Genomic DNA, 133,411 nt, shown 5'->3' with positions numbered 1-133,411 from the left:
TTTTATGAAATCAGCAATTGGTTGGTCTAATTAAGTTTATTGAACTATTTAGATTGACTATTTAAATTTTATAAACAAAATTATGTAACCATAGTCCAGATCACTGTATAAATATATAAAATAGTAAAAATGTTCTTAAAACTATAAAATTTAAGACCATATTCGGCTACCAGGCGGGAACGGGAACGAACTTATGTTCGAATCCAATTTGAATGGCCGAAACACTGTGCTCGTGAGAAATAAAACTCACTCTGAGTGGTTTTTTTTTTTTTTCACGAGCACAGTGCTTAGCCAAATAGAGCCTAATATACGAATATATTTTCATATAAAATTCATGTAAAACTATTTAGTTCAACAATTCGAACATTAAAAACATAAATATATATAACTTCATAACATGAACTACTGTGTAATAAGCATATCATCATGCATAACCTCACCTATTCTTGAAGGGATTGAATCGTCTGCCCTCCTGGGAGCAGGAATTTCCTGCCCCCAGAGTCACTGTTGGTGGACCCCCTAAACCCTAAACCCTAAATTCTAAACCTCTAAATCCTAAACCCGGCCCCACCCCGCAGTGACTGAGGAGGCAGGATTTTCCTGCACCCCGGGGAGCAGGTGACCTGCTTCCATTCTTGAAATAAGATCACTCACTATTCTATTCGGAATTCTCTCTTTGGAACAGTGTTGTCTCTATTTTCTACACAGGAATAACACGCTATTCCAATTTCCAACTACACAATTCTAACCGTACATGCCACGTCAAGTCATTGTTTGATGAATCGGATCATAAATTTGATACTCTTCCACAAATCGTATATACTATTTCATCGTCAAGACAATTTAATGATCATGACTGTGCTAACATGTTAGTCGAGTTTATATTCAAAGGCTTTTGGATAAAATCTCATTCAAAGTCAGTTGTAAACCGTTCGATATGTGTTAAAATTTACACGGACGGTTTAAATTTACAGAACCAATTCCAATATGGTATGGGATTTTGATACATTGATTTTACTATTCATGTCACAATTTATTTGGATAGCTCAGTAATATTTTTTGACCAGTCAATTTTCTTAATAACAAATTTTGTACCTCTGACAAAAGTTTATTTGACTTTAATTATTATTATTTTTATCATTTATTAAGTAACTCTGTCATAATTTTATCGGAGTTCACCGGAATTTCGTTGGCAATCCGTCGAAAATTTACCTCGAATGACAAGTTAATATATTAATTCGAAAATGGTATTGACATGCTTTTTTTACCGTCAATTAAGAAAAAATAAATTAGTTCATGTATTATTGACCTTATTATTGTTTTCCATCTTTCTTTCTTTTTATATATATATATATATAGAGTTAGGCTGGGTGCTATGGATAGCATAGTGGCCTCTATGCTACGGCTCAATATTCGAGTTTTCAAAATCCAAACGGTCGATCCGAACCGTTCATCTTATTCTCCATATTAATATCTGCTTGGAGACCAAATTTTACATTTTTCTGAATTTTTTTACTATTTATTAACTATTTTACAAAATTGTTGATCCAACGGTGGCTGCACAAAACAGTAAAACCGTTGGATTAGCGATTTTCAAAGTGGCTTAATAAATAGTAAAAAAATTCATAAAATTATAAAATTTGGTCTCCAAGCAGATATTAATATGGAGAATAAGATGAACGGTTCCGATCGACCGTTTGGATTTTGAAAACTCGAATATTGAGCCGTAGCACGGGAGGCCACTATGCTATCCATAGCACCCAGCCTAACTCTATATATATATATATATATATATATGCTTTGTTATTGTTACCTTTTAATATAATTTGACGAATTGAAGATAAGCGCAATACTCGGTCATATGTGTATGAAATAATAATATAATAAATGAAGGAGCTTATCTTTTGCAAAAGTCTTAATTAGATTTTGTTCAAAGGACTTTGGACATAATTTTATCTAAAGTCGGACCTTACTATTTAATTTGCTTTAAAATTCGTGTCAATGTATTTATAACTTAATAATTCTGAATGGCTCCGTAAATGTAAATCATCTGTGTAAATTTTAACTCAGATCGGATAGTTTACAACTGGAATTATTCCAAAATCATTTTTGAACAAAAATTTCACCCATTAATTAATTATGTAATCCAGCGGTTTTCATGACAAAACACACGACCAATTTAGTTAATTGTTACGCAAAATGTCAATACAAACAAAACAACATATTCATCATCTACTATTATACTTTTTTATTTTTACTTTTTGGTAAAAAGAGTTTGGCCCCTGGTTTATAAAGAAATTGAAAAGGACTTGTCCATTTTAAGTCAAGACTTGGAACAGTAAAATTGAGAATCCCTTTCATCAATTGGGTAATGTTTTAGATTCTCTGAAATATTTTGTACATTCTATCTGTAGAATTATTATACTTTTGGAGTTTCTTTTCTTGGGTTCTATCAACAAACAAGCAAAATATTTCAAGTTTGTTTTGAGTTTCTTTTATTGTAATTTATGCATCTAGGTTTGTGCTTTTAGAAGGAAAAAATTACATTTTAGACATCTTAATAAACAACAACAACTTAAAAAAAATTTATAATAAAGAAAAATTATCACATTTCTTTTCATTTTTCAGCATAGAAGACAGAACACCTTTTAAAACACGCTTACCGATTATCTCAAAACTTCTGATGTTATTAGAATCGTGTCTATTGAACTTTTATCTTAATTTATTAATTTGTTTGATATCTATGAATTTATGCTCAAATTAATTTTACCAAACCAATTTGATTGTTTTGTCTTTTACAAAAATCATAAGAACCGAGATGTCATTTCGTTCCCCTTTTTTTTGGAGGGGGGGAGCCGAATTGCCATTTCGGTTGCAGCCATTTTCACATATTTTGAGAAAAAAAATACGTTGAAAAATTGTGAAAATACCTGAGATCGAATTGTCATTTCGGTTCCAAAAAAAAAAAAATTCAGGACCGAAATAACTTTTCAGTTCTTATGATTTTTGTAAGAAAAAATAATCGTATGGGTTTCATAAAAATTAATTTTCTAATTATGATTTATAAAAAAAAATCCTCCACTTGCTCTTCTTTATTCTATAATTGCACAGATGAAACATTCTAGAGAACATACACGGATCCCTAAAGTCCAAAAGCAACCGACGCTGTATTAATAGAAAAGGAAATAAATAATTCTTTTTACCATTTTCTTATAAAAAACATCACATTACCACAATATTTAAATGGCAAGTGATGGTGACCCATCTGTGTCTCTTGTCTCTTGTCTCTTCAGAAATTGCCTTTGACCTCAAGGCATTTTTGGTGCAACTAATTTTCTAAAATTCGTTGGAGACAAAGAAACCAAATTTAATTTTACGGTATATTTTTCTTCTATCTGTTACAGTCATAAAAGACCGATTTGTGGGTGGGAAGAAGATTTGGAACTGTTCTTTGCTCCTATTTATTACTCTTCTGAAATTCAGGAACCGTTACTTTCTTTATTTTTTTTTTAAAAAGAGAGGGAATTTTATGTTTATCCTTCAAAAATCTAAAAATTAGGATAATTTTTTTAAGGAATGAATCATTTTTTCTTACAGATTGATTATTAGAATACTGGACATTTATCATTGTCACACTCTTGATCCGGAGGTACGACAATTCTACTGTGTCTATTTATCATTCAATATACGTAAATCTTTTTATGCATTGTCATGTCAGATAAAATAATATCAAATTCCATACCTTTAGGTGGCATGTTATCAATTATAACCCATAAGCGTTTCTCTGATTTCGCATAATGAACCTGTAATCCACAGAAGAAAACGAGTGAGACAGTACTGATTGCCACTCAGATTATTGGATTCGAAGGAAATCCATATTCATAATGAAATTACCGCACGAGAAACAAACAGTTAATTTCATGCATAATGACGAATACAAATGCTCAATAATAGTATCCAATTAAACATCAAAAATTACATAAATAAATCAGAACTCTAAGAATCTTATCATAATATATGGTTTGGGTCAAATGTTTAAGAGTGAGTCTATGGTACTATGCACATCACGGGTTGGTCCGTGCTACGGCTCAATATTCGAGTTTTCAAAATTCTAATGGTCGATCCGAACCGTTCATCTTGTTCTCCATATTAATATGTGTTTGGAGACCAAATTTTACATTTTTTGAAATTTTTTTACTATTTTTTTAGATATTTAGAAAATCACTTGATCTGAAAATTCTGGACCATCCAAAAACAGTGATATTCAATAAATCTAAAAAAATAGTAAAAAAATTTCAAAAAATGTAAAATTTGGTCTCCAAACACATATTAATATGGAGAACAAGATGAACGGTTCGGATCGACCGTTAGGATTTTGAAAAGTCGAATATTGAGCCATATTACGGGCATAAGAGTCACCATATGGGCATAAGAGTCACCATATGTGCATAAGAGTCCTGGAGTAAAGTCTACTAGTTAGCTAGACTTTACGATATAATAATCATTTTTCTCGACTATATGGAGGTTCAAGGATTACAATATTTCATATTCAATCAATTCAATCACTGTGGTCTCAATCAATCATTTGCAATAAGAATCAATCAATTGATAGATAATATCTTTTTTTTTAAAACTTGGTAGTAGCTACCAAGGTTCGTGAGGGGGAATCGAACTCTCGAACTTTGGGTATAACAACTCTAGGACATTTTCCTAGCCAATTGTGCTACCTCCCCTTTCTCAATTGATAGATAATATCAACATGACAATCAACATACCTACCTGTAATTCGGTTTCAATTGTATTAGGCTATGCATATGATGCAACAGTTCAATCAATGCAGTCAATCAAATATTCAAAATGCACAGCGAGTTACGATTTAATTCTTAGTTATGAATTTCAGACTAATCCAATAACCTCGCACCTGATAACGTAGGAAAATAGGCTAGGTCACTAACAGTCTTTCCTTCCCGGATCCTTTGTATCGTCAATTTTATCAACTCTGTATAGTATCATAAACATGACTAGTAACGAAGCCAATCATGATTAACAGGTTCAACCCCAATAGTCGCACTAAAGCACTGAAAGAGAGAGAGCACACACACAGATAGTCAGAAATTCAATCGCTTTAGCCATCGAATGAGAGAGAAACTCCTATGTTTCTTTTTTTTTTCTATTTCACGAGTGAGTCTATGGTACTATGCATATTATGATTTGGCTCGTAATACGGCTCAATAATCAACTTTACAAAATTCTAATGGTCGATCCGAACCGTCATCTTGTTCTCCATATTAATATGTGTTTGGAGACCAAATTTTACATTTTTTGAAATTGTTTTACTATTTTTTTAGATTTGTTGAAAATCACTGTTTTTGGATGGTCCAGAATTTTCAGATCAAGTGATTTTCTAAATATCTAAAAAAATAGTAAAAAATTTCAAAATATGTAAAATTTGGTCTCGAAACACATATTAATATGGAGAACAAGATGAACGGTTCAGATCGACCGTTAGGATTTTAAAAAGTCGAATATTGAACCGTATTACGGAGCAACCCGTGATATGCATATTACCATAGACTCACTCCTATTTCACTTTTCTTTTCCTTTTTCTTTTTCTTTCTCTTTTCTCTTTCAGTTTCATGTTTTTTCTTTTCTTTTCTTACCACGTTGGATGATGATGAAAACAAATTAAAGGGTGTCAAGGAGATGAATGCACGGAGGCCACGTGGCAAATCATCCACGTTGTTTTCAATTTTGCATTTTTCTTTTAATAAACCTTTAAGTTTTTAAACTTTACAAATTAGTGCATTAGTAATATAAAACATTACACACACACACACACACACATCAATCCTTTATTCCTATTTATGTTATATCTCATACAATTCAATTTCTAATTTTCAAATATTCACTTCATAATATTTTAGACATTTGAGTAACAATTTATTTTTATATCCATCAAACCTAATTTTAAATTATCGGTTTGATAATAAATCACACCCAAGTAACTTATTTATCATTGTTAATCAATTTAGAAAAGTAATACATTCAAACAGTTCTTTGAATATTGCTTACTCACAAAAAAATACATTCAAACAGTTCGTATATTATTTTCAGTTATCAATTTCATTATATATATCTTGCATAATATTACATACTTTATTGAAAACACATTCAAGCATTTCATATAATACCTTCAATTATAAATTTCAGAGTAATATTTTTCATAATGTTATAATCATACACATGCTACATATATTTTTTTTAATAAAGAGCAAACGAGAACCTTATATATTTAAAATGAGTTTTAATAAAAAAAAAATGACAATTTATTGATTAAATTTATGAGGTTTAGAAGGTGAAAAAAATGACAATTTATTGATTAAATTTATTTGAATCATATTCAGTTACTGAGATACTCTCTGATCAGAACCAAAAAAAAAAAGCAAAATAAGATTTCAATTCAATAGAATAAATTAGAGTTTAGTGGAAAAAAAATAGAGAAAAATTGAACTTCTGTTTCCTTGGTCAGAAGATCCATACCATTAAAAAATAATTATATTGAAGTTGTACCGTTGATTTTTCGGACGATTTCATTTTATACCACAACTGTTGATGAATTTCAACGATTGAAAACTGTGTTATAAGATTGTCAATTTTTTCTAAAAATGATAACGCGAATTTCTTTTCTTTTTAAAAGCATGATAGAAGCTACCAGCATAGAAGGAAAAAAAAAAGATAACACAGATTTTAACTGCTGAATTATTCAGTTGTTGTGGTATACAGTAAACAAATTCCAAAATCAATGGTACAGATGAAATTTTGTTATTTTTTTATGCTACCTACAAAAAAAAAATGAGAAAAAAATATATATATTGTCAAAATAGAAGGATGAATAATCCTCCATTCTCGTCACATTTAAAACTTGAAAAAAAAAAAATTATTCATATGGAACAACAAATAGTACATAATATATAAAACAAATATTGATATTAATATGTTGACGATTCAAATCTCAAAAGATGTCTCAATCACACAATTGTTTTCGATATTTGGATGATAAATTTTAAAAACACAAGAAGCACATTGAAAACAACATCCCCACATGTATTTAGGGATCGCAATTAAATATATTTGCGCTTTGGTCATGGTTGTTCGTGCAATTTGATCTTGATAATATTTCTTACAAATTTTTTTTTTTCTCTTCATTAATTAATATTTTATGTTATTTTTAACATTGCGATGTGTTTGTATGGATATGAATGTTAATGTGGTGTAAATTTTAGTTGTGAATTCTACAATTAAATTTTTACTACTTTTTAAAAATGTAGATTTTTTTTTATGGTTCAAAATTTTTCAGATCGCTACTTATCTGAAAGATAGTTAAAAAATTCTAAAAATTCTAAAATTTGATTTCCAAGTGTATTTTTACATAAAGATTGTCTTGAACGGTTTGAATTAGTTATTTAATTTTTTTAGTTTAATTATGTCATAATAGTTTCGAATTAATTCATTCAATTGGTTATTAAAAATTTATTGAGAACGATTTCATTGCCACATCATTCTGATTTTGAAAATTGTCACCATATCTTTTCCATTAATATTAAATTGAAAAATCTAAAAAAAGAATCTGAATTGTTGATCATGCTTTTGTTATTAAATTGGAGTGTGTTTTTTTTTTTGTAAAATTTTATATTATTTTTAGTTTTCTTTTTGGTACAAGAATAAGAGCTCTAAATACACTGAATTTATCTACTGCAATTAACTTGATCCATTCTTTTAACTAATTATTAACCTCGTATGAAATAAACTAAAAAATTCGGAAATTTCACATAAAACAGATCCCTCGTGAAAAAAAAAATACAAAATCAATGGTTCAGATTAATTATTTGAAAATGGTAAAAATAAGCATTGAGGCAATTTGTGACACTATATTGTTGAGCACATTTCAATAAAAATTAGACAGTTATAAATTCGTTAATTATATGCAATATTGATCTACAATTACAAACATTTGATATGTATATTATTAGTGTCGATATATAACTCATTGAAATGACATTTTTGTGACAAAAAAGCATAATTCATAGTATATGTGTGAAGTGAATATTATTTTTCATATTTAACCAAATAGTTAGACATATGATCTCTATGAAATAACAACCAGTCTCAAACAATTTCAACAAAAAAATATGTTATAGAATAAATATTAGAGGAAATCAACATGAAAATAAAGTTAAGTCCATAATTAATATTTTCAGTTAGAATAACTTAATTATAGAAAGAGATCCTGCCTAAATTTGTTTGAATGAGTGTTTGTTGGAACAAATATTTAATAAAATACTTTTAATTATGAATAATGATCAATAAAATAAAAATTATATTCAAAATAAATAAAGAGTATAATAATAAAACTTTATTTTTCGGAGCTACAAAATACGGACCTAAGATCATTTCTTGTCCCGAGCGCAAGAATAATCGGGTGAGACAACCCCAAATTATGATAAGATTTCTCTGCATTCAAACGTGACTGTGATAAGATTTATGTAGCTTCTTTCAACAATGGTAGAAAAATAATAATTTTATTATCAAGAAGATAATGTTCTTCATGGGAAAATTTAATTTTATTATTTTTTAAAGAATTATAGAGTTAGAGAAATAGCAAAAGAAAAAAAATGTCATGTAAATTCTAAATATCATTTACTATATAGTGTTAATTTTCGTGCAATTTGATATAATATATAAATTTGTGTTATTGTTACAAATATCATTAAAATATATAAATTTATTTTTCTTATAATTATGATATAACTCTTGATTAATAAGTATTTGTTTTTTTTTTACCTTTGCGATGTATTTGTATGGATATGAATGCTAGTGTGGTGTAAATTTCAGTTTGAAACGAATGTTACCCGCTAATTAATACTATTTAGTAGCGTTTAATTAGATATTTAAATAAAATGGTTTAGAATTGAGAAAGAAAATATGACTAATAACAAGTCAAATATCAAAATAAAAATGTTAGATTTGATCTTTGTTATTTTCTTTATGTACATATAAAAAAGTACAACATATTGATTTTGTTTTTATCAGTATCAAAAGCTTACAAAAATACACTGATATGGATAAATTATGCACATTGATTTTCAACTTATTAATTCATACAAAAATAAAATCGAAAAGTGATAAAACAATTTATGTGCACGTAGAAAAAATAATATATATCGTAATTTTCGTTGACATATAAGTTTTAAAATCTATGTTATTAATGTTTATTAAATGGAGGCACAAAAATAAAAGACATTTAAACTCCCTTCATGATTTTTTAAGTTTAATTATGTCCTGAATTTTTTGAATTAATTCATTCATTTAGATATCTTATTAGTAGGTAATAGTAAAATTTATATTTTATTGAGAACGATTTCAATGCCACATCAATTTTAGATTATAAGTTATCACCATCTCTTATTCACTTATATTAAATTTAAAATATAAAATTATAATCTCGTCAAAATAACAATATAATTTGTTCAGATTGATTGTTTGAATTTGTAATTTTAAAATAGTAAAAAAGGTCATTGTGACAGTTTGTGACATTAAAATGTTGTTGAGCAAATTTCAACGCAAAGCAGACAGTTGCAAATTGTTTATATGGAATGCTATATTATATACAGTTTCACACATTTGACATGTACATTATTAATATCGATATGGAGCTCCTAGAAATGAGATTTTCGTGACAAAAAAATGCAACTCATTATATTTGTGTGATGCTATTTTTATTATATTACATATTTTACGAGCTAGTAAGACGTATATTGTGTATGAAAACGACTAGTCTCAAACAGTTTCAACAAAAAAATATAGTATGGAATAAATATTGGAGGAAATTAACATGACTATAAAGTTAACTGTATATTTAAATATGCAATTAACATTTTTTATTACTGTATGTCAATTGTGTTACCAGAGCAATGATAAAGCAATCAAATTTAAAAATAAACAGAAGAAATCCTAATTGCTCTCCTCATTTCTCTTAAATTCCTCCACCACCACAAAAGATTAAAAACCTAGTTAAACAAAACAAATCCTTTATTTTGAAAATAGCTGATGGATTTAAAATTAATAAAAGTTTTAAAAATCTTTAACTTCAACTTTAATATTACAAATCCAAGTCTGACTTGGAATTACTAAAAATGAATAGTTATAAAATAAAACTATCAATTAGTTGTCCAATTATTTAATAAATTATTTATAAATTGATAAAAAAGTATTGTAGGGATGTTGTATAGAAACCAAAATTTGCAATTATTGAATAAACTAGGATCATATTGATAATTTTTTTTTTTAATTATTTGACTATTTGTCTATTTTCTTTGTTCGAATTAGATTTAATTATGCAGATTACTTTTTAAGGCTTTAATTTGATTCATATTTTAGACACATTGAATTTTATTCGAGAATCATTTAAAAAAATAATTTTTTTTTCCAAAATTTAATTATCAACATTGATGTCGACGTTGATTGATATTGACAATTAATACAAAAGTTTTTAGGGACGTGATATGAGTACCCGCACTCTCATACCCCCATTATCCCTCCAATTTTATTTGTTCAATCTCATCCACATTTCTCATGATCTATAAGGAATTTTACAAATCTAAAACCACGAACGTCTTCTACACAATTTTATCTTTCAAATGAGATCCATGATGACATACTTTCGAGCTCGTTATCACACAAGTATTTATATCTCGTTATTTAAGCATTTATACATAGTATTTTTCACATATGACACTGCTGACATTTAAAAAATATTAATATCAAGTATTACAAATATTTATACCTATGTGGTCAACTATTTTTGTTAGAGAAAGGTTGACGCAGGGACGATTAGGGAAATGTGATGCGGAGATGCGGGGTCCACAATTAGGGATAAAATATTTACAAGTATAGATATAAATACTTGCACGGTGAGGTATAAATACTTGTGTGACGATGAATCCGAAAGTACGTCATTATATATCTCATTTGAAAGATAAAATCGTGTAGAATACGTTCATGGTTCTAGATTCGCAAAATTCCTCATACAACGTGAGAAATGTGGAAGATATTGAAAAAAAAACTCACCTCTAAAAACTTATATGATTTTTCTCCCATGTAGTTTGAGTGGTCCCTCTATATAGTTATATCAAGTTAGACATGCAAGTATTAATATCTTAATTTATTATCTTCGAAGTATTTATATCCATGAATTTAATTAAACTTGGAAGATCACAGTGTTGTGAATAAATTTAATTAAACTAGTTAGTTAAGTTAGTTTATAGAAGTTAAAACCTGTTTAAGAGATGGGGGTACAATGCGGGTACTGGAGTGTGGGGATTGAAATAATTATTCGGGATTGAAATAATTATTCAAGTTTTTAATATAAATCTAATCAACATTTACAAAAAATATTACCCATCTTCACTTTAGGATTCCTTGAGAGGAAAAATGGCAACCGAAGGAGCAAAACTGCAACAAAATTAGTAATTTCATTTATTTAAGTAATTTGGTTCATTCCCTTTACAATTGAATAAAATTGTAATCTACTAAAATACAATAGATATGAAAATTAGAGCTTTCAAAGTGAAGAAGAAAAAAATAATTACTAGCAACAACTCATTAAAAAGTTAATAAAAAAGGAAACAAATAGATATACTTCAAGGTGCATTTTGTAAACAACGTAATAGAATTGGTCATATTATTTTTTGTTCAGTAATAGTTGTTATTTAGTAATTTATTGCTTATTATAATAATTTTCACTTTTCATTATACCACAATAGATTATCATGGCTAATAATAGTTGTGTACCTTATAAAGGTTTAAATATTGTAGAAATCGTTAAGGGGTGTTGTTTTATATATCCTTTTGGACAAAAATAAAATAACATTTGTATTCAAGGAGTTTAATGTAAAAGTTATACATATCTTAGTCATATTACGCATAATTAAAATCGTTAGATATTAATTGAATGGTGAATTTTTGAATAAAATAATTTAAATTACGAATAAAATAATTAAAAGTTATCAAACATGACCAATTATATTTGAACACTACACGTGTAATCACAATATACTTTGATCACGGCGTGACTAGTTGTAACCATTCTTTTAAATTTAATCACAACACAAAAGAACAAATAAAAAAAATCTGATTTAAACACGTCACAGCAGGTGACCCATTTCAGCATCTTTTTTTGTCATAATTCAGATTGGTTAGGTTAAATTAATAGCCAAAATAAATATTTGATTTAGGTTTAATTGTAAATCACACCATTAATTAATTGATCCCTTTCTTCATTATTTAAATCAGACAACAACATATTCTGCTGATAGCCTGATACCATGTCATGTTGGTTTCTTCAGAGTTCAGACTGGATTAGATTCTGTCAGTGTTGCTTGCATGAATCACTGTGGCATTCAAATATTATTTTAATGCTTCTTTCATTAAACCTTTTATTTTTAATTGACATTTATTTTTTTGCTCCAATTCCATATGATAAAAATTAGATTCGTCTTTTGTATTTTTCATAAATTTGGCAACCAAATTCGTCAATTACATCAGCATATTTGTTTACTTGTGTGATATATATGTGTTTAATTTAATACAAGTGGCTTATTTCTTGTTGCTGACTAGCTTCTGAAATTGACAGGATGCATGGTAAATAGCATAATGACAAATTTGACATTTGTCGTTATTTATGTATAATATGGATATAAATCAGAAAAAAATTATTTCATGTAGTGTATAAAAATGTATTAAACATTTGAAGTTTTAAAAAATAATAATATAATTTTGACTAATAATTCAGGCAATAAACCACTTAAATCCTTATACACCATTTAAATCTTTATAGAATGAAAAACAATTTTTCAAAAATAATTAAAATAAATTCCAAAATAAAAATTTAATTTAATAATATGTTTTTACTTTTTACATATATAGATCAGCTAATTTCGAACTGTTTTAATTTTTAGACAGTAACACATCAACCATATTATTTTAGACAAGACATGCATTATTCATCATATTTTAATTTTTAATGGAGTTTGGAATATGAGAGCCTACTTGTAGAATTAATATTTGACTATTTCTAATAAGGACAAATAAAAATTGTTTGTTCATATAAAAAATTCTTCGTGTTAGGTGCGTGTAGAATTGGTAAAAAGAAAGACTTAATTCACCGTGCATTCCACTATGCAAAAGTTAGGCTTGAAATTGACTGATCACACAAGCTATTATTTGTTTGGAATAGTAAATTCAGACCGATTTAAATAAAAAATAAATTTTTTTTGAGACAAATTAATGGCCAAAGGATTCACATATTTCATTTTATTTTATTTTTTAAAATGTTAGTGACATCCCATTTTCTGTGTGCACAAATTTAAAATCTAATTATTTTTCTTTTGGGCTTATGACCTTGGTCGTAATAAAGTCATAAGGTTTAAAAATTTGGGCCCTTTTGGATTAAAACATAAGAAATTTAATTAAGCGTGTTCAAAAGCATTGAATAAAATATAATATCATCAACAATAGAAACGACAAAAGTATTGAATTTTTAAAGATAGATGTCATCCTTATTTGGAAAAGGAGGTCAAATTTATTGATTTGGACATTCAAATTGAGTGATTTAAAATTAATTTAAGTGGCACAATTTAACACGCAACCAAACAATTGGACGGAGAAATTTAGCGTCAACATCAGGTGCTATCAAATCTGCTGTAATTAAAATGATCCTGAATTTAATTTCTTGTTTTAATCCAAACCATGCGTTTTGAAACTGAAATTTGGATCTACTGAGGTACCGTAGAGTGTAGAGTGAGATCTGAATCATTCGTTTTTAATCTGACACGATTTTTAAAGCGATGTCAGCATCTAAGATAAACCTGTTTTAATTTTACTCGGCTGAGAGATAACTTTATTCTATGCAGTACCGCAGAGGATACGTACTATTGAAATTGATGGTTCTGATTATTTACTGCTATATAATGATTAACTACAATAATGAAAATTTATTTCTTTCATATTTATCAGCACAACCCTTGAGTTGAGTCCATAGCAAAAAAAAAATCTTGATATATTTTTTTTTGTACAGATAAATGTGGGTTATATATAAATTGTTCTTTTGATTTTTCATTTGTACTGTTAGTGGGTAGGTGACCAGTGGAAGAAATTTCAAAATTTGAAAATTGATGTTGCTGTCTTAGCTAGTTCACTTTTGCTTTGCGTTTCTGTGGGAATTTTCTGTCAGCAGGTCTCTTCTTCTAAGTTCTAACTAGATTACAAGACTTATTTTTTCTTTATATTTTTAAGTATTTTTTGTAATAATTAATACATTTATATTTTTAAGTCCATGGTCGGTATTTTTTTATACCGTGTCTATTGTTTCTGCACAATCGGATTTGATATTGATATATTGTCTCTTATGTTAGTGGAATCAATCGCAATAATATTATGTGCATAGAGCTCAATTTGAACAGAATTTATTATATAAATAATTCAAATGATAATATTTGTTTTTTTTTTCAATTCAAACTGTTGCTCACTAGTATTTTTATAATTCATTATATAAATCATCAAAATAACAATTTTCTTATTTTTTCGGTTTGTATTGACGAACGCTAGTATGTCGGTGGCAAACGGTATGTGTATCGATTACGTGTTGTGACTATTCGTGTGACGTGACAAATTATTGGAAAAAAAAGACACAACACGACACGATACAACACAACACAACACGACACGAAAAACAACATATTTAGTCACGACATGTTTATTTTCTAACATTAATTCTTCATTTTAATATTTCAAAATAATCGTTTCACATTTTTTGAGAAAGTTTTCTGAACTTTTTCAATAAACAAATTTAAATTACGAAAAAATTGTCAAATGTGATCGGTTACTGCACGTTTGGTCACAACGCATTTAGTCATAGAGCATGACTCACATGGCGTAACCATTCGCATGCCGTGACCACCTCTCGACATTTTGGTCACAACACGTGAAAAATTGACTTAACCATAGCACGATACGGTAAAAGACCAATATCACAACGTGTTAGTCATGGCACAACATGATTTTTCCACTCAAATAGCATATCAAAACTAGTCAGCACATTATCTAAAATTGACACTGTATTTATTGTTGATTGCAAATATTTACCAGTCTCATTTGTTTTTTCATACTCTATTTATTGCAGGCTCAAATCTTCACTTTTTGATAGGAAATTTGGTTTTCTATGTTTTATGATAGGGAATTTGGTTTTCTATTTATTGCATGCTCACAGCATGACAAGATATAAGACTAAAATCACAGCGTGTTAGTCACGACACGATATGATTTTTCCACTCTGATTGCATATCGAAACTTCTTAGCACATTATCTAAAACCGACAGTAGCTATATTTATTGCTGATTGCAAATATTTACCAGTCTCATTTGTTTTTTCAAACTCTATTTATTGTAGGCTCAAATCTTCACTTTCTCATAGGAATTTTGTTTTCTATGTTTTATGTCAATAATTTCATTTAGTCAAAGCATGCACCTATCCTTTATTGACCTAAGTTGATACATTAATACATTTCTTTTTAGCTTGATACAGGAATTAACATAGTATTGTCAAGTGACCGATATCGTCTTTGAATTTTTTATTTATTTTAAATATTTGGTTTCAAATTCTTACAAAGGAATGGACAATGACACCAAGTTCATATGGAACAGAGCTTATGTTAGAAGTATATATAATAATTCCAATTGCATTTGCAATGAAATGTTTAAAATTTGAGCTTTGAAATGATTGAGATATAATTTATTCAGTTTCAACCAATGTGCTGATCAGGTGGTTAGATCTTAGATGCTTCATATTATATTTACAAAGCATGCTATCCAGTTAGATATAAACCATTGTTATATAAGGTTAGAATATTGGACCACCCATTTAAAAGTTGAGAATAAATTTATTTATAATAAATGAATAAGAAAACAAAAGAAAATACTTGTTTGATATGCTTGCGCATTATTAACTAGTTGTGGTATTAGATTAATTTGTTTAGGCTCTAGGCCTTTATATATGACTTACAAATTACAATTACATGCAAAATATGTACATGTAGAACTTTGTTTTTTTTTTTGATTTGAAACCCATAGATGATTTTATTAATACAAAGAGTTACAAACTAATTGTTACAAAAAATTAGACAACGAGTGTCTTTGATACTATACATCGATAAACAAACTAAGAACGCATATGGAGTATGTGCATCCAGTGGATACAAATTTAGTCATCCTTGTTTGATTATAATAATATGAGCCTAGTGATTGTTTCGCATAGATTGTCTTGTTCGTACTGGCATACTACATCGTAGAGGCACTGAATCAAACCAGATCGGAAATTGAATCAACTGGACCAGGACAATTATCACTCAGAAGTCCCAATGAAGACACTGAATCAAACCGGACCAGGCACTGAATCAAACCGGACCAGAAACTGAATCAACCGGACCGGAACAGTCACCACTCAGAGAGTCGCCAATGTAGAGAGAAAGAAAACATAAAGGAGGAGGAGAGGAAGAAAGAGATGAAAAGAGGCAGGAGGAGGAAGGGCAACAACAACAACAACGACGACAATAACAACAACCACAACAATAAATACAAAACAACAACAACAACAACAACAAAAGTACTATACAAAGACAAAAAATAATATCTACAGTGTGTACCGATGGTTCGTACCTTGCTCTATCATCGTCAGATGACAGAGAGGAGAAGAACCAACATTAAGAACCTCAAACGACTCTCAAAACGGTAGCTTTCCTTTTTCTTCTGATTTTCGCTTGAATTCTCCCTGAATTTCGCCGCTTCCTAAGGCGGTTACGCTAAGGCGGTGACTTAGGAGGCAACTGTTTTGAAATGAGGAAAAAAAAATCATGGTACATGCAGAACTTACTTGCAACTCATGTTACATGCAAAATTGAGATTGAGAGACTTAAAATTTTAGTATAATTTAATTTTATTTTATAAAGGGACTGAAATGTAATAATGCATATAAACAAGAAATGACTAAATGCCTGCAAACTTTCTGAGAGATATAAATCTAAAATTAACAAGAAATGAATGACTTATTTGCAATTAAAAAGTTGGAATTTCAATTGTTTAATCTCAACCGTACCATTTCTGATCTGATTTTTCATTGGCTCATCTTGACAGTACATTTTTCTAATTTGATTTTTCACTGCCCATTTTTTCCATTATCTTGACAAATTCATTTTGAATTGAATATAAACTTGATGTAGATGGGTTTCAACTTTAAATGTTCCTACCAAGGTTTTAAATAGTGATTATGGCGTTATAGCTTTTAAGCTCCGAAAAAGCTATAACGCTACCATAGCTAACTATTTAGAATTATTATAAAAGAAAAGTGGTTAATAGCGGTATAGCTTTTGAGGTCCAAAAATGCGCTATAGCTAGCTATTTAGAACCCTGGTTCTTACTGAAGAAATATAGAAAAGAAACTTCTGGCTTTTTATATATTGGCACCCATATAGAGGCAGAGCTACATTGAAGGAATGGAGTCAGTTTGATCCCATTTATTTTGAATTTTTTGTACTTATATACGATTTTCTATATAGTATAGGGTAAAATGCTATAGATAGGGTAATATAGACCCCATTTGCAACATAAAAATTTTATATGACTGATTCCCATACATAATGTTTGACCCCCATGACTTAAAAGTCTGACTTTGCTTCTGAGCACACATAATAAATATTAGAGAAAATATATAATCCCCCGGGCTACAGTCCCCGAAAAATCTCTGCGTATAAAAACCTTCCCTTTTTAGCCTAGTTCCAACGCGCTTTCAACTGCCATAACCAGCAACGACGTGGTCCCCACGCGCTTTCAACTGCCATAACCGGAAACGATGCGGTCCCTACTACTACAGTCGTCATTTTTTTCCTATTTAAACCCTTCCTTTTTTACCGCTTTCCATTTTTTGAAAATTGAATCGGGTTTTCCATCTTCTTTCTTTTTCTGATCTGATTTTTTTCTTTTTCTTTTTCTACTTTGTTTGAATCGAGTATTGAGTCGTAGAATTGAAGAGCAACGTCTCCTATGGTTGTAGTTTTAGTGTCGTTTGTCCATTGAATATCATCGTTGAGGAGCATCTGCATTGAAAGCTACTGGTAATTTTTCTCATTCAATATTACTTTTAGATAAATTTTGTTCATTATATACTGGTATCGATTTTGCATTAAGTTTGTTGATGTAATTTTTCAATTTCGTGTTTGAAAGTTACATAGATCGTTTATTTTTGAAAGATTAATCGGTGATTACTTGTCTTAACTATGTTGCGAATAGGATTCAATGATTATTAATTATTGTTTACAGGATTCAATAATTTTGTTAATAGGATTGATTACATTAGATTGTCATGTTTATGTTTCAATTACATCTTCACATTGTGGTAATTTTTTTACAATATTAGAATAAGTAAATTAGCTTAGATTGTCATTTTTATGTGTACTGTATACATCAACTGAACTTTCAAACTTTGTTATGCATTAGTTAATGAAGTATAAATTGACAAATTGTGATAATTTGGTAATAGGATTGGTTGCTTCTATATTATATGTATTGTTTTAAGAATTTATATGTTTTGTTTATAGAATTAAGTATATGTACTTATAGTTTTGTATATGTTCGTGGAAAAGCAGGTGTATATAATGGATTTGAATGAAGAAAGTGTAGATGACAAAGTTTCCCTTCTTGGAAGAACTTTAAATAGATATATCAGTTATGTTTGAAGAACTTTAAATTAACCAGTATATGTTTTTTTTTGTATCAGGTGGCCCTTCTTGGAAGACACGTCTTTATGATTGTCAAGCATTCCCCAAACAGAATCGTTCACATGACTACGCAATATTCGTGTTGCGTTACATCTACTGCCTTATAACATATACTCAAATGAATTTTTCTCAGGTAAATTTTATTATCTATTTATATTTGTTTTCTTATTGTAATTTAATTTTAATAATAAAATCTTTATTTTTTATATATTTTTGCAGGAGGACATAACTCGGGAGAGGGTTATTTTTGCAATGAGACTTCTGTCTCACTCGTAGAATATTTTTCAGAGAGTACGCAAGTAGTAAAATGTCTGCTGTAAAATAGTGTCATTTCGACATAATTGATGAACATATTTTACTACCTTATAGAATTATGTGGATTTGTTTAGATGATTAGTTGAATTACGTTATAGGATTGGGTTTCTATTGTGATGAGAGTTTTGACTCACTTGTAGAATACTTTTTCAGAGAGTATGCAAGTAGTGTCTGATGTAAAATTGTTGGATTTTTTTTTCGGTGTTACGGTGTATATGTTGACAGAATTGTTGAAAGAATTTTACTTGTTAATAGAATCATTCCTATATATTTACAGTATTTGTTGGATAATATTACAGGATTGTGTGATGAGTTATGTCAATGATGTAACCTTTTATTGTTCATGATTTCAACTTTTTTCACATTTTATTATAATTTTTTGATAAATTTCATTTTTGAAATATGAATTTATATTTAAAAAATTTGATTTAATTTTTTTTTTGAATTTCGCAGAATATTTCACTATTATTTACAGAAGTATCACGCAAATAAAATAAAATTACAAAGTGGATTGAACGTACAAACTATTGAACAAAGATCTTCTAGAATTTATGGGTATATTTGTAGAATTTTTTTTATTTTTTTATGGGTATATTCTAGGTGCCAAAAAAAGAAATTATCGAATAATTAAAATAAAAAGATTATTTTTTATTTTTAAATAATTTATGGATATATTTGTAGAATTTAAATTTGGTCCCGGTTCAATAGATACATTATATAAGGTGGTTGTTAAATATCTTCTAGAAGGTGGTCCCCAGTTTAACTGCTGATTGTACTTTAATTGTACTTTGTTCGTTGACCACGCGTTTTCATCAGCTTTCACACGTTTTCATATGGGACCACGTGATTTCATCTGTAGAACATCCATTGAACTTGTTTATAGGATTGTTTTCATCGTATTACCGAATCTAATGAACCTGTTTATAGAATTAGTTGTAAAAGTCTGGAGATTTTTGAGAACTGAGGGCCGGAGACTGTTAGCTGCTTCCTAAATATTAAGATAATAACAAGTGGCCTTTATTTTACTTTTACTGTCACCTTTAGCCGTATTATTCCAACAATTGGCTTATTGTTTGAACCTTCTGATGAGAAAATATAAATGTATAATATCCCAAAACCAATGCATTGGCGGTTTGGGCATATTTGAACAATAAAAAGGAGCCAAACTGCAGCCAAACAATTTATGTTTGTGATTGCTAAGTAACTTAATAAATGGCAATTTGACAGCACAATAGTTAATATAATATTAGTTCATATGTTTAGGATAAAAATTACAAATATGAGACCTCTTAATGTGTTACACCCTCGATCCGGAGGTGCGACAATTCTACCGCGTCTATTTTACCATTCAATATACGTAACATAAGGCATAGATCTTTTTATGTATTGCCAATAACATCTATTTTTTTTTTGCCACATCCCAAATAATTAACAAGAATTACCTGACATCTATAGTGAATGATGCTAGAGAAATATTTTCTGCACCCTGTCAGATAAAATAACCCAAAATCTCATATTTTTAGGTGGCCCTCCCGTCACTTATAACTCGGAAGCATTTCTATGACTTCGCATAATGAACATGTAACCCACAATGAGAAACGAGTGAGAAATAATAAATTATTTCTTAGTGTTGATTGCCACTCAGATTATTGGATTCGAAGGAAATCCATATTCAGTATGAAATCACCGCACGAGAAATAAACAGTTCATTTCATAATGACAAATGCAAATGCTTAGTAACAATATCCAATTGAACAACAAATATTACATAAATAAATTATAACTCTAAGAATCTTATCAGAATAAATGGTTTGGGTCAAAATCTTTAAACCATAAAGTTTGGTAACGTTTGGAACCTAATATTTACAACTGTTAAGTCTGGTAACGTTTGGTTTCTTAACTTTACAATTTCTAGTTTGGTAACACCAACAGATACCATTACATGTATATGTCGTGTCAGAGCTTATACCGTTCTAACTATCCTGACAATTTATTAACAGAATCAATACGAAAACAATATTTCAATATCGTCATTATCGGAAAGAAAATCAATGATAAGACAGTTACCATAATTCATTAGTCTTACAGTCACAATTCACATTTATTCAATATGCCCCACCCAACCGGTATTGGATTCAGTTGGGGCCATTCACCATATGCGCATAAGGGTTCTGGAGTAAAGTCTAGTAGCTAGCTAGACTTTACAATATAATAATTCTTTTTTTCCACTATATGGAGGTTCAAGGATTTCAGTATTCAATATTCATTCAATTCAATCACTGTGGTCTCAATCAATCATTTGCAATAAGAATCAACCAATCGATAAACAATATCAATATGACAGTCAACAGACTTACCTGTAATTCAGTTTCAATTATATTGGGCTATGCATATAATGCAATGGTTCAATCAATGCAGTCAATCAAATATTCAAAATGCATAGCGAGTTACGATTTAATTCCTAATCATGAATCTCAAACTAATCCAATAACCTCGCACTTGATATTGTAGGGCAATAGGCGAGATCACCAGTAGTCTATTCTTTATGGATATATCATTGTTCGCTTCTCAGAGTGTGCTTACAAAGTTCCAAATACAACTAATTGTACTTGTTTTAAACCTTGAATCCACTCACGTCTAGGATTGCAAGTGTACAATCCTATCCGTGTAGTAAAATAAGGTATCGATCCTCAGGGACGGTTAAACTCAATTCTAGACTTTCACAAATCCAAGTTAGGTACTAGAAGTTTGAAGAATTGGGTTTGATTTGTTTCAATTTCTAAATTTCAAAAGACAATTCAATTAAAGGTAAATGAAAGTGATTAAAAGGTTTGGTTTTGAATCAATTATAAAAGGTGTTCTTAGGGTTTCAGACTTCATCTCCAAACTTTTCCTTCTCTGGACCTATCATACAACTCGCATCATCTCTGATGCGGGTCGCATGGCCCTCGAGCAGAGCTGACATGAGTTCGTATCTAAGTTGATTTCTTGTGCGAGGCTTCGACCTGTGGCTCTCGCCTACTGGTATCTAACCTAGATTGATTGTCTGGTTAACTAGAAGTATCTATAACCTCTCGATAATAGAAATTTCACCTCTCGGTTACTATTGATCTTAGATCTACTTCAAGTGCTCAATTACAATTACAAGATACATCAAGGCCTAATTACTAGAAGAGATGCTATAGACATCTAACAGTAGACAATCAAGAATCAATCAAGAAATCACAATCAAGCAAACAATGAATACTCAAACAACAATCACACAAGTTCAACATTAGATCAAAACATCATTCAACTCAAAGAAAAGGTTTGGAGATTACATCTTAACCCTAAGAAACAGGGATCTACTCAAGCATAACAAAAGTAAACATGAAAGAGAGAGAGAATAAGCAAATCATGATGGAGCTCGAAGATCCAAAGTAGATTGGAGAGGATCTTGAAATCTTCTCTTCTCTTCTTCTTCAATCAAGCTCCAATCTCCTTCTTCTCTCTTGATCTTCGCTCTTTTTGTGTTCTGAAATGTAGAGGGGGAAAAAGCTCCTCGAATTCTGGCATAGGACCTCCTTATATAGGCAACAGAGTTGACTTTGGGCTTGTCAGATTTAATTTGAACTGGGCGGCAACAGTTGATGCGACTCGCATCAGGTGGATGCGACTCGCATCAGGTGGATGCGACTCGCATCAGATGGTCTTCAAGAGAGAGCAGTGAGGGTCGCATCGCAGGTCGCTTTGGGCTTGGATGCGACTCGCACCAGATGAATGCGACTCGCATCAGAGCTTCCTGAAGTCTTCCAATTGCCTGATTTTGCCCAATTTCGCCTGATTCCTGCAAAGTAAGAACCAAAACTTAGCAGTACCACATTCTATGGATGTTCAATGTAAAAGACATCCTTTGTTGGTTCAAAACATAGATTTTCGTATGGAAACAAGTCGAAATGATAGGTCTAATAATGTGATAACAATCATCTCATCTGTAATTATGCCTATGTAAAAATCATATACCTATTATGATCAATATTTATCAAGATTATTTTATTACTATTTTTTGTTTAATGTTTGGATTACTCACAAATAATAGTAATTCCGTTACACAGTATTATTCATAATAAATCATAATTCCATTCTAAAGTGTCAATTTAACTTAATTTAATTATATTTCTTTTTTGAAAAACAATTTAATTATATTTCAATATGCATTTATTTGGTAACTTTCTTCTTTATTACTTAAGTCATTTCCAATTTTCTGGACCGAATTCCCAAAGACAAATCTCAAAGGTTCAATTGAATTAACTTATTTTTCTCAAGTACAATTGTTTATTATTCCCCACTGGATCCAATAGTCCGAATCCCCCATTCATTTAAATCCACCTGACACATGATAAATTTACCAAAAAAAAAAAGGAGGGAATTTTGCAAATTTACCCTTTATATATTATCTCTCAATAAATACAATAAGCCTGTAACCAACATGTATCAGTGTTTGGAGGGTCAGAAATATTCGATATCAACTCGATCAAGTATCACACCATATATAACCAGTAGCAAAATAAACCGACCATGGCTAACGGTTTCAAACGTACCCAATAAAGAAAAATAACGTCGTATAACAAGAAGAATTTTAATCAATCAACTCACGCGTTCAACTCGATTCATAACATGTACAGTAGGGCTTGTTTACTTTTTTTTTGATTGAAAGGCTTGTTTACTGAACCTTGATAAGATTAGAGAGAAAATAGAGAAGGGAAAAGAGATAGGTACCCCGTAGGCGTAGCCCATAGCCGCACAACGTGCAACTGTGATAAAAAGAGAGCAACGCACCTCAACAACTATTCCAATCACATAATTAAAATGATCCTGAATTTAATTTCTTGTTTTAATCCAAACCATGCGTTTTGAAACTAAAATTTGGATCCACTGAGGTACCGTAGAGTGTAGAGTGAGATCTGAATCGTTCGTTTTAATCTGACACAATTTTTAAAGCAATGTCGTGCATCTAAGATAAGCCTGTTTTAATTTAGAGGGTTCAAATGCCTCTATTTTTTGTGCCTCCACCGTGCTTTCATTTTTAAAAGTGTTAATAAATCAAAATTAAAATCATAAACGTCTAAATATAACCGTTAGATGTGACCTAGGTTATTTTCCCTATGTGCTCATAAAAACATATCACATTTTGATTTTATTTTTATGTGAATCAATCATTTGAAAAATCAACGTATAGAAATTATCCAAATTAATATGTTTTTACAAGCTCTTGATGATAACCAAAACAACGTTAAAATGCCATATTTTTACACGTGCATAGATGAAATCATGTAGATCATATCAAACAGTTTTATTTTAACTTAAAAGTTTTAAATTTTGAGTTATTAGAATTTCTAAAAATGGAGGTACGATGGAGGCAAAAAAAAATGGAGACATTTTAACCCTCCTCTTTAGTTTAACTCAGCTGAGAGCTAACTTTATTCTATGCAGTACTGCAGAGGATAAGTACTCTTGAAATTGACGGTTCTTATTTTTTTCTGCTGCATTAAAATTACCAGCAAACCCCTTGACTGTATATGATGATTAACTACAATAATGAAAATTTATTTCTTTCATATTTAGCAGCACATCCCTTGAGTAGTTGAGTCCATTGCTAATTGACATATATATATATTTTTTTTGACAGATAAATGTGGGTTATATATGAATTGTTCTTTTGATTTTTCATTTGTACTGTTAGTAGGTAGGTGACCAGTGGAAGAAATTTCAAATTTTGAAAATTGATGTTGCTGTCTTTAGCTAGTTCACTTTTGCTTTGCTTTTCTGTGGGAATTTTCTGTCAGCGGGTTTCTTCTTCTAACTAGATTACAAGACTTATTTTTTCTTTATATTTTCGGCCATTTTTATTAATATCCCTAAAAAAAATGAAAATTTTAAAAATAACTCTGTGTACCATTTTTTTTTATTTCTGCCCTGACCGCCTGGGCTTCGGGCGGCCCAAAATACCCCGTGAGGCGCCAGTCCCTGGGGCGCCCCATAAGGCCAGTGAGGCGCCAGCCCCCCGGGCGCCCCATGTGGATTTTTTTTTTTTTAGAAAAATCTTAGTATTTTGATTTGAATAATTTTGTGAAAAAAAAGTTTAGGGTTTAGGATTTATGTATGTGTGTATGTCAAAAAATAAAATATTATATATATGTATATGTGTATGCCATATACACACATACACATACACATACACATACACATACACATACACATACACATATACAGTTCTAAAAATAGTTTAACATAGTTCAATAATAAAAAGTTCAACAGTACAATCAAAAACGCAATTAAAGTTCATAACATAGTTCAAACCAAATAAATCAATTCACATAAGCAAAATAGCAAGTTTATCTGCCACCACGTCTGAATAAACCTAACAAACGACTAGTTCTTCTGGTACCAGTGGAAGGTGCGGCATTACTTGTAGAGTCTTGGCTACTAAATGATTGGCTTACAGGAGGAGGGGGTTGTGTTCTACCGGTTGCTTCAGCAACAACTCTGGCATTTTCTCTTTCGTTGTGTTCGTTTATTGCATCTGAATATAACAATGCAATTCAGTTAGTAATATAATTAAAGCATAAATAAATTTTGTACAATTCTACGTACCTGCCCTGCGCCTGTCGGAAACAGAACGGCGAGCCCGATTTCACGACGGTCGCCTACCACCCATCTCGTCCATGGTCATTACAATACGCTTGTGTCTCCTCCTGCCCTTTCTTATCCATCATTCTGAAGGGAGTATTCTATCACCGACATATGCAGGTCACTCATGCTGATCGGGATAAGAATGGAAAGATCCACCCCAAGTGGAAGCAAGGTAATCGGTACGGTACATGTCAGCAACATAGTGATCCTCACAGTAGTTCCTCACTCGGCATACCGCCATCACGTGACTGCAGGGTATGTGACTTAGCTGGGGTCCTTGGCATGTATAGGTTACCGCCCTGGCATCTCTGAATTTAACCACGTACTTGCAAGCCTTCTGTTCCATCATTACCCATCGGGATCACGGTCATAGTTGCACCTTTGTCCCTGTGTCGTCTTAGTTTCTTGATACCTCGCATATTTAGCCTATATTTGACTTGATTTTGTACTAAATTCACGTTCTAAATTGTCAAAATCATGTGCATTTCATTGATATATCCTTAGAATTTGGTACTGCTGAGAGTTTGTTTGTTTTCTGCAGGATTGGAGCAAAATAAACGAAGAAACGGCATTTTTGGACTCTCTGGTACGGCCCTTACCAGACTTAGCCGATCCAGCCTCCCTCCCATCTTGTACGGCCTAGCCGTACCACTTTGGTACGGGCCGTACATAGATACCGCCTGACAGAATTCAAATCTTGGCAGAGGCTATTTAAAGCGAGGGATCTCTCCATTTTCGGGATACACATTTCATTCCAGATTGAGAGCTCAGAGAAAGAGAGAAAGAGAGCAAAGGAGCAAGGAGAGAAGAAGAAGGAAGAGGAAGAGGCGAAAATCGACGGATCAACACCTTCTCCACTCCCGATCTTCAATCTAGTTCTATCATGCCTTTCTTTACCTCTTTACTTGTATTTCTGGACAGATCTATGACTTGTGAGTAGTTGATCATTGTTTCTAGGGTTTGTAGATGGATTTTCTTGATTTGTATTGCTTTTCTTGATTTGGATCTTGTGTGAACTCTTTTGATTGAATTGATTGTGAATTTGCTTGTCTTGATTGCTTTGTATTGCTGTGATTGCATGTGGTGTGCCTATAGTGGTAGATCAACCCTAACAAGGTCATGTGACCATTGCCTTCTCTCAACCAAACCAATCCCTTTAGGTAGACTTGTTCGAATTGAAGCCGAAAGGTTGAATTCTCCCCTAATTGACAGATTAGAGGATACCTTAGATCTCCAATCAATCAACTAGAGGATCTGGACCAAAACACGAGAGTTGAGGTTTAGAAACCCTAAAAGGTGAAGAATTGACTCCAAAACCTAGATCTTGAACCAACAAACGAGAGTTGAGGTTTAGGAACCTTAGGTATGGTCAATTGAACCTTTCTCAAGAGTTTAATACAAGGTACCAGCAAGAAATGCATCAACTCGAACTTGTAAGCACTGTTCTGGTAAATCAGTACGGGTCTTACAAGAGTGATGCGGCCTACCCGTACCAAGCCCCACTCGGCTTGGTCGGACCAGGTTGGTGCGGCCTAGCCGTACCAACTTGGTAAGACCCGTACCACTAGAGGCAAATCAGAGATGAAGTCTGAAACCCTTGAGACATCTTTTATCCTATATCAAAACACAGTTTATACCTTTCCTTGCACAGTTACTATTCTATTGCATTGTTTGATTGCTTGAGTTGATTCTTTAGGAAGATTAAGTACCAAAACTTCCTCTTTCTCACTTCTAGTCTTTAGTCGAGATAAGTAGATTCTAGAAAAAGAAACCGTCCCTGTGGATCGATACCCGATTATACTCCTCGATAGGGTTGTGCACTTGCAACCCTAATCGGAAGGTGTAACTGCGGTTTTAAAAGGTACGCTCCCAAGCGTACCGAAACTTGCGTTGCGCTTTCACGCGAACATTTCTCCTCCACCCTTGTTGAAAATGACTGGTTCATCCTTATTAATTCTGCGGTCTTAGCACGCCGTTCCTGAAACCAGGCATTTAACTTGTAGAATGTGTCCTCTACAACTGCAGCCACAAGCAACATCCGGCCCTGCTTGAATACTACATTCAGCGACTCGGACCCGTTGGTGGTCATAATTCCCCAACGCCAACCTCTATCACGGGATTAATATATTTTCTCGTATGCTGGATCTTCATTGACATCTCGGGGATTATTTTTGCCCACCTTCATTAAGTAGAGATTTGTCTTTGGCATGTACTACATAAAAAATAAGGAAATAGAATAATGTAAGTAAACAATTGTACTAAAAAAATTGGTTTTCTTAAAGTACAATAATATATATAAACAATTGAAATACATGTACCTTTGCAAAACTGCTAGTCATCTCTACCACCCTTCTCGGCTTTTTCTTTCTGCAATTCCATCTAAATGTATCAGTAACCCACTTGTCGCTCCCGGTTGCCTTGGAAAGGTTCTCCGCAACGTGTTGCATACATAACCTGTGCACACACTAGCCAGTACGGGTTGACCAACCGGAATCTTCACGATCAAAAACATATTTTATTCCTTTGTGCTGGTCTGATATCACACAGAAAAACTTCTCTTCCCCAATCACCCGTCTTCTTAAAAACTGCATAAAGAATCCCCAGTTCTCGCCGTCCTCTTTATGAACAATTGCAAACGCCAAAGGCAACAGCTGGTTCTCAGCATCATATGCACATGCTATGAGTAGCCTCCCCTCGTAACGGCCAGACATGAAGCATGCATCAATGCTGATAACGGGTCTGATGTATGGCACAGCTTGGATACAAGCTCCAAAAGCCCATGCTATGCCCTTGAATTATTTAGCTCCCTTTATTAGTACTCCATCTTTATCAAAAAAGGGCCATGCCATCACTCATATACGGTGCCGACATTTGTACTTGCCATGGCCTGGAGCAATGGTGTCAAATAGCCATATGAATCCTTCCAACTACCGAATATTCTGCATATGGCAAGTTCACGACCTCTCCACAGCCTGTTATATTTTGGAATTACATATTTGTATTTGTGTCTGACGGTCATAGCCACCGCCTTGATGCTCATCGTTGGATCCAACTTAATGTCCTCCTCAATTGCATTGGCAATTAATGATACCGTCAGCTCCGCATGGTCTCTCCTTGTGGACGCAGACTTGCATGTATAAGGTGGTTCACACTTCTTAATCATCCATGCTTCCCCTGAACCTGCAGGGGTTGCAAAAAAGCGGAACTCACAGAGCGGGTGAGTTTTACACAACATAACTAACCTTGTTCGGTCCCTTTTGTGTATTATACATTCCTAGTTTCCGTGAACATGAGTCTCATTGATTTTCTTTACAAGTTCATCTATGTTGGTATAAAGTTGCCCTGTGGCAAGTTCGTGATTGTATACAACACGAGGACCAAAGAAACTAATGTCTGCCTCTTCGAAAGCTGTGGTGTCGTTTAATGTGGCGACTGGATGCTTACTTCCCCGACCTGTAATCGGGAATTTTTCTGCCCTGGATAAACCTGGTACATTTGCATCACCATCTGATAAGTCATCAGCTTCCCAAACCCCTTGGTATTCATCCCCCGTTTCCATTTCCCTTTCTGGTATGGCATCAATAACATCAACATCAACATCAATATCATTTCGATTAACGGGTACCGGTCCTGACTCTGGCATAGTTGGAAATCTAAGGATTATGGGTGTCTGTCTGGGTGGTGGTGGTAACTCTTCAGTATTTTCTGGGGTGTTGTGGTACCCTGGTTGTCATAAGGGGATTGCTGGTGATATCCCTGGTTGTCATAAGGGGATTGCTGGTGGTACTCCTAGTGGTCATAAGGGGAGTGCTGGTGGTACCCTTGGTTGTCATAAGGGGAGTGCTGGTGGTACACCTGGTTGTCATAACCCGAATTGTCATAACATGAAGGTCCAGCCCCAGCCGAACTTGAAGGTCCAGCCCTCGTTCGGGGAACCTTCTTCGAATATATGTCCATTACCGGGACCTCACAAGCCACAAATTGAGTATACACAACTCTCCACAAATTGGCATATGTTATTGGAAACTTAACAAAGTAAGGTCTACCCCCCCCCACGTGAGTTGTCAATCCGTGTAGCCAATTCTATTTCATACCTGTTGGGGTTTACAGCTGTCTTTTCGTATATTAGCTGCTTCAGTTCCTCAAATGTGGTATTTTCATTAATCTCGAAGCCAAATGCGACTTCTTTCGTGTAATGCACGCCATCTTCACTCCTTTCTAGCTTGCCGCCGACATACAGTGCAACTAACATCTCTTATTTAACAAACTACATTTAAAAAAAAAATTTACAAGTATTATATGACATAATAATGGGTACAGTAATAAATGGCTAATTGAAAAATAATTAAAAAAAAGTTTAAAAAAATTACAATTTGCTACAGTAGGTGTACATCAATTGCTACAGTAAATGTACGGTACGCTACAGTACGTGCAACAGTAAATGTACAGTACGCTACAGTACTTGCAACAGACACATTAAATTAGCTACAGTAATGACTAATTATTATAATTAAAAAGTAATGACTAATTATTATAATTAAAAAAAATACCTAAAGCCGCAGATCCTCGCCTCGAGAGAAGTTATCAAATAGGGAAGTGACAGAGGCAGAACGAATGGCTTTAAATCAGATTACATATGGGGCGCCTGGGGGGTGGCGCCTCACTAGAGGCATGGGCTGCCCGTAAGGCTGGCGCCTCACAGGGTATTTTGGGCCGCCCGAAGCCCAGGCGGTCAGGGCAAAAATTAAAAAAAATGGTACACAGGGTTATTTTTAAAATTTTCATTTTTTTTAGGGATATTAATAAAAATGGCCGTTATATTTTTAAGTATTTTTTTAATAATTAATACATTTATATTTTTAAGTCCATGGTCGCTATTTTTATATACCGTGTCTAATGTTTCTGCACAATCGGATTTGATATTGATATATTGTCTCTTATGTTAGTGGAATCAATCGCAATAATATTATGTGCATAGAGCTCAATTTGAACAGAATTTATTATATAAATAATTCAAATGATAATATATATAGAGATGGGCTATGGTGCATTGCAATGCATGGACCCCCTTATGCATTGCACTATAATCATGGATTTAAAGTCCAAACGACCGATCCGACCGTTAGATGTTTAATCCATATTGAAATGTATTTGGAGACCAAATTTTACATTTTTTGGAATTTTTTTACTATTTATTAAGCATTTTTGAAAATTGCTGTTTTGCTGTGAACAGTAAAAACAGTAAAATTTTCTGAACCATCAGATCAGCGACTTTCAAAATTGCTTAATAAATAGTAAAAAAATTCCAAAAAATGTAAAATTTGGTCCCCAAGCACATATTAATATGAAGAACAAGATGAACGGTTCAGATTGGTCGTTTGGACTTTAAATCCATGATTAATAGTGCAATGCATAAGAGGGTTCATGCATTGCAATGCACCATAGCCCATCTCTCTCTCTATATATATATATATATTTTTTCAATTCAAATTGGTGCTCACTAGTACTTTTATAATTCATTATATAAATCATCAAAATAACAATTTTCTTATTTTTTCGGTTTGTATTGAGTATTGACGAACGCTAGTATGTCGGTGGCACCGAAACTAACTCTGTCAAGAAATGGTATGTGTATCGATTACGTGTTGTGATCATTCGTGTGATGTGACAAATTATTGGCAAAAAAAGACACAACATGGCACAGTACAACACAACACAACACAACACGAAAAACAACATATTTAGTCACGACATGTTTATTTTCTAACATTAATTCTTCATTTTAATATTTCAAAATAATCGTTTCACATTTTTTGAGAAATTTTTCTGAACTTTTTCAATAAACAAATTTAAATTACGAAAAAATTGTCAAATGCGATCAAATGTGATCGGTTACTGCATGTTTGGTCACGACACATTTAGTCATAGAGCATGACTCACATGGCGTGACCTTTCGCATGCCGTGACCATCTCTCGACATTTTGGTCACAACACGGTATAAGACCAATATCACAGTGTGTTAGTCACGGCACAACATAATTTTTCCACTCAAATAGCATATCAAAACTTGTCAGCACATTGTATAAAACCGACACTAAATTTATTGCTGATTGCAAATATTTACCAGTCACATTTGTTTTTTCATACTCTATTTATTGCAGGCTCAAATCTTCACTTTCTGATAGGGATTTTGTTTTCTATGTTTTATGTCAATAATTTCATTTGGTCAAAGCATGCAGCTATCCTTTATTGACCTAAGTTGATGCATTAATACATTTCTTTTTAGCTTGATACAGGAATTAACATAGTATTGTCAAGTGACTGATATCATCTTTGAATTTTTTCTCATTTTAAATATTTGCTTTCAAATTCTTACAAAGGAATGGACAATGACCCCAAGTTCATAAGGAACAGAGCTTATGTTAGAAGTATATATAATAATTCAAGTTGCATTTGCAATGAAATGTTTAAAATTTGAGCTTTGAAATAATTGAGATATAATTTATTCAGTTTCAACCAATGTGCTGATCAGGTGGTTAGATCTTAGGTGCTTCATATTATATTTACAAAGCATGCTATCCAGTTAGATATAAACCATTTTTATATAAGGTTAGAATATTGGTCCACCCATTTTAAAAGTTGAGAATAAATTTATTTATAATAAATCAATAAGAAAACAAAAGAAAATACTTGTTTGATATGCTTGCGCATTATTAACTAGTTGTGGTATTAGATTAATTTGTTTAGGCTCTAGGCCTTTATATATGACTTACACTTGCATGCAAAATATGTACATGCAGAACTTACTTGCAACTCATGTTACATGTAAAATTGAGATTGAGGGACTGAAAATTTTAGTATAGTTTAATTTTATTTTATAAGGGGACTGAGATGTAATAATGCATATAAAAATAAACAAGAAATGACTTTCTGAGAAAGATATAAATCTAAAATTAACAAGAAATGAATGACTTAGTTGCAATTAAAAAGTTAGAATTTCAATTGTTTAATCTCGTCCATAACATTTCTGATCTGGTTTTTCATTGGCTCATCTTGACAGCACATTTTTCTAATTTGATTCTTCACTGCCCATTTTGTCCATTATCTTGACAAATTCATTTTGAATTGAATATAAACTTGATATAGATGGGTTTCAACTTTAAATGTTCTTACGGAAGAAATATAGAAAAGAAACTTCTGACTTTTTATATATTGACACACACAGAGGCAGAGCTACATTGAAGGAATGAGGATCAATTGACCCTCATTTATTTTGAAATTGGCTGTACTTATATACGATTTTCTATATAGTATAGGGTAAAATGCTATAGATACGGTAATATTGACCCTCATTTGCAGCATAAAAATTTTATATGAGTGATCTCCATTCATAATGTTTGAACGTCATAACTTGAAAGCCTGACTTCGTCCTGGACACACATAATAAAATTTAAGATATATGATCTATGCGTGACACACAGCACGAATGAGTTGTTAACGAGTTCAATTTGTTTCATGATTGGTTAAGCTATAGTCGAGCTCGACTTGACTCGTTCTGACATAATACGAATTCAAATTTTACCTCCTAAATGTTATAAAAATGCAAAAACAAGAAAAGGGGCAAACCTCTATTACTACTTTTGAACTAATCTCTTTACAGTGTAGGCGCGCCGCTTCCTCATATATTTTAGCAATATTATTGTTGAATCATTGAGCAATATAATACCTAATTCTTAACTTTCGTTTTGAATTTCTCTTTATCTTTCTATCTGCTCTTCATATCTTTAAGCTGCAATTCTGCATATAGAAATGCATTTGTTGAAGAGGTAAAATTAGGCCCATTAAAGATAAAATATCTAAATTAGGCCCATAATAATTATGGCCCAAATAGTATGTACGATGGATTCTCATATTAGGCCTACCTTAGTTCGGATTAAGCCCATAATAATAAATGTTGAAGGAAACATTTTGGGCCTGTGAAATATTTCGGCCCATACTCGGAATCACTAGTTAACCCCTGTGAATTCGATTTTTGCTGATATTTCCTTTTAGATCTTCGGTGACATGTACTATACAGCTAAAGGTGTTGCGGGTTGCTGCTCACCCTTCTAGTTCCATCTTCCATGTGGATTTTGCGTAGAGAGATTAAATTACTATTTTTCATGCTAACAACATAAATAATTACAAAGTTCTTATTGTATCATATTTCCAATATATGGAAAATAGATTTTTATTTATTGATATGTGTTTTTTTTTTTTTTTTTTTGCAATATAACGCTAATTTTTTTATTTATATTTATATAGGTCGATTTTGATATCTAGTTAAAAAATTTACAATTGATCATCTATAATTTAACGGATGGATATATGTACAGTCCGAAGAGTGCTTAGATACTTCATATTTTAATTTTTTAATCATGTATATTAAATTTAATTAATATTTTTTAAGTTTTTATATAGTCGACTCTCTAATAAATTATCACATGCATGTGTAATTGTAATATAACGGTTAAAATTTTAATTTGTTATTGTGGAGATTTGAGTTCAAGCCTTCGTCATATATTATGCATTTTTAATTTTTAAGTTTTTAACCCTTCTATCTGAATTTTTTTAGTTCTGCTCGTCTTTAGCACTGGTTGATTTAAATATTTGATGCTCAAAATTATAATCAGGCCCGATCCTGACCCAGGGTACCCAAAGCGATGGTCCTGGACCCCAAAATCCAAAAGAGCCCCACAAAAAAATTAGCTATGTTAATAAAGTAATTTCAAAGTTTCTTCGTTTCACAACAAAGGACCCAGTAAAAAAGATCACATCTTGTTTCTTCCTTTCACAGCATAATCACATCTAATTGCCCCAACAAAATATGTTCTCTATAATGAATAATCTTAATAAACAGCCTTGTATCAAACTTTGAATTAGTGAGGTACGTATTATGAAATTATTTATTCGTTGAGTTACTTGAAAAATTAACGGTTTTAATTTTATTGATTTTTAATTGGTGAAAGTTTCTAAATTGTTGCAAAATTTAATACATGGTCAACATAAATGACATATCTATAAATTTTAGTTTTAATTGGAATAAGCTTTTAATTAACACCAAAACATAAATTGTTTTTTTTTTTAGGGTTCATGATGGATGCTACCAGAAAAATATATTATGAAAAACATCCACTGTATACATCTTACATGGAACATACACAGCCACACCCTCACAGTGCACAGTGCAGTTGTACTGGCACCAGTTACAGAAACATCTGCTTTAGTGTACCAGAAAGAAAATAAAAACAACTAATCAAGTCAGTAAAACCAAAAAACCGTATTGCAGAACTTGAGCCATAGCTGAACCTCTTTGACAATGCATTCTGCCAACAGCCACGATAAGACCAAAAACATAATTGTTAATATTATATTTTTCACTGTGGTCGTTACCACAATTGACAATTTTTGATCCAATAATTTATTTTCTTAGATATAGATGAGATCCAGTCACCTAAATTTAAATATCCACATAGAAATATAATCCTTCAATCGAATTTCGGACTTAACTCTTCATCAAATAATTTGCCTCGATCAGATAATTCACCATATGAAAAATACAAACATCTAGCGGTACTCTTTATAATTTTTTTTTAAATGTTGGCCTATGAAAATTATGGTTTTGCAATTGGTTGACCTATAGCTAGCTAGATGAGATAATTCCAAGTACAAATTTCAATATGGAAATGTATGAATCTCCATTAAAGTTATGGAGTTTGTAAAAAGGATAGAACTATATATATAAAGGGTTTAAATTTTTCTTCCACTCTGGGTCTCAAAATCTTCAAGACCGGCCCTAATTATAATGACGTCTATAATACTGTTTAAAATGTGATAACTCTAGAAAATTCAAAATATATTAGAGTCAAGATTAGAAACAAATAAATCTTAAGATTTCCATATCATGATTGTCTACTAATTTCTTGTAAAAAAAAAAAAAAAATTCTACCTCAGGCCAATACTAACCCTCTGTAAGTGATTCTAATAGTTATTTAATTACATTTTTATGAAAATTTAAAAATCGAAAAAAAGGAAAAAAAAAAAGCGCAGTGCAATATTTGTTGGGAATTATTGTTGTAAAGCATGCATAACTATTTTTTTAAATCATTTTTATTTTATTTCAGCGAAAAATATTTTCTTACATTTGACTTAGTAAATTAAAACCTTTTAAGCTCTGAAAAAGGAAATCTGGAGTTTAAGTTTAAATGGGATTTCTATGGATTTTCTTAACTAACTGAATTATTATTTGTTTACACTAACACATGCAAATTGCCAAATTGGGAGAGTAAAATTCGATATATAAAAAAAAAAAATTACAGGAGACAAATTAAAAAACTATAAAATAGTAAAAAGAGAAACACAGATGTAACCATTGGCGACATGCCACCTAGGCGTGATTGACCCATGGGCCATGGAAAAAAAAATATTTGAGAATTGAGAGGACTAAAATCGTCTTTTCGTTTACATCCTCCCCCTTGTCGTTTCATCTTGAGTGCGTATCCTCTGAGATATCTCAACTTTTGCGTGACCGACGTGTCCGGTGCCTATTCCGGGGTGATGTACGGGGTCAGTATTATGTGTGCTTTGAGATTCGTGGATAGCGTATTTAAACGGTTGAAATTTTCCATAAAGTCACGCAAAGTTTGAGATATCTCAGAGGATATGAATTCGTTTCATCTTCTCTCTCGCTCAAAAGGAGCCCTCATCATCTGCATTAACTCAAGAGAGCATCTTTTGAGTTAATAGATATTGACCGTCCAATTGTAATCGGAGCCCATCCGGCCCCCCGATTAAAACATAGGGGTCTTTAATATTAGTGTGGATTAAACTCACACGAATCTTAATGCTTATTGGACGTTCTAGATGTATTAACTCAAAAGATTCCTTTTTGAGTTAATGCAGAGGATACGAAACCGAAAAGAGCTTTGTCTTGTCTGGGGTTTCTTCTCTTCTCAGTTCTCACCAGTGTTAACTTGCGCTAACTTGCGCTGTCCCCTCACGCGGCGATTCTTTCCTACCGCGAACGATCATCGGCTGCTCTCTGCCATCTGACACCCTGGTCCCACCGCCTTCGCTGTATGGTCTCTTACTCTCAACTTGACAATTTGCGTTATGTGAAATTAAAGAATTTTTCACTTTGCTTATAACTGGCGACAGAAAATTTGATTAATTTTAGGCGGAGAGAGCAATCGGGAGAGTATTTTATTTGTAAGGGTATTTACTATGTTTTAAGGTTTTGCAGTGTTACTGTGTTAGTGTTACACATGACATTGCTCCTTAGTCCTAGGTGCTTGAGTAGATGAACGGATCTTCTATAAACTAACGAGTGTAGCTTTCTGTGTTTCAGGTATTATAGCTGAGATGATCCTCGGGTTGTTGTTGCTCAACTCTTTCTATTTGCGCGGTGAGTGCTGATTTCTCTTGATATTGTACCCGATTTGGGTAATTTGTTTGGTCCTATATATATTGGGTCTATTTTTTTGCCTTTCTTTGGTTACCTTAGGTTATTCATTGTGAATTACACAAGAGAGTGTTGCTCAATTGCATGTTCTTGTGTCAATGAGTTTATGATTGAATTATTGGATTATGCTGGTGGTTAATAATAGTGGCTAAATTTACAGCAAATTGAGCTGGCACAATGTCACTATTTTCCTGTCAATTGAGGCAAATTTGGTCACTATTATTATAGATTAGGGTTAAAATCAGGCCTTTTAGTTCATATCTGCTAGTGAAGTATTGCAATCATGTGTGCAATATTGTTCAGTAACACTGGTCTATGTGATCAGCATGGTAATATAGTATGAGTGTTTTGTTTTGTATTTGTAGTTATTTGGCACGGCTTAATTAGATCTTTATTGCACAACGACTTTCTTTTTATGTCAACCTTGGCTAATGCCTATCAAATGGTATCGTGGTACCAACCAAACAAGAGTCGTAAGAGATCTCAGTTCATATTATTTTTTTTCTTTGAAGAATGCTCTCATTTCATATGTGATGCCATTGTGCTGACGACTTGCATGCTTTCTAAATATAGTCATTTGGATATTTATGTCTCTAGGCCTGTTTTAGTTGCTGATTTTGATCTTTGTTTTGAGCCACTGTTTCAGTAATTTGAAACATTCAAAAGTCATCTAGAGTATTGTATTGTGAAAAATAATTTGTTTATATTTTTCTTGAAGTTTCTTCTATGAAGGGTAAAAATTGTTCTGACTTTATAATTCTTCTTTATATTTTGCATGTTTCTTTAAGACTTCACATTCATATGTTTAGTTAAACTGTATGAGTTTCTCTGATTAGTCTCTTTTAGATTGAGGATTTATATTATGTAGAAACAATGTTCCTTTTTAGATTGAAATTATTTCACTAATATTTTTGATACAGTCATCGTGATACATTTCATTGAAATCCAGCTTAGGAGACATATCATAAAATGAGGGATCAGTGTGAAAAATAAAAAAACAGTGTGTCCCAACTATTATGTCCATCCCATGAGAAACCATACGTTTCTTCTGTAATCATTTTGCTCTTATCTTTTTACATAATTAACTGTTTTCATGTTAAACTGCTTATCAAAGATTTCATCAAATTCACCGCAAGGATAAATTAACTGTTTTCATGTGCAAACTAAATGCTATTGTTTTCCTTTATGTAATATAAGGTATGAATAGTGCATGAAGATGTTGTCCTACAGGAGTATCCTACTATCCTCTTCATAAGTTGACCAGGTGAGGTTATGTCTGAAATTTTCTCAAAAATGTAAGGTGTGCCTTAGATATGTACGACACAGCATATGCACCCCTCCTTTCTATACAATTGAGGGAGACAAAGGGCTCATGTTTGGTATTTCATGAAGAAAAATTAGGGGTTTTAGTTGAAATTCCAGTGAGCTTTAGGGTTGCACGAGATGATATTTCACTTTAGATTTTATGGAGGTTACGTAGGCATGGATGTAATTTACTGTTGAGTTCTTGTATTGGAATTTTATCTTGACATACATGTTATTTTTCCGAGTAAATACCTGTTCCTGTCTAAAGCATGACAAGATTAACACCTCAACATAGGTTTTATACCACTATATAATCAGACTTGTTAAACATCTGCTGTGCTGTCCCCACATGCTATTATGGAATTAAATTGCAATATTTATGAACACACTTAGTGCTACTTTTCCAGGTCTTGTTTTGTTATTTTTGCTTCCTATGGAGTGCAGCAAGGAAGGGGCAATACGTGCCTTAGAGATTGCCGAGAAAAGACTTTTTTATCGAGACTATGCTGGTGCAAAGAAGATGGCACTAAAGGCAGAGAAGCTATTCCCACAACTCAACAACATCTCTCAGCTTCTGACAGTTAGCGAGGTGCACTGTTCATCCCAGTTGATGCCCAATGGCCTATACGATTGGTACAAAATCATTCAAGTGGAGCCCACATCGGACGAGAACCTCATTAAAAAGCAACACCGCAAGCTGGCGCTGTTGCTGCACCCTGACAAGAACAAATTCCCGGGTGCGGAGGCGGCGTTTAAGCTGGTTGCGGAGGCAAACAGTACCTTGTCAGATCGGGCCAAACGAACTATGTATGATGTCAAGAGAAAACATCTTGCTAGGTTGACGGGCCCGCAACAGACCGCACAAACAAATGCTGCTCACAACTCTTCTAGCAATATCAATCTGGGTTTCAAGTGGTGGACTGCATGCCCTGGCTGTAAGACCCGGTACCAGTGCCGCAGCTACGTTTTGTTTAAGACAGTGTATTGCATTAATTGCCCCAGGAGCTTTGTGGCAAGCCCGGATCACATGTCTGGAGATGGAGGGACCACCAAGGACAGCACAGGTGTCAGGAAGCCTGACAGCAACCTTAATTCTGAACCGGTCACATCCAGTTCAGTCCAGAGAAGGGGCAAAAGGCTTAGTGCAGATACAAGCAAACCAACTGCTGATCCATGCCCAAACCAGAATCCTAATCATAGTTCTCAACCCAAGTTTAGCTTGGATGTTAACCCGAGTAGAGGTCTTGAAAATCAGACTAATGCTGGAACTCATACAGCTGGCACCGGTATGCCTCTTAGGAGGTCTCTGCACAACAAGCCTGATGTGAAAAACAACGGTACTGAAGTAGATGTTTTAGGCCCTGCTAAGAAGGCAAGAGTTGAGGTAAATGGAGAGCACGATGGTAACGGTGGTACTAATGCAGTTAATACCGATACTAATGCTAGTACCTGTGTTGAGAAGGAGGTGAGAGAACAGGATGAGAAGGGGAAAGAACAATTGGTCCCAAGTGGGTCCACTAGAGACAAAGATTCCTTTCCAAAGACCAGTACAGGTGCTGCTTCTTTGTTGGAGGAATCGAAAACCCGATTTGTATATCCAGATCCATTTTGCAATTTTGACAAGCTGAAGGATGTAAGCAAATTTGCAGCAAACCAGATTTGGGCTCTTTATGACGACTTAGATGGTATGCCCCGGTTTTACTCCCGGATATGTAATGTCTACAATGAATCTAATTTTAAAATTGAGTACACCTGGCTTGTGCATGACCCGGTTAACAAAACCAAGGCTGTGCGGTCTGGTGGGGAGTTTACAGTGGGATGTGGTAATTATACTTTGGGTAAAACTGAAACGACAGGCGATCGCTTCATTTTCTCTCACATGGTTTCGTCTGAGAAGGGGAAGAAGAAAGGTGAACTATATGCCATATTACCTAGAAAAGGTGAGGTTTGGGCACTCTTTAAAGATTGGTGCTTTAAATGGGGTAAAAAACTAGACAAAAGTCGGAAGTTTGAGTATGAAATTGTGGAGGTACTCTCAGATTTTTCTCTAGCAAGCGGAGTTAAAATAGTACCCTTGGTCAAGATTAAGGGTTTTGGTAGCATATTTGTCAGGGTACGTGACTGGGCACCTATTCATGTACCACATGGGGAGATACATAGATTCTCCCATAGCGTACCAGTGTATCGACTAAACAGCAGTGAGAGGAACAACAATCTTCCGAAAGGTTCTCTTGAGCTTCATACATTTGCCCTCCCGACCAACCTTCCTTCAGTCCCCATTGAATCAATAATGCCCCAAAGGAATGACAGAGAGGGATTGACAAATTGTGGGGGCCCCACCCCCTCAAATGGAGATACCAGTGGGCCCACTTTGACCCGGAGATGCCAATCTCCCCAACCAAATGCTGATGCACAAAACTTATCCACCCCCTCAAATGGAGATACCAGTGGGCCCACCTTGAATCGGAGATGCAAATCTCCCCAACCAAATGCTGATGCACAAAACTTATCCAACCCCAATGGAGATACCAGCGGGCCCACCTTGACCCGGAGATGCGAATCTGCCCAGCCAAATGCTGATTCGCAAAACTTGTATGAGTATCCTGACCCAAAGTTTCACAACTTTGACATGGGCCGAGCTCGTGACCATTTCCAGCGGGGCCAGATGTGGGCCCTGTACTCTGACGTTGACACATATCCAAAATACTACGGGTGGATAGGTAAGGTCGAGCCGGATCCATTTAAAGTGCATATAAGCTGGCTTGAGGCATGTCCCAAGTCAAAAGTTGAGAAACTGTGGTTTGATGCCAATCTACCAATAAGCTGTGGCAAGTTCAAGGTCACAACTGAGAACATAATTTATGACAACCCCGATTACTTCTCTCATATGGTCTCAACAAGTCATCATAAGAGAGGCGACGGATATAATATATTGCCTGAGGTTGGTGAGATCTGGGCTGTCTACAAAAACTGGTCTGCCAGATGGACGCTCCATGACTTGAAGACATGTGAGTATGACATAGTGCAGATTAGAGAGCAGAGAGAAGGGTCTATGGTGGTTTTTCCTATGAAACAGGTGTCTGAGTATTGGTCGGTCTTTATGCCAGGGAGGATATATCGGAATGGTTCAAATAAATGGGAAATACCATACATTATGTTTTCACATAGGATACCTGCCTTTCGTCTGACAGAGGAGCAAGGTGGGAAGCTCCGGGGGTTCTGGGAACTGGACCCTGCGTCTGTGCCTTACACATTTTTTAACCATGACAAGTGATATTTTTCTTTACCTAACTTTTGGGCAGATTTAGAAGCAAGCATCAGAAATGGCTTCTTTTGTTTTAGCTTCTTATATAACTAAAGCTTCCTTTTGCTGCCAGATGGCAGCATCAGTTAATGCAATGATACTGTAGATGTTTTTGGAATGCTCTAATTAATGTGCAGTTGATATATAATTAGCCATCTCATACTTTATGCTGTTCAAATTTGTGGTTCGTACCAGTATCTTTCTTTTTTTGTATTATATCATACTAAGACCTGATTTTGGTAGCAATGGTTTTGACACAGCGTGTAATGGTTGTACTCTATTTAGTTCAGTCCCCAAAGGAACGAAGATATTGTTAATTTTCATATGAAAAATACATCATCTGTCTTGCACAACTTATCTATTGCTACATCAACTTTAGAAAACATTAGAAAATATGGAAATCATAGTTTTTAAAAAATTCAATAATTTCTAGGTCGAATCTTTTTGGCACAGATCATGTCATCAAACCAATCCTCTAAACAATGTCTTCTCAATTGTCTGTATTTGTAAACAATACCTTCACAATTTCACCTCTTTCTTCCACAGGTCATCTATAAGAATACTGTAGCTCATAACCTTAACAAATCAATTCCTCCTCTATTTCAATTCACTTGCGCATCCCATCCATAAAACATCAAAGTCACATTATTTCTTGTCAATTTCATTCTTACAAACATTCGTACACCACAATGTTAACATATTGTTCCATGCTTTTTAAACAGATAAACTCCTGACCTTATATTAATTAAATGCAGCGTTGAGGGTTGTTTGGTACAGTATGGTATAAGTGTATGACCTGAATTTCCAAATTACTGATATTGGGCTGGTACCAAATTAGTCATTTGATCTTGTGTTTTGAGTGCTCACTATTGTTTGGTTTCAGTCCTTTCTCTTTCTTTTATTTGAGCCATGCTTAATAAACCTTCTAGATGTCAAAACAATGTCATAATTTCATAAATATTATTAAGTTTTGCAAAAGACACTTTGATATACAAAGTGAGTAGTTACAAGGGATCAATTGCATTTTTATCAATTCTGTCTTCTTTTGTTGCATAATGTAAATAAAAGTTTAATACATTTCTCTTCTTGCACTTCAATATAGAACATCTTCATGCACTTGATAAAAAATGTTTACTGGTAAGGGTGTGAGGGCAAAATGGGAAACATTACAAAGAAAGCTCTTTAATTTTAAGGGAAAAATGGTACCATTGTACCAGTTAGGTATGATTTTGTATGTATGATATGATGAGGTTTAATTTGTAAGACTCGCATATTTTCCTTGTCAAATGTATTAAAAAGTTATTTTCTTAAAAGAATATGATTACTGTTTTTGTGAATGTCCATAGTCACTTTGATGATCATTGTAAATAGAAGATGATTTAGGGACTTGTTTAAAATTTTTCCTTCACTCATCTTTGTTCAATTAAGCCAGTAAATAAATATAATGCCAAGTTAAACTCAATTTATCATGAATATTTCAATTAAGCCAATAAACATTTATGATACTTCTATGTGCATATATAAAAATAAACTTTAATAATTCTCACGTCGTGAGAACAAACAATGCAGTTTCGGCTCTGTTTTCCATTTTTTTTCCTTCAAATTATTTCATCGATTCATTGAAAGGAGGGCTTAATTATCATGGAAAGCACAGTAAAGTTTTTTTGTGTTGTAGGTGTTATGTTCAGCACCGACAGACGATGTCACTATAGTGTTCTCAGGTCATCAACGACACAATCAGAATCAGAAGCATTGCTTTGCCCTGCAGTTCCCTCTTCACTCTGTCGCTCCTGCTACTCCTGTCACCTGATCCTGGTATATGATTTTACCACAATCTAATCCGTATCCAATCCGTTTGCACCCTTACACGATTTACAAATAAATAAAATTAAAAAGAAGCAATCGAAAAAATAAATAAAACATGTCTTTTTTTTTGACAAAAATGAGCCGAGCATATTAATTATAAAAAAAAAACCCACAAAACTGATATATCGCATTGAAAGCATTCAAATTATAGAAATACTAATCTGCAATTAATATATCGGATAGGGCCTCAGCAAAAGTGCTCACCACTATTTTGTATTTCACCATTTCAAAAAATTTACATGAAATATTTGTTACGTAACTCTACTGCTTTTTTTTAAATTTACATGAAATTTTTCAGTACATTTTTAAAATAAAAAATAATGATATTTCTGGATTTTTTTTTTGTTAACGGACGATATGAATAATAATTTCGACAGATTTTGCTAGAGATTTTCATTTGAAAATTAATTAGTACTGTTGAAGATATTTTTTTCTCCCTATTTTTCAGTCTCAATAGTAAGATGCACTGGCACAATTTTTTGGCCTCAATAGAAGAAAATGATTAGCAGAAAAGTAATTTAGATACATATAATCCAGCAAAAGAAGCATATATACACAAGTCAATTGTTACTAGTCAGACGGGAGGGATAAATTTGTCATAAAAATGATTTCTGCCAAGTGGGTATGGTATTTACATATAAAAGGCAGCTTTCTCTTCATACAAGAAGCACCCGAGAAGAGATGTATCGATCGAATTTCCATCAAGGTCCCCGCTAGTTATTGCTCTATCTAATCCCAAGGTACAATCTAAAACTAAATTAGCTGTTTTTTTTTTTGCCCCCATATTTCTTCAGTGTAAAGATCTGGCGAAATATCTTTGGCAATTTTGTACAAACGGAAGTCAACAACATAGTCATTATGCTTCTACCTTTGTCCATGGTTCACAAATGATATGGGATGATATCCGTAAAAATAAAAAAATTTCTGCTGCTGATCTTGAGGTTTCAATTTTGAAGTTTTATGATTTGTTCCTTGTTTGTGATAATTTAAATCACTAATAAATTAGGTGTCAACACATTTTTTAACCTTTGTGTTTTTGTAGGTGGCAATGTCAACGCTTATGTGTGAGGAGTCTAAGAAAGAGATACTACTTTCTTTGGATAAAATGAAGGTTGGCTAAAACCTTCACTTAACTTGCATTACTTCTACATTTCTACATAAATAAGTGCTACATGCTATGCATTGCAGGAATGCGAGTGTCTGATGTCTGGGGAATCCATGCCTGTAAAGGAATTCAATAAGAAATTGCAAAAATTTCTTACAATAATAACGACCAGGTAAATAGATACAACTATATAAACATATGGTGAATAAAACATCCATTCCATTGAATTTTTTTATACATATTCCTTTTATTTTTTGAGGAAAGATACAAGCTCCTTTTTTTAGTATTTTTAAAAATATAAAAAGGGGACTTAAGAAGGGTATTTCTGCTGTAGTGGTAAGTGGCAACCACCAATCAAGTTGGTTACCACACCAACACCAGGTGTTAATTTTTTCTAGTATAGATGATAAATGAACTTGTAAGGAATGTTTCTGCATATAAAATAAATTAAATATGTTGGTGCTGCTTTGAGCAATTTGCAATTACTCGCAAGAGTTCTAAACTGGTATACAAAATTTGGTTTGTACCAATTTATGTAATTTATGAAAGATGTATGATTGAGTTTGTGTAGTTGCAAAAAAATTGGTTCGTTTTAAGCATACTGTGTTGTTTTTGAAGCCTTTCAAGCATACTGTGTTGGTTTTACTTCTAATTTTAAGAATATTGTTCTGGGATGAAACAACTTTGCAATATTTGAGAGTAATATCGTCAAGCTTTGAATATTTGAGGGTAATATCGTAAACCTGACAAGATTAGGTTATTTCGATGCACCCTACGAAATTGTAAAGTAAATACAAGCAAAGGCTGGTTAAATAGGTTATTTCAATGTAGTCTTTGACATTACAATCTGTCATAAGTTTACTAGGTTAACACATTGAAACATAAGGCCACCACTACACAAAAATGACATAATACACCATCAGACATGTACCCTTCCTCTTTTAAACATAGATTATCTAGTATTAAATGCTCTTGATTGTACAGTTTTTGTTATGTTCGGATATAACTACATCGGCTATTTAAAAAGTTCCTGTAATATGCCTGTGAAACTCTAATTTTGGATGTGCAAAATTTTAATATATAAACTTTCTAATTTGGGGCAGATTTAGGCCCAAAAAGTATATACGATGGATTCTCATATTGGGCCTAATATCTTTTCAAATTAAGCCCATAATAGCAATTGTTTAGGAAACATTTTGGGCCTGTGAAATATTTTGGCCCATACTCGGAATCACTAGTTTGGATGAGTGCCCCTTTCGTGTTTTCTCCAATTTTCTGCTGATACCTCCTTTTAGATTTTCTGTGACATGTCCTATAGAACTAAAGGTGTTACGGGTTGCTGCACACCCTAGTGGAGCCCACACCACGTCTCCCATCGCCTTCTAGTTCCATGTGGATTTTGTGTACAGAAATAAAATTAGTATTTTTCATGCTTAACAAGTAACAACATAACAAATTATAAAGTTTGTATTGTATCCTATTTCCAATATGGGGAAATGATTTTTCTTAACATGTTTTTATTTTATTTTTTTAACGAATTTATATAATTTAATATATATAGGTCGATTTAGATATTTGGTTCAAGAAATTATAATGGATCATCTATGACACTGGCTAAAATGAGTAACCCAAAATATATTAAAGTCAAAAATACAAAAAAAAAAAAAATTACTCAGATTTTCAAAATCATAATTTGTCTACTAATTTATTCAAAAAGTTTCCATCTCATAATCCTCATAGTGCAATACTAACCTCCGTAAATTTGAAATGCACAATTAAATAAGTGATTCTAATAATTGTTTCATTACATGATTATGAAATTTAAAAAGAAACTGTAAAACCAGGGTGGGTGTAACATTGGCCGGGAATAATTGCGGTAAAACAAGCATATTCTAATTTTGTTCTTATTTTATCTTCTTTTCAGCCAAAAATGTTTTATTTACATTTTACTTAGTAAATTAAAAACTTTTTACAAATTAAATCTGCAATGCTCTGAAAATGGGAGATATTAAGTAATAGGTAAGCATTCAAGCTATGAGATTTTCCGTGAATTTGCTAGATTAAACTAAATTATAAATTGTTTGCACTAAGACATGCAAATCCTACCAAGTTTTCAAAAAAAAAAAGAAAAGAAAAGAAAAGACATGCAAATTGGAAGTGTAAAATTCGATTAAAAAAAAAAAAAAAAAAAACTATATAGGTAATTTTGAGACAAATTTAAAAACTATAATAGTAAACCTAAAAAGAGAAGTACATGTATACGATTAGCGCCATGTATACGACTGACGCATGGAGAAAAAAAAAATTAAAACGAATTATACTGAGAGGGCTAAAATCTTTTCACCTATTATTGTTATTCCCTCCTGAATTCATATTACCTAAAGTAACGCAAATTTTGATTTTAAATCTGGACCGTCAGATCTATTTTTACACGAATATTAAAGGCCCCTGCATTCCTTCTCGGACTGGATTGACCCCAATTCTTATCAGACGGTCAACGGTCAACGGACTGAATCTAAACTCAAAATTAGAGTTACTTCAGAGGATTCGAACTCATTGCCTCTTCCCCTTCCACACCACTTGTCGAGTTTTCGTCTCTTTAAACCCCAGAGAAAGCATTTCGTAAGGTTTCTTCGCTCGACTCACTAGTCACCAGTGCTAACTTGCGCTATCCCGTCACGAGGCGATTCGGTTCTCCGCCGCGAACGATCTCCTCGATCCTCGGCATCTCTCTGCGACACGTGTCTCTTTTGCGATCTGACATCCTGGTCCCACCGCCATCGCTGTATGGTATATCTCAGTCTTCTTCTCTCACTCTCACCTTGACAATTTGTGTTAGATTGCTCGGAGTCTCATGTGAAATTAGATAGGTTAATTTTCACTTTGATTACACTGGCGACACAAATTTGGATTAATTTTAGGCGGCGAGAGCAATGCGGGAGAATATTTGTGATAGTATTTAAGGTTTTGCAGTGTTATACATGACATTACTCCTTTAGGTACTATGTACTTGAGTAGATAAACGGATCTTCTATGAACTAATGAGTGTAGCTTTGTGTGTTTCAGGTTTTGTATCTGAGAGGTTCCTCGGGTTATTGTCGCTCAACTCTTTCTTTCTGAGAGGTGAGTGCTGATTTCTCTTGATATTGTACTCGATTTGTGCAATTTTTTTGGTCCTGTATATATTGGGCCTCCTTCTTGCTTTTCTTTGGTTGCCTTGTGTTATTCATTGTGTATTACACAAGAGACTGTTGCTCCAATTGCATGTTCTGGTGTCGATGAGTGTATGAATGAATGATTGGATTATGCTGTTGTTAATTGAAGTCCTAATTTAGTTGCACAATTGACATCAAAATGTGTGTGGGTTAATTAAAGTGACTAAATAGTGGCTAAATTTACAGTAAATTGAGCCGGCACAATGCCACTTTTTTCATGTCTATTATGACAAAATTTGGTCACTATTATTATAAGTGAGGGTTAAAACCAGGCCTTGTTGTAGTATATAGTAGTTAATATCTGCCAGTGAAAATTGCAATCTTTGGTGTGATATAGTTCAGTAACACTGGTCTTTGTTACTAGCATGGTCCTATAGAATCAGTGTTTTGTTTTGTTTTGTAGTTATTTGGCATTTTATAAGTATACCTTCATTGCTCAACTACTTTCTTTTTGCATCAACCTTGGCTAGTGCCTATCAAGTGGTATCGTGGTACCAACCAAACTGGAGTCATAAGATATCTCAGTTCACATAATTTTATTTTTGAACAGCGCTCTCATATGATATGTGATGCCCTTGCGCTGATGACTTGCATGCTTTTCCAAATATATTTATTTGAATATTCATGTCTCTTGGCCTGTTTTAGTTGCTGATTTTGATCTTTATTTTGAGCCTACTGTTTGAGTAATTTATAACATTCCAAAGTCATCTAGAGTATTGAATAGTGAAAATTATTTATTTATGTTTTTGCTTGTTACGTTTTGCATGTTTTTTTAAGACTTCACATTCATGTTTAGTCATATATAAACTGTATGAATTTATCTGAGCAGTCTCTTTTAGATTGAAGATTTTTCTTTAGTACAAATAATTTTCCTTTTTAGATTGAAATTATTTCTTTAATATTTTTGATAGAGTTGTCATGATAAACTTCATTGAACATCCAGCTTAGGAGACATTTATATCATAAGAATGAGATCAGTGTGAAAAATAAAAACAATGTGCCCAAATTTCTATGGCCATCCCATGAGAAGCCATGTGTTTCTTCTGTAATCATTTTGCTTTTTTTTTTTTTTTTACATAATAAACAGTTTTCATGTTAAACTGCTTATTAAAGATTTCATCAAATTCACTGCAAGGATAAATCATTTTCCACTTATACATTGTTCTTCGACTATTCATTGTTTGCTCATAGTACCTTTCCATTTTCCAATCCTGGTTCCAATCATTGTTTGCTTATAGTCATTCATTGTTTGAATTTTGTGCAAACTAAATGCTACTGTTTTCCTTTTTGTAATATAAGGTATGAATAGTGCATGAAGATGTCATCCTGCGGGGTATCCTCTTCATAAGTTGACCAGGTGAGGTTATGTCTGAAATTTCTCAAAAATATAAGGTGTGCTCCTTAAAAAAATTTTAAACTCATCCAACAATCATCTGGAAAACTGCATAAAGCCCCCTCTTTTCTACACAATTGAGGGAGAAAAATGGCTCATGTTTGGTACTTAATGAAGAAACAAATAGGTGTTTAGTTGCAAATCCCAGTGAGCTTTAGGGTTGCACGAGTTGATATTTTATAGCAGTATAGATTTTATGGAGGTTATGTAGGCATGGATGTAATTTAATTTTAACTGGACATACACGTAATTTTTCTTAGTAAAAACCTGTTCCTGCTGTCTAAAGCACGAGAAGATTAACACCTCAACATGGGTTTAATACCACTATATATATCATCACGATTGTTAAACATCTCCTGTGCTGTCCCCACATGCCATTATAGAATTAAATTGCATTATTTATGAACACACTTTAGTGCTACTTTTCCAGGTCTTCTTGCGTTTTTGCATTGTTTTACTTCCCATGGAGTGCAACAAGGAAGGGGCAATACGCGCCTTAGAGATTGCTGAGAAAAGACTTGTCATCCGAGACTATGCTGGTGCAAAGGAGATGGCACTAAAGGCAGAGAAGCTATTCCCACAACTTGACAACATCTCTCAGCTTCTGACAGTTAGCGAAGTACACTGTTCATCCCAGTTGATGGTCAATGGCCTATACGATTGGTACAAGATCATACAAGTGGAGCCCACATCTGACGAGATCCTCATTAAAAAGCAATACCGCAAGCTGGCGCTGTTGCTACACCCTGACAAGAACAAATTCCCAGGTGCAGAGGCGGCGTTTAAGCTGGTTGCAGAGGCAAACAATACCTTGTCAGATCGGGCCAAACGAATTATGTATGATATCAAGAGAAAACATGTTGCTGGGTTGTTGGGCTCGGAACAGATCACACCAACAAATGCTGCTCACTACTCTTATAGCAATTCCAATCGGGGTTTCGCTTTTTGGACTGCATGCCCTGGCTGTAAGACCCGGTATCAGTACTACAGCAGCATTTTGGGTAGTAAAGTGTATTGCGTTAATTGCCCTAGGCCCTTTGTGGCAAATGCACTGCAACATTTGAACCCGGGGCCCATGTCTGGAGATGGAGGGACCACCAAGGACAGCAACCATAATTCTGAACCAATCACATCCAATTTAGTACAGAGAAGGGGCAAAAGGGTTAGTGCAGATACAAGCAAACCAACTGCTGATAAAAATCCATGCCCAAACCAGAATCCTCCTAGTTCTCAACCTGGGTTTAACTCGGATGTTAACCCGAGTAGAGTTGATGGAAATCAGACTAATGACAGATCTCATACAGCTGGCACCAGTACACCTCTTAGGAAGTCTTCTCATAACAAGCCTGATGTGAAAAACAATGGAACTGAAGCAGATGTTTCAAATCCTGCCAAGAAGGCAAGAGTTGAGGTAAAGGGAGGGCTAGATGGTAATGGTACCAATACTAATGTTAGTTCCTGTGTTGAGAGAGAGGTGAGAGAGCAGGATAGAGAGAAGGGGAAAAAAGCAAATGCAATTAATACCGATACCAATGCTAGTACTTGTGTTGAGAGGGAGTTGAGAGAACAGGATAGGGAGAGGAAAGAAGCGAAAACAATTAATACCGTTACTAATGCTAGTACCTGTGTTGATAAGGAGGTGAGAGAACAGGATAGAGAGAAGGGGAAAGAACAAGTGGAACCAAGTGGTACTTCTTTGTTGGATGATTCCAAAGCGAGATTTGTGTATCCAGATTCATTTTGCAATTTTGACAAGCTTAAGGATGTAAGCAAATTCACAGCCAATCAGATTTGGGCTCTTTATGACAGCCTGGATAGAATGCCTCGGTTGTACGCCCGGATATGTGATGTCTACAATGAACCTAGCTTTAAAATTAAGTACACCTGGCTTGTGCATGACCCGGTAAACAAAGCGGAGGCTATGCGGTCTGGTGCAAAGTTTACAGGGGGATGCGGTAATTATACTTTGGGGGAAACTGAAATGACAGAATATCGCTACATGTTCTCTCACATGGTTTTATCTGAGAAGGAGAAGAAGAAAGGTGAGCTATATGTCATATTACCTAGAAAAGGTGAGGTTTGGGCACTCTTTAAGGACTGTAGCTTTAAATGGGGTCAAAAACTAGACAAAGATAGAAAGTTTGAGTATGAAGTCGTGGAGTTACTCACAGATTTTTCTCCTGCGAGTGGAGTTACAATAGTTCCCTTGGTCAAAGTCCAGGGTTTTGTTGGCGTGTTTGTCAGAGTGAAGGACTGGGTACCTATTCATGTACCACATGGGGAGATACATAGATTCTCCCACAGCGTACCAGCGTACCGACTAAACAGCAGTGAGATTGAGAGGAAGAATCTTCTGGAAGGCTCTCTTGAGCTTCACACATTTGCCCTCCCGACCAACCTTGAGACTTATTTCCCTTTAGTCCCCATTGAATCAATAAAGCCCCAAACTCAATCCTTCAGTTCTAAGGAGAGGAATGATAGAGAGGGATCAACAAATTGTGGGGCCTCCAACCCCTCAAATGGAGATGCCAGCAGAGTGAAAAATAGAGATGGGGACACCTTGGCCCGGAGATGTGAATCTCCCCAGCCAAATGCTGATTCACAGAAACTAGAGAAAAATTGCAAGGGCTCCAACCCCTCAAATGGAGATACCAGCGGGCCCACCTTGATCCGGAGATGTGAATCTCCCCAGCCAAATGCTGATTCGCAGAAACTAGAGAAAAAATGCAAGGGCTCCAACCCCTCAAATGGAGATACCAGTGGGTCCCGGGGATGTGAATCTCTCCAGCCAAATGCTGATCCGCAGAAACTAGAGAAAAACTGTGAGGGCTCCAACCCCTCAAATGGAGATACCAGTGGGCCCTTCTTGACCCGCAGACGTGAATCTCCCCAGCCAAATATCAATTCGCAGGAACTAGAGAAAAATTGTGAGGGCTCCAACCCCTCAAAAGGAGATACCAGCGGGCCCACCTTGACCCTGAGATGTGAATCTCCCCAGCCAAAGGCTGATTCTCAAAACTTGTATGAGTATCCCGACTCAAAATTTTACAACTTTGACACGTGCCGAACTTGTGACAATTTCCAGCCGGGCCAGATTTGGGCCCTGTACTCTGATGTTGACACATATCCAAAATACTACGGGTGGATACAAAAGGTCGAGCTGGATCCGTTTAAAGTGCATATAAGCTGGCTTGAGGCATGTCCCAAGTCAAAAGTTGAGAAACTGTGGTTTAATGCCAATCTACCAATAAGCTGTGGCAAGTTCAAGGTCACAACTGAGAACACAATTTATGACAGCCCTGACTACTTGTCTCATATGGTCTCGGTGAATTATCATAAAAGAGGCAACTACTTTAAAATATTGCCTGAGGTGGGTGAGATCTGGGCCGTTTACAAAAACTGGTCGGCCGGGTGGACGCTTCATGACTTGAAGACGTGTGATTTTGACATAGTGCAGATTAGAGAGCAGAGGGAGAAATCTACTGTAGTTTTTCTTATGAGGCAGGTGCCTGAGTATTATTCGGTATTTATGCGTGGTTCGAATACATGTGAAATACCCGCAATTGTGTTCTCTCATAAAATACCTGCCTTTCGTCTGACAGAGGAGCGGGGCGGGAAGTTCAGGGGGTTCTGGGAACTGGACCCCGCGTCTGTGCCTTACAAATTTTTTAACCTTGACATGTGACAATAGTTTTTCTTTTTTCTTTTTCTTTCCTTGGGCCGATTCAGTAGCAAGCATCAGAAAATGTCCTTTTTTGTTAATTTTAGCTGCTTATATAACTAATGCTTCTTTTTTCTGCTATGATGGTAGCAGCCAGCAGGTGCATTTTCTGATGTAGTATTAGTTAATGCAATGATACTGTAGATGATCTAGGAATGCTCTAATTGTCGTCTCTTGTAGTCTTTTGTGCATCTCAGATAAAATGTGCAGTTGATATATAATTAGCTATCTTGTACTGATTCTGTTCAAATTTTTGGGTGGTACCAGTATTTTTATTTCTTCATATTATTTTTTTACTAATATCTGGTTTTGGTAGCAATGGTTTTGGCACAGCGTGTAACGGTTGCTGAATCCAGTGTTTGTACTCTTCTGTTCAGCTTGGTACAATATGCAGTTGTGGGTTTTGGTAGCAATGGTTTTGACAGCGTGTTTGTACTCTCTTCAGCGCAGTACAACTCTACATGACACCATATTGGGATAATTCTTACTTGAGTGTTTGTATGAGGGTAAATTCTTACTTGAGGCCAGTTGTGGGTTAGTCTTGAGTTCTGCAAACCTCATGCATTTCCCTTTACATTGGGATGATTTTAATATTGTACAAAGACAGCATCATGCCTTTGGTTTTTTACTTTTTACATATATACTATAATAAAAGTCAATGAGAGTGATTGAATATGGCCGAGTAAAATGAGAAAACTTACCCTATACTTATTTATGCTGGTAATGCAAATGGGCAATTATTATTTTTTTTTCCAAAAAAAAAATACTCCTTCCAGTTTGAAATGTAGAGGTGAATTTGTGGCTTTCTCTTCTTCTCTCTTTATTTATTTTTCTTTAATGAAGCACAGTAAATATCTTGTAATCGATTCTTGTCACATTAGTTAGGAATAGATTATATTGTCTGCAACATATCCATCTAGAAAGTCTTAGATTATTAAAATTTTGTCAAATCAAAGATTTAATATTAGTATTGAAATTGTCACTTGTATTAATTAATACAAGTTGCAAACATTTCTACAAAAAAAATACTTTCCCAGTTTCACGACAGTAAAAAAAAAATTACAGTTGACACACGATTTTACATCCAACTAAAGGAAAGCGCCAGATTTCATTATCCACCAAATCACTTCAAAAGAAACATTAAATCACCAAACTATATAATGACAAACTACGAGGCATCACACATGTAACACTATTAATAATGCATATGATATAAAAATCATGAAACAATACATGGACCTTATCAAAGGTCCTACAATCACGGAGCAAATACAAATTCAAACCTTAATAATATCTTATACTACCAAACACCAAGCAAATACAAATTCAAACCTTAATAATATCTTATACTATCAAACACCAAACACCTGAAACTAAACAAAACCCAAAACAATGACAACAACTTGAGTTCCATTTCTTTTTCATAATCTTTGCTTAACCCCACCATTGATGAACAACAACGCCTTCATCCTTAACCTTCCCATAAATTGCCAAGCATTCCCAATATGCCCTTGTTGCGTCGCATTCTAAAAACAATTCGTCAATTACTTGAATCGAATTCTTCTCCTTTGCATTCACCATTTCTTCAATAATTCCAGCATCAGCTTTCATCACCACAAATTCTTCCTCTTTCACATTTCTCTCTAACCAACCCGAAACCCAGCAAGCTTTTGTGCCTGTCTTTCTATTGCCCACTGCATTTAGCTTCACCATTTCGAATCTTGAGCCCTTTTTCGGGTAGTTCTCTTCAAACCATTTCTCACTGTTTGCTATTGATTGCAATCCAGCATCGATGAACACCCTTCGCGGGTACTGGGTTAATGGGTCTCCAGTTAATTCAGGGAGGAATTTAATTTTTCGAGTTTCACCAATTTCTCTCGGAGGCTCCAATAACACATCTTCAACTTGATGCAATACATCCTTCTTCTCTAATGGCATTGCCAAGATCCGCCTCCTTTTGTCAGTTCCAGATCCAATTTCATTTCCATTGATTACATTTTGAGAATTTGCTACTGCAACCTTCTTCAGAGCAACAATGGTAGGCCCCAACCGGCGCACATAAACCACTTTGTAATTATCGGGCAATCGAAGAGAACCTGAGCTTTCTGAATTGAAGCGGGTGACAGCAACACCGCCAATTTTCAGAACCCGGTCCACAATCCGAACAGAAGAATCTTCAAAACCATCACTTGCAAGAACAAAATCCACAGACTGATCTCCAACAGTTGATTCCTGATCCGACGGCACATGATCGATTCCGTTCTTCTTCAAAAAGGGTAGCCTGGAGTTTGCATTTCCTAAAAAGATAGCTCTTTTGTTACTAGACGAGAAAAGCCCCTCTCTTTTCAAATATCTGATCAGCATTGGTAGATAGAAGGGGTCGTCAGACAAGTGGTACGGCTGTACGATGTTGACACGCGACGGAATCCTACGGAGCAACGGAATAGAGCACACCACAGCAGCCACGATCGCCATACGAACAATCAAAAGGATGAGGCGCGGATCAGGGAGGTCAATCACAATAGTGTGGCCATCCATGTGGCGGGTGGAAAAACCAGATCTTTTCATCTTCAGATCGGAACACAGTCACAGAAGAGTGTCAAGACTTCAAAATTCGAGTAGAAACAACAGAGAAAAACCAACGGGTAGAGAGAAGGAGAGATTAGCGGGTGCAAAAACGGGAGGCGGTATGGTTTCCACCCACGAGGGCCACACGAGTGCTGTAGGAACGGCGCCACAGAAGCATCAACTGATGTATGCGTTCGATCTCCATGGCGGCGGCAAGATCAATGGTGGAGATTGATTAAATTGAGATCATGCTTTGCAAGGTCTCCACCGGAGTGGGAACAAGCAGGGGTAATTTGGTAACTTTGAAGAAGAGATGAAATTTAAGAATGGAAGAAGAAGCCACTGGGAAGGGAGGATTTATTGCAAATGGTTTAGTACGGGAGGAGAGGGGTAAAATGGGAATTTCGGATAAATTCTGACGCTGTTACTGGTTACGGTTGCACCGGAAAAGATGTGCCAGGAAAGTGGGGCCAGTTAGGGAAAAGGTGGGGACGCGTCACGTGTCCGGATCAAGCGTCGGAGTTTCTGTAACCTTTTTTGAACTCACTCTATTGAGAGTCGGTGTGAACGCGGAATTCGGACCTCTGAAGTAACTTAAATCTAGAGGTTATATTCATACCGTTCGATCAGAATCCAGCCAATCCGAGCCGAGGTGAAATGTGCGGATTCCTCCAATATTCGTGCCAAATCAGATTAAACGGTTAGGATTTAAACACAAAATTTGAGTTAACTTAAGTGAAGTGACTTCTAGACGCGCGGGGTTTTTGGCCCGTGATTTTGGTCGGGTGTCCGGTTTATACGGCGAGAAGGTTCCAACTTCCAAGGTTTTAAGTTTTAAAGAAAAGGTTAATTTAATCTTCGCTTGAAAAGAGTTTGACGAAATTTGAATCAAAATTCAGAGAAGACAAAATCCAGATTGTTGCTTTAAGGAAGTGATATATGCCACTCAGTGTTATATTTAAAATTGATTTGTACTAAATATTATGATCTAATAACTTGTTTTAAGCAATTTAATAATGAATTAAAATTGACCACATTAATAAAATTTTACAGATTTAGTTAATTTGAGATAGGCTATCATGCTTTACAAATTAAAGTGAGTGTTTAAATTTGCGCTTATATATTTAGTTTCAAATTTCAAATAGTCAATTCAAACTTCTCAACATATTATTTATATTGAAATGTGCTTGAAGACCAAATTTTATATTTTTTGAAATTTTTTTACTATTTTTTTAGAATTTTTCAAAATCAGTATTTGTTTGACACTGATTTTGAAATAATTAATTTATCAGTATGAAACATTAAAATATGGATTTAAAGAACATTTGTTCAAAAATTTCACGAAAAATTATTATATTAAACATTAAATAATAAAAATATTAAATAAAAATATCATAAGTTAGTTAAACTCCGAAGAACCGTTCTATGTTTATTCGACCTCTTAAAATATATAATTGTGTCGCTACTGGTAGTCTGGTTATCTGGTATGTCTGCTAGTGCTTTGCCCACACACGCTGGAATAAAGAAAAAACAAAATACGGACTGTACTTCCCTGCGGTGTGCGAACTAGAATTCGAATTCACATCCTCTCAGGTTACCTGACTGAATAGAATTAAGACGGACGGTCTGAAACTGAAACTGAAATTGAAATTTTTAACATGGCACGAATCTCAAAGCACACATAATACTGCCCCTACTGCCATCCGAGCACTCACCGGCTTACATTAAATCTGGGCCGTCCATTTAAATTGTGTTGAGTGAGGTACATGGATGGGAGGATACGAATCCTAGAATTTGCAGCGGCCACTTAAAATCGTAGACAACGAGACAGAGGGCGTGTCCTCTCCTGCCGTCCTGACACCAGAGTATGGGTGTCCGTGTTCTGCTGGTCGCGGGGACCACCTGCTTTATTCTTAGGATTTTCTGTGGCTTCTTGTCTTCTTGAACTGAAAACAAGGATTTTTTTTTTTAAATAGAATTGCATTGAAATAATTTAATAGAACAAGTCCAGACTGTTGGAATTTTCGAAAACTAGCCTCCACCGATCCCTAGGATCGGTGGAGCAAAAAAAACACATCCTACACCGATCCCTAGGATCAGTGCAGCCCATTTATCACTCCACCATTTCCTTGCCACAGAATGTCACAGAATGTCACAGAAAATCAGAAAATCAAAACAAAATAGCCCTCCACCGATCCTGTGGATCGGTGTAGTTTTTTTTTTTTTTTTAAAACAGAAATTTCTAATTTTTTTATTTTTTTTATTAAAATATTAGAAATGTTGAATATATTTCTTTGAAAATAGATGAAATACAATATAATTTGATTTATTAGAAAGACTGCAACAAATAACCCGGATCAATATTTTTCAGGCCGGATTTTTCGCGGCTGTAAGAAAAATTAATATATTTCTTTATGTGTTATTGGAAAAAAATAAAAATGCTTAGATTCTGAGTTATTGATCCCGGTTCAAAAGTCACTTCTATGTAATCCAGAAAATATTGTGATCTTTCTAGGACATTTAATTTATAAAAAGTTGTATCTATTTTTGAAAAAAAACAAAAACTTTAATTTATTTAATGATTGTTTTTCAAAAAGAATTCTCAAAATAGAAACAATTTTTTATTAATTAAATGTACTAGATGGATCACAATATTTTCTAGATTACCTAGAAGTGACTTTTGAACCGGGATCAATAACTCAGAATCTAAGCATTTTTATTTTTTTCCAATAACACATAAAGAAATATATTAATTTTTCTTACAGCCGCGAAAAATCCGGCCTGAAAAATATTGATCCAGGTTATTTGTTGCAGTCTTTCTAATAAATCAAATTATATTGTATTTCATCTATTTTCAAAGAAATATATTCAACATTTCTAATATTTTAATAAAAAAAATAAAAAAATTAGAAATTTCTGTTTAAAAAAAAAAAAAAAAAAAAAAAACTACACCGAACCACAGGATCGGTGGAGGGCTATTTTGTTTTGATTTTCTGATTTTCTGTGACATTCTGCGGCAAGGGAATGGTGGAATGATAAATGGGCTGCACTGATCCTAGGGATCGGTGTAGGATGTGTTTTTTTTGCTCCACCGATTTTAGGGATCGGTGGAGGCTAGTTTTCGAAAATTCCAACAGTCTGGGCTTGTTCTATTAAATTATTTCAATGCAATTCTATTTTAAAAAAAAAATCGAAAACAAGTCTACTCAACCCGCCTCACAGTATATCCTGATCCGCAACACTATAGCCATAGTCAGTGATAAATTCGAAAAACCGAAGATAATTGCGATTTGCGAGAGGGGAGAGAGAGAGAGCAACGATAACGAAGGTGCCAGCGGCCAGAATTCTGTAGAGGAGAGGATTTTGTCCAAGAGAATCGGAGAGAGCGACAATCTTAAAAGTCCTAGCTAACTAGCTTAGTTTGTAGTGTTTGGCAAGGTTCAACATGATAAATTATGATTTGCTAATTTGTACATAGCCAATAGAGCTCAGTGAAACTGCCTAATGATTGCGGAGTAGTTAGGTTTGATGAGTTTCAGAATCGCCCGATTCACTTTAAAATGTGTGTTCTGTTTAATATTTGTGCACATTTATATTAATTATTGTATGTATGGATTTTAAACAGATAAGACAGTTTTAGAGTCCGTCAAACTTAAAAATTGGTCGATGTCCATCGAATCTGCCAAATGAATGTAATGTAATAGTTTTTTTTTTTTTTTGGACTGAAACTCGTAGACAAATTTTATTGAACTAAAAGAGTTACAAATAAGCTGTTACATAAGATTAGACCACGAGTGTCTGAGAAAGCTCACAGCTGTAAACAAACTAAAAACGCACAAGGAGTATATGCATCATGTTAAGACCGAGTTGATCATCCTTGCTTGATCGAAATGAGAGTAGCCTAGTGATTGTTTCCTCGATGCGTATAGTTGTCATATTCTTTCTGGCAGACGGCATCGAAGAATGCACTGAATCAAACTGGATCGCGAACCGAATCAACTGGACCAGAACAATCACCACTCCGAAGATCCAAGAGAGACACTGAATCAAACCAGACCGAGAACTGAATCAACTGGCTCCGGGACAGTCACCACTCAGAGGTCCTGAAGAACCGCTAGTGTGGAAGCAGAAAAGGAGCTTGTAAACAGGAGATGAGGAGGAGAAAGATAAGCACGACTACCAAAAAACACAACAAACAAAACCAACAACAAACAACACACAAATATATAAAATACTAATTATATGTGCAACTACTTCCACCCACTCTTTGATTGCCAAAAAGAGGAAGAAGATCTTAGAAAAAGAGAAGAAGAAAAAATCAACCGCTTGTCTTGAAGACTAAGAGCCTCCAGAAGAGCAGTGGCCAGATCTACTTAGTGGAAGCACCGAAAACAGTGGCTAGATCCAAAAACATCAAGATGATGGCCAAATCGATTATGGCCAGATCGATTAGTCGAAAGCATTTGCTCTGCTTAGGTAAGGAATAGATGAAAAGTGGAAGCGTAAGATACACGAGGATGGGAGTGAGCTTCTGGAGCTGCCTAAATCTCCCATGGCGATTTTTCTTCCTCACCGCTTAAGCGGCAGAAAGGCGGTTCACAGTTTTAATTCCCTTTGATAATAGCTGTTAAACATGGACATTGATGTACTGAACTTTATTTCGATAATACAAGTCTTGACAGTAGCTTTTTTTTTTGTTATTTTTTTAACTTTTATAAAGAGTAACAAAAGTGAAGAAATTAAACGATTAGAGCAACAAGGCGCAAGAGAATTATAATTTATTAGTATATAAAAAAATGAGTGAGGTTATGGTATTATACGTAGCGCATATTAATGCATATTGATATGTATTATGAATTAATATATTTATTTTGAAAGTTCAAATGATTAATATGAACCGTTCAACATTATCTCCATATAAAATATACTATGAACCAATCCTTGTCCTTGCTATGCATAATACCATAGCCTTACTCAAAAAAGGAATATCCCCTCGAAGATCTATGAATGCATTTTGTGAGTTATGAATGTATGGTTACAATTTACAAATATTTCTTGGAATATCCACGCGTGTCAACATTGCAACTAAGGCCTTTAACTTAGATAGCGAGCAGCTCCCTTTTGTGTTAATTTAGTTTATTAGTAGCTGGAGGCTATCTTTTATTTTACTGTTATTGAAATTGATATTAAGCAACTTTTGTGTAATGAATTCTATGAATTATCAATCTATGTGTTTTAAATTTCCTTTATGCGTTTTAAATTGGAATGTGAGAGGATTGGGAGATATGCATAAATGCGAAGTTGTTAAAGACTTAGCATGCGATGCTATCGAATGCTCGATCTTCTGTGTGCGGCAAGTATGCCCCGCAAAGTTCAAAGAATTTGCAAACTTAGATGCGATAGGTACTAATGGAGGAATCCTACTCATGTGGAGTTTGAGATTTACTCTCTTAGATACATACAAATTTAAATTTAATTTTTCAATAACAGTGGTGCTTAGAATAAATAATCTAAAATTCATGTTCACATTAGTGTATGGACCTCAAGAGGATAGACTTAAAATTGAATTTTTACATGAATTGCGCATGATTCGTGAATTATCGGATCTGTCAAGGATTGTATCAGGTGACTTTAATATTATCTGCGATATTGAGAACACTACGGGTAATGTCAGGAATTTGGGGTTGTTATCAGAATTTAACAATTCAATTGCAAACACAAATTTGATAGATGTGCCACTACACGGAAGAGCATTCACATGGTCGAGCAAGCGGTCGAATCCAACCTTTACAAAAATGGACATAATTTTTCTCTCAAACCACTGGAATTCATTTGGAACCACTCAGTCCCTGGAAGACTTGCCAGCCTCAGCCTCCGACCATGTACCAATGTTATTAAAATTAAAACCTCATAGAAACCCGAACCGGAAAAAATTCAAATTCGAAAATTTATAGCTAGAGTACCCTGAAGTCCATGAACTGGTCGCGGCGGCATGGGCAACCCATAATGATAGAACAAACCTGGTGCATTCATTCTGATCTAAAACAAGAGCAGTACAGAAAAAGTTAGATAAGTGGGCACGCGTAAAATTCGGTAAAAGAGATACATATCTCCGCAGATCTAAATGGGTACTTAGACAGATGGATAGACTGGAAGAATTAAGGCAGCTAAACTCAATTGAGTTCAGACTGCGAATACGAATACAAGAACACATTTTTAAGCTGGCCAGAGATAAAGAAATAAGGTGGAAGCAAAGATCAGGGTGTGCCTGGTTGAAATCAGGAGACAAAAATACGAAATACTTTCATGCCGTGGCAAATGGTCGAAAGAACAGGAACTCGATAATAAACCTTAAAAAGGAGGATGGCACAGCAATACTCGACAACCAGTTACCAAGCCATGTTCAGAGCCACTTTGCAAGCCTTCTAAAAAAAAGGACTATCAACCGCAGACCATTTAACCTGTCAGGAAGAGTGGGTCCTAACTGTTCATCAGAACTGAACGCATTGGATAACCAAATTACAGATTCTGAAGTCCTCCAAGCAATCAATGAAATGCCAAACGGCAAAGCCAGTGGTCCGGATGGACTACCGCGAGAATTCTTCAAAGCATTCTGGCCCATTATCCGACTGGACCTCATGAAGCTCATCCAGGACTTCCACAACAAGGGCATCAACCTAAAGCCTATCAACCAAGCGACAATATCACTGATCTCAAAAAAGGAGGCACCGGTTACTATCTCTGACTATAGACTGATCAGTGTTATTAATACGGTAACCAAGCTAATCACTAAAATTTTGGCAAACATGCTCCAACAACACCTGCCAATGCTAGTGGCTACTAACCAGACAGCCTTCGTTAAGGGGCGCTCTATAATAGAATCATTCTTGGTAGCAAGGGAATTCATATCATCTTGCAGTGTTCGGAAATTACTGGCAGTCATGTACAAAGTGGACTTTTAAAATGCTTTTGACACAGTACACTGGTGCTTCCTTGTCAATTTGTTGATAGAAAGAGGATTCCCGCCAAAATGGATCTCCGCAGTGCTAGTCACTCTGCATTCGGCAACCTCAGCGGTTAGGTTTAACGGAACGATGTCAAAATTCTTCAAACATGAGAGGGGCCTAAGGCAGGGTGATCCGTTATCGCCAATGTTATTCATTTTGGTAGCGGACTCTCTGCAAGAGAATGTAAACCCAGTGGAGGTCTGGTGGGAAGAAAGGAAGAAACTAGCAAGAGAATGTAAAAACCGCTGGGATACTGCGTGGACAGCAAGATCATGGGCCATCTGGAAAGAAAGGGACAGGAGAATATTCTCACAGAAGAGGATGACGGAGTATATTCTAATCAATGCAACAGCAATCGATGTACACAACTAGACTCTATTTGCCTAGAGCAAAAAGAGAAAAGGGAGAACATAGAGGATTAGATATTTTACAATCTTTTCTAATTAAGTTAGCAGAATTATGTACTATCTAATCAATGTAAATATTAGGGCCTCATTATTGTCGCAGTTCATTTGAGCTGAGCAATGACTCTGTAAATATTTTTACTATTATCAATATATCTCTTGGTGGGTTCACCACTATCCATCAAAAAAAAAAAATGCACGTCTCCTAATTGTTTAATCCAAAAGAATGTGGATCCAAAATAACAATAATAAATCAATCAATCTTGGAAAGTCTACTAAACAAGCATGTAATAATAAATAATATAAAGTAGTCCATACAACAATAACAACACAATCGTCAAATGGTTCTGGTTAAGTCAGTGCTTGCTCATATCAAAATTCTGGTTCTTGTAATTTTCTCCGTTTTACAAATGAAGCTCATTACAATGTGCATTGTGCTCAGTGTTAAAGGCTGAACAAACGAATTAATATATAAGATGCAAAACCAAAATAACTAAATAAAAAATTCAGGAGAGCCTCTGCCACTAAACCTTCTGCTTCATGTCGCGTATGTGAAACATAAGCTGCAAATACAAAATTAAAAGATAATAAATATATAAACAATAATAATAGTCTTATTAGCGATTACTATTAGCTATAATTAGAGATAACTGAGTTATTCACCTTGACTCCCACATAAAATGAAAAGAATATTGTAGCCAGAACAAGCCGAGCTGTAATTAGATAGCAAAGTAAAAGGTCAATCATTTACCAGTATTTGTTACACCAATTTCCATATTTGTGATCATTGCAAAGCCATGTTACAAGAAATAAAGTATATTATAAATACCTTCTTTCTCTGTCATTCGAGAGATTAGCAACTTAATACCTGTAGGTCCCGCCACATATCCAACAAGATTTGCAATCTGAATAGCAAGTGTACGAAACAATATAAATTAAAGAGAGTATAAACCGTTAGCACAGGGAGCCTCAAATACAAAAATTCTTTGACTTGTGACCCTATATAATGCACAAGTCAATTTGGTACACTTGGATCAAATATTGAAAAACACAAGTTCCGATTTAAAATTAAAATTCCCTTATTTATCAAATTAATTTCAGCTACATCAGTTCACTAATAATTCTCATGGATACACATTAATGCTGGTTGTCTGGTAGAAATATCCAATAGTAAAATTTGCTAAAAATATTCAGTATAATCTGAAAGAACTACTGATCCGTGTGTGATTGATTTCTCACCAGTGGCAATCAAAATTACTCATCTAGCATATAAAGAGCATAATATTTCAAATTATATTCAAGTGGTGCAAATATTTGGCCATACCATAAGACAGCTAATTGTCACAGCCCCAGTCATGGCACTAAGCTCATGTATTAAGAATTCTCCTAGGGAACTCCTTGCCTGATATAAATAAAAATCATACAATTAAGATCCAATAGCATGCAACAATTTTATTGCAATTCACTTCCTTCTAGCCATCTTTTGCCCTTGTTTGATTAATTTTAAATTCATTTATCCTTTTTTCCCGACTAGGGCGTTTCAGCTGAAATGTTAATGCAAATTGGAGTTTAAAATTTGGGCATTACAGTGGCATAGTTAAGACCCTTGAGGTAAAATTACATTAAATCAAGGTTCAAAATCCATTTTTTTCTTTCAAAAACTTACCATGAAAACTCTAGTTTCAGGTGTTAAAGAAGATTACCTTGAAGGCCTTGGCAAAAGATTTTACAACTATTTCAGGTATTAAAAATACGCAAGTTAACCATGCCCATGCAACTAACTTCCTGCTCAATAAAAAAAGAAAATAATTAATTCCACACATTTATCTTAGATGAATATTTTCAATTGTTACATTATGTTATAATCATGTTATAAACTGTGGAACAAAATATACCATTCCAAATCATGCCATATTGCTACAAATGTGAATATAACCCATATATTCAGTAGCTTTCTCTTAGCACCGCCAAGAGGAATGTACATGTACCTACAACAATAAACAACAAACAAAAATAAAGAAAGAAACATAAAACCAATCCACTGAATAATAGTTAATTTGGAATAATTGCAAGATTAAGGTAAGCTAATGATGAGTTCAGTTAAATTGAGGAAAATCATAGCTCCAATGATGTTTTAGTGCACAGGGTTAGCCCAAGTAAGAATCAATTCCATCAATATTAAAATTGCATACTTTATCTGATATGATTATATCAAAATTCCACGATTGTGTTTATCAAAGGAAATTTATTCTCTCACCAATTATTTATAAAAAAGAAAGTTACCTAACGAGCCATTTGTTGTAAGAGGCATGCCAACTTTTCCAAAATGTCTCCAAATCATGACAATTACTTATGCACCTTGGCATATTCTCTGGTGTCTCAACCCCGCTTACCTGAAAAATCAAGCATTTCATATTTCTCTCTGTTAACTGTAACATTAAATCTCACAATTTTTATTCTCTCCAACTCTCTGGTCAAGCTGATTAATTCAACTAGAAAAGGCCCTTGAATTGCAATGTTGCAGTAAAGAAAAAATGCACACATACATGCATTAACTTACCAGAGACCAAAATCTGAAGTATCGCCAAATCAGAAAGAATTTCAACCACATGAAGTTTATGACCTGTTCAGAAGTGACTAATACAAACTTTTTAGCCATGTATATTTTTTAAAGAAGTCATATAATAAAATTTTCTCTGCTTATTACTGATTGTTTTTTGTTAGAAGATAATATTTCTATAAACAAAAAAAAGGCTGCAACAGGTGCAATTTAATCACATAGAGCAAAGTTTTCTTACCCCATAAGCCACAATAAAGATCTGAAAGGGCGATAATTGCGACCACAAGCCACTGAAAAATATATATTTCAAAATAAAAGAGCAGTCTGATTTATTAAATATACCTATGATGTATTGCAATGATCACATCATGAATTTACAGAACTTGGAAAAAAAATATAAATATCACATGTAACCCTACAAAAGCTACGAAACTAGCCTCCTGCACCACTATAGAAACAAAATATAGCATATGTGAAAGCTGCGATGGAGTTGGGGGGGGGGGGGGGGGGGGGGGGGGGGCATAAGATGGTACTGCACATATTTTAAAAAGAAGACAGTATATTTTTTCTAGGTATAATGCTGATTTGGTGTTTCAGATACAATTGTTTTTTTTCCGTATGGTATAAAGTCGATTATATTAAATTTCATAAGCAGCACCATGACTTCAGAAAGAATATCTTACCTTTTCGCAAAAGCATTGTAGTAGAAGAAGTGTGTTATCAGTTCCATTAGGAGAAAAGCAATAAACCACCTGAGGCCATAGAAACATATGCGCAGAAAGGAATAGCTTTTTTGTGGCATTTCTAGCTGAAATATGAATACAGAACATCAAATGCACGAAAAAACTGGAAGTCACTAGAAATATATGTTATAAATGGAAATGGCAATCATGAGATTCAACTGGATCAATTTGGGCCAAGTCACATCCAGGCTTTAGGTCCATTAAAGGCTGGTTGCTTCAGTTCAGGTAATCTCGGGTTAACATAGCTTTTGGTCTTTGCAGAATTTGGTTCAGTTATATCCCTCTAGGAGCAATTTGTGTTCAAATTTTCACTTAAAACTCACTTCATATATTCCCAAGTACAAAAACTAGAGTGACTATTAAGAAAGTCACTAACCTGTGCAGCAAAGGCATTGAAGCTGACAATAGGTCCTGATATGTAAAGAGGTGCATATATCAAGTAGCACATGTACATGCAAAATGAGTACTTTTCAATGTGGAGGCCCTTCTCCTGAAAAGTGATATTTAATCATTATCTTAGACCTCCATCTTGCAACTTGTTGATTTATGTAAAACATATTTTTGTTGATACAAGGTTGCTCCAAAAGTTGTGGTTTTTATTTTATTATAAAAAAAAAGAGGAAATTTCTAACAGTCCATAGGATTATATAAGATTTCTTTTAACAACAATTTAGCATGAAATAACAAATAATGCCATTTTTTTGGAATGAAAGCAATAACTCCAACTTCGAGTTCTGCTTTATTCAATAAAAAAAAAGGATCATTTCCAACAGCACAGAGGATCATATGATATTCCTTTTAACAAATAATTTAGCACAATATAATCTCAAAATACCTGCAACAAAAATAAGGAGATCTTTTTTACTAGCATATGAATATTCGTATTCACTTCTCTAAAATAACAATAGTGTAAATTACACATTGCCCTTAAGCATCACCCAGGTTCATTCTAAAGTCATATTTTTATTGAAAGAAAACCAACCAAAATAACTCGCTCACTCCATATTACAATTAACAAGGATTCCATTAATATTTTCAAATGCAAAATTAAACAGAAATAATAGTTGTATCGAATCAGGAAAATTAGGGAACCATATTTGAATCCAGAGTTTTAAGACTACAATGGGAAATGGGGGCCGTTTCATTGACCATTTGTGTAATTTACTCCAAGAAGAAGCACTAATTACCTGCAAAGCATGATAGCATGTCTTCCCTGAAGAACAAACTTCACAACGCTGCATGTGCTTCTGCAGTGTGTGGTTTGCACATCCATTAAAAGCCATAACAGATAAGAAAATTAGCTCCGTTATACTTCTAAGAAAATAATGACAATTGTTACAAGATGGCATTAATCCGACCATTGGGTATTGTAATCCAACCACGGGGATACCCACAATACCCAATAGACTATGCTTTTACTACAAGCAGGAAGGTACCGGAAAGCAAAATTTCATCAGAATGGAAATTCATAAAGGTACCTTGAGATCAAAGGGGCGTCGGTTGAATGCCGCATAGTAATCCCATCCAAAGCTGATCATGCGCAATACCACTGGTTTACAAAACTAAATGTAAAGAAGAGATATAACCAGACCAATTAAAACTTCAATTCTTCTTTATTTTTTCACAACAGGCACAAAGGCCCCTATTGTCCAAGTATATCTCACTCAAAATATTATAATTAACACCACCACCACCACCAGAGTAATATATTGGGAATTTTGCATGTCAACCTAACATGTTATCCAATTCATACCAGGTTAGCTGAGTGATCTCTTTTAAAATTACCAATTACAAATAACATCACAGAGATATAGACAGTACCAAAGTTAAAGCATATGTGCCATCTAAAAGTGCCACGATAGTTATCTAAAAAGGCCAAGCTTTGCCTGCAATTAAAGAGCATTTAGATATTAATACAAATATTAGCAAACATAAATTGCTAATAATACATGGATCTTTTGTAAGATATATAAAATAGGAGACCAGCAAGTATATCTGACCCAAACAAAGAGAAGGGGTAGCCTTCATATACCCGATTTAGTACCAGAAAGGCTACATTGAAGCTCCACAAAATTCCCAAGTAATATCTTGACTCAACGAACGTCTACAAAAAAAAAATGTTTAATCCCAGTGAACTATTATATATGTGTGTGAGGGTTATTTATGTTACTTGGTTTTATATTTGTCAGTTGAACCTCAATTATGACTAACTTAGACAAATGAAGAACTGGAATCAAGAAATGACAACAAAGCAAACCATCTGAATTGGCTCTGGAAGACAACCAGTATGAATTCAAAGTGGTACTAATCTACAATTAAAATTCATGATTATGATTAAGAAGAAAGTTACTCCAAATATAAAGAAATTTTTTTTGGTAGTAGTGTTGGTTGTGGCGGGGAGGGGAGGGGGGAGAGCAAGCACTAGAAAACAAACCTTTGAAATGAAATAGTTAGCCGACGCAATTGCAAAGATGAAAGCAACGCTGCAACAAAGAAAACACAAATTAATTATAACTAGATAGCAATAACAAATTCTCAATGAATGTTTGATTTGGTATAAAACCAAGAAGAGATAGGCCTTATTCCAACATCAGAAATGTAATGTTACGTGGCTTAGAGAATTTCAGTTCTTAAATAACCATACCAGCCCCTGATGCTAGGTATCAGAACTGAACAGCAGGCTACGGGACCTAATGCTAAAACAAACCTGAGTCGCCCACAAAACCCTAGTAAACATAAACTAAACCAAACAACATTAATAAAGGAGATGTCCTTAGATGGCCATTCCAATTTTACTAAGACTAAATCGGATGAGATGTCCCTTTTATCTGAGACAGAAAACACCTTGCTCTGATGCAATTGCTTTATTACTTGTATTGTTGCAAAAAGTTTCCATTGTATCAGGTGAGTTGTTTCAGAATTAAGGATCTTTCAAAATTTGCTAAATCTGGAACAAAATATAAAATTGAATAATCCCTGTTTATTTATACAGACTTACCAAGCCCCGTGTAGATAAACTAAATAGCACAGGGACAAAATTGTCCATAATAAAGACATGCCTCTTCCTTTCATGCCATACTGATATCTAAGGAAATTTGCAATAGTTACAAAAGAACCCATGACAATGGTTAAAATAGGCAAGTTTTCACGGAAGCTTCTCCATTGGGCATCGGATATATCCTGGGAAAACAAAATATATATTATAATAATTTACGTAAAAATAGGTTAGTGTAGTACTGCATAGAGTACATATATCAGATAAACCCTTGAAATTAGATCAGAACACAGAAACTGCCACACTTATGAATCACACAACTTACCAAAGTATCAATAGATTATTTTTTTCTTTTTTACTGTCACTCAAGTAGGGATTCAGTTCACAATCAGAAAAGATTATACACACAGTACTTAAGATTAAAACATCAAAATATAGAAAGAGGATGCGCTGTACAGGACCATTTTGAAAAGCCAAGTAGAAATTTAGCAAATTTAATTTAAATTAAGGATAATAAAATTGAAGGCATACATTGAAACGACCAGCTAACCACCCCTTACGAAGACCATATAGCCTTCCAGCATAATCTGTGACACATTTGGAATCTATATCAGTTAAGTCATAATGAAGTGATAAAAAAGATTTCTTTAAAAAAAAAAAAACATTTCGTCAACAGACATTTTTGCATGTCCTAGAAAAGGGAACCACTAAATTGCAAATCAGTTAAGAAATTAGCAAAATGCTTTCAGTACAGGTTTCCTGTTATTGGAGCAACTTTTATCAGATCAAACAGGACTGCCAAATTTTGAACCATTCTTCGTATCAGAGATCAGTGCAACAAATTTCATAGTAGTGTAACTGAAATGAAACTAAATTGGAGTTCAGATAATTGATTTGGAATTTACCAGTGAAGAGCAATTAGAAATTACCATGAGATAGATGAAGGGACCTTTGAATGAAACTCGCGTAGAAAAATGCAGCATATATCAGTACAAAACCAAGCTCCAGTTTCTTCCATGGCAAGCTTCCCATCTTTCGTGGTTTAAAAAACTCACAAAAATCATCTACTGTCAGAACCAAATTTGTCTTCGGCTGTCTTTCAGCTCTTCTTTTTCCCCTTGATTCAAGAATAAAACAATAGATATCTATAGCAAGCAGTAGTGCATTACTGCTTCCATAGTTTGGAAAATCTATGGGCACACGATCCGACTCACTTAGTCCGATTTTTGCTTCTAGTTTGTAAAAACTGACTGATTCTTCAGATTTATTTTCTACCGATTCGCAAACGCAAAGGTGCACGGGATTGATGATGTAAAATTGTAAAGAGAGATTTTCTTTCTGGGGTAAAATGTATAGATTGTTTCGTAAAATAAACTAAATTAAGAGCCAAGGCCCAAGAGGAGGAGAGAGGTCTGTCGAGTGGGGCCGATGTATAAGTTGGGTGCTGAGGCAACTTTGTTTGGGCCGGATCAGGGGTAAAATCGGACGGTCAATTTGGATTCATTTTTTTTTTTTTAAATACGAACGAATACGATTATGAAATGAATACAAGGGGAGACTAGGCTGTATTTCAGAACCGATGTCCGTAGAAGGAAAAGAGACAGTGAGAAGGAGAAACGAGAGTTCTTTCTCTCCGAACAATAATTTTTACACTTTGAACCGGGAGTGACAGATTTGATTGAAAATTAATACTAAGTCTCTCTCAACCAATCACGATTCAACGGAAAATTTTTGTTCCTTTCCATTTTGTACTCTCCATCCAAACAAGGTGCTATTTTCCGCTCGCTCTCTGTTTCTTCTTTTATGGAGCAGATCAACAAGATGAACAACTCGACAATCAACAGATTTCTCTTTCCTTCCCTTTAACGAAAAAGTTCTTCCTCTCTCTGGACCACTAAGGTCTGATCGGAATGAGATGTTTCTCGCTAAAACGAGAAATGGAATCGGAATTCTTGCGCGTCTTCTGATCAGAACGTAAGCATCAGAGGAAGTTGAATTGATTTGGCGAGATTTGAGAGGGAATATTTTCTCCAGCGAAATCACAGGAAAATCGAAGGTATTTGACGAGAAATGATTTCGTCAATGTGAAAATATGCAGTTTGCCCTTATCACTCTCCTTTTGCAATGTTGTTGGCTCGACGCCATGAGAGTCGTTGTTTTGGCTGAAGAAGTCGTGGTTGAAAGAGAAGAAGAATAGGCGGACGAGAGTTGAAGGGACTTTTTTCATAAACCATAATTAATAAATCGATTTTTAGGGAACCAATATGATTGATTTTTTTTTTCAAAAACCATAAGGACCGTGGGATTCCCACGGTCTCAAATTGTTTTTTTTTTTTTTTTAAAAACAGATTTTTTTTTCAGACCGTGGGGTTCCCACGGTCTAAATTTTTTTTTTTTTTTTTATAAAACATAATTTTTTTTTAATTTTTGTATTAAAATATTAGAAATGTTGAATATATTTCTTTGAAAATAGATGAAATACAATATAATTTGATTTATTAGAAATACTGCAATAAATAACCCGTATCAATATTTTTCAGGTCCGATTTTTCGCGGCTGTAAGAAAAATTAATATATTTCTTTATGTGTTATTAGAAAAAAATAAAAATGCTTAGATTCTGAGTTATTGATCCCGGTTCAAAAGTCACTTCTAGGTAATCCAAAAAACATTGTGATCTTTCTAGTAAATTTAATTTATGAAAAGTTGTATCTATTTTTGAAAAAAATAATAACTTTTAAGTTATTTAATAATTGTTATTCAAAAAGAATTCTCAAAATAGATATAACTTTTTATAAATTAAATGTCCTAGAAGGATCACAATATTTTCTGGATTACCTAGAAGTGACTTTTGAACCGGGATCAATAACTCAGAATCTAAGCATTTTTATTTTTTTCTAATAACACATAAAGAAATATATTAATTTTTCTTACAGCCGCGAAAAACCCGACCTGAAAAATATTGATCCGGGTTATTTATTGCAGTATTTCTAATAAATCAAATTATATTGTATTTCATCTATTTTCAAAGAAATATATTCAACATTTCTAATATTTTAATACAAAAATTAAAAAAAATTCTGTTTTATAAAAAAAAAAAAAAAAAATTTAGACCGTGAGAACCCCACGGTCTGAAAAAAAAATCTGTTTTTAAAAAAAAAAAAAAAAAAAAAATTGAGACCGTGGGAATCCCATGGTCCTTATGGTTTTTGAAAAAAAAAAATCAATCATATTGGTTCCCTAAAAATCGATTTATTAATTATGGTTTATGAAAAAAATTCGAGTTGAAGTGCGGAGCTAGTGGAGTTGCCTTGGACTTCGCTTCTGAGGTAGTTGCTCGGTTTTTGTGGGCAACTCTCTCCAGTTGATGGCATTATTTTGTAAATAAATTGAACTGGTGTGATCAGACTCTTTTATAAAGAGAAAATTCTAAATTCCGTTCGTGTCATTATAAGAATTTTTTTTATAAACCATAATTAGTTAACTTAATTTTAGCAAAATAACATGATAGCGATTGGATCCTTTAAACAATCAGTTCGTATAAAAAAAATTAAGTTAACTAATTATGGTTTATAAAAAAAATTCTTATAATGACACGAACGGAATTTAGAATTTTCTCTTTATAAAAGAGTCTGATCACACCAGTTCAATTTATTTACAAAATAATGCCATCAACTGGAGAGAGTTGCCCACAAAAACCGAGCAACTACCTCAAAAGCGAAGTCCAAGGCAACTCCACTAGCTCCGCACTTCAACTCTCGTCCGCCTATTCTTCTTCTCTTTCAACCACGACTTCTTCAGCCAAAACAACGACTCTCATGGCGTCGAGCCAACAACATTGCAAAAGGAGAGTGATAAGGGCAAACTGCATATTTTCACATTGACGAAATTATTTCTCGTCAAATACCTTCGATTTTCCTGTGATTTCGCTTAATTTTACCCAACTCAGTTCGTGTCATTATAGCGCTTCCACCCATCACATACTTGTTACTGCCATTCTTTTGACCTGCCAACTTTTATTGACGGTACTTCCAGAAGTCTAATTTGACGACTAAACATATTACCATTTCGTTTATGTTGATCCTTTAAACGCTTCTAACATATTCCTTAAAAAAATTCTTCTAACATATCATACAGATACAAACGAGTTACATACTTCCCATTTGACTCTATCAAAGGAAATGTGTGCAAATTAATACCCCATATACAAGACAAATATACACTAATCTTCTTATGGTAATATATGCATGAAATAGAGTTAGAATGTTTTGCCGAAGAGATTGTAAGCAGAGAGGAGCGAGCTGACAGAAAAAGCCATGGATGCCAGAAAGGTGACAGCAATGGAACCATTTGCCATATTTGGAAAGGGATCGGTTCCCCAGTTGAAAATCCAGTCGCGAACTCGGGCTGTTGCTGATGACGCGGCAGATATCAGGAGGTATGCAAGTACCTAAACAGATAAAAAGGATGTCATTATATGCAAACTAGTAATAACAATAAAAGTAATAGGTACATGTTACATGCAATAAAATTCACATTTTGTTTTTGCTGAAAGTGTATCGACTCAAGCATGGCTCAAATGACAGAAAATTAGATGTTTACACATGGGTAGTCAGAATTATATTTAAGCTTAGGCCATAATTACATAAAAAGCTCAAAATATATATGTCAACTGGTCAACATATATAATCCCATTGTGGGTTTGGGGTTTGGGGGAGAATAGGAATATTCCATAGAAAGAAGGGGAGTGGAATTGGAGATATTCCACCTGCCTTGGAATTGGGTCTATTCCACTTTGTTGAACAAGATTGGAATAAAATGGAGAAGATCTCTATCCCTACTCCCACTTACACTCTTCTGAACACCACCTAGAGAATGCACAATTTACTGACATGGAGATCCCACTAGTACAAAAACAGTACTGGTCTGAGCAAACTGTTGAAAAAAAAAATACAATCTGTAAAGTACCTGATCCATGACGAAATCAAAGTAGTCACCAAAGGGGCGGTGAATAATGTGTTTTTGGTTTCTTTTGTGGTGCACAAGTGCAAATAGTTGAAATACAGAGTAGACGAATCCAATCACATTCACGGTCTCACAGTACCTATCACATGAATTGATGAAGTTTTTTAAAAAAAAATAAGCTTGCTTTGGCTCTCTATAGCTTAATTGCACACTTCAAAAAATTGAGGCTAAATTGGCACTAATTTACAAATTCAGAGGTCATGATATTTTTGGTAACTATTGTCACAGATAGCATATAAATATAGTAGACAGTATCAGTACCAAACTTTGCAATCAATAAAGTTGAAATTCAATTGTAGAGAATCTGAAAAATTACATTATTGCACACATTGTCAGATACCATTTCAATTAGTACCTTACTGTATGCATGGTCAGATACCATGCAATAACAATGCTAAAATTTCAGCATAAAATCAGAAAGCATCACCCCAGAGAAACAACGAAACAATACCTTGGATAGGGATAATCACACGACTCAGTTAGTGACACAGCTTTAGCGATAAATGAGAGAGAGAGAGAGATGAAAGAACCTGAATTGGCTGTATTTGTTGTATGAATCAAGAGCCCAGCCCTTGTTTATATCAGCTGCTAGAACAGAGAACGCGACCAGGGTAAACACCATCGCTGCCACTCGTGCGGCCACTGCCACCCATCTCATCGCTGCTGCATTCTGCTTACGCTGCATAATCCTTGTGATCACGCTCGAATCCTGTTACCATATAAGAGGGAGAAGAGGTATTTTGGTTGGTTAAGAGCATAAGTAATTAAAAACAAGAGGGTTCAAATGCTTCCATCATGCCTCCGTTTTTTATTTTTTTATTTTCTAATAACAAAAATTCTAAAATTTAAGTGTCAAAATAAAACCATAAGATCTGATATGTATTGTTTTCCACACATGCACATAAAAAAATATCACTTTTTGGTTTTGGTTTTATATGAATCAATAAGTTGAAAAATCAACATCCATAATTTATCCACATTGGTGTATTTTTGCAAGCTCTTGATACTAATCAAAATAAAATCTAATTGTCATGATCTTTTACGTGTGCATAGAGTAAATGATATAGATTATATCTAACGATTTTATTTTGATATTTAAGTTTTAAATCTCAAGTTATTTTAGTTCTAACAATGGAGGCATAATGGAGTCACAAAATATGGAGGCATTTGAACCCTCCTCTAAAAACAAATACAGCCTATAACAGCTCATAAAAATCGGCTCAGAGTATCAATGGGTCAACACAACACGATTAATTAAATGTTTAATTATAAAGAATATGCATTCATCTATGGTCGATAATAAAGATATTAATTATTACATGATTTAATTATATAATAGTATGAAGTATATGCATTCATCTATGGTCGACAATAAATATATAAAGAATTGCATAAATCATGTATAATTAAATGTTTACATAGTATTTAGTTAATTAATACATACCGTTGAGTCAGGTGGGGTTGTTTCGGGCTGGGGTGTAGTGTGACCTGATCCATCGTGCAAGTTATCTTTGTTAGGTTGAGGCACCCTGGCTGGGCCCGGGCTTGGCTGGGTAAAATTGGCACCTTTGAAATTTTTAAACCACCTCCAAACCTGTAACATGTCAAAAAAGGGCACTAGTTAAGAAACTTATGACACGAAAATAGTAAAAAGTACAAAAGGCAAACTACACCAAACGAGTATTTAATCAACGAGAATGTAACAAATTGAGCTGTGCTTGCTAACAATTTGAGTGGTAGATTTTATAAGACCAATATTGTTTTCTGATAAAGTAACATACATATGCAAGAGCTTGTTGTTGGTGGCTCATATGCTTTATAAATGACATTGATTAGATGGTATATTATACCCTCATTATGAATTCATCACTGCAATAACTGTGCATCTGTGACTATGATAAATTTTGGACAATTTTTACCTAAATATCCTTAGTTTGGGTTCTCATGAATGCTAGTAGAGGTTCTATTAATGGCTCAATATGCAATACCAAAAATAGATAATCACCTACACACAAGACCTCAATGTTTCCTTGCAGTTTCTCAATTTAGAAAGGTGAACACTGTCTGACAACCGTACCTGACCTGTGTCCTTCGCTCTCTGAGCAGGAACCTGATCTCTAGTAGTAGTATCTCTCTCGCCTGTCACTTCTCTCGTATTTCTCACACCATCACCACGACCGGTGCTATGACCACCACTACCATCACCACGACCGGTGCTATGACCACCACTACCACCACCACCACGACCGGTGCCATGGCCACCACCACCACGAGGTAAATCCTCCCCGGTCCAGGCGTACCAGCCGCTGGTACCATCAACTAGGCGCACTGGTTCACGGCGCGCCGCTTGAGCCGCGAGCGCCGCTGGAGTGATCGGGTGGGACGGAGGGGGCAGAGCGTCGGATTTCTCTGGCGTGTTGTGTGGCGCGAAAGGTGATAACCCGCCGGAGAGAGGCGATTGCGTCAGCATCGCCATTATTGCGACAGGAGAAATGATCCTTTCCCCTTTGTATTACCCTTGGCCTTATTGATTGTGAGAGGGAGAGAGAGAGAAAGTAGGGTTAGCGGGAGTGAAGTCTAGTGCGGGTAGATTCTAGACCTTCAAAAAGAAAAAAAGAATTAGCTTGTGTTATTTTCACTCATCTTTTTCGCTTTTTTGTTATTATTCTTTGCTTATTTTCATGCGTAAACGGGAGGTGGGCCGGTGGAATTTAGATCCAGTTGGCCTGGCAAATTTGGCACACAAAAAAAGTAATAATAATAATAATAATAATAAACAACCTGACGATGATAAAGCGAGGTACGAGTATGCACCGTAGATATTATTTTTCTGTTTGTACAGTACTTTTATTGTTGTTGCTGCTCTTTCTTCTTTTGCCTTCTTTTTTCAGCCTCTTCTCTTCTCTTCCTCTCCTCCTCTCTATTTTCTTTCTCTCTGTACTAACGACTTTTTATTGGAACCTCTGAGTAGTGACTTTTCTGATCCGGTTGATGCAGTGCTTTCATTGGAACTTTTGAGTAGTGACTATCCTGGTCCGGTTGATTCAGTTCTCGGTTTGGTTTAATTCAGTGCCTTTACGATGTAGTCTGTCAGTAAGAACAAGATAATCTATGCGCACAGAGAAAACAATTACTAAGCTTCTATCATTACAATCAAGCGAGGATGATCAAATTTGTGTCCACGTGATGCACATACTCCATGTCCGTTTTTAGTTTGTTTATAGCTATATACTATCAAAGACACTCGTTATCTCATCTGATGTAATAGTTAGTTTGTAACTCTTTATATCAATAAAATTGCCTTCCAACAAAACAACAAAACAACAAAATAATAATAATAATAATAATAATAATAATAATAATAATAATAATAATAATAAAACAAGGAATTCAGATCCTGTGCAATACCGAATCCCCATTTGTTGACTAGTCAACAAGTGTACGCATGAGTGGTAAGATTTGGTCTTGCATTGAAGTACCATTTATCATTTAGGAAAGCTTGTAAATTGCAAGTTGACAAAGTGAGAATGAAGATTTCGGGATAATTTCAACAAATGCCAAATCCCTAATTGTGTTTCCAGAAAGGAATTGAAGCAGATTGTATGTGTAAGTGTGTTGTGCAATTTTCTTTCGATGATTAAATATTAATTAAATGCAGTTTTCGTGCTGTTAATCCAACTCAAGCCAAAGAGACATAGTCTATGATAACTAGTAATTATTTTAACAAGATTTGTGAATTATTCAGTTTTCTGAACTTTTTTCAAACTTTACAAATTATTCATGATTTTTTTTTCTCTCTTGTGGGACTAAGATTTCCGGTCCAAACTCGATGTATAATTTCGAATTATTTTTAATCACAATTTTTTAACTCCGCCGAACTTTTTCAGAATCATTAAGTTGTCACTATACTAGTAATCAAGGCGAAGCCTAGTGGAACCATATTTTTTTTTTAAAAGACTAGAATGTATTTAAAGCTTCAAATATTATAAATTTTGTCTATTCCGATTTTTTTTTTAAATATGCTTCTATTTCTTGGTTTTTTTTTTTAAATAAATCCTTAAAATATATTAATGTTTAAAATAATCATAAAATTATTAGCTCAAAAATTTTACTCCACCCTAAATAATTATCCTGGCTCCGTCCTGTAAGTAACAAATTTTGATTCCAAATTTTTTAATTTGTTTTTTCCAATAAACATTAGTTACATTTTTCTTTATGTTGGAAACAACTCTTTTGATCTAGTAAAGTTCAATTACACAAAGCAAATTCAACAAGGCGAGTTCAATTATGCATGCTTAAAATCTGGTTTCGAAGGACCGGAAATTACGCACACTAATCAAGTAAGGTACTGTAGTTCGTAGAGTGAGATCCAAACCGTCCATTTTAATCCAACACAAATTTTAAAGAACTCTATGCATCTAAGACATGCCCGAATAAAATTCAGGCTCGGTTTGGAGGTACCTCTACAATGGCTTAGATTCAGTTTTGTACAAAATAGTACCAATATCCCTGTTTAACATAGAATATGATAATTAAGCTTGAAATTTAAATGTGGACACATTTAGAACTTTGGGAGGCATGCATTCATTTTTTTTTGCGTTCCTTTAGATATACTATTTGAATATATATGTTCATGTAGATCTTTGTATTCTTAAAAATTATTATATTTTTGAACGCATGCATTTAAATTTGCATTAGGTTTAACTAATTGCTCAAAACTAGGAATCTTACCGCTACTCTTTACAAAAATGGGTTAAGCTTTTGTTGTTGTCATAAAATCGTCTAGCTACAAAATACTTCGGTAATATATTCATTTTTTTTATAAAAAAGCTAAAAATAAAACAACGGTTCAAATATTTTATCCTTTTCCTTTTGAACATTGTTTACAGGTCTTGCAAATAAAATAAATCCCACTTGAAGCCAAAAAATGTTAATCATGTTACGATGAACAAAGGCTCTATTTGAGCAGACACTCTTTAATTTCTTAATGCGAAAGTGGCCGCAGCTCCTTAAATTCTTATTCAGAAAGGGGCCACGGCTCCTTAATTTCTTTTTGCGAAATGGGACCGCTTGGATTCTTAGTTATTGTCTCTAGAACCTGTATGACCGAGAACCATTCTCTGGTCTAGTAATAAAAGGCAACACCTTTCATGTGAGTGATCCTAGATTTGAAATCTAGATGAAAATCCTTTATGAACAATTAAATGGACGCTCATAGACTAGACCTCCAGCTCTCTATCTCAAAAAGAACCTGTGAGACCGAGTAGTTAACTTTTAACTCAAATTTTCCCCGGGGGAATGCATCCACCAGCTGTTAATTTGAGGGGGAAAAAAAAGTGCATGACAGTATTTTTAGATCAGTACACACAGAAAAAGAGATACTTTGAAGCTAAATACAACATACATATTTTGGTATTGTTATGTACAGCTGGACTCTTTAATAAATTGCAATTAATGGTTTGAAAAAAGAAAAAGAAAAAAGAGACATCATTTGACGTTAAATTCAAATTGAATCTTAAATAAGGGTTCAATTTTATAATTTTTGACTATTTTTATTAGATAAATCATTGTTTTTGGATGGTCCAGAATCTTCGGAAAAACAGTGATTTTGTACCTATCTAAAAAAATAGTAATTATTTCCAAAAAAATATAACATTTAGTCTCCAAGCACATTTTAATATGAAGATCATGTTGAGCGGTTCAGATCGACTATTTCAACTTTGAAAACGGAGATAAGGATGCGAGGCATGATTGGGGCACGAAAACAATGGAGATTTTAACCCTACTCTTTTACATATATGCAAGTTAGTTAGCAGAGGCCAAATTGCATTAAAACTGGCTAATCATGGAACCAAGGGTAACAACAACTTGATTGAGGATCTAGTAGCCAGTTGGAGATGTGAGAAAAATTGGCTAATCATAAAACTCTCTTGAAATCTATGGGCAGTTATGTGAAAAGCGAGAAAAATAGCAGTACCTCTAAAGAGATGCGCACATGAAGAGAAACACTCAACCCAGCCAGCTTAATGCTGTTGCCAGATCTGAGGTAGGAGTACATGTGCTTGTCAACCCGCAGCATTAAATTGGGCCATGTTTTAGAATTTTCCGGATCAGGCCTGTCATTTGATGAGGCCTGTTTAATCAAAAGAATCAAAATACATTATAACACCTAAAATAAAAGATGGGGATTCAAATGTCTCCATTTTTTTGTGCTTCCATCATGCCTCCATCTATTATTTTCTAATAACAAAAAAAAAATTAATTTATGTCAAAATAAAACTGTTAAATGCACGCAAAAAATTATCACTTTTTTATTTTGGTTTTATATGAATCATAAGTTGAAAAATCAACGTCCGGAATTAATCCACATGCATTTTTGCAAGCTCTTGATACTAATCAAAATGCCATGATCTTTTATGTGCATATAAAAAGTAATATAGATCATATCTAAAGGTTTTATTTTGACATGTGAGTTTTAAATTTCAAGTTATTTTAGTTTTAAAAATGGAGGCATTTGAACCCTCAAAATAAAAGTTAGGAGGGGCCAAACAGGAGAAGTGACACTGGTATGCAACAGCACAGGTTTTACTGTCAAGTTCATTCTTTCTTCCTTCTTTTCACAATCCAAAGTTATAATATTTTTTCCCACCTTCCGAGCCTATCCTGAGGTCAATTAGGTCTAATCGAAGAAATAGACTTGGAGACTTAATTAGGTCAACTTTGGGTTAAATGTGAAATTTATGGAACATTTACCAGACAAATCAGATCTGCAACTGCAACTGCCATTGAAACTTAAAAAGGACTTACAAGAGAGCGGCGAATATCATTTTCAATTTTCATAAAGGACATCTCTAGTGCGCCAACCCAGCCGGTACCTTGGCAACAGTTACACTGGTCACTAATCATAAATGAGACGCTCGGCCTTACCTACATTATAACACAAGCAAATTTCTTTTACTCAGTATACCCATTGGATTGGCTGAAGGTAATTGAAACATTATCTGATGCAAAATTACACTACGGAATTTTTAGTCATATCTTAGTATTATAATAGTGGAGGCTATGGTAATATGCATATTGCCCAGCAGCCCGCGCTGTGGACCCATATTTCCGTTTTAAAGTCCAAACAGTAGATCTGAACCGTTCAACATGATCTTCATGTGAAAATGTACTTGAAGACCGAATTTTACATATTTTTAGAATTTTTATAAAAAAATTTAGATAGGTAGAAAATCACTTGATTTGAAAGTTCTAGACCATCCAAAAGCAGTGATTTTTTATCTATCTAAAAAAAATAGTACAAAAAATGAAAAAAAAATTGATCAGCAAGTACATTTTCATATCATGTTTAACGGTTCAGATCAACTGTTTGAATTTTAAAAATAAAGATATGGATCCGTTGTTGGGTCGATCCGTAATATGCATATTACCATAGACTCATTCGTCATGATATACTAGCGCAAAAGGGGTCCATAAGGCTCAATTGCGAATTAATTTGTACAAGTTGGGATAACTGAAAGCTCAAATGAGGCTTAATCACACACACACACACTTCGAGAATGTACATATTGAAGTGAGATATATACCCTTTTCCTAGAAAGCTCCATCAAGCCGTGATCTGAGAGCTCATAAACTTTAACTTTAGAACGATCTCGTTTAACTGCCTTTGTCATCTCTTTAAACACCTTCCGTATACTTGCTGATGCAGGAAAGAGTAATAAAATAATAAAGACTTGTAGTTTGAGAGCATTGATCGAAGCAAAAGAAAAAAAAGCTTAAAGTCCTGGTAACTTACATTTATCAGACATGCTAATGAAATCCACAACAATTATGCCACCAAGATCTCTCAAACGCAACTCCCTTGCAATCTTAAAAAAAAAAAAAGATATTTATGGTACATTTTGCAAATAACACCCTAGTAGGTCATGATACTTGAAAATATAACACATCTTGATATTTGGGAAAATTTGCCCAAGCACCAAAGAGTTCTTTTCCTAATACAAAATCAAGCCAAGCAGACTGAAAATGTGGGATTCAGAGCTCAGCTTTTGTTTTACATAAATCTATTTATATGGTTGGGAGATAAACCAAAAGAGAGTGCAAGGTTATCGAAAATATACAAAATTTTGCATGGTACATCCAAATTCATTAAATAGTGTGTGTAATATGAAAAACAGGATGCAACATAACCTCAACTGGATATATCTTGCATAAAATTTTCATTTCCCACCAAAACAAGAAATCAGAAGGGAAATATCTCCCCTTGAATTCAGGTAATTTTGCAACCTCCTACTTACTAAACGTCCTCATGTTGCCCATTGACCTAACTCATTCATAGCTTCAATATTAGTCGTTCCCGAACTTCTACATTTGAAAAGCTCTCAATGAACCACAAATCCTTGTTTCAAAATAAACCCAGAATTTTCTTTTAGGCAAAAGAAACCAAGAATCTAAATACTGGCGTTTTATAAAACTGAGAAACAATTACCAAATTCACAACACAATGAGGATACTTCCCACAATATGCCTCAACAAAAAGGTGATATTCATACTTGCTTTGCAGCTAAGAGGTTGACATCTAGAGCAGCTCTCTCTGCAGTATCGCCTTCTCCAAAAACACAAGAACCAGCATTCACATCTATTGATACCAATGCTTCTGTCTGCTCTATCACTAAAGAACCCCCATTCGATAAAGCAACCCTAATAAATGGAGTTGCACACTTGAAAATTAATTTAGTTGAGGGTCAAGTAAGACTGACTTTAAGTTGAGGCTTAATGGCAGGTTAAATCAAAGGATTGATTGAATAAATTAACACTAATAACTCAAATTTGGTGTTAATAGCATATAGGACATTTGTGCAGTTGGCATAAAACCGAAAATTCAATTTAGTATATACTTGTGCCATAGTTATATTTTTCACTTATGCTATAACTGGCTTTATATGATAAAAGTTAGATCCTGAACAAGCATGTATAAACTAATAATATGCAATTTTTCAGATTGTGTACATAAGATCCTTCATTGTACATCTACCCAATCAAGATGGCATGGTTCACCTGTATCGCACCAAACCAATTTTTGCTTGTATACAAGACGAAGATAGCGTAGTATCACACCTTTTAGAAAGAATGCCGTTTATCTCTTCTTCAATTTTGTACTCATCAAAAATGGGTGTTCTTTTATCATACATTTCTACCCTCTCACTAAGCTCTGGGGCCTTTTCTTGGAGATAACTCATTACCTGGGCAAATTAAAGAATCAAACTCAGATTTCTGATTATTTGTTTATTGGGGTATACACACAAATAAAAAAAAAATTATATTAGTAAACATTTTATCAATCATAAGGTTGTCAAATAAGTTTGTTGTGAATATAACCTATCCTTTGATTATTTAAATTTATTTAGTTCACTGAATGAGTTTAATTGCAAGTCCATTATAGTGTTAAAGATAGCATTTCATAATGTATAGCAACACACATTCACTTACCTCATGATACTTATGAGGAGAGTCAACTACCATGCTTTTGACCTGAGAAAAAAATCACTCCTTGTGAGTTAATTGTGTTGTTATGCAAAACAAAAATCAATAAGATATGGCTAAATAACTAGATGCACAACTCAACTATTGACTCAACCAAAATATACCAACAATAAGAGCTCTAGGCAATCATAAGTTCTTTCAGCTCTATGTGACTTGATTAGGGGTATTCATTGGGTCTGGTTTATTTGGTTTTCAACCGAACAGAAAAAGTCCGTATTAATGGTTCGGTTTTTCATGGATCGGTTCGGTTGAAGTTTTGAATTACTTCAGATTTTTATATTTGGTTCGGTGTAGATTTTTCAAAACCATAAAGACCAAACTGACTGAACTCTATATGATTCAAATCCATATTTCAGTTTTTGGACATCAAATCAAGAAAAATTTTGTTTGGATATTTTAGAACATCGACATACTTTGTATGGAACTAAACCATGTATGTAATGTCAACAACCAATATTTATTTCTATGATTATTAAATGATATCTGTGTATGTATTGAGTTCTGACCTTTTAAAATTAATCTCTCTTATTTCGGTTCAACCAAACAAACTGAAATTTATTGTGGTTATTTTGGTTCAGTTGTTATTCGGTTGACAAGTTAAATTCGGCTGATTCGGTTATATTTTTTAAAACTGAATAAAATTTTGGTTTGACTATTTTAATTCGGTTTTAACCGAACCAACTCAATGAACACCCCTAGACTTGATCACATTCAAAATTTTAATATAGATCCAAGCCAAACACAGATGATTAGAGGCTCTACACAAAGAGCACCAGGTTGGCAAAACAAGACTAAAAAACCAAAGACAAAGCGTTAAACCTTGTCATTAAATAAATCTTGGACAACAGAAAGGGTCTGAGGCATGGCACCGTGCAGCAGCATAGGCACAGCCCCTTCAACGCCCTCGTCAGCAGCTCTTGCTGCTGACCTGGCACGCTCAGTAATCTCCTTCCAGGTGGAAAGAAGCCCATCCAGATCCTTCTGTAGCTCCTTTAATGAGTGACCTGCTGCTGCAGTTCGCACTACGAGGCCGATGCCTGGTGGTGGCTTGAGATTTTTTGCTATTAATATCAGATGGGTCTTCTCCGACCCAGAAATTTCAGAAATTTTTCCTGACACGCCAATCTTGCCCTTTTCGGTATCTAGCACCTGAGGAATTTTCTATATGTCAATTTGTTTTGTTGTTTTAAACTTTTTTAGTACTTAGGCCAAGCCCTCAGTATTACAGTAGCTTTAATTACCAGAACCAGTTGGAACCATTGTTGCCCCGGCATGGCAATATTTATTCTGGCCGTAATACAAAGGTCATACTGGCCTGGGTCCAATCCCAATTGCTGGTAAATGGTCTGATGGGCATTGGACCAAATTCGGTCCGAACCCAGTCTGAGTCGTCCAATCCACATCAAGATTCGTGGGGACTTGATCCACGTGAATCTTAAAGCTGTCTGCATGGATCTTGATGTGGATCGGAAGGCTCCGACCGGACATCGGACCACCCCTGATTCCTTGGCAGATACCTGTTCTTATTACTTCTATATGTATTTATTTATGTTTTGTTTTTTGGTGTACTAACAATATTAGCCCTGATCATGGTCAGACCCAAGAGCTTCAATGAGGTGGTGCTCATGTCAGCATAACTGAACTAAATAACTCTATAAAAAGAAAATATTTCTGCTAAAAAAGTGCTACTAACCAAAAATCGACTGCTTAGTTTTGGATAAGGGGTGAGTGTAGGGCTCTTTTTGGGAAGTTCTTCTTTTTTAACTTGAACTATAATCTTTGTACCTTTCTTCACATTAACCCACTGATTCCTCTTTTTATTATTTCCACCTTGCAATGGCTCAAACACAGAATCAGCCACCTCCACATCTTCCCCAAACTTATCTTCTATCTTCTCACCCTCACCTTCATTAACCCCCTCCAAATCCTCCTCTCTCTCCTCCTCTTTCTCACCTGTGGTATAAACAAATGGATTTGTAGATTGCTTAATTTCCATGTAACCTTGCCTCGTACCAATATCAACAAATGCCCTTTTTGAACGAGGCACGAGCTCTGTAATTACCCCTAGGTATATATCATCCTTATGCACCTTATGTTTTTTGGATTCCAGCAAAAGCTCAACAAGCTTCCCTTCCTCCAAAACTGCAATCCTTTGCATGGTGCACACCGAGGAATTGACTAGTATGACAGTGGACCCCACTTCCACCTCCCTTGGGGGACGTGAGGCAACTGCCTCTGTTTGTTCTTTAAGTAGTGAGTATAGTTTGGCATATGTAAAGTCAATTAACCTTGGTTCTTCTATAAGGCCATATTTTTCTCTTTGTAACTTGGAGTTGGAATTCTCCATGCAATCATGGCCATTGATTTGGATAATACTCTGGTCATCTTTTCTTGTAGTGCCATTTTTATTTTCCAGAATCTTCTGCTCACCTGCCAATCACTCAGAGTAATTAAAATATCCAGCATCATAACAAAGAAATATACAAATAAATAAATAATCAAAATTGTATAGTAGTTCCATTGTTGCAATGGGACCATCTTTTGATTCATTTTGTGGAGTCGTCATGAGTGTTGTGCAAATACTTCTTCGCATTCTCTTTGAATACTGTTTCTAATAATTAAAATTATCATCAGAATCTAAAGCCTTGATCGGAATTTGTCACTCAAAATTTCTAAACTTTTCTATTCTAATTCATTTTATAACCATCATGAAACTTAGATGAAAAAAGTAAAAAAAAAAAGATAATTTATGTTGTTGAATAGCATATAATTGAGAAAATACATAATATAAAATTACACTCATATGAATTAATTCTCCATGACTACGATCGGGTTTCATTTTTAGCCAACCCCAACTTGTTTGGGACTAAAGGCTTGGTTGTTGTTGTTGTTGTTGTTGAATGAATTAATTCTGCCCAGCTTTGAATCGGCCTCCCCATCGTGCTCTTTTAAAAGAGAAATGCCAAAAGGTAAAATTAAAGCAATCAACAAATTTGAAATTATTATTCGACCAAATACCTGGAGAGAGAGCTTGTTGGGTTGGATGGGCTAATGGATCTATTGTAAAGCCTGAATCCAATAGCCAAGATCCCCATGAAGGAAGTTGAAACCTATGTATTGACTCATGCATCCAACAATCCCCAACCCTAATAAAGTCATCCCCTCCAGTTGAGACAGGAACAGAGAGAGAATACTCAGGTCCCAGTCTCCATTCTATAACTGAAGAGGTATGCCTTATGATATAGTTATACTTGAAGTTGATTCCCCATGGTACCTGAAAACACATGTAAACTTCAGAGAAGTGGCATTCATGGCCCAAAGAATGTAAATATAAAACCAACAAACTGGTCAATACCAGTACTGGACCTGACATAAGGTTCAAAAGACCCAGTCACACACTTTAGATCAAATACAACTAAAGATTGTTTCAGAAAAATCATATTAAATTTTTAACTTCTTTGCAAAAGCAACACAGTAACTCTCTTTATTATTAGCAAACACAGCTAAGGAATTATTGTATTTGGGTCTAAGTTATTTGACACCAGCACTCATCATTAGATCGAGTTTATACGAACTGTGGATTGCTTTCGTTTTTGACAAGTTCACCTGACAAACATCAACTATTCAAATGCTGCTTTACAAGTTAATACTGTAAATTCAGGGTAATTTAGCTTTCTTTTCCGTCCCTCCTTGCAAATATGGAAATACTAGGTTCATATTTGCAATTGAGCTACAGTATTGTGTCATCGTACTTTAATTTGGGTTTCCCACAAATTGGAGGTGTGAAGCGAACGAGAGAAAGGAATAGCCTGATGTGGGTCCCAGCAGCCCAAAGAATCTGGGGCCCCTGTTACGTATACTACTCCATCTGTGATGTCTGCTTCTATGCTCCATATTACTGTACAATGTGCTTTACAAACCACACTGGAAACATCTGAAATAATAATAAAAATTAAGTTGATTGGTCTGATGTACATAATACATGCATGAATTACAGTATCAGATATAGAATAAGGAACTCCTTCACAGAACCATTATTTCACTTTATTGACAGATGAAACCAAATATTTTGCATATTAGCAACTAATGCTCGGCAAGTAAAATCAAGGTAAAGGGAAGCAAAATTGACCACATTGTCCCGACTTTTTCCATATTAACTCAAACTAACATTCTATAAGTAGCTCAGGAAATTTGCACCTTAGACCTCAATCATGTTGACTTCATTTTATTTACACAACTTTGTGCAGTAAACACAAAACGTTATTACCACTAGCAAATTTGACAGTATAATGGAATACAGCTTCTATATAACTCTGGCTTGCAATTGGGCATTGTTTGTTAGAAACTAACTATCTAAAACTGAATGGTGTTAGTTGAAATAAGAAAATATTGGGGTACTATTGACAAACAACATAAAATTCGGTTCTACCTCAAACATAAATATGCATATGCTAAACTTTACATAAGTTACCAAAACCTAAAATTGCAAATAATCCAGTAACTTCTTTTCACAATTCAATCGAATTGTAAAATTGCAAATACTATACAACAATCGGATCGGATTGGATAAGGACCCCTGTTCGCTGATTGCTGAGTTTAGGATGCAATTCAGAAAAAGGAAGGCTATGCTTGATTGTGTTTATATACTATGGTGGCTAAGATCACTCAATAGTGCCTTCCAACAGGGTTAGAAAGGGTTTAAGGGGGGTTTTAGTATGTTTTGTTATTTAATTTAATTGCAGGAGTGCTAATTGTAAGATGTAAGAACTTCTTATTTTCTTTAATGAAAACTGGTGGTAAATTTTGCAGAAAAAAAAATCTATAATAAGACATTCAGAGCAAACCTCACAATAAGTTTTCCCAGAAGTGGGTCAAAGATTTAGATTCCTTTCAAATACATAATAAAAATTAATAAATAAACAAATACATAAACAAATAAAGAAGGCATGCAGTGACAGACCAGATCCTTGAGACAGAGATGGAGAACTGAAGGAACGAGTTTGAAGAGTGAAATGAGTAGTGCCGACATTATCCTTTGAATCAGTTGAATAGCTGAAATACCTGTCTAATGATAGCGGAATTGGTTAGACTTAAATCAAAATTATTAGCAAATTTCGTACGAATTTGAAAAAGTGTGTGTAAAACTAGTGAAAATTGGAGTTTAAAGTTAATGTGCAAGGGTTTGAATGGAAACTCTCAGTGACATAGAATAAGAAAAACCTTTTAATCAGACGACACAAGCTGGAGCAACCAAAGAACGTGCGGCGGACATTAGAGAGAGAGGAAAGATGCGAAGAGGAATAGCACAGTATCTCCATTGGACATCCTCTCTTAGAAGGAGAGATGCAAACGCTAGAGAGAGGAATTGGTGGAGGGCAAAGAGAAGCCATGGCCATGGAGATGGCAGTGCATGTCAGTGACGAGAGATTCCGAACGAAGGGTTTTAGAGGAGATAAGAACAATAACTCCGACTCATTTCGTATCACATTAAATCAGGACCGTCTAATTAGAATCCGCACGAATCCGTGCATTCTACCTCGGTCCAGATTGGCCCGATGAGAATACGACGGTCCTGATCTAAGAAGAAATATTCTGTTACCTCAGTGTAATTTTTTTTTTTTTTTGGGTTCTTACATGGCCCTAGGCCTACATCAGTTCTTCTAAATCAAATCTGGGTGTGTTTGTTCCCCTACAGTCCCACCCATACATTTTCCCCTGCTTTTAGGGGTGTAAAAGGTCGGATACTGATCGGATAGTGGTTTTATCGTATCCGTATCTGTTATAATTTTTTGGATATGGATACAGATAGTCTCGGATACGGATCGGATATTAAATGTTACGGATACGAATCGGATATCAGACAAATACGGATATTTTTCATAATTAGCTTGTTAGTTACAAAATATCTATTATATTATTAAAATATTAGTCACTAATTATGTCATGGTATTATATTGTTCATTAAAATATATATCTATATTCAATCTAATAAATTATTCATAAAATATGTAATTTAATAAATCAATTTAACAACATATATCACATTTGTTGTGGTTTAAAAGTATAAACGGTCGAATACGGATAGTTAAAAGTCTTATCCGTTATAATTTTTCGAATATGGATACGAATAATCTCGAATACGGATACGGATAGAATAATTTAAGTACTTTTTCGGATTCGGACGAAATCGAATATTATCCGATCCGTTTACACCCCTACCTGCTTTGCTAGCCTATGCGCAATTTCCAGATGGAGGTTATCTCTGCTGCAATGTTCTAACTTAACTTTCTTAAGCATCATTGTTTGCAATTGCCAAGCCATCCATATGTGTTCATGCGATCTCCAATCAGGAATTGTAGGCAGGTTTCCTTGCAGAGCCAGAACCGTTTCCATTGAGTCAGAGTAAATGAGTCCTCCACCAGACTTTTCCTGCATCAACCGGTATCCCTTCAGTACCGCTCTAGCCTCTGACTGGGATGAGTTTATAGCTTGAATCTCCCTGGATGCCCAGTGTAATTTAACTCGAGTAGCGGTGTCAACGGATACGATACGGGTCGGGTGGAGATATTTTCATACTTGTACCCGTTATGATAACGAAATTTTTTTTTTTACTCTTATCCGTATTTTCGAATACGGTATGGATTGGATAAACGGATAGAAAAGTGTCATTAATATTTCAATTTGTGTTTTCGATAAATTATTTTTCAAAATAAGAAAAAAATAATAATGAATACAACTAATTTGTATTATGAAAATTTAATAAAATACAAAAACTTTATTGTATCATGTATCATCTTCATACAAATGTATATCTATATATATAATTTGAGATGGGCTAAAATGAACCATGGAGTAAAACAAGTTTGTGCTCCATGACACTATATTTTCATTTTAAAAATTCAAACAACCGATCTGAACCGCTCAACAGGATCTCCATATTGAAATGTGCTTGGAGACCAAATTTTACATTTTTTTAGAATTGTTTTACTATTTATTAAGTCACTTTGAAAATCGTTGATCCGGCGATCCAGAAATTTTTACTGTTTTTTACTGTTCACAATAAAACAGCGAATTTCAAAATAGCTTAATAAATAGTAAAAAATTCCAAAAAATATAAAATTTAGTCTCCAAGCACATTTCAATATAGAGAACATGTTGGAAGGTTCGAATCGGTTGTTTGGATTTTCAAAATGAAAATATGACGTGGAGTACCAACGTGTTTTACTCCATGACTCACCCAAGTCAATCTTATATAATTTTTTTTTTAAATTATATTATACGAAAATGGGTAAGATAACAAAAAAAAATCATTACCCTTACCCATACCCGATTAGCTAACGGAAAAAAAAATATTACCTTTACCCGTGTTTTCGGATACGATACAGTCCGAGTAAACGAGTAAAAGGGTGCCATTGACACCTCTAAATAGGAGAGAAACAGTAACTCGAATCCTCTCAATTTTGAAGAGGTCAGGTCCGTCAGGAGATCATTCCTCTTTCCGATGGTTTATCTGATTCATAAATCTGTAGCAATTTCAAAGGGGAGGTGATAACATTTAGGAGATTTAACTAACAAAAATCCTCTAGATTTAACGGTCAAATACTCTTAGGTCATGTTTGGTTGTGGATCGGATTAAATTTCTTATTCCAACCTAAGGTAAATTAAAATAATCATATTTAGTTGGAGGTTGATTGAAGTTTGGTGGAGTAAACTTATGAAGAAAGAGAAAATTATAATTATATTGTGTTACTCTAATTACAGGATCCATAGGTGAAGTAAGTTATTCCACCTAAAGAGATGGAGTAACTTAATTCGGATTAACTCAAATGTTACTCCATCTTACTCCTTTAAATTTACTCCTTGTTTGGCTCCTTAAAAGTGGAGTAGAGGGTTTACTCCACTACTTACTCCACAACCAAACATGACCTTAGGCTGTACTTCAATCAGCGGAATGAAATCACCATTTAAGAGAAGGGAAGGGAAGAGAAGCTGGCCATTTCATCTCGTCTACACCCCGATTTAGAGGTGAACGATTTCATCAAAACAAGGCATAGCTTCCCAGCCGCACAGTATCGCTCTCCTACGCTCTCTCTCTAATTTCCCCCTTTCTGGAGCGAGTGAACAATACTGGTCAGATACGGTCCGGTAAAAGCCTACCTCCACACATTGATTTTCTCCTCCCCTCCCTCTACGTACCACCTTCTGGAACACAGCCTTACAGTTGGACTACTTTTAAATCGACGCCCTTCGTATACGAGATCATTACTTCGTCAGTGCAAACCACGTGCAGATTTGAATCAAATACTTCTTTCACTAGTCTTAATATACAATTATGCTTCAAAACTTTAATATTATTTTACATAAGTCTTAATATTCATTAAAAATATGTTATTAAATAAAAAATAGTTTTTTCCAAATCTTAATAAGTTGTACTCCAGGTTCTCTTAATATTATTTTACACAAGTTTATTCACAGGTTATAACTTCTTATATTCACAATTTAATTTTTATCATGACATTGTAAATCCAATACAGCATTAAGTCATCTTTCTTTTTTCAAAATAGTTTTTCACAATATTGTAAATCCATAATATGGCCTTGCTATTTTACAGAAAGATAGAAGATCGAAAGAATGTGAGCGGCGACAGGGCAAAGAAAGGAGGAGGCGGAGGTGGGAGTGGCAATGAAATGAGGGCGAGAACAAGAGCGAAGTAGGAGCGGCGACTGGCAGAGGTGATCTCTTTGCAAATAAAAAGTTGTTATAGTGGGAGCAACGATTGAACAAGAACAATAGTTTAAATTTACGGTAGTTTCTGTAAATAAAAAGTTGTTATAGTTGGAGAGGAGCAGGAGACAAAAAAAAAATTAAAATATAGAGATATTTTTCTCTTTAAAAAAGAATAAATTTATAAAATATTGAAATATACGAAAACACAGCCTATGCTTGCGTTTTCAGAAAAATATGTCCCGAATTTTTTATTAATATCCAAATTTAATATTAAATTTAAAAAAAAAACCGGATCAGTAACGTTTTTCGAAATCTACCCTTTTCGGAAAAAAAAATTTCGGAAACAGAGGCTGTTTCCGAAAATAGGCTAAATCCGGAAAAATTTTATACGGAAATAGGAAATTTTTTTTTTTTTTTTCCGGAAAAATTTTATCCGGAAATAGGATTTTTTTTTTTTTTTTTTTTTTTTTAGGAAATTTTTTTTCCCGAAAATTTTTTTTTCAGTTTTTATTTATAATTTATTTATTTTTTGTATTTAAGTATTACAAATATTTAATATAGTTTTTTAAAAAATAGATGGAATACTATATAATTTGATTTATTCGAAGTACTGCTACAAATAATCCGGATCAACATTTTTCATGCCGGATTTTTTACGGCCGTAAAAAAAATAATATAATATAATATATGCATATGTATATGTATATATAATATAATATATGTATATATATGTATATATAATATAATATATGTATATATATGTATACTAGTAAATGCCGGCCACGCGTTGCCGTGAGAATTAAAAATTTGTTTTAATCACTTTCTTTAAATGTGATGAATTTAAAGATTAATTGCATAATTATGTATTAGTTAATAATGAGAGCAAATGAGAATATTTGTGTTTGATCCTAAAAATATGTTAAGATGATAACGCAATTTTAAAAGAAATATGATCAATTTTGCTGTACAAAAGATATTGAAATGAATTAGAAAATACAAGAAATTGCTGGAAATGGAGGCAGCAGATTTGCATATTATTCCCAACAGTTGACATCAAGATCAATTTAGGATTATATCATGCTCTAAAGTTAATTCAACCCAACTTGCTCTAAAGTTAACTAAGCTTGGTGATCAGCACAATCTTGATTTCAACTTGATGGCATGCATTTATCTTTAGGCTTGAAGAGAGAATTGATCATCTCAAGCTTTGGTGATTGGGTGTGTACAGAGGCCCTATACTTGGAAATTAGTGGCTACTGTCTGGAACTGACAACCTACAACATTCAAAACAAATTAAGATATCATAATTATGTATTAGTTTATTTATTTGGGTATCCTCAACCTGGAGTACAGAATTCATGCCATCAAGCTGTTTTCACCATAAGAAAACTCACAGTGAGCAAGTTTGACAGATACTAATATTGGTTAAAAGCAAACGTATCCCGGAATTGAAAACGTGGCTATCAGAATTTGCTTACCTTAGCATTAATTGGAGCAAAGAACTTTGTGACAATGCCAAAATCAGCAAGGCACTTGCGCTTCCATGGGCCTTAACAAACCAATCCTTGTAGGAAACAAGTTCATAATTGAAACAAGGAACTAACCATAGATATCAAAGTTCTTCCTCTAAGGGAGAAGACATAACAGGGAGCTTAGTTTTTTCTTGCTCAAACATTTCTTCCACTCTAACATTCAGACCAGTGCCTCACATGTTCTGTCCCTATTTAAAGACATCAAAAGGCTAATCAATTTTCTGCACACAAAGAAAGAACAACTAATAAAAAAAATAGAGAACAAAAAAATACTATCATGATTCATGAATAAAATAACAAAACTAACCACTCCTTTCATTTGACCACATCATATGAGATCGCTCGCTAAATTCCTCACTTAACACTGGGCCGAAAAGTTCACCACAACCCAGCGACCGACACACATGGCCGGATCAGTGTCTGTATATAGAAAGTATATTGAAAAAAAAAATGATTTTTCGACATGAGCACAGAAAATTGACAGTATTTAAAGCAATGAATTATTAACACACAGAAATGAATACCTTCTTGTTGAAGTTCCAGCGGCCATCGCGAGGAAAGAAATCGCCTCCGTTTCTGGTTTTAAGTTGTTATTTACAACATCAAAGTACAATAAGACAGGAGTAACGTACAATTAAGAAATGGTTTGTTCAAAGCAACTATGGTCGTGACACTGGGATTTAAGTATGAGAAGCAATCGTTCTTTGAAACCGATATAAAATTGCAAGATATGTGGAATGAAGAAATGGTCATGGCACTGGTTTCCTATCTCTCGCTACTTTTTATCATAATAAGCTAACTACTATCAAAACTTGTTGTTAAGAGTTCTGAACAGTGTCAGACTGAATAGACTAATATCGTTGCTTGGCACTTGTTTAGATGACCTGTACAATTTTCGAAATGCTTCTGACAACTGCATTAAAAATAGAAAAAAGAAAGTAAAAAGGAAGTTAACAAAATGCTCTTTTTTTTCTTTCTCGGAGATCTTGAGCCTATTTTTATTGCAATCAAGTTTTAATCTGATATTTTTGGTGTCAATGAAGAGATATATTGCCTACTAAAGAACGTCTACATATTTCCAGAGGTTGTAATTTAATACATCCAGGCTCAATTATTTTATACCTAATAACAATTTATATCAATATATACTTCCTGTCATATGGAGCAAAAAAGGAAATAGCAAGTTCAAGAGTTGTACAGTTAAACACAGACTGTACAACATCAATTTTAGATATGACATACATCATGTTCTCATATTTATTAAGGAACCTCTTTCACTGTTATTCCAGTCAAAATGATTAAATTTTAAGAATTGACAACAAAAATGATCTGGAAAGCTAAAGGAACCCTAGTACACCTCTTTTATCTTGATTAATTTCAATTGAAGGATAATTGAAGGATAGTAATAGTTTTTAACGATATAAAAAGCTGTAAAAAGAACAATGGACAAAACAAAGTTAAAATGAATGAAGTTGTACCTGTGAGGCTCTTGAACTTGAGGGAGTTGCCTTCCTCTGATCCAAGTATTTGGTGAAGCTTCTACAAGAAAAATAAATATATATTTAAAGAATAAAAAGGCAGTAATTTGGTATTGGCAGTAATTTGGTATTGTCTTCATTAATTTTCCTTCCAATTTGTTAATATTATGATTCGGACATGGGTTTTTTTTCTTCAATCAAAGATACAAAAGATGCACAGTAGGTATGTACGATACTCACCATAGGTCCAGTATGTATGCGGAGAGGAAAGGCCGCGACCGGAGAGGGACAACAGTTCCCCCATTAGGTTTTGAGAGGGAGATCTGGCACCGGCAATGAAGAGAAACCCTACACTATATCTTGATTTGACAGAGAGAGAAGGAGAGTGAAAAGGAGATGAAAAAGAGGAAGACTGGGGAAGACTTCGTGGGGAAGAAGAAAAGAGGTTGTAGAAAAGGAGAACTTCGTGGGGAAGGAGATCCGAGAGAAAAGTCAGGAGAAAAGAGGATCGAAGAGAGAAAAGAGGGAGGAGATCCAAAAGTGAGGAGATCGAAGAGGTGAAAGACGATCTCTGCATAGCGCTAGCCAACTGAGGAGAAAGAAAAATCCATGTGGCTTTGTATACAGCAGGTTAGTTTATAACTATTTTTAAACTTGTACACGTATGGATACACAAATAGTATGCATAAAATCTTATATTCAGATGAATGGATCAGATTTGATGAATTTTCTGAATGGATGGCTGAGATCGCCTATGGACAGATACACCATTCAGTCCCCTTTATTTCAACGTGCTATTATAGGAGTTCTGATATAATATTTTTTATACCTCATATTTTTTATACGAGGCACTAAACGAGGGTTCCAATACCTCATATTTTTTATACCTCATCATACCTCATATTTTATATCTTCATTTTCATATATATACATATATTATATTGTATATACATATATATACATATATTATATTGTATATACATATATATACATATATATACATATATTATATTGTATATACATATATATACATATATTATATTGTATATACATATATTATATTGTATATACATATATTATATTGTATATACATATATTATATTGTATATACATATATATACATATATTATATTGTATATACATATATATACATATATTATATTGTATATACATATATTATATTGTATATACATATATATACATATATTATATTGTATATACATATATATACATATATTATATTGTATATACATATATATACATATATTATATTATATATACATATACATATGCATATATTATATTATATTATTTTTTTTTACGGCCGTAAAAAATCCGGCATGAAAAATGTTGATCCGGATTATTTGTAGCAGTCCTTCGAATAAATCAAATTATATAGTATTCCATCTATTTTTTAAAAAACTATATTAAATATTTGTAATACTTAAATACAAAAAATAAATAAATTATAAATAAAAACTGAAAAAAAAAATTTCCTTAAAAAAAAAAAAAAAAAAAATCCTATTTCCGGATAAAATTTTTCCGGAAAAAAAAAAAAAAAAAAAAAAATTTCTATTTCCGTATAAAATTTTTCCGGATTTAGCCTATTTCCGGAAAAAATTTTTCCGGAAGTAGCTACCGTTTCCGGAAAAAAAAAATTTCGGAAACAGAGGCTATTTCCGGAAAAAAAATTTCCGGAAAGGGTAGATTTCGAAAAACGTTACTGTTCCGGTTATTTTTTGAAATTTAATATTAAATTTGGATATTAATAAAAAATTCGGAAATATGTCTCTCCCACAGGTTATTATAATTACTTATTTTTTTATATAAAAATATTATATGCATGTGAAAAAAATATGTAAGAATATTACCTGCATGTAAAAAATAAAAAACTACAAACAACGAACAATGAAATTTAATTATCAATTTATTGTATTGAATTGTTATTGCAAATTTAAATTACTTTGAAGATTTGTTTCGGTTTCAAATAAATAAAAGTATATAATTGTTGGAAAAAAAAAATTAACTTCGGACAATTTTTTGGGTCTAAAAATGGCCTTTGTGGGGCTGTCTAGTAATTATTGCTGATCTCTTTGCAAATTTTCTAAAATGAGGTTATAATATGAAATTGTAGTTTCCTATAAAAATTGTACAAGTTTAAAGTTCAAATTTGTACTTGCACTTTTATTATTTTTTTCATTCTGCAAATTAATTTATTTTGAATTAATATAAATTAGTTGTCAACAAATAAATTTAAAGTCCGAATTAGTTGTCAAGAAATTTTTTTTTAAATATTTTAACTTTGAAATCATTGAGTAAACAATATTTTATGTTTCTAACAAAACAAACATCCAACAATGATTTGCCTATTCAAGCTGAATAAATATTGTCATAAACATCCAACTTGAGAATAATAATAAAAAGTTCAGATCAATAAGAATCCAACTTGAGAATAAAAAAAAATAACTTCTGTCATAAGTACAAGTATACAACATTGAGAATAAAAAATAAAATAAAAAACCAATGTTTTTTATTTTGTTATGATAAACTAAAAATAAAATGAAAACTAAACAGAACTTAATCAACAATTCTTTGTTGAGAATTCTTAATTAAGAACTGAATTGAGAATTTTTTGTTGAGAATTGTTGGGGGCTTCACAGAGGTGAGGTGCCCGTCAAAAATTGAAGTATGCTACTTGAATGTGGCGAGCGCACGGTATTCTTTAGTAAAAGGCGAAAGAATAGTTCGCTTTGCGCTCACCACGCAGCTCCATGCTCTTTCAATTTCTCAGTTAATGTTTATTTATGATCGCTGGTGAGAGCAACAAAAAGTGCGCCGACCAATATGGGACTAAGAGAGCACCGAAGGAGTTTTGTTCCGGACCTCTCGGTACAAAATTGTTGCTAGTTTCCAGATAGTGAGCCTGTTAAAGCCCAATTCGGCCCAATAAGTGTGAGTCTTATCTGGGGCAGTAAAAGTCCCCTTTCTCGGAAACGGAGCCGTTCGATAGACATCGGATCCAAATTGGTTCATAATTCGTACGTGTCACTTTAATATTCGTGTGCACGGCTTCAATATTCATGCAGATCACATGCGCACGAATCACAAAGTTTACCCAGAAGATTCCGAGCAGACATTCATTATTTATCTGAACTGATTTACATCCAATTGATTATAATGTACTTAATCTTTCTCAAAAACTTAGAAAACAGTATGAATTAAATATAATGTACTCACCGACAAAAGCAAAAGGTAGGAAAAACGCGCCATGATTAATTATGAGTAACAACTTAATTTAGTATTGGGGATCATTACCTAAAGATGGTAACATGTTACTAATTTCTTACTCTGTTTTTTTCAAACAAACAAAAAAATCATCTTGCAAATCATAGTTACTCCAAATGTATTGTGATACCATCATTAATTGACAATAGTTATCAAATTCTTGCAAAATCTTAAAGCTCAACTAGGATCTCCCCTTTTCATTTTCTATTATTTACAGATAAATTTTATGTTATGAGCACATAGAACTTGATGCAATCTCGGTCCCGGATCTCGAACTCGGTTTAGTAGAATAAAAACAAAGAAATGCTAAATAACAAAAGACGAATATAAAACTCTCTCACGAAGAAAATATATTGATCAAAGTTGTTTTCTTCTCTTACATAAGCTCTCATTTTATAAACCACAAGGAGGGATTACTTTTCAACATAGAAATAAACAAGTATAAATGACTATTTAGGAAATTTAAACATAGAAATAAACAAAACATTAAGCTAACTAGCAAATGTAAACATTCATTAATATTTTTAGAAAATTGTAGATGGTCAATCCTCAAAATATGATTCCTCTTTAATAGTAGCTGCACGCTTCTCAAAGCGAGTTTGATCCCGAGTCCGACTCGGGTTGGTCCTCGTCAGAACTTATCTATAGTTGATGGAGAAGCAGAGTTGTCATGATAAAAAGATCAGTTATGATTATTGCTTTGCACAAAAATAGTAGAAAGCTTTCGCTGTGATTTTTTTTTTTTATCAGAAGCCTCTAATATCTGTTGTGGTCATTTAATTTAGCATTCAATTACCAGAATTTATATGAAATTACGCAAATTCCTCTAAAGTCTCCCGATATAGAGTACCTTTGTGATAATTAAGAAAAATCTGTTGAGGTTGTTCTGATAAAAATTTAAAAACATTAATTGAACTAATAGTAGCTTTAATCCCTATCATCTCATAAATGTGAGATTTCCGAATAAGATAATATAAAAATCTTACAAAAATATTAGTGAAACAATTGTATACTTGTTCTCTACTTCTCTTATGCATGTACATGCCACGTTGAAGGAGTCCGGATCCTAGCTATGAGGTAACATAAATTTTAAATTTGCATTCGGACCGTCCGATCATAATTCGTGCCAATTCAATTTGAATTAGTAAAATGCACTGCCTAAGGTTCTGTTGGACAAGACCCTCCTTAAGACTCTTTAAGGCTAGAGTAGTCTTCTTATGTCTTTTTAGGCGTTTAATTCTGTTGAACATCAGTTTCTTAGTGTGAATTAAGACAACCTCTTTAAGCCTCATTTTACTCGGATTTTAATCCCCTGCTCCTTCCTTAAAGCACCTCTTCCTCCTTTAACTTTCTTTAGCTATCTTTATCCCCTTTCCCTTCTTTTAGCTTACCGAACAACTCTTTAGCGCGGATTAATATTTAATCTTCCATGTGTTGTTGAACAATACCTTTAATATTTATGTCAAAGCAGATCGGATGGCCCGGATTTAAACTCAATATTTGAGTTACCTTGGGTGATATGAATTCACATTGAAGAGCGTTAAAAATTTAAAATAAAGTGTATATACTATAATTATTTGAAATTCTAAATTTCTGCTATTTTATTACAATAATTACTTTCTGCAAAAAATAACAGAAAAACCCTATTACTTTTCTTTATTTTAAAAGTTAATTAACTGCTGCTTAATTTTAGTCTCGTTCCTACATCAACAAGATTTTTTTTTTAATAAAACTAGAAAAGATAAAAAGGTTCTTATTATGTGAATAGCACTGTGTTTTTTTTTTTTTTCCAAATTGAGGGGAAATCTTAACTTTTATAAATTGAAATTACCATTTACTATCAGTCAATAGCAAAAAAAAAAAATTTAAATTAAGGTTTATATTTCTAATTAAGTTAGGCAAAGGAAGAAGATTTATAAGTTAATTTAATGCATTTATTATTATATTTTATTTTTGAGAAATGTTCCTGTACCCCGAGCCCGTCCCCGAACTGGTTTAACTGGGCTTAACCGTCTGCTAATAACGGTAATTTATTAATTTGCCATTAATTAATGCATCGATGTTTTAACGCATTGCTATTTTACATTGATTGCTTTAAATGTTAGCTTTGCACGGTTTTGTCTTGCGCTTTAATTTCATGGACAGTCTGTTAGGAGGAGTTGTAATCACTAATCCCCGAGCTAGTCCCCCGGCTTATTAACAGTCATGTAATAATTAATTAACTACTTACTTGAACATACTTTAAAGTACTTTAAAGTACAATTTAAACTCAGTTAGCTCGGGGATGCGATGGGGGATTGGTTCTAATTTTAATTATGCAAATTAACAGCTTTTGATATTTAATAACTAAAAATACAGTCTCCATTTTGAACAAGTAATCTATTAAATGAAGATTTTTCAATGTTTGTAAACACAGGTTTATATGCTTTAAAATGTGTTTGTAAACACAGGTTTATATGTTTGTAACACAGATTTTTTAATTTTTGTAAACATAGGTTTGTATGCTTTAAAATGTGTTTGTAAACACAGGTTTATATGTTTATAACAAATTTTTCAATGTTTGTAAACACAGGTTTATATGCTTTAAAATGTATTTGTAAACACAAGTTTACATGCACAAATTTTCATTGCTTTGTTTATGTTGTTTTCTTGCCAGTATATATTGGTTTACTTGCTTTACACACAGGTTTATATGCTTTAAAATGTGTTTGTAACACAGATTTTTTAATTTTTGTAAACACAGGTTTATATGCTTTAAAATGTGTTTGTAAACACGGGTTTATATGTTTGTAACAATTTTTTCAATGTTTATAAACACAGGTTTATATGCACAAATTTTCATTGCTTTGTTTATGTTGTTTTCTTGCCTGTATATATTGGTTTACTTGCTTTACACACATGTTTATATGCTTTAAAATGTGTTTGTAAACACAGGTTTATATGTTTGTAACACAGATTTTTTTAATTTTTGTAAACACAGGTTTATATGCTTTAAAATGTATTTGTAAACACAGGTTTATATGCACAAATTTTTATTGTTTTGTTTATGTTGTTTTCTTGCCAGTATATATTGGTTTACTTGCTTTACACACAGGTTTATATGCTTTAAAGTGTGTTTGAAGAATAAGCTTTAAAATGTTTGTAAACACAGGTTTATATACTTTAAAATGTATTTGTAAACACAGGTTTATATGCACAAATTTTCAATGCTTTGTTTATGTTGTTTGTTTGCTAGTACATATTGGTTTACATACTTTACTTGTTCACATGTATTGTTCCTGGCACATTCTGCAGAAATGAAGAAAATTTGTGCTGGGGAACGCCCTCGGGGATTAGTACAAATTTAGAGGTGTAAATTTCGTGCTCGGGGATGCGCTTGGGGATTGGTTCCAGTTTAGATCTGTAAATTTTTGCTCGGGGACGAATTCGGGGATTCGTTTTTGTTTTTCAAAATGAAAATTTAACTTATTTACAATGAAAGTTAAACACTTGAACACAGTAGATTAAACGTTTTTCTTTATATGTTTAAATTTTACGATTGTTTCGCTCCATTTGGCGATACTTTTGTTAAATTTGTTTAACATAGCATTTTTCTCTTCATGCAGCGAAATTCTATACAATAAAAAAAGATTGGTACTGTTATTGCGCTGTATGAGGTAAAATCTGATATTTTTGTCACCAATATTCTAGAAGGTTGGAGGACGCGCACGGGCACTTTGTTTAAGATACAATTATCAGCTTCATTTATTTTTACCGCGTGAATAACACTCTTGCTTCTTCTTTTTTTCTTTTTCTTTTTACTTTTTGTTTCCAAATTGAGGTGAAATCTTTAAAATTTATAAATTGAAAATTACCTTTTGACTATCAGTCAGTCAAAATAAAAAAATGAAACTACATTGTCAGGAGTTTTGAGATTCGCGCCATGTTAAAGAACGGTCCAAATCTAATAATGGCACCTCAGATACCCGGGGGATCCGAATTCCTTTGTCAGGGAGGCAAAAAAAATTAAAATTGTAAGAATCATGCAAGTCTTGTGATTTGGAACAAGAATCTGACACATGCATTTTTTTTTTGTTTTCTGGTCCTTTTTGTCATCTCAACGCTTCTATAAAATTGCAAATCTTTTGGTAATATCGAAATAGCAAATATATAGAGAAAGCCCGGCAAGGGAGGGTTGAAGAAAACCATTTTTTAAGGGAAAATAGTTAAAATAATGACATTTAGGGGTCTGGAAAATGAGAATTGGAGGACATTAAATAGATGCATTTTTTTGTTGTGTTTTTTAATTTCCTCCAATATCTTATCTTCCAATGCCTCTTTCTGATTTTTTTTTTTTTTTTACAAAAATACAAATAGTTAAGCAGCACTTGAACCAAGTCTCCACAATAAAAATTTAAAAATTAGGATTCTAACCACTAAATTACAAACACACATAATAATTTATGAGGAGAGTTGAATTATGTAAAACCTTAAAAAAATTATTCAGTTAAATTTTAATATACATGATTAAAAATTTTGAAATCATGGGGTGGTTAAACACCCTGGGCTATACATAAATCCGCCTCTGAATGCATGCACTTAAACAAACTTTAATTCTAACCATTAATTCAAATTTGCATTAAGTTTAACTCTTTGCTCAAAACTAGGAATTTTACCGCTACTCATTACAGAAATGGGTTATCTTTTCCCATCTACAATATACTTCCGTAATATATTCCTATTAATTTATAGAGCTGAAATGAAACAATGGTTGGAATAAACTTTGCATGAATCGACTTTTTCCTTTTGAATTTTGTTTCCAGGTGTGAGGACAATAGGCACTCGGTCTTGAAAATAAAATAAATCCTAATTGCAGGAAAAAAAATGTTAAGCTTTACCATAAACAAAGGGACTATCTTTACAATGACATGAATCATGTTGCACTGCTCTTTAATTTCTTAATGCGAAAGTGGCCACGACTCCTTAAATTCTTATTTGGAAAGTGACCGTGTCTCCTTAAATTCTTTTTGTGAAAGGGGACGCTTGAATTCTTAGTTCTGTCTAGAACCCGTAAGGCTGAGATGTCTATGATTTCAAATTTTCCCCGAGGAAATGCATCCACCCTCTGTTGATTTGAGAAAAAAAAAAAAAGTGCATGGCAGTCTATTTTTAGTATCAGCACACAGAAAAAGAGATCCTTTGACGCTAAATACAACATGTTTTTGGTATTGTTATGTGCAGCTGGACTCTTTGATAAATTGCAATTAATGTTTTGATTAAAAAAAATAGAGAGATCACTTGACGCTAAATTCAAATTCAAATTCAAATTGAATCTTAAATAAGGGTTCGATTTTACATTTTTTGTAACATTTTTTACTATTTTAAACACGGGAGCATTTTAACCCTACTCTTTTACACATATGCAAGTTAGTTAGCGGAGGCCAAATTGTGTTAAAACTGGTTAATCATGGAACCAAGGGTACCAGCAACTTGATTGAGGATCTAGCGGTCCAGTTGGAGATGTAGTTACTCTCTTGACATGGCAATTTTGTGAAAAGCGAGAAATATAGCAGTACCTTTAAAGAGATGCACACATGAAGAGAAACACTCAACACAGCCAGCTTAATGCTGTTGCCAGATGTGAGGTAGGAGTACATGTGCTTGTCAACCTGCAGCTTTAATTCCGGCCATGTTTTAGGATTTTCCGGAACAGGTCTGTGATTTGATGAGGCCTGTTTAACCAAAAGAATCAAAATACATTATATCAGCTAAAAATAAAAGAGGGTTAAAATACCTCCATTTTTGGTGTCTCCATCATGCCTCCATCATTTTTTATGTGCATAGAATAAATAATATAGATCATATCTAACTAGGGGTGAAAAACGGTATGGATAATATCCGATCCATATTCGATCCGTATTCGAAAACTTAGATGTAGATATCCGAATATCCATGTGGATAAGGATACTGAAATGGTTTTACATTTCAATTATCCGTATCCGAATAGTAGATATATACCATATATTTTAATATATATTATGAAAAACTTATTTTATTCACCATTATAATTAGATAAATATTATGACCTTTATTATTTTTTAATATTTGTTTATATTATTTTAATAAATATCCGATCTGATTTGGACCCGTATCCATATCCGTCTACTATGTCTGATATCCGCTCCATATCCGTATCCGGAAAATGAAAAAAGGGATATGGATATGGTTTTACCACTATCTGCTCCGTTTTCACCCCTATATCTAACAGTTTTATTTTGACATTTAAGTTTGAAATTTCAAGTTATTTTAGTTCTAAAAATGGAGGCATTTGAACCCTCAAAATAAAAACAGCTACAAGAAAAGAGAGTACAATAGTATCAAGGAGGGGCCAAACAGGAGAAGTGACACTGGTATATAATGGTATGCAACAGCACGGTTTTTACTGTCAATTTCATGTTTTCTTCCTTCTCACAATCCAAAGTTGTACAATTTTTCACCTTTCAAGCCTATCCTGAGGTTAATTAGGTCTAATCAAAGAAATGATGGACTCGGAGTAGGGGTGTAAATGGATCAGATAATATCCGATTTCGTCCGAATCCGAATCCGGAAAAGTACATAAATTATCCGATCCGTATCCGTATCTGAAAAATTATAACAGATACGGATACGGTAAGACATTTTACTATCCGTATTCGACCGTTTACACTTTAAACCACAACAAATGTGATATATGTTTTTAAATTGATTTATTAAATTACATATTGTATGAATAATTTATTAAATTGCATATAGATATATATTTTGATGAACAAAATAACACTATGACATAATTAGTGACTAATATTTTAATAATATAATAGATGTTTTGTAACTAACAAGCTAATTATGAAAAATATCCGTATCCGTCCGATATCCGATCCGTATTCGTAACATTTAATATCCGAGACTATCCGTATCCATATCCATATCCGAAAAATTATAACAGATACGGATACGGTAAGACCACAATCCGATCCGTATCTGACCGTTTACACCCCTAACTCGGAGAAATAATTAGGTTAACTTTGGGTTAAATGTAAAATTTATGGAACATTTACCAGACAAATCAGATCTGCAACTTCCATTGAAACCTAAAAAGGACTTACGCGGCGAATTTGATTTTCAATTTTCATAAAGGACATCTCCAGTGCCTCAACCCGGCCGGTACCTGGGCAACAGATGCACGGCTGACTAATCATAAATGGGACGCTTGGCCTTACCTACATTATAACACATGCAAATATCTTTTACTCTCACCTCAAAAAAAAATATATCTTTTACTCAATGTACCCTTTGGATTGGCTGAAGGTAATTGAAACATTATCTGATGCAAAATTACACTATGAAATTTTTAGTCAAACCTTAGTACTATAATAGAGAAGGCTATGGTAATATGCATATTACACAGCGGCACGCGATATGGACCCATATTTCCGTTTTAAAGTTCAAACAGTCGATCTGAACCGTTCAACATGATCTTCATATGAAAATATACTTGAAGACCAAATTTTTACATTTTTTTTAGAATTTTCATAATATTTGTTTAGGTAGGTCAAAAATCACTTGAGAAAGTTCTAGACCGTAATATGCATATTACTATAGCCTCATTCATTATAATATACTAGCGCAAAAGGTGCGAGTTAATCTTTACAAGTTGGGATAACTGAAAGCTCAAATTGAGGCTTAATCACACACACACGTACAAGTTGAGATACATACCCTTTTCCTAGAGATCTCCATCAAGCCGTGATCTGAGAACTCATAAACTTTAACTTTAGAACGATCTCGTTTAACTGCCTTTGTCATCTCTTCAAACACCTTCCGTATACTTGCTGATGCAGGAAACAGTAAATAAAATAATAAAGACTTGTAGTTTGAGAGCATTGATGGAAGGAAAAGAACAAAAAAAAAAGAAGCTTAAAGTCCTGGTAACTTACATTTATCAGACATGTTAATGAAATCCACAACAATTATGCCGCCGAGATCTCTCAAACGCAACTCCCTTGCAATCTTAAAAAAAAGAAAGATATTTATGGTACATTTTGCAAATAACACCCTAGTAGGTCATGATACTTGAAAATATAACACATCTTGATATTTGGGTAAATTTGCCCAAGCACCAAAGAGTTCTTTTTCTAATACAAAATCAAGCCAAGAAGACTGAAAATGTGGGATTCAGAGCTCAGCTTTTGTTTTACTTAAATCTATTTATATGGTTGAGAGTTGAACCAAAAGAGAGTGGAAGGTTATTGAAAATATACAAAATTTTGCATCCAAATTCATTAAATAGTGTGTAATATGCAAAACAGGATGCAACATAAACTCAACTGGATATATCTTGCATAAAATTTTCATTTCCCAACCTAACTCATTCATAGCTTCAATATTAGTTGTACCCAAATTTCTATGTCTGAAAAATTCCCAATGAACCACAAATCCTTGTTTCAAAATAAACCCAGAATTTTCTATTTGGCGAAAGAAACCAAGAATTCAGATACTGGTGTTTTATAGAACTGAGAAGCAATTCCTAAACTTCTCAATAAAATCAGGACTAGTTTCTGGTTCTTCCAGACTGCAAATGGTGATCCACTAAGACTTTACGGGTCCCGCATGGAAACTTCCAAACAAATCAGAACATAATGAGAATACTCCTCACAAAATATGCCTCAACAAAGGTGAATATTCATACTTGCTTTGCAGCTAAGATGTTGACATCTAGAGCAGCTCTCTCTGCAGTATCGCCTTCTCCAAAAACACTAGAACCAGCATTCACATCTATTGATACCAATGCTTCTGTCTGCTCTATCACTAAATAACCCCCATTTGATAGATCAACCCTAATAAATGGAGTTGCATACAGGAAAATTAATATTGTTGAGGGTCAAGTAAAATGAATAAATTAACCCTAATGACTCAGGTTTGGGGTTAATAGCATATAGGATATTTGTGCAGTTGGCATAAACTGAAAATTCAAATTAGTATATACTTGAGGCATAGTTAAAATTTTGCATATGATATAACTGGACTAATATGATAGAAGTTATATCCAGAACAAGCATGTATAAACTAATAATATGCATTTTTTCAGATTATGTATATAAGATCCTTAATTGTACATCTACCCAATCAAGATGGTACGGTTGACCTGTCTGGTGCGAATGGCCTTTGCACCAGAGTACAGACCAAATCAATTTTTGCTTGTATACAAGATGAAGATAGCGGAGTATCACACCTTTTAGAAAGAATGCCGTTTATCTCTTCTTCAATTTTGTACTCATCAAAAATGGGTGTTCTTTTATCATACAATTCTACCCTCTCACAAAGCTCTGGGGCATTTTCTTGGAGATAACTCATTACCTGGGCAAATTAAAGAATCAAAATCAGTTGTGTGACTATTTGTTTATTGGGATATACAAACAAATCTAACTTTTTTTATATTAGTAAGCATTTTGTCAATCATAAGGCTGTCAAATGAGTTTGTTGTGAATATAACCTATGCCTTGATTATTTAAATTAATTTAGTTCACTGAATGTGCTTAATTGCAAGTCCATTATTGTATTAAAGATAGCATTTTATAATGCATAGCAACAAACATTCACTTGCCTCATGATACGTACGGGGAGAGTCAATCACCATGCTTTTGACCTGAGAAAAATCATCCCTTACGAGTTAATTGTTTTATTATGCAAAACAAAAATCAATAAGAAATGGCTAAATCGTTAGATGCGTAACTCAACAATTGACTCAACCATAATTACCAACAACAAGAGCTTTAGACAATCTTAAATTAGTTATTTCTGCTCTATGAGACTTGATCACATTCAAAATGTTAATATAGATCCAAGCCAAACATACAGGGGCAGATCTTAATGTAAGCCAAGGGGTGCTTAGCCACCCCTATGGTTTTAAAAATTATAATTATGTGTATTGATATTTAATTTTTTGTTTATTGTTTTGAAAGTAGTTTTTATATTATCCCCCCCCCCCGCCCTTATAAAGTGCTAAATGTGTGCTTGTAGTCTAGTGGTTAGAATTTCACTTTGTGGACTTGGGTTCAAATCCAGCTATTTCAGGGGTGAAACTATAAAATTTAGATTTGGGGGGGAGAGGGGGGAATGAACCCAAGGCTCCACAATAACACAAATTGGAATTCTAACCACTACGCTACAAGCACACATATGATAATTTATGAGGGGAGCTGAGCTATAAATTTTAAGAAAAATAAATTTCAATATACATGATTAAAAAAATGGAAATCATGGTGATGGCTAAGCACCCCCTGGGTTCTACATAGACCTTCCTCTGCCAGAGGCTCTACATGAAGAACACCGGGTTGGCAAAATAAGACTAAAAAAACAAAGACAAATACTTCAACCTTGTCATTAAATAAATCCTGGACAACAGAAAGGGCCTGAGGCATGGCACCGTGCAGCAACACAGGCACAGCCCCCTCAACGCCCTCATCAGCAGCTCGTGCCGCTGACCTGGCACGCTCAGCAATCTCCTTCCAGGTGGAAAGAAGCCCATCCAGATCCTTCTGTAGCTCCTCTAATGAGTGACCTGCTGCTGCGGTTCGCAGTACGAGGCCGATGCCTGGTGGTGGCTTGAGATTTTTTGCTATTAATTTCAAATGGGTTTTCTCCGACCCAGAAATTTTTCTTGACACACCAACCTTGTCCTTTTCGGTACCTAGCACCTGAGGAATTTTCTATATGTCAATTTCTTTTGTTGTTTTAAACCTTTAGTAATTAGGCCAAGCCCTCAGTATTATAGTAGCTTTGGCAGATACCTGTTCTTATATTACTTCTATTTATTTCTTTATGTGCTTTAGGAGTTTACTAACAATATTAACCCTCAGCTGGTATGCCCTGATCATGGTCAGACCCAAGAGCTTCAATAAGGTGGTGGTCATGTCACAGTGGGTTTTCAGAACATGAAAGTTCATTTTATTCTTCCTTTCAATGAGGTGGTGGTGTCTGGTTGAGGACTAAACCATGGAATAAGGGGTTTATGTCTCAGTTATTCCACCAAACGCAGATTAACTAAGCCGACCTAACTAGGCGTAACTCTAAAATTATGCCTCTAAATTTAAACCACCTATCAAGGTGACTTAAGAGTTAGTCACCCTACGGCCCCACTGTCAGCGACTATCAATTTTTTTTTTCCCTCTCTCTTCTTTGATCGATACTATTTGTTACCAGCTTAGGCTATGACATAACTTTAGACCTCAACTAAACATTAATAGCTTAAGCTGCCCTATGTTGGAACAATCAACTTAGGCCTCAACCAAACACCAACACTTTAGCCCGGACATATGTGCAGCACAACTGAAATAAATAACACACTAAAAATATAAGAAAATAAATCTTCTAAAGAAGTACTACTAACCAAAAATCTACTGCTTAGGTTCGGATAAGGGGTGAGTTTAGGGCCCTTTTTGGGGAGTTCTTCTTTTTTAACTTGAACCATAATCTTTGTACCTTTCTTCACATTAACCCACTGATTCCTCTTTTTATTATTTCCACCTTGCAATGCCTCACACACAAAATCGGCCACCTCCAAATCCTCCTCTCTCTCCTCATCATTCTTACTTGTGGTATAAACAAATGGTTTTATAGATTGCTTAATTTCCATGAAACCTTGCTTCATACCAATATCAACAAAAGCTTGTTTTGAACAAGGCACGAGCTCCGTAATTACCCCTAGGTATATATCATCCTTTTGCACCTTATCTTTTTTTTCTGATTCCAGCAAAAGCTCAACAAGCTTCCCTTCCTCCAAAACTGCAATCCTTTGCATGGTGCATGCTGAGGAATTGACTAGTATGACAGTGGACCCCACTTCCACCTCCCTTGGGGGATGTGAGGCAACTGCCTCTGTTTGTTCTTCAAGTAGTGAGTATAGTTTGGCATATTTGAAGTCAATTAACCATGGTTCTTCTATAAGGCCATATTTTTCTCTTTGTAACTTGGAGTTGGAATTCTCAATGCAATCATGACCATTGATTTGGATAATACTTTGGTCATCTTTTCTTGTAGTGCCGTTTTTATTTTCCAGAATGTTCTGCTCACCTGCCAATCACTGAGAGTAATTAAAATATCCAGTGTCATAACAAATAAATAATCAAAATTGTATAGTTTCATTGTTGGAAGGAACCATCTTTTGATTCATTTTGTGGAGTTGTCATAAGTATTGTGCAAATGTTCCTTCGCATTGTCTTCGAAAACTGTTTCTATTAATTGGAATAAGCCCCAGAATCTAAAGCCTTCATTTCTTTGGAAATTGTCGCTCAAAATTTCAAAACTTATCTATTCTATTCATTCTATTGCCATCACAAAACTAAGAAGAAAAAAGTAAAAGAAAAATAGACAATTTCTGCTGTTGAATAGCAAATAATTGATTAAATAGATAATACAAAATTACAGTTATATGAATTAATTCTCCCCAGCTTTGAAACGGCCTCCCCATCGTGCTACTTTAAAAGAGAAATGCTAAAAAGTAAAATTTAAGCAATCAACAAATTTGAAATTATTATTCAACCATATACCTGGAGAGAGATCTTGTTGGGCTGGATGGGTTAATAGATCTATTGTAAAGCCTGAGTCCAATAGCCAAGATCCCCATGAAGGAAGGGGAAACCTATGTATTGACTCACGCATCCAACAATCCCTAACCCTAATAAAGTCATCCCCTCCAGTTGAGACAGGAACAGAGAGAGAATACTCAGGTCCTGGTCTCCATTCTATAACTGAAGAGGTATGTCTTATGATATAGTTATACTTAAAGTTAATTCCCCATGGTACCTGAAAAAACATGTAATTTTCGAAAATCAGCAAAAAAAAATGGAAACCCAAAGAAAGTAAATATAAAATTACAAACTGGACAATACCAGTACCGGACCTGACATAATATTCCAAAGACCTAGTCATACACTTTAGATCAAATATAACTAAAGATTATTTCAGAAAAATTAAATTAAATTTGCAGCTTCTTTGTAAAAGAAACACAATAACTCTCTGTATTAGCGAACACAGCTAAGGAATTATTATATTTGTGTCTAACAGCCACAATTTTTTTTCAATTATTTGACACCAGCACTCATCATTAGATCAAGTTTATACAAACTGCTGATTGCCATCAATTTTACAAGTTCACCTGACAAACATTTTTTTTTTTGCACAAGCCCGAAAAAAAGGATCAGCCCAACTTATTCAAATGCTGCTTTACAAGTTAATATTATAAAGTAAGGGTAATGCAGATTTCTTTTCCAACCCTCCTTGCAAATATGGAAATACTAGGTTCTATTTGCAATTGAGATATAGTCTTGGGTCATCATACTTCAATTTGGGTTTCCCACAAATTGGAGGTGTGAAGCGAACGAGAGAAAGGAATAGCCTGATGTGGATCCCAGCAGCCCAACGAAACTGGGCCCCCTGTTACGTATACTACTCCATCTGCGATGTTTGCTTCTATGCTCCATAAAATTGTACAATGTGCTTTACATGCCACACTAGAAACATCTGAAATAATAATAAAAATTAAATTGTAGGTCTGATCTACATAATACATGCACAAATTACAGTGTCAGATATAGAATAAGGAACTCCTTCACAGAACCATTATTTCACTTTATTGACAGATGAAACCAAATAATTGCATATTTAGCGAGTAATGCTCAGCAAGTAAAAACTAGGTTAAGGGAAGCTAAAGTGACTACATTGTCCGGTTGTCCCTACTTTTTCCATATTAACTCAAAACTAACATTCTACAAGTAGCTCAGGAAATTTGCAGCTTAGACCCTGATCACGTTGACTTAATTTGTTTTTACAAAACTTTGCAGTAAACACAAAATGTTATTACCAACCAACATAAAGAAATACAGCTTCTATATAACTCTGGCTTGCAATTGGGCATTGTTTGTAGAAGCTAAGTATCTAAAACTGAATGGTGTTAGTTGCAATAAGAAAACATTTGGGAACTATTTGCATATGCTAAACTCTAAAACATAAATATGCATACGCTAAACCAAAGCCTAAAATTGCAAATAATCCAGTAACTTCTTTTCACAATTCGATTGAATTGTTAAATTGCAAACACTATGCAACGATCGGATCAGATTGGATAGGGATCCCTGTTCACTGATTGCTGGGTTTAGGATGTTATTCAGAAAAATAAAGACTATGCTTGATTGTACTTGGGTACTAGACTATGCTTGATTGTACTTAGGTACTATGGTGGCCAGAAAGGGATCACTCAGCAGTACCTTCCAACAGGGTTAGAAAGGGTTTAAAGGGGGTTTTAGTATGTGTTGTTATTTAATTTAATTGAAGGAGTGTTAATTGTAAGATGTAAATACTTTTTTTCTTTAATGAAACCGGTGGTACATTTTACAGAAAAAAAGAAGGAAAAAAAAAAAATCTATAATAAGACATGAAGAGCAAACCGCATAATAAGTTTAGCTAGAAGGGGGTCAAATATGTAGCCTCCTTACAAATACATAATGAATAATTAATAAATAAACAAAAACATAAACAAACAAAGAAGCATGCAGTGACAAACCAGATGTTTGAGACAGAGATGGAGAACTGAAGGAATGAGTTTGAAAAGCGATATGAGTAGTACCAGCATTATCCTTTGAATCAGTTGAATGACTGAAATGCCTGTATAACCACAATGGAATTGGTTAGCCTTAAATCAAAATTATTAGCAAATTAAGTACGTCTTAGGAAAACATGTGTAAAACTAGTGAAAATTGGGCCATAAAAGTTAAAATATATAAAAAATTGCAAGTGAAATAGAATAAGAAAACCCTTTTAATGAGACGAAACAAGCTGGAGCAACCAAAGAAGGTGCGGCAGCGGCGGACATGAGAGAGAGAGGAGAGATGTGAAGAGGAATAGCACACTATCTCCATTGATGCTCCTCTTTTAGAAGGAGAGATGAAAACGCTAGAGAGAGGAAGTGGTGGAGGGCAAAGAGAAGCCATGGCCATGTAGATGCCACTGCATGTCAATGATTTCTCTTTCTTTGAGGAAGCAGTGCCGAGAGATCCCTAACGAAGGGTTTTAGAGGAGATAAGAACAATAACTCGAACTCCTCGAAGAAATCATATTAACTGAAGTAACAGAAATATTATGTTTAGATCCGGACCGTCTAATTGACTCCGCACGAATATTAAAGGTACTCTCTGCATTCCACATCGGTCCGTATAGGCTCAGATTCTGATCAGACGGCCTAGACGTAAAAGGAAACATTATGTTACCTCAGAGTATTTAACTAGAATAAGTGATATGGTAACTCGAATCCTCTCCATTTTCGAAGAGGTCAGTAGATGATTTCTCTTTCGAAGGTTTATCCGATTTTTAATCTGTAGCATTTTCAAAAAAGAAAATTAAATTCAAATATACCTCTCAATAACTTCCAAATTATATATTGCTTCCTCTAAAATTCATAATATCATATTTACGCTTGTAAACTTCAAAAATTCAAAAATTTATCCATTTTATTGTTTTTCCATTAAAATTCATTTAAATATATAAAGTACCCGTTTTACATTTTAGTAAGAAAAACAAATATATAGCATGTTTCAGAAAAAAAAAATTATCATTCTTCTAATAGATCAGCTTTTGAGGGCAAACGAGTCATTTCTGACCTGTATACAATGATATTTGGGTATGTCTGTGTAAGCGTCATAAGTAGAGAAATTGCACATTTGTCTTTGAAAACCGACTGATTAAAGGACTAATTTTTTTTCTAAACATGCTACATTTTTTCTTAATAAAGGGTAAATGAGTTTTAATAGAAAAAAAATGGATTTGTGAGTTTTTGAAGTTTGAAAGGGTAAATATGATATTATGAATTTTAGAGAAGAAAATACATAATTTCAAAGTTTTTGAAGATATACATGAAATTCCCCGTATTAAAATATTATAAAAAATAAACATTTTGCTCTTTGCATTTTCCACATAAAATTCCAAACGCAGAAACGCAGGATCCGTTTCTCCCTGACATTTTTTTTTATAATTAGTTATTTTTTATGTAAAAATATCACAGATTTATAAATAATTGAAAACTACAAATAACGAAATCAATTATTAATTTATTGTGTTAAATTGTTGTTGTGATTTTAAATTTCCTTAAAAAGGTTATTTCAGTTTCAAATAAATAAAAATAACCTGTTATGGACTATCATAATTCATGTAGATCTTTTGCAAGCTTTCCTGAATAAAGCCATAATAAAAAAAATTGAAGTTTCTTATTAAAAGTTATACATAGGGGTGCACAAAAAATTCGAGATTCGTGATTCGATTCGAGTTCGATTTGAAAAAGTTCGAAAAAAATTCGATTCGAAAGCAATTCGGTTCGAAATTAATTCAAACCAGTTCGATTCGAAATTAATTCAATTTCGAATTCGAATCTGGCCCAATTCGATTCGTGTGGTTTACGAACTAGGCCCAATTCGAAATAAAAAGTGCCAAACCCAATTCGAATAAAAGGTCAGTTCGCGAACCTTTTGATATTGTTAGGTTGTGCCAAGCCCAATTAAAAAGTACCAAGCCTAATCTGTGAGAATTTTTCTTGCTTCACCAAATTTTACTTTATTGCATTAATTCGCGAACCCCTCTCTCTCTCTGCCTGTCCTCTCCAGCTCAATTTGCGAAAACGAAAACCCTCCGCCTCCTCCGCCATTTCTTCTCCTCTAGCTCAATTTCGAACTAATTTCGAATCAAATCGAACTAGTTCGAATTATACCGAACCAAATTCGAATTATACCGAACCAAATTCGAATTGACCTTTTAGGTTCGAAATCTATTTCAATTTCGAATTGGGTTCGGTTCAAAATAATTTCGAATTCGAATTCGAACTAGACCCAATTCGATTTGGTTCGGTTCGTTTGCAGCCCTAGTTATACATGTTTAAACGAATTTTCGTTTGCATTTTTTGCTGGATATCTTCAGCTTACAAATTAATTCATCCTGATTAAAATAAATTAGTTCTCAACAATTTCATTTAAACTCTTCATTAATTGTCAATAAATTAATTTATTTGGATAATTTTTCTATCATATTATTACAAATGTTATAATTTTGGGGGAATTAGATCCATGCCACTCCAAAACTTTAAATTTAGAAATATGCCACTCCAAAGTTTTGATTTTGTTAAATGCCACTCCAAATCTCACTTATTAAGATTCATGCCACCAATACAATATGAATGTATAATTTTAATTTAACAATTTGCATAATAATTGAAGTTACCAAAATAACCTTGATCCAAAACCCTCCTCCCCACTCCAACAGATGATATGAAACAGATCGCTATGGAACAAACGAAGGCAATGAAGAGAATTGATTAACGCCAACCCTAACTCGCCTCCTCTCCGTTGGAACAGTGGGAGCTCTTGAACTAGAATTGCCATACCTGATCCTCATGCTGTTCTGATACCAGTATAAACCAAGCAAAGGTCTAAATGAAATGAAACATTGAGATCCAAAGAACCCAAATTTGGTATGCCACTGTATTCGTTACACAAATTTGATATGCCATTATTTTATTTTGTTTTATATTTGTTGCCATTATTTTATTTTGTTTTATATTTGTTTCATTGCTTTTAAAAAAAAGTAGACTATGAAAAGCTACTGGCAACAAAATAATAACAACAATCACAATAAAAATATATTATAACCCAATGACTAAATTAAAAAAAAAGATTAAAATTATCATAAATCTTATTTCTTGTAAGCATGGCAGTTTAGCACTTATTAAAATATATTATAACCCAATGTTTATATAGCTATTTTAGCACTTATTTCTTTTAAGCATGGCAGTTTTTTGAGGGATCAGAAATCTGACTATATCTTACCAGTACGTCTGGGAAGAGAGGAGATGAAGAGAGGATGCGGAAAGAACGACGGGTGAGGGTTTTGTATTGTTTAACTTATCAAATTTGGATCGGATTAGACCCATTAAAGGTGTAGAAATGAAAGGATGAGGGTATTTGTGGAATATATGAAAATACCACTCAAAATACAACATTTTATGTTTATTTTTTATTACAAATGTATAATAATTTGGTATTGATGGCATGGATCTTAATAAGTGAGATTTGGAGTGGCATTTAACAAAATCAAAACTTTGGAGTGGCATATTTCTAAATTTGAAGTTTTGGGATGGCATGGATCTAATTTTCCCTATAATTTTTTGTTATACGATTATGTAATGATAATTGACTGGATTGTTTTATTATTATATGATTACGTAATGATCATTTTTTTAAGTTGTATTATTGTCTCGTAATGTTGTTAACTTAAATGTTATGTTGTTCAATAATCATTGTGATCACTATTTTTTAAGTCATTTTCTTATTTGAGTAGTTTGTTCTAATATATTTTTTTAGTCATTTTCTTACCTGAGTAATTTGTTCTAATATTTTGGGGTGTATGGTTACTTGTATTGTATTTTTATTTTTATTTTTAGTCATTGTGTTATGTTTCAAGTTTTTTCAAATTTAATGTCATAGGTTTAAATTTATTTTTGTGAATATTAAAGATAAAAGATATCAACATTTATGATTTTGATGTACCAGTATAGAATCAGTAGATGTACAGAATAAAACAGATGGTCATTTCCTGGTGCAAAAATCAAGCATCAAGATGTGTCAAGATATTATTTTGAATGGAAATTAGGGAGGCATATACAGGTGCAGGAGATCTAGACAGTTTCTATTGTTGTTAGAAGCTTTGATTCATAAAAATTTGGTGGTATAAATACAACTTTAAAAAAAAAAACACATCAGTAATCGTTTTTTTTTTTTATTTATTCTGTTAGTGAAATAAGAACAGCCATAACTATGAATTTTTTTTTATAAACCATAATTAGAAAAAAAAAATATATGAAACCAACATGATTATTTTTTTTTATAAAAATCATAAGAACCGGAATGTCATTCCGGTCCCAGCCGTTCATAGATTTTGAGAAAAAAATATGTTGAAAAATTGTAAAAATATATAGGACCGAATTGCCATTTCAGTCCCCAAAAAAAAAAAAACGGGACCGAAATGGCATTTCGGTTCTTATGATTTTTGTAAAAAAAATAAAATAAAAGTAATCATGTTGGTTTCATAAAAATATTTTTTCTAATTATGGTTTATAAAAAAATATTTCATAACTATTACAGATCGACTTACATACCATTCAATTATTATTTTCAGCACAATATTTTCGATTTCAGAAAAAAAAAAAAAGTAAATTTGTTAAAGGTGTTAGAAACTAATCACATATTCAATATGTATTGAATTTTATCATTTTGTACAACAATTTTAGCAATAGTTGATAAGAATTAAAATACATTTCAATCTATAACACAAGTTTTCAATTGCAAATTTTATGTTATATGTTAAAAGCATAAGATTTAGTACATTTATGATACCATTTATATTTTATATTAGAGATGGGCTACGGTGAGTTGCGAAGTAAAATGAGTTTCTACTTCACGCCGTATTTTCATTTTGAAAGTTCAAACGACCGATCCGAACCGTTAGATGTGATCTCCATATTTAAATGTGTTTGGAGACCAAATTTTACATTTTTTGGAATTTTTTTACTATTTATTAAGTAATTTTGAAAACTACCGTTTTGCTGTGAACAGTAAAAAACAGTAAAATTTGGTCTCCAAGCACATTTCAATATGGAGATCACGTTGAGCGGTTCAGATCGGTCGTTTGGATTTTGAAATTGCAAAATATGAGTGTGAAGTAAAATAATCGCTTTCCAAATCCGAATCCATATCCGAATCTCTGCCTAATGCTTAAAAATTATCCGCATTCGATCCACCGGATTATCTGAATTCGGAGCGGATTATCTGAATAAGATAATATGATTATGTGTGAAAAATAATTAAAAAAAATTGTATACTTGTCTTAGGGGTGTCAACGGGTACGATACGGGTCGGGTGGAGACATTTTCATACCCGTACCCGTTATGATAACGAAAAAAAATCTTTACCCTTACCCGTATTTTCGAATACGGTACGGGTCGGGTAAACGGATAAAAAAGTGTCATTAACATATCAATTTGTGTTTTCGATAAAATATTTTTAAAATAAGAAAAAAATAATAATGAATACAACTAATTTGTATTATAAAAATTTAATAAAATACAAAAACTTTATTGTATCATGTATCATCTTTATACAAATATATATTTATATATGTAATTTTATTTTTTTTAAATTATCTTATACTAAAACGGGTAAGATAACGAAAAAAAATCATTACCCTTACCCGTACCCGATTAGCTAACGAAATAAAAATCTTACCCTTATCCGAAAAATCGGATACAATACGGGTCGGGTAAACGGGTAAAAGGGTGCCATTGACACCCCTAACTTGTCTCTTCTGCATGTGCATGTGCATGTCACATTGCAGAGCATTAAATGAAGTGTATAAGTAGGATTATTTGAAATTCTAAATTGCTGCTATTGTTCTTGAATAATTTTTTTTCTCTGCAAAAAATAACAGGGAACCCTATTTTATTATTTAATTAAATTGCTAATTAATTTTAGTTTCGTTCCTATATCAACAAGAATTAATTTTTGATAAAAATAAAAAGTAAAAAAGTAAAAAAAATGCAACTACTTTGTCAGAAAGGCAAAAAGCATGAGAAACATGCAACTCTTGTGATTTGAAATAAGAATTTGACACCACATGCATTTTTTGTTTTCTGGTCCTTTTCTCATCTCAACTCTTCTATAAAATTGCAAATCTATTGGTAATATCTAAATTGTAAATATATAGAGAAATTCATCCTGAAAGTGAGTGTTATTGAAAATTTCTTTTGAGAGAAAATAGTTAAAATAATAATAATTAGGGGTCCGGAAAATGAGAATTGGAGGACATTAAATAGATGCATTTTTAGTTGTGCTATTTGATTTTCTCCAATATCTTATCTTCCAATAACTCTTTTTCAAAAAAATAGTTGATTTCCAAAATTACAAGGACTTTGAAAGTGAGAATTAGATGAAATCAAATAAATTTATGCCTATTTGATTTGATGGTTTTATTTGATTTCCTCAAATATTCCTTTTTAATGGAGGTTTACAAGAAAATATGAAATAAGATTAATTTGCAAAACGAGAAGGGGTCAATTTGAGTTATTGGTGAGGTCTTTATTTAAACAGTCTCCGTCATAATTAAAATGTTCCTTTTAGTGATTATTGATAACTACCTTTTATATTAAATTTATTTTCTTCACTCACTTTATATTTTGGCATTGAGACTTACTGAAAATTTCTTTGTGTATTACCGGCGGATTTTAATTAGGAAATTAGTAAGGGTTGCAAATATTTTAAATACAATAGATTCTATCATTTGCAACTACTACTGATTTTGCTGGTGTTGGATTATAATTTTCTTAATCCGTGAATAATTAATTAAAGGCAAACAACATTCAATCTAAACATTCATGCATGTTAAGCGCATTCGGCAGATTTCATTACAAAAAAAAATAGTAATAATAAGTTATATTTGTGGGAAAAAAATTACAAGAAAACATAATATTCTCAAAGTAACAATAACATAGAGAAAGCTTAACTAAAAAATAATTTTAACAAGATATTGCTATTATAATTATATCTAACTAATCAAATTTTAAATCTGTTATTTCGAATCTAATAAATCAAATTACACAGATTAATGGAGTTGGCATAGAATTTTAAGCAATAAAAACGAACCCTGCCAGTACCCGTCCCATCTGGTATGGTTTCAGCTGGACTGGTACGATTCTCAGCTGATACCGTTGAACTAGCATTGTGAACATGCCACATTTTTCATAGATGCTTAAGGGCATGTTCGGCTGCCAGACGGGAATGGAAATGGACTTGACTTCGGATCCAATTTGAATGGTTGAAACACTGTGTATGTGGGAAAAAAAATGGACAGTGATAACAATCCCCGCAGGTTTATCCCCGCATTTATCCCCGCAGATACTGCCAAAAAAAACATGGGGGGACCGCCCAATCATTAATGAGCGTTTAAAAAACTGCGGGTATTTAACTTGAAGCATTAAAGTATTTACGTTGAATTTGTCAGGTATTAAACCCTATGCAATAATCTCTATTTATGAAAAAATAAATCAATCCATTAATTGTCCCCGCACAAAATTTCATTTTTTTTTGAATCATCCCCGCATAGCTGGGGACCATTAAACATTGGGGGACCACTCAATCATGAATGAACGTTTAAAAAACTGTTAGTATTTAACTTGAAGCATCGAAGTATTTAACTTGAATTTGTCAGGTATTAAACCCTATGCAATGATCTCTATTTATGAAAGAATAAATCAATCCATTAATTGTCCCCGCAAATTTTTTTTTTTTTTTTTGAATCGTCCCCGCACAACTGGAGACCATTAAATAAACAATCCCCTCACCCAATGATAAATACTCTGAGACATAATGATAAATATTTTATGTTACATGGGTAAATATTTGACATTATATGGATAAATACTTTATGTTACATGGATAAATATTTCTTAGGCATACTTTCAACTTTCAGTAAAACATCAATGATAAATACTCTCATGCATAATGATAAATACTTTATGTTACATGGATAAATACTTTGTATTGCATAGATAAATACTTCTCAGACATAATTGCAACTTACAGTAAAACATCAATGATAAATACTTTCAGACATAATGATAAATACTCTATGTTACATGGATAAATACTCTATGTTACAAGGGTAAATACTTCTCAGAAATAATGATAAATACTTTTTTGAACATCAATTAACAGATAAGCATTTATTAACAGTGATTGTTATTAGATAACAGTATAATTAATGCGCAGATTGTTTTTAAAGCAATAATTAACGCGAGAATTGTTATTAGAGGAATGCATAATTAATGCGGGGATGGGAGTGGGGGGTTCTTATAATTAGTGGGGGGATAAAAGGAAACTTTTAGGAAAATTAGTGAGGGGATAAAAGGAAACTTTTAGGAAAATTAGTGGGGGGATATATGGCATTTAAGGAAGAGAGAGAGTGCGGGGAAAATGGGGGGATGGAAGTGGAGGGTTTGTTATAATTATTCAAAAAAAATTCACTCTAAATGATTTTTTTTTCACAGGCACAGTAACAGTCGAGCAGGTCCTAAGTGATTTTTTTTTCACAGGCACAGTAACAATCGAACAGGTCCTAATTGTGCCATGGCAGCAGAGAGAACCCCCTTGACTGACTGCAGCTTGTCAGTGAAAACAAACATGCATCTCTCCTTCCATAAATGACCACATGATGGTGACAAATATAACCAAATTAACTGTATTGATCAATATTTTCTTTGACTTTGATCTCCCTCTGCTCCTTTGTAAATGGTTTGATAGATTGCCAAAAATCGAACCACGGCTGAGAAAATACGTGAAATTTATCCCCTTTCCCCAAGCACCATTTCAGGTGAGGTGCTAAATTATTTCTTAGACGCCATATTGAGATTCCCATTTAATCTATTTCTATGGAGCTGAATTTTTGCAGTTAGAACCCGGAAAAGTAGCTAATTATTTTGGTAACAAAGTTACTTTTTTTCCGGAAGAGATAAATTGGAAAAGGACATCAATAGTTCATATGGATCCTAGCAATTATTTTACTTAGGATATACAAAAATATTAAACATGTCAAATAAAAAAAGGAACAATCTCTCTCCTAATTTGTACTTTCTAGACATTTCACTTGCTATTTTCTGCGCAACAATCCTTTTCTTTGCTTCTTTGTTTATTTCTATCATTTTTGGAAGAATTATATTTGTACACTGTTAAATACTAATGAGCAACATAAACTATTTTGTTGATGCCGCCTAACTTTCATAGGCCCAAGTAAGCTGTAGCCCAAAAAGGATTCTGGGCCCAAACCAGGTCTACAATCTTACTTTAAACTGTATTCTTTTATCTATAGATCTATGTGTAGCAGGTCGAGATTTAACTATATCTCAACCCGCTTAATATACAGCAACTCCAAGAATCAACATCGAAACAGGTAACCCACATTTGAACCGAATATTCTCATATCCGGATCCACTGTCCGATTCCAAATCCAACGGTCGAGATCACTAATGAACGAATTTATTCGTAAACGGTTAGAATAGATCAAGCGGATCTGCGGATAGCATGTCCCACTTTTTTCTTTTAGTAAAATAAGAAAAACAAATATTATAACTACCTCAGAATAAATAAAAAAATATTAATTGAACTAAATAGTAGCTTTAATCCCTACCATCCCATAAATGTTAGAATTCTGAATAAGATAATATGAAATTCTTTTTAAATTTAATTGTATACTTGTTCATTTCTGCATGTGTATGCCACGTTGAAGAGTGTTAAGTGAAGTATATACACTAGGATTATTTAAAATTCTAAATGGCTGCTATTGTTTTTACATAATTATTTTGGCTGCACAAAATATCAGAAAACCATATTTACTCTTTTTTTTTTTTTTGTTTACTTTCATTAAACTGCTGCTAAATTTTAGTTCATTCCTAGATCAACAATAATTTATTTTTAATAATAAATAAAAATGACTAAAACTGTAAAAAGGCTTATATAGTTATATTGAATAACACTATTTTTTAATCCCAACTGTCTAGGGCTGTCAAAAAAGCTCGCGGCTCGCTCGTGGCTCGCCTCTAGCTCACTCGGTAGTGGACTGAGCTGTTAACGAGCCAGCTCGGCTCAGGCTCGGGCCAAAATAAACGAGCTGAGCCAGGGGTCAGCTCAGACCGGGCCAGCTCGGCTCGTTAAGCTACAGTGGATTTAGGGTTTAGTTCTGTATAATTTTAAGTCCAGTCCCATTTTCAAAGGCGCAATTATGCAAAATTGATATATTTTCGGTTTGAGAAGAAAGGATATGGACTTTAGTTGCTTGAAGATGTGCCTATTGGACAATTTCTTAAATTTTTTGAATGAGATTTCTTATTTTTTTTAATTTTGAATTTGTATAATAGCAGCCCAATAAAGCCCAGCGAGCCAGCTCGTCAGCTAGCTCGGGCTGGCTTGTCACAAGCTAAGCCAAGGGTTTTGGCTCGGATGATCTAAGTCCAGCTCGCTCAGTCCAGACTCAGACCAAAATAAACGACCCGAGCTAAGGCCCAGCTCGTTTACAGCCATACCAACTGAGGTGAAATCTTCAGAATTTGTAAATTGAAAATTACCACTGACTATCAGTCAACAGTAAAAAAAATTCAACTACTTTGTCAGGGAGACAAAAAGCGTGAGAACCATACAAGTCTTGTGATTTGGAATAAGAATCTCACACCACATGCATTTTTCTTTTTTGGTCCTTTTCTCATCTCAACTCTTCTATAAAATTGCAAAGCTGTTAATAATATCCAAATTGCAAATATACAGAGAAAACCCTTTTTTTAAAGGGAAAATAGTTAAATTAATAATAATTAGTGGTCTGGAAAATGAGAATTGGAGGACATTAAATAAATGCAATTTTTTTTTTTTTTTGTGTTATTTGATTTCCTCCAATATCTTATCTTCCAATACCTCTTTCTGAAGCTTTCTTGATAAAAAAAAAATAGTTGATTTCCAAAATTACAAGGACTTTGAAAGTGAGAATTAGATGAAATCAAATAAATTTATGCCTATTCCATTTGATGGTTTATTTGATTTTCTCTAATATCTTACCTTCAACCGTTCCTTTTTAATGGAGATTAAAAAGAAAATGTGAAATGAGATTAAATTGCAAAACAGGAAGGCATACAGTGATTTCCATAATTATTTCTTGTTGTTATAACTATTTTTTAGATGAAAATTATTTTCTTTACTTATTTCATAATTTCCAAATTCTTAACTCCTGTTTATATAATTTCATTCTTGATTTCCAAATTAATCTTCTTATTTATTAAATATCTTATTATCTTCCACTTTCAATGCCTCTTGCTGAAGAATTTTTTGAGAAAAAATAATTTCCGAAATTACAAGGGGCTTGAAAGTGAGAATTAGAGGAAATCAGTAAATTTATACTCATTTGATGGTTTATTTTATTTCCTCTAATTTCTTATTACCCTCAACCGTTCCTTTTAATGGATATTTAAAAGAAAGTTTGAAATAATATTAATTTGCAAAATTAGAAGGGCATCCAATTTTAAATGAGGTAAATTTGAGTTATTGGTAAGTTGATCTACCTAAATTTCTTTATTTATTAATGGCGGGATTAAATTAGAAAATTAGTAAGGGTTGCAACGATTTGAAATACAGCGAATTCTATAATTTGCAACAAGTCCTGGTTACGAGTGTAAATTGGCCAGGGTTGGAATTATTCATTTTAACCCATACCTAACTAATCAAAAGTAAACAGTATTTAATGTAAACTTTTATGTTATACAGGTTCGGCAGTTTAAAAATAATAATTAAATATTAGTCATAATAAGTTACCATCGAGGAAAAAAATTGAGAAAATATAACACTCTCTAACGAATATTAGAATAGAAAAAATTCAATTAAAAATAAATTTGAACAAGATATCGTATTATATTTCAATTGTAATTATATATAATAAATTTAAAGCTTAAAAAAAATATTGTACAATGATCACACCAGATTCTACTTAATTTTTTTTAATAAAATCGATATCCAAATTACTTAATTCTTACTCAATTGATCGAATGTTAAATCTGTTATTTTTCGAGTCTATTTTATTTGTGAAGTTTTTTTCGAGTCTAATAAATTAAGTTAGACAGATTAATATGAGACAGACAAATTTCTTTAGGCAATAAATATATGAGCGACCATTTTTATTAATATCCCTAAAAAACTAATTAATTTTAAAAAGGTCCCTGTGTACCATTTTTTTTATTTCTGCCCTGACCGTCTGGGCTTCGGGCGGCCCAAAATACAAAATGAGGCGCCAGCCCCTGGGGCGCCCCATAAGGCCAGTGAGGCGCCAGCCCCCCGGGCGCCCCACGGTTTTTTTTTTTTTTTTTTATAGAGATCTTAGTATTTTGATTTAAATAATTTTGTGAAGAAATTTTTTTTCTTGTTTAGAGTGTATGCCAAAAAATAAGACAATAGTTGATTTGAAGTATATTTTAAAGAACTAAATTATTGATTTGATTCCTTAAAATTTATATGCATACCAAAATCATTAACCATAGACAATAGTTGATATGCAATACAAACTCAAAAAGATCGAATCAATTAGAAAGTGTCTAAAGAAATCAAATTCAAAATTCAAAATTTTTTCATGCCATTAAAAAAAATCCATCTTTCAGATTATTTACAAAATATTTAATACATTTCTATAATAAAAACTTTTACCATAGATTTTGGTTATAGTCATTTTTGCACTCCAGTTTTTCTTTTGTCCTCGTAACTACAGTGGAAGAATGTTATATTATGGTCTCCACTAATTTTATGGCCTTCTTTTTCAGTCACTGCATTAGTTTATGCGTCAACTTTCATATTTTCGTGCGTAACTTGATATGATGATCCTCTCTTTTCAGTCCTCCAATAGTCTCCTCGTCAAGATTCCTCTAATGAAGTAGTGGGGATTGATACAGGGACTAAACTGCAAAAGTGATTGCACCAGCATGTAGAGCATTCAAAAATACACATAATTGATATAAATTTCAACTTATTTGGATTTTTCTACAGTTAGTTATGAATTTTCAAAATTTAATTTTCAAAAACACTTTAAACAGCCATAACTTTGGCTAGGAAAGTCGGATTTACGCGTATGAGCACTTTTTGGAAAGGGGAGGATGAGATGGATCCGATTTTGCCCCAGTGGTACACCAGTAATTGTCATATTAGAAGCATCAGAATTTCAAAAAAATGTCGTTTAGTGCCTCAAAAATCCAGTTTAAGTTTTCGTTCGACGGTAGGCATTAAAAAACAACGATTTTCAAACCATCTTAATAAATAGTAAAAAAATTCCAAAAAAATGTAAAATTTGGTCTCCAAGCATATTTTAATATAGATTAAACATCTAATGGTTTAGATCGGATATTTGGACTTCGAAACTAGAGATATGAGCACGAATTAAAATGCCCCGTTTAATTCATGAAGTAGCATAGCCTTACTCTACATGTATATATACTTATATGTATATGTATATGTATATGTATATGTATATGTATATGTATATGTACATATTTATACATATATACATATATTATAAAAAAAATTGCATATATGTATATATGTATATGTGTATATGTATATGTGTATGTGTATGTGTATATGTATATTTGTATATGTATATGTATATATGTATATGTATATATGTATATGTGTATGTGTATATGTGTATGTGTATATGTATATGTGTATATATTATACATATATTATAAAAATCGGAAAAAAAAAGATATCAACAAGCTGTTAAAACTTAAAATTTTTTGAATAAAAGCCAAGTCCTTAATTAGTATTATATTTAGACTTGTGATATTCAACTGACAAATAAAATCAAAGTTCACCAAAAAAATAAAAAATAAAAATCACAGTTATAAAGAGTTACGACATCACTTCATAAATATATCAAATGTTTTATTTTTTGGCATACACTCTAAACAAGAAAAAAATTTCTTCACAAAATTATTTAAATCAAAATACTAAGATCTCTAAAAAAATAAAAAAAATAAAAACCATGTGGCACCCGGGGGGCTGGCGCCTCATTTGGTATTTTGGGCCACCTGAAACCCAGGCGGTCAGGGCAGAAATAAAAAAAATGATAGACAGGGGCCTTTTTTAAAATTAATTAGTTTTTAGGGATATTAATAAAAATGGCCGATATATGAGGGGCAAGAAAGGAAATTTACACGTGGGAATCTGGCGCGTGTTCGACACGTGCCATGGAAAGATGCTCAAACAATATACAATAATACGGATTCTTTGATCTATGGAACTGAATTTTTGCAGTTAGAACCAGGAAAAGTAGCTAATTTTTTTAGGCCAGAAAGTTACTTTTTCCATAACAGACCAATAACCAATTGAAAGAGGACTTCAAATTCAACATTTCATTTTGCTAATCATTTATAGGGATTCTAGCAATTATTTTACTTAGTAAGGATCTCTCTTAATATGCGCCTGTCTGAATTAATTTTAAATTTTGTTTGATATTTTACTTACTATATTCTGCGCAGCAATCCTTCTTTCGGCTTCTTTGTTTATTTTTATCATTCTTGAAATAATTATATTTGTACACTGTACATAACATAAGCCATTAAGTGCACTATTGTTGTAACTTGTAAAATAAAATTTGCGCCATTAATGAAACAAGTAACATGAAATATTTTTCTGCGAAGATCCCCGTAATTGTACCTTCTAAAAATCACGAGCAACATAAACTATTTTGTTGAGGCCGTCAAACTTTCGTAGGCCCAATTAAACGAGTGCGTATCCTCTGAGATATCTCAACTTTTGCGTGACCGACGTGTCCGGTGCCTATTCGGGGGTGATGTAGGGGTCAGTATTATTTGTGCTTTGAGATTTGTGCATAGCATATTTAAACAGTTGGGATTTTACATAAAGTCACGCAAAGTTTGAGATATCTCAGAGGATACGAATTCCAATTAAACTGGGCCCGAGCCAGATCTACATCATTCTATAAACTGTATTATTTTATCTATATATATATATGTAGCGGGTCGAAATCTACTTTTTCTTACCCGCTTCAAATATAGTAATTGAAAGAAACAACATCGAAACTAGAAACCCACTTTTGAGGGACCGACTTTACGAATTACGATGATTCCAACCAAAAAACCATACACCACGAATATTCCATGTCCGGATCCACTGTCCGATTCCAAATCCAACGGTTGAGATCATTAACCATCGAATTTATTCGAAAACCCTAGAAAGAGAGAGAAGGCTTATGTCATCAAAGCATCCGCCTCCTTGGAGAGAAGGAACCCAATGAAGAACAAGTGAAGCACCCATCCCCCTGCGCGTTTAGGTCAAGTGGAGAGGCAAAGGAAACAAATTGAAAGATGCCCTTTAATTTCTAAAAATTAACCAACTTTCCATTTTCAAGTGGAAAGATATTTACAATTGGCTAAATTTTTTTACAAAATTACCAACTTTCCTTTGTCCCCTTTCGCTTCTCTACTATAAATAGCCTCTCTGTCTCTCTCTTCTCTCAACAAATGTTAATGTAAAGAGAAAAAACAATAGCATATATAGCATATGTCACACAGAAGCCAAGTCCCGTATTTGTTTCTCCTTTTATCTCGATTTACATCTTCAATTGGTAAAATTCACAGATTCGAGTTGCTTCAATCCATCTCTGTTACAGAGAAAGAAAGTTTCTTTTGATTTGATCTAAGAAAACAGAGATGGGTCTGAAGGGATTCGCCGAAGGAGGCATTGCTGCGGTAATCGCTGGTTGTTCCACGCATCCTCTTGATTTGATCAAGGTTAGAATGCAACTTCAAGGAGAAACCGTCGCGGCACCTATCCCTGCTCTTAGACCGGCGCTCTCTTTCCATAGAGGGGCCACGATGCCATTGCCTCACCACCACCTCCCGCCACCTCCTCCAGTTCCCAAACCCGGCCCAATAACAGTCGGGGTCCAGATTCTTCGCTCGGAAGGCCCACTGGGCCTCTTCTCTGGCGTCTCCGCCACTGTCCTTCGTCAAGCTGTTTACTCCACCACCCGCATGGGTTTGTACGATTTCTTGAAAAAGAAATGGTCGCCTAATGGCGATGGCACATCTCTCCCAGTGCAACTCAAAATCGCTGCGGGTTTCATCTCAGGTGGCATCGGCGCTGCCGTCGGCAACCCTGCTGACGTGGCAATGGTAAGAATGCAGGCTGATGGTCGCCTCCCATTAGCCGAGCGCCGCAACTACAAGAGTGTCGCTGATGCAATAACCCGCATGGCACGTAACGAAGGAATCACGAGCCTGTGGAGGGGATCATCTCTGACGATCAACCGTGCCATGATCGTGACCGCATCACAACTCGCCACATATGATCAAGCAAAGGAGGCAATACTGGGATGGAGGGGGAAGGAGACTGACGGGCTGGGGACCCAGACGGCAGCAAGTTTCACAGCCGGGTTGGTGGCGGCAGCTACATCGAACCCGGTTGATGTGGTAAAAACAAGGGTTATGAATATGAAGGTGGAGTGCGGGAAACCGGCGCCATATGCTGGTGCTATTGATTGTTTGGTGAAGACGGTGAGTAAAGAGGGGGTGAGAGCGCTCTACAAAGGGTTTATTCCGACGGTGACACGGCAGGGGCCGTTCACGGTCGTTCTGCTCGTGACGCTTGAACAGGTGAGGAAGGTTTTTGCTGGAGTTGATTTTTAGCTATGATTTTAATGATGGTGGTGAAGTTGATGGATCTTTAGTTCGATTTTAGTTCATATTAATTTTGTTTTTGTTGGGTTATATCTTGACTCGAGATTATTAGTGTGATTAATTGTGTGCAAGCCGAGTATTTTTCGGGTGTGATTTGGAAAGGTGAAAATGTTAGAACTTGGAAAATTCAGATTCATAATGCCATTTTTTTTTCTATTACGGTTAAATATATAATGGCGTATAATAATGTCTAGAAGCTGACATTTAGTAAAAAATATAAGAACCTCACATTTAGATTTAGTGACTTATTGATTGTTAAGACATATAAAAAAAATTGTATATTTTAAATTATTTGTATTTTAGCTCACCGAAATTTTCCGAAATTTTTATTTGTAGCACAAAAAAAATAAAAATAAACCAAAACACCTTAGATTTGGGAATTTCCATATTTATCCGGGCTGTACAGCCAATCTACGACCCATTTATGGGGGGCCACAGATTGACTTAGAGATCCCCTAAAAACACAAAAAAATGCAATGCAATATTGAATATATTTAAGTTTTGGGGACCTCTAAGCCAATCTACTGCACCCCATAAATGAGTTGCAGATTGGCTGTGCGTCCCGAATAAATGTGGAAATTTCGAAAATCTAGGATGTTTTGGTTTATTTTTATTTTTTTTATTATGGTGAGAATAAAAATTTCGGTGAAATATTTTTAATAGCGCCCTAATAATTTGAAATTAAACAATCATCATCCAAAACTCTAGAATTTAAAAGTTACCACCCACGCAGCATGGGGACGTGCACCAAATCTGACTAGTGCACACCCTAGAGAAGGGCATAGTGACAAATGAATTATTTGGGTTCGGTTCGGTGATGTCAAAAATTCGTGATTAGGGAATAATTCGGGTATAATTCAAGAATTATTCGAAATTATCCGGACCTGAGATCTCAGTCCTGCAAGAGAGAAAAGAAAAAAAATATGTATGTATGTATGTATGCATTTATGGGAAAAATTCTTGAATAATTCATAAAATTCGGGAAAAGTTCGTAAAATTCGAGTATAATTTGGGTTTAATTCGGTCAAAGTTCAGTCAACCGAATAATTCAGCGTTCGGTTCGGCAACACTAAAAATATGAATTATTCGGATATAATACGCGAATCTTGTCAATACGGAGAAGGGCACTAATTTGGTGCTCTAATTGTGGAAGGGCACCAATTGGTACCCTTTGGTGCCTTTTACGAGGGCGCACACCTACTGTTTTGTTTTGAAATTTGTTTTAAAATACTGAATTTTAGAGACTAAAAATTAGCACAAATAATTTCACAACATCACTAGTAAATTATACTACAACACAACTTAAACTCTACTAGACTACTATAACATAATTAATAAATTATACTACAACATAACATAAAGTATTACATAACAAACATTCTATCTAAAAAGTTCAAATTGAAATAAAACTGCAGAGAAAATTGTTCCCTTCCCACAGCTAGAGCACTAAATTGGTGCCCTTTTTCGGAGTATGCATCAGCCAAGTTTTGTGCCCTTCTTCAGAGTGCGCACCAACTAAATTTGATGCGCGTCCCCAAAGTGTGTGGATGGTAAATTTTAAATTTGAGAGTTTTGAGTTGTGGTTGTTTAATTTTGAATTATTGAAGTGCTAACTAAAATTTTTTCAATTTAGCTCGTAACAAAAGCCCAACTTTATTTAATACTAAAATTATTCTGTAAATAATCATAAATGATATACATATCTTGTTCAACATCATATTTTTTACATATAAAGACTTATGTTGCTTTATGGTGCATTTCAGTTAAATTGAAAAATATACATTTTAGGTAAGAACCTGATAGATATTTTTTTTATAAGAAAAAACATATATTGAAATAAAGTAAACGAAGAGTCAAAGACAAGAGTTTGCCACAGAGATATCTTTCCATCTTATTGTTTATTTATAGTTAATTAATTAATTTGTTGTTCTCAATAAATTCTGATTTGACAATATTAAAAAAAAATATTGTAATTATCTTACAATTATCTGTAAGTGATTATTTAAAAGTTCAAGCAAGTCATGGCATGTTGATATGATTTGAGTAAATTAATCAAGGCGTATTGAGAAAATAAAAATAAAAAATCAAGTTCTGGACTTCTCTTTTTGAGATGATTGTCTTGAATCTGTCTTTATTAATCAGGTATATTATATATTAATTGATTGTATAAAGACAAGACAGAAAGAGCCTAGATACAAATTAGATATAAAGAAATAAATTTTTTCTCAGTTGGTAATAATCAAAATCATGTTCTCAAAATAGAAGGTAATAAAGATATATTTTCAGTGTTATCAAAATCGGACCGGAAAAAATTGGAACCGGTTACCTGTCCAGTTTGGTTCCCCTTAAAAGATCACCTCTACAATTGAACCGGAAAACCGAATTAATTAACCGGTTTTTATTCAAAAACTGCGAACCAATTTGAGAAAAAGACCTGTTGAAGCATGCTGTCTTTTTTAACGCATAGCGAGAAAGAAAGAGTACCACACGTCCTATATTCCTACTTTTTGAATGACTCACATAGTCACATGTTCCTACTTCCCACAGAGAGATTAATAGGAGTGATTACATGTCAGCAGGAGAGTGGAGACCCTTCTATTATTTGCATAGAAGACCCTTATATTTTAAATATTATAGAAGAGTCTATCAAATATAGTAAATACCATAGAAGCCTTTGCCTTATTTATATACATGTAATAATATGTATATAATAATTGTCATTATTTCATTATTTATATTTTTATAAATCTTTATAATTTTAGTAAACTTATCATACAAAATTAAATGGTGGGATGCTATATTTTATCTCCTAAAAATATTATGTTTGTCATTTGTTGACAAAATAATTAGTTTTATTATATTTCGAGATAAACTTTTAATTAA

The 133,411-nt window shown here is 33.7% G+C and overlaps 6 protein-coding genes, 2 long non-coding RNA genes, 1 other non-coding gene and 1 pseudogene across 15 annotated transcripts; 3 read left to right on the top strand and 7 right to left on the bottom strand.

Moving 5' to 3' along the window:
• Positions 1 to 17,993: 17,993 nt before the first annotated feature.
• Positions 17,994 to 89,571, bottom strand: LOC144552487 (ribonuclease E/G-like protein, chloroplastic). Its single transcript, XM_078300468.1, has 15 exons — positions 89,343 to 89,571; positions 89,083 to 89,183; positions 87,875 to 88,056; positions 87,141 to 87,396; positions 85,816 to 86,552; positions 84,942 to 85,271; positions 84,069 to 84,110; positions 83,697 to 83,821; positions 83,132 to 83,279; positions 82,375 to 82,447; positions 82,166 to 82,278; positions 81,387 to 81,506; positions 80,557 to 80,712; positions 79,852 to 79,890; positions 17,994 to 18,068 (listed from the first exon to the last, which is right to left on the bottom strand). The coding sequence occupies exons 1-15, from the start codon at positions 89,516 to 89,518 to the stop codon at positions 17,994 to 17,996; spliced, it is 2,673 nt and encodes an 890-aa protein (XP_078156594.1). The 5' UTR covers positions 89,519 to 89,571.
• Positions 47,551 to 53,562, top strand: LOC144552671 (uncharacterized). 5 transcript variants are annotated; one of them, XM_078300664.1, is made up of 5 exons: positions 47,551 to 47,740; positions 48,017 to 48,073; positions 49,465 to 49,557; positions 49,989 to 50,425; positions 50,711 to 53,562. In XM_078300664.1, exons 3-5 carry the CDS (start codon positions 49,531 to 49,533, stop codon positions 53,241 to 53,243), a joined length of 2,997 nt encoding a protein of 998 aa, XP_078156790.1. In that variant the 5' UTR covers positions 47,551 to 47,740; positions 48,017 to 48,073; positions 49,465 to 49,530; the 3' UTR covers positions 53,244 to 53,562. The 5 variants fall into 5 exon arrangements, with proteins under 5 accessions (XP_078156790.1, XP_078156787.1, XP_078156789.1 ...); XM_078300661.1 differs by having other exon boundaries at positions 49,465 to 49,522; positions 49,989 to 53,562; XM_078300663.1 differs by having other exon boundaries at positions 49,465 to 49,522; positions 49,975 to 53,562.
• Positions 54,465 to 56,211, bottom strand: LOC144552751 (uncharacterized). The gene has a single exon (XM_078300747.1). It carries the CDS (start codon positions 55,845 to 55,847, stop codon positions 54,714 to 54,716), a length of 1,134 nt encoding a protein of 377 aa, XP_078156873.1. The 5' UTR covers positions 55,848 to 56,211; the 3' UTR covers positions 54,465 to 54,713.
• LOC144552676 (MBOAT (membrane bound O-acyl transferase) family protein) lies at positions 63,601 to 70,885 on the bottom strand. 2 transcript variants are annotated; one of them, XM_078300670.1, is made up of 20 exons: positions 70,771 to 70,858; positions 70,486 to 70,673; positions 70,088 to 70,143; positions 69,560 to 69,741; positions 68,996 to 69,044; positions 68,562 to 68,665; positions 68,383 to 68,447; positions 68,040 to 68,110; positions 67,749 to 67,808; positions 66,938 to 67,051; positions 66,502 to 66,626; positions 66,057 to 66,108; positions 65,819 to 65,881; positions 65,542 to 65,651; positions 65,154 to 65,246; positions 64,962 to 65,043; positions 64,583 to 64,660; positions 64,088 to 64,163; positions 63,922 to 63,971; positions 63,601 to 63,821 (listed from the first exon to the last, which is right to left on the bottom strand). In XM_078300670.1, the coding sequence occupies exons 2-20, from the start codon at positions 70,586 to 70,588 to the stop codon at positions 63,783 to 63,785; spliced, it is 1,572 nt and encodes a 523-aa protein (XP_078156796.1). In that variant the 5' UTR covers positions 70,589 to 70,673; positions 70,771 to 70,858; the 3' UTR covers positions 63,601 to 63,782. The 2 variants fall into 2 exon arrangements, with proteins under 2 accessions (XP_078156796.1, XP_078156795.1); XM_078300669.1 differs by having other exon boundaries at positions 70,486 to 70,885.
• Positions 73,609 to 77,154, bottom strand: LOC144552677 (uncharacterized). Its single transcript, XM_078300671.1, has 5 exons — positions 76,657 to 77,154; positions 76,024 to 76,173; positions 75,110 to 75,288; positions 74,523 to 74,658; positions 73,609 to 74,004 (listed from the first exon to the last, which is right to left on the bottom strand). The coding sequence occupies exons 1-5, from the start codon at positions 77,053 to 77,055 to the stop codon at positions 73,813 to 73,815; spliced, it is 1,056 nt and encodes a 351-aa protein (XP_078156797.1). The 5' UTR covers positions 77,056 to 77,154; the 3' UTR covers positions 73,609 to 73,812.
• A 4,898-nt stretch (positions 89,572 to 94,469) lies between the features above and the next one.
• Positions 94,470 to 95,186, bottom strand: LOC144552396 (uncharacterized). The gene is made up of 3 exons (XR_013511118.1): positions 94,906 to 95,186; positions 94,689 to 94,801; positions 94,470 to 94,602 (listed from the first exon to the last, which is right to left on the bottom strand). It is a non-coding gene; the product is annotated as an uncharacterized LOC144552396 (long non-coding RNA).
• A 3,325-nt stretch (positions 95,187 to 98,511) lies between these two features.
• Positions 98,512 to 98,628, bottom strand: LOC144553650 (U5 spliceosomal RNA). The gene has a single exon (XR_013511421.1). It is a non-coding gene; the product is annotated as a U5 spliceosomal RNA (small nuclear RNA).
• Positions 98,629 to 103,891: 5,263 nt separating this feature from the next.
• Positions 103,892 to 114,216, bottom strand: LOC144552675 (ribonuclease E/G-like protein, chloroplastic). The gene is made up of 14 exons (XM_078300668.1): positions 113,973 to 114,216; positions 113,723 to 113,823; positions 112,502 to 112,683; positions 111,711 to 111,966; positions 110,552 to 111,234; positions 109,539 to 109,859; positions 108,767 to 108,808; positions 108,395 to 108,519; positions 107,852 to 107,999; positions 107,100 to 107,172; positions 106,882 to 106,994; positions 106,269 to 106,382; positions 104,700 to 104,855; positions 103,892 to 104,248 (listed from the first exon to the last, which is right to left on the bottom strand). Exons 1-14 carry the CDS (start codon positions 114,029 to 114,031, stop codon positions 104,057 to 104,059), a joined length of 2,565 nt encoding a protein of 854 aa, XP_078156794.1. The 5' UTR covers positions 114,032 to 114,216; the 3' UTR covers positions 103,892 to 104,056.
• LOC144552678 (uncharacterized) lies at positions 104,936 to 106,268 on the top strand. Its single transcript, XR_013511196.1, has 2 exons — positions 104,936 to 105,676; positions 106,181 to 106,268. It is a non-coding gene; the product is annotated as an uncharacterized LOC144552678 (long non-coding RNA).
• A 15,097-nt stretch (positions 114,217 to 129,313) lies between the features above and the next one.
• Positions 129,314 to 130,658, top strand: LOC144553626 (mitochondrial uncoupling protein 5 pseudogene; annotated as a pseudogene). Its single transcript, XR_013511399.1, has one exon. The product of XR_013511399.1 is annotated as a mitochondrial uncoupling protein 5 pseudogene (transcript).
• The last annotated feature ends 2,753 nt before the right edge of the window (positions 130,659 to 133,411 follow it).

This window comes from Carex rostrata, chromosome 4 (assembly GCF_964058835.1).
Source record: "Carex rostrata chromosome 4, lpCarRost1.2, whole genome shotgun sequence".
Lineage (NCBI taxonomy): Eukaryota > Viridiplantae > Streptophyta > Magnoliopsida > Poales > Cyperaceae > Carex > Carex rostrata.
Note: the sequence above shows the minus strand (reverse complement) of the source record. Positions and strands in the feature narration are given on the sequence as shown.

Coding starts and splice junctions, on each gene's coding strand:
- LOC144552487 (XM_078300468.1), bottom strand. CDS start 89,518: ATGGCCATGGCTTCTCTTTGCCCTCCACCAATTCCTCTCTCTAGCGTT. Junction 83,280..83,696: donor AACGGCATTCTTTCTAAAAG/GTGTGATACTAC, acceptor TCCATTTATTAG/GGTTGCTTTATCGAATGGGG. Junction 18,069..79,851: donor GGGGAAAATTTGAGTTAAAA/GTTAACTACTCG, acceptor AAATCAGATCAG/AAAAAGAAAGAAGATGGAAA.
- LOC144552751 (XM_078300747.1), bottom strand. CDS start 55,847: ATGAAAAGATCTGGTTTTTCCACCCGCCACATGGATGGCCACACTATT.
- LOC144552671 (XM_078300660.1), top strand. CDS start 49,531: ATGTCTGAAATTTCTCAAAAATATAAG. Junction 49,558..49,988: donor AAATTTCTCAAAAATATAAG/GTGTGCTCCTTA, acceptor CTACTTTTCCAG/GTCTTCTTGCGTTTTTGCAT.
- LOC144552676 (XM_078300669.1), bottom strand. CDS start 70,588: ATGGGAAGCTTGCCATGGAAGAAACTGGAGCTTGGTTTTGTACTGATA. Junction 65,247..65,541: donor TACAACAAATGGCTCGTTAG/GTAACTTTCTTT, acceptor TTATTGTTGTAG/GTACATGTACATTCCTCTTG. Junction 63,822..63,921: donor CATTTTATGTGGGAGTCAAG/GTGAATAACTCA, acceptor TTGTATTTGCAG/CTTATGTTTCACATACGCGA.
- LOC144552677 (XM_078300671.1), bottom strand. CDS start 77,055: ATGGCGATGCTGACGCAATCGCCTCTCTCCGGCGGGTTATCACCTTTC. Junction 74,659..75,109: donor AACAAATACAGCCAATTCAG/GTTCTTTCATCT, acceptor TTCATGTGATAG/GTACTGTGAGACCGTGAATG. Junction 74,005..74,522: donor TTGATTTCGTCATGGATCAG/GTACTTTACAGA, acceptor TTATCTGTTTAG/GTACTTGCATACCTCCTGAT.
- LOC144552675 (XM_078300668.1), bottom strand. CDS start 114,031: ATGTCCGCCGCTGCCGCACCTTCTTTGGTTGCTCCAGCTTGTTTCGTC. Junction 111,235..111,710: donor CCAACAAGATCTCTCTCCAG/GTATATGGTTGA, acceptor AGTGATTGGCAG/GTGAGCAGAACATTCTGGAA. Junction 107,173..107,851: donor ACATCTTAGCTGCAAAGCAA/GTATGAATATTC, acceptor CTTTTTTTTAAG/ATTGCAAGGGAGTTGCGTTT.